Here is a 131,516-nt window from a genome sequence, read left to right on the forward strand (position 1 = left end):
CGAATCATAGGGCGTGGTCCTTTAGCATAAATGCATTGCGCACACCGCTCCCTTCCTAGCCCTTACCGCTTGCCTGCGGCGCAGCATGTGAACTAGCGCATCACAGAAGATATCAGCGTGCAAGTCAAACACGTCCAACACAGGCCGTCTGAAGTTGCGCAACATTCACCGAACAGCAGGTTCCTGTGGGTACCGGAAGGCATTCCACGTCAAGCGTGGCGCGTGCCTTCACAAGTAGCACTAACATCGGACGCGCACAGCGTTATGTTCCCGGCAACGAGGTTATGTTTTCAACCTCACATCGCCAAAATTGAGAGCTGTCCAACACATTTCTTTTTTTTTTTTTGGCGGCGTTTCTCTTCTCAAGGCCATGAGTGAGTCCCGGAGTAACGACCCGGGCGTCTTCGTCTCAAGGCCGCCACGAACGACAACGGCTCCAGCAGGGCCGGTTACGTAATCGCCCTTCACAGTTTGCGCCTCCGATGGCGGCAGCGGAGCGGGTCCAACGGCTGCAGCGGTGGCGACGCCAGCCTGCGTCACAGGCCCAGAGCGGCCGCGTGTTTCTGAGCCTTCAGCCGCAGGTCGGCGATGCTGGAGTTCTTGGTGGTTAGCCTCTCGGCAGCCATTAGCGCAGTGGTCAGCCCGCCAGGAAACGGCATGTGTGCCGGGTAGAACAGTAGGCTCGCCGCAGCGGCGGCAGCCGCGGCCGAGGAAGGCGGGTGAGGAGGCGCCGGCACGGGCGGCGCTGCGTGGCCTGACGCGACGGCAGCTGCCGCCGCAGCGGCCACCGCCGAGTAGTGGTGCGCGGCGGCGAGAAGTCCCGTAGGGTCGGCGGCGTACGGGAGAAACGTGGCCGCGGCCGCTGCGGCAGCGGCGGCAGCCGCTGCCGTTCCGCCGCCTCCTCTGCTACCCGCCGCGCCGCTGACGGCAACGGTGGCTGCGGCAGAGTGCGGCGGCAGAAAGAGCCGCTCCGCCGAAAGCCTCGGCGCCTGTGGCGGTGGCGGCGGTGGGGGCGTCGCGCTGACGCTGATGTAGGGCGCGATGCGCGACGACTCGATCGGTGTGCTTGTCGCCATCATGAGGCCTGCGATCAGAGGGAAGAAAACGATCGTTAAACACGGACGGCCAGGTTCAAGAAGTACGGGCACAATAAAATCTGTGCTGCTTCGTTTCGGTGGCCGCCGACTATGTTTTCACGGCAGGAGGCTTCACTTGCTTGAGCAAACAATAAAGCATATTCCGTATTACACCATAGCCTTTTAATGAAAACAATTCAAAACGCACGCAAGTGCAGCGCGGCTTTCGGCTTGAAGTAGGACTCCTGGTTACATCTAGAAAAGTAGAGGTGCCGGTCACGTAGCATCACAAAGAACTGACTCGCGCGTCATCCGGACCGGCGCAGCGGTCGAAAGTAACAACAACAAAGTTCTTAAGTTTAGCCTCCAGAAAATCGCGAACACATTTAGTTTTCGGTTTACTGAAGAAAAGAAATCCGAGTTGGATTTACGATAGCCGATATATTCAGCACGCGCATTTTGTGCATTGTGGCGTGCTGGGAGCAGGAGATTTATGCCCATGACACGTGTATATAGTTCACTGTACACTACATCTTCTTCAGCGGTTTCTCTGTACTTTATTCCCCTTCAGCTCCCCTCCCCCCGTATACATATAGAGTAACGGGCCAGAGACAGATCGCCTGTGACCGATTTCCCTGCGTGCTTTTCTCGCTTTAAATATTTTTCCTTTTGTATTTTGCGGCATCTACATAACATAGCATTGTAACATGGTACTGGAAATAAATCTACATTTATCTTCAGATACAGTAGGTGATAGATATACTAAATGAATAGGCGTCCCATTTGTTACTAGGCGTCCTATTTAAATAGGCGTCCGATTTGTTAAATGAATAGTGTCCTATTTGTTATTGTTAGGCGTCCTAACAAAATACGTGGGAGGTATATCAACAGTGCCCCGTAGAATGTTCTGATGTACAGAACATTTCGTTAAGCGGGGTAATACATCACCCGTCTGGTACACCCACTGTGAAACAAATTCAGGGACAAATTTCTTATATCTTTTTCTATAACATTCAGACTAAAACAATGGGTTTTGTAATTGAGTCGCTTTGTACATGCTCAGAGTTTACACACTCTCGAAAAGAATATCTTGTGCACTCTCTCGACTGCAGAGCTGCGTTTAGCAACCCACTGTCCTGCTTGTTCGCGCATTTAGTACGATGTTACACTAGTAGCGTGATGAACACCGTATGAAAATAAATAAGCGGCGTATGAAAATAAATAGTGATGCGTGAAAGATCATTCAGCAAATATATCGTGAGGAAACATGAACGAGAAGCCGTATCTATGATACGGATCGTTTCGGGAAGGCAGAAGTTCAATAAAGAAAAGATGATTCCAGAGTCAGCCGTCCGTCAAAGTCACATATGCAGCTGCGTATGACGAGCGTATAAGGAACTTACTGCACTGTGCGCGCGATATCAAAAGATTTGGAGTTGAGAAGGGATGACTCTCAGTACGTCTTACGTAACGACGAAAAAAAAAAAACCGGACACCAATAAGTCGTTTCTCACCACACTGACAGATGAACAAAAAGAAACCAGACAGACCAGGTGTCGCTGAAGTTCTCACGAAAGACGATTCATGATTCCGCATTGCCGGTGCATGATGAAAATTGTTGCTACCGGTACGACCCTCAAGCGAAGCGACCAAGCCGTCAACGCGATGGTCATGCCTCAACTTGTAAAAAAAAATGCTACATAAATTCTCAGAATTGTCTACTAATGCGTAGGCATTGTTTGGCTGGGCTGTGGCTTCGTTTTTGTTTCGTTTTGTTTACTGTCATTCCCTGGCTTATGCGCGCCTATCCATGGCCTTTCCGGTGGCGACGAATGCCTAGGCTTTAGCAGACAATTGTCAGATTTTCTCGCCGCATCCGGGCCCTTAAAGGGACACTAAAGGTTACTATGAAGTCAAGTTAAAGTGAGAAAGGAATGCTCTAGAACGTTTAAGGCGTCAATATAATCGCGAACAGAGCTTTGGTAACCGAGAAATTGAGGTAAATGCATGACACGATTTGAGACCCCCCAGAGACATTCCGGTTCTAGCCCGATGACGAAGGCACTCCTCATCATAATTTATTTCACTATAGTACTCACCTACTCGTATTAAAAAGATCATTTCATTAGGTTATAAGGCGGAAGAAAATGCTACTTGTCTACTTCTGTTTGATTCAAAGAAAAAATAACATTTTGACGTTACCCTTCAATGGGTTTCGATGTATGGATGGTCGAAAGGTTTCGTTTTATCTCGACTCTGCGCCACGCGCGCTTTGGAGTTTCAGTTGTTTCGTTATCGCGTCGTGCTGCGCTGGTTTGGCTGGCTCGCGAAACTTGCACTTGGAACAAGCAGCGAGAATGCCACGTCCATGTGATGTCGTGGGATGCGCGAACGGTCCGCGGAATTTGGCCAAGGGCACTTGCAGCGCCGAATCCAACGTTACTTATCACTGTGTGCCAACGAGTGAACCTCTCCGTTCGAAGTGGTTAAGTGCCGTACCTCTGCCTCAGCGTGTTGGCAAAGAGCCGAAAAATCGCACACTGTGCTCGCTGCCCTTTCGTCCAGAGGATTACGAGTTCAACGCCGACTTACTGAAGTCGTGTGGAGTGCCTTTCAAAGCAATGCTTTCCCATAGCGTTGTTCCGTCGGCCTTGCTTGCATTCACCGAAGCGCAAGAACTGCAGACCGAAGACAAGTGCGGCATTTGGTTTTCGCGAAAGAAAAGCTACAAATGTGCGAATATCTACAGCCATGACGTACAGTTGCCGTCGTAGTAGTACGCAACGACGCCGTCAGCAGCAGGTCACGTTCATCAGTGCTTAAATCGCTGAAGTCGAGCTCAGCATCGCCAGCCAATGTGTCGTTGTCAGGGTCGTCCATTACAACGAGCGTCAAAGTTCGCGTCATAAAATAAAGAACCAGCATATCGTCGCGCGCTTTCCCTTCCGCTAGCCACCATAGTTCCGCTTTCGCGCTGCTGTCGGATCTGTCTTGGCTCTGTTTCCGGCCGCGCGTTTGCGTTTTGCGCCGAAAAGCCGTAACGCCCTCTGCGGGCGCCGTTTTACTAACCGACAGCGCCAGGTCACTACGAGACCATGACGTCACTACTCCTCGATCGGAGGGCGGGCAATTTGAACTGCGCTAGAGGTATACGCGGACGCTTCAGAACGCATTTTCTCCTAAAATAAGTCTGTTCTTCGCATGAAAAAAAGCGTTTAGAGGTTCCTGGCATGGTATTTGAACAGTCCACGTTGACTTAATATTAACCTTTAGGGTCCCTTTAAATCTAATCGCACCTATTGAGCCGGAACGCCGGGCACGAGCGCGCCTCGGCAGAGCAGAACGGTCGAAAGGTGGTAGTGATCTAAAGAAGGGAAAGGCCCTTAAGGGGCCCCTCACCAGGCCTCATAGCAAATTTGGTTATACGCTGGAAGTTGTTACGTGTCCTCTAGAGAGTGTTCTGACACAAAAGAAATTTCGCATCGACTCATTAATAGCCGAGATTTACATATTTCATTGCCGCGAACCCATGATTTCACAAGGCGAGCTCCACTGCATAGCGAGACACTCTACTCGCCCCGTCTAGCCTCCGCAAGCAAAATTCCTTCCTTGCGGTAACTTCTAGCCACCATACCTGCGTTCTCCCATACCGGACCTCGAGGATCGCGTGACGCCTACACCACGGGCCCCGCCTTTAATTTTTTACTTCGCATTTTTAATTTTTTTTTCGGCGCTGCGCACTTTCGCTGACGGCCTTGCGCGCGAGCTGTTGCACTCACGCATGATTTTGCGCGCTTTTGCGCGCTGTTGCACTCACGCGATTTTGCGCGATTTTGCGGTGAGGGAACAAACTCGCGTTTGTTCCCTCACCCAATCTGCTCTTTTCTTATCCCTTAAAGTTAAACCCATCATTCTTCTTTCCATAGCTCGTTGCGTCGTCCTCAAGTAGAACCCTTTTCATGAGCCTCCAGGTTACTGCCCTGCACGTGAGTACTGGTAAGACACAGCTGTTATAAACATTTCTCTTGAGGGATAATGGCAATCTGCTGTTCATGATCTGAGAACGCCAGCCAAACGCTCCCCAGCCCATTCTTATTCTTCTGATTATTTCAGTCTCATGATCCGGATCCGCGGTCATACCTGCCCTAAGTAGATGTATTCCCTTACCATTTCCAGTGCCTCGCTACCTATCGTAAACTTCTGTTCTCTTCCAAGGCTGTTAAACATTACTTTAGTTTTCTGCAGATTAATTTTTAGTCCCACCCTTCTGCTCTGCCTCTCTAGGTCAGTCAGCATGCATTGGAATTGGTATCCTGAGTTACTAAGCAAGGCAATATCATCAGCGAATCGCAAGTTACTAATGTAATGGGAACCATATATAACGTTTAATATTCTCGGCACCTGGTACTGTAGTCGCCTGAAACCGTAATTATTTCTTGTGAAAGGTAACAACCACTGGCTTCGTTTTCTGCATTCATATAATGCTTCCTTTGATTTTACTAAGCTGCACAAATTTATGAAAGCCTTGTTGCTGTACCGAAAATGTTTTTTTAAAACTTTTAAGACTAGGTTATAATCACAAAAATATTTAATAGGAAGCACATTAAGAGCGCGGAATATCTCCATTGTATGTGAAGCAAATGTTTCGTTAAAGTATGTCGGACAATTTTCTTTTGTGATGTTTTTAAGCTCCGAATGTTTGCTTGTGTCGTACCCCACACTGAATTGCAATAGCTAACAAGTGAAAGAAAGAGACTGTTATATAACATCAGTTTTACCTTAGAGGGCAGCATGTGTCGCAATCGACAGATTATTGCACATGCTCTCACCAAAGCGGACATAATGCGCTCAACATGGGCACCCCAAATTAAATGTTTGTTAAAAATAACACCTCACGTTTTTACATTATCAACCAAGTCTATCCTTTCTGTGTCGAGATAAAGAATGGTATTGCAGTTTACCTGTTTTTGTGGTGGCGTAAACAACACAGCCTTAGTTTTATTCACGTTAATTGCTAATGAGTTTAGATTACTCCACTTTTGTAACAGGTTTAAAGTGTTGTTTGCCATATTTGTAAGATGTGCAATGTCAAGTGATCTGAAAAAGAAATGCTAGTATCATCCGCATAGACTATGAACCGTGCGTGTTCACTAATATTGGTTATGTCATTAATGCATATATTAAGTAAAGTAGGTCCAAGTACACTTTCTTGTGGAACGCCTTGTGTTAATTCCCTTGCTGATGAAATTTTTGATCCATTTGCGACGCACTGCTTTCTGTGCTTAAGGTATGATTTCAAAATTCTAAGAGCAATCCTGCGACAGTCATAATGGTTTAATTTTGCAAATAGAGTTTGAAAACAGGTTGAAAAATGCACTGACATACATAGCAGTCAAGTAAGATGAAACAACATGTCCTTTCACTGTTACGATTATAATTAACTTTGTTGCCGTATATATAAGGCTAGGGTAAACACACACGGCGTCATGCGTCTCCTTCTGTACGTGTCCCCGTCTCCAGCACTGTGCTCGTTTGGCAATGACTTACCCTACATGCCTAAGCCCCCACTCTTCGAAAAGAACGGTGGTCGCAACAACTGCAGAACTAATAAGCATATAAAAATTACAAATCGTTCTACTGTAAGAAATGGGCTACAAACCACGCTGTGAAGGTGGTGGTTGGCCAACGAAGCTGATGTATCACCTGATCCAATGGACTAATGTGACGTATCGCCTCATACTTTGCCTATTATGTTGTTGTGATGTATCCTGTCTTCAGTGTCCTTATTGTCGTGACGGAATCGCGCCGCTAATTCCAGTCTAATTCATCTGCAGGCTCACTTCGAAGACAACAGCTTCGAAAAAAACCGCGCGGATGGGTGGAAAAAGCTCAGTCCAAATGCTGTGCCAACGGTGTTCCCATTGAAACGTAAAGTGCCTCCTTACCCTGGCATTTTTTGCAGTATTGCTTATTGCTTCGTTGTATGCACTTGAAAAAGTGGTGTCAGGGAACGATTCATGCACACGTATAATAATTTTTCTGGACGCGGTGTCAGGGAACGATTCATGCACACATATAATATTTCTGGACGCGGTGTCAGGGAATGATTCATGTAAACATATAATAATTTTTCTGGCACGCTTTCTGTTGTCTCGAGTGACGACTATATTAGTGTAAATATCATGTGCATTATCTCTCTTTATTTAACTGCTTGCAGAACTTCCTAAAGAGCGAAGGCCACCAAAGGAGCAAAGTGCGCATGGGCCTGCATTGTTTAGTAACAACGCAGCCCCACAAGATTCATCACCAGGAAAGAGAGGACACCGTTCCCCTAACTACGCAAGAATTTACACTTGTTGATACTTCGTCAGACAACGTGTCCGCTGAGAGACCGGGGAGTACAGAAGTCAGCAGTGCTAAGAGGCAACTTTCTTCGACCTCCGAGGATGTACGCCTTGAGGAAACTGCATCGGTTAGTGCGACTGATTCATTCGATTTTGAGGCAGCAGAGCTCAGAAAGAAGATTGCAGACCTTACAGCCGCCTACAGTCAGTGGCGTAGCCAGAAATTACGTCCGGGGGTGGGGGGGGCTCACGTTTCAGTTCGGCATCCTGCTTAAGGAGAAGCTTTAGCTCGGTTGCTCCTATCTCAATACATATAGAAGGAGAATTAGTTTTTCTCGGCAACCACTGCACTAAATTTACCGAGGTTCGTTGTATTTAAAAGAAAAGCTTAAATTCTAGTGACTATTTTTTCTAATTTTTCTTTGAGATTGTCAATTTTTTATTAAATATTGGCAAAAATTGCAAATTTTCAGAAAACGAAACTATCGAGTTTAAAAGTCTAACTCAACAATAAAAAATAATATCACAATTCTGTGAATTGCACCTAATAGTGCTTGTACAGCGGACAAATTTGCTATGTTACACGTGAATCTCAAAAAATTTAGTATTATGGAAATACGGCTTTCGCAGAACCCTCGTACACAACGTAACCAATTCACGTAAGATAGAAACTGAAATACCACATTTGTCCGCTTTCACTGTTATAGTAGATGCCGTTTACAGGACGGCGATATCTGTTCTTGATGCAGACATATTAGATTGTAAACATCGTACTTCTATTGTTTTTTGAACATTGGAATTTTTCAAAATATTTTAAACCAAATTCAGGCCCTAAATCGGAATTCCGCTTCCAACAGACACTAGTATTCAACTTTCTCTCTCAAATGCAACAAATTTCATTAGAAGCAATCCAATGGTTATCTCAGAAAAGCGTTTCTGCGTTTTACATGTATCTGAATAGATTGCTGCGAAGTTGGGCCCGAGCTAAAGCTTCCTCTTCAACAATTTGTCCAAGGAACATGAATAATAACTCCATTGCCATTGCCAAAGATGCTGCAAACGAATTCTTGAACACTATGCACTGTCAAAACAAGTCAAATAATTAGTTTCTTTTAATAAAATAATATACTCTTATGTGCCAAAAATTGTGCCCAAAGTTACTGATATCAATGCTTCCATGTTTTTGTCTATTCAATAAGTAAAGAAAATATTATACGAACGTTAGAACTATATGAATTCGAAACCAGCAAAGCATTGCATGCCGCTGATATGAACAATGTAAAGGCCATTATATGAACAAGTTGAGGACAAATATGTTAATGAAACCTTGTCATTCAAGAACGTTGTTTACATTCTTGTACATATGCAACGGCCAGTGAAAAATCTCAATGACGCTGTTACTTGCTCCAATGTATTACACAGGAGCAGCTGTCACCGGTCGTGCATCGTGAGTAATAGCGCCGAAATTATAGTGGCAACAGAGGGCACGTATAAAAAGCAGTAGTTCTGCAAAATATACGAGGGCGAGTCAAATAAAAGTAATCCAATATTATAAACGGAATACTTTATTTAAAAGTAGCCTCCATGAGCAATCAGACATTGACTAACGAGTCACGTGATTCCCGTCTCATAAAACTCCTTGGGTTGCTGCTCCAAAAAGTCTGTAACTGACTCTTTCACGTCATTGTCCGACAAGAATCTGGTTGCCTTGAGCTGTTTTTTTCCGTTGCCCCAAAATGTGGAAGTCGCAAGGCGACAGATCTGAGCTGTATATGGCGGATATTGAAGTGTTTCCCACTTGAACTTCGCCAGGTGTATATTAACCACATCAGCGACATGGGGACTGGCATTGTCGTGGAACAAGATGACCCCATTCGTCAATTTTCCACGTCGTTTGTTCTTGATTGAGACACGTAGCCGATCCCGTGTTTCACTATGTCGGAAAGAATTGATAGTGTCTCAAGATTTAGCAAATTCTATCAGTAATAGCGCCTGACGATCGAAAAAAAAGTCAAAAACACCTTTCCGTCGGAAATGGCGGCCTTTGCTTTCATGGGGGTGGTGAATTCGAATGTTTCCACTGTAAGGTTTGCCGTCGTGTTTCAGGCTCGTAGTAGTGGCACCATGGTTCGTCCCCGATCACAACTGCAGACAAGAAGTCGTCACCCTCATTGTGATACCGGATCAGATGGGTCAAGGCAGCGCAGAACTTCTCCGTCTTCAGGCGGTGGTTCAAAATTTTGGGCATCCATTGCGCGCACAAGAGCCGATAACCGAGATGTCCATGAATTATGGCGTGAACGGAGAGAGAGAGAGAGAGAGAGAGAGAGAGAGAGAGATAGCAAAGAGAGGAAAGGCAGGGAGGACAACCAGACGAGCGTCCGGTTTGCTACCCTACACTGGGGGAAGGGAAAGGGGGAACAGAAAGAGAAAATAGGGATAGAGGGAACACTGTCTGTGCACGCAGCAAAGTGCTTGGAAATCAGTCAAGTCAAAGCAAGTGCTCCGTCGATACGTTAGGCTGCCGCCAATCTTGGTGGTTCATGGCTGGTGATGCACGTTGAAGTCACCATTGAACACCAAGGATCCGGTGGGCGTCAGCAGTACTACGTTGCAGTCCGTGGCAGTATATCTTTAAGCTAAACCCCAGCCGTTCTGACTTCAGTGCGAAAATAATGATGCGGGTGAGCCATGATGCTTACTCAAGAGTTGCAAGTACTGAATTGAGAGCATCCAGCACTTGCATTGCACTTCGCGCTGACGGAGTGTGGAGGCTATTTAAGATCATTCTAAAGGTATTCATCAGAGACCTTAGCATCATAACCACTTGCCGGTCTTCTTCGGGCAATTTTTCAGGTACCCGCGCTGTTCGTTCTACAGCCGTGCGCAGCTGTATCACTTGACGTGGCTCCGGCTCCGGCTGTGGCATCAGCTGCGGCGTCGCCTCCGGTTGTGGCATTGGCTGCGGTATCACCTCCGGCTGTGGCATCGGCTGCGGCATCGGCTGCGGCATCAGCTGTGGCTTCGGTTGCGGACCGTGAGTAATGTTCACACGCTCGGCCGGTTCATTGATGCTTATCCTCCCTTCTTGTCTCATCAGCTCATCAACCTTTGCAATATTGTTGTGGGTGATTGATTTCTTGTGGGTCTTGGATCGTCTTTGCAACTTTCACGTCCTTCTTTGAACCGTTTGCCCCAACTCTTCACAGTGGTCAATTAAATTGAACGTTCAAGGTACACGGCAGCCATACGGCGACTAATTTCTTTTTAGGAAACACCTTCAGCTGTCAAAAACCTCACGGCACCACGCTGCTTAACTTCTGGAGCGCCCATTACGTCAGGCAACAATGTTCAACCCAGTGAATGAGAGCATTAAAGCACATTTATCCTCACACCTGCTTGTCACTTTTGTAAATGAGGGATGCCTGTGTGCTACGCGCATGCCTCGCACATAATGAACCGAACCATTATTGCGCGGGGTGGGTAGACTCACTTTCATTTGACTCGCCCTCGTACATTAGAAATACGAAGATACGCTAGAATATACAAATGTGAAGATACAGATTGATAAAGGGCAAAAAAGCATCACTGGAAACAAAGTTCGCTGTACGTATACACAAAAGCTCGCAACAAGATATTTAAATATACGTGTAAGTCTCCAATAAATCTACGTATCCACGAAAAAGTCACTGTATATAATGCATCAAATAGGGCAAATAAACATGTTGCGCAATCACAGATTCACGCAATCCTAGATCCCGCCCCCATTCCATCCACTCCCACCGATGTATCGCGCGCGACGGAAGGCGGCGCGCTTCCTCCCAGCTTTTCTCCCTTGCGCACACAAGACTGAACAACCATCGTCGGCCCACCCATGCCACCCACCCCCTACGTTTTCACTCGCACATACAGTATGTGGCGCGATGGCCCGATGTTATCGCCCTTGGACTTTATACGGAACATGAGGGCGACGGCAGGAATGCGCCAGTAGTGTCCGTATAATTGCTATTGCAATAACATAATAAGAGTATACGGCAAGTGAAGCGTCCCGTGGCCCATTGCTTTCCTTTCCGCAAAAGAAAAAGTAACAAAATTGAACTTTCACCAAGCAAAAATTCGATGTGCCACAACAATGCCTTTTTCTTTCCTTTTGTGGGGCGGGGGCACCGAAACGCAAGAACGCAAAGGAAAATATCTCCACAATCGAATGCCTACTTTTGGCCCCTAATGTGGCTACCGAAGGAATATCGAAGAAAACGTGAGACGTTTGGTCCACCGCAAACCGTACGCATAATGATCGGTATCCTACACCGGCTAGACAATACTTTACGGAGATGTTGTTCTCAAGCGAATGCGGTGCAATCCGTCGAATCCCCATCGTGATGGCGGCGAGCGACCATTGTTCCTTTCTATCGTCTGCTAGCTAGAAAGCGTCCAAAACTTTGCTAGGCTAAAATCCACTCGGTCAGAGAAAACCGAACGCGCACCAAACTGCGCTGCGCGGTGGTCGGGGCAACACGAGAAAAACGGATGCGCTCTGGCTGGCTCTGGCAGCCCGTGGGTAGGGTAGCGAGAACAAAAAAATTGAAGAGGCTCAATTTGTCCTCGTGAAGAAAAGTCAAAGTAGAAAAAATAAATAAGAACGTAGCTACCTTTGCTGGCTTTAGTGTCTTGACATGGATGCTTTGAAATAGGCGGAAAAAAATGTTCATGTTTTTTTGAGTGAGATGTCGTGCACAAATGAACAACCACAACGCTTCGTCTCATCGGACCTCGCTGCGCGCTTTGTCAACTTGTCTGATAGTGTGTTGATTTGGCTTGCCTTGTTGTATGTTCCGATGTACGACTTTAGTCAATACACCATTGGCGTCAAATATTTATAACAGCATTAAACCAACAAAGTTCCTCAATTGGAACTCGAAAGCACAACTTTGGAAATGCCAATACACGTTTCACATCAAAAGTTTACGAGAACTTTATACCCATAATGTTTCGGAATTGACATCCATGGGCTCCGTAGGTTCCGCGGCCTCTGCGAGATGCCGCGGCGAGCCCGTTCGCCATAGAGTCACTGGAAAAATTTTCAGAGTACCGCAAAGGTCTGGATTTGACTGGCAACACTGAGCGGCCACCGCCATATGCCTTCCAAGCCGACTGCGTCGCGGGAAGGTCGCCGTGTTGGAAGAGCTTGATATTCGGTGACACATCGGGCTGAGTGTTTACTGAAGTACAAATACTTTGTGCCCGGAGATAATGGTTGCTAAGAACGAAAATAAAATGTTATTTTCTGCGAAGTAATCCAGCCGGTGGTTGTTTTGCACGCCGATCGTGTTTACTGCTGGCACTGTGCTACGATTGTGGGCAGCAGCTTAGCGCTGCTATCGGGAGCTTATGTAAGCGTTTTTCCCCTTCCGCGGAGCGAGCTACGAAGGAAACATTTCGTCACTTCGAGCCGGAATTAGGCGAGCTTGTGCTTTTGGGCATGAACATCGTGGACCACCGCCGGCTTCTATTGAATGTTTCCAAGCAGGACAAAACTAACACCTGACAGTGTCACATGTACGTACGTTCATTGTATAATTTCACAAGCTAAATCGGATACATTTAATTTAGTTTGTAATCGGGTACCGCGCGTTCTCGACTCTGCCGGGCGACTTCGTCCGCCGTATACGCACGACACACTGCGACTGCCGTGTGCGCACAGGTGTTTGGCCGTGATCGTAAGACGATCTGTGCACAGCAGGTGTAAAAACCAACTTCGATGACCATTTTGCGCACTAACTCTTGTGGAAGGTCAATATGAGCCATTTGAGTGATTACAGCAACGTATATGTACTTCTGTACACTGATAATGAGCGAGAGTTTGCTACATTGCGATTTATGAACGCGGCTGTCTAGTGCGTTCATGAGCGGCTACTCTTCTCAACTTATTTATGACTGTTTTCTTAGACTGCCAAGATTTGCTGCGTGTGTAAAAAAGAAAAAAAAGCAGGAACGCCCCTTGGTGACGCAGCACTTTCTTTTTCTAAGTTACATAGGTGATGTATAAAATTCTTGTGCTTTTAGAGCGGTTTATGTAACATTCATAGTGACAGAGTGAAACTAAAGCTACTGGGTGTTCTGTTGTTTTGTATTTCTTATTATGCATCAAGCACAACATTATTTGGGTATGCACCGTAGCATTTCAACATAAAACATAATATGTATGCTGACTTCAGTTCATTGCATGTGCTCGGCTTACAAGCTCAAAATTTGAAGCATGTGTTGTTAATATCACCTGGCCATTGATTTCAAGCTCTAAATGCGTATGTATATATCAGCAAAGGATAAGTGGAAAAGAGGAAGTATCATGGGCCTCGTATTGACCATGCTTTTATTGACTGCGATCGTCACGATCTGTGAAAAACAAGTGTCATATGGGTCGAGTGACTCGAGGCGAGAGCGCGCTCACGTGCGCGGAGAAATCATGCGAGTATCTGGTGCACGTGAGGACGCGGAATTCTCGCGCGACAAGTGTGCCTTCGCGTGCCACGAGCACGGAATAACCGCGTGTGTTGAGCAACAAACGCGTACCCGTGTGCCCGCGTCAAACGTGCAAGGCGCGAACGATCCCTGCAATGAACTCCTATTTTCGTAGCAACGCTAACACCGCGTGCACTTCGCTTAAATATCTCCTAAAACAGTGGCGAAAAGCACAAGCAAGGTGTACTTATACCTCGCGCACGCGGGTGTTTTTTGCAGGCTTGAAGTTCTCCCGGCCGATTCTGTGTAACTACGCAGAACGACACCCTCGGTCATTTTTCCCGGTCGGAATCTAGAAAAAAAGTCTTTCCAGACTCAATTCGGTTGCTGCATCCGAAGACGCAGCAGCCAGGCATGATTTCCTTGCAGTCAAACGCGAGCGCGACAATCGGAACACCAAAAAACGTAGGGAACCTGCGCTCTAACTCAGCCGGCCCGCCCGGCGCTTGGAAGGTATATGGCACTCCAAAGTCACGTGGTACGGTTGGGCCACTGAACGCGCCGGTGGCGCGGGGAAAACGAATGCGGTACTCAGAGATTTTTTCCAGTGACTCTAGTTCGCCATCAAGACGCATTGGAATGTTTGTGCTCGGATAGGGCTGCTTGCAGTGTGTAACTCCCTGTGCATGGACGTTGTCGCGAAATCACGCGCGAGTTCTGAATGTTCGCGGTGAAATATCTTTTCGAGCGCAAAAAGACATTCTAGACAAACTCAAGAGTGATTTCCGGCGCCGGGGGCGGCTTTGGTCGGCGGTGCATGGGCAGCACGAAAGCATTTCGGGGGGGGGGGGGGGTGAGGGGGGCTGAATCCCCATAAGCCCCCTCCCCCCACCCTGGCTACGCCCCTGAGCTCAGAGTGTGATTTAATTCACCGTGCTTTGGTTTTCACTTGAACCCTTTCAGTCACAGTGCCTCTGCATGGTGATGCAAAACACCTGAATGTCCGAATAATGGCGACGAAGCAACAACCTTAAATGTATTTGTGCCGTGTATACAGAAAATAAATGTGAGGTTCTTTGAACATAAAAAAAGTAATTTCTGCTTAAAGGGGTCTATTTGATTACATTTCGGTTTTGTATTTCTTTAATGCAAGTTTGTTTCTGTCCAGATTTTTTACCAAATATGGTTTTGTTTGATGCCCACAGCTAAGTTTGTTTATTTACAAATGTTGCACCCTTACTTAGGGCTATAGCAAGATTAGGTGCAACTACAAGTGTCATATGTGAATAAACAAAAAAAATGCAAACATGAGTATGCACATTACAATGCAGTACATAAGAGCACTGAAAACCTAAACAATTTGATGATTTTGTTTCTCTCCATTCCTAGCGTCAATACTCTATGCCGACTGTTGTAAGACAGAAATACAACGTCGGCGAGCACTTGTGTCTCTTACTTCCTTATCGTATTATTTTCCATTTTGGTGACTGGTTTTTCGTGTTTTTTTTACTCCACAGTAAGTTTTTCAATATATCTGAATGCTTATGTGACGTTGCATAATTGCCACTGAATGACTAGTGAAGCTGATCAATGTGGCGACGGTCCTGCTGTTTTTGTGACTTGCCCATTCAATGTTCTGCTTCTGTACGTGTATTCGTGGCTAGTCTCAGTAAGAGCTTCGAGCAGAGGAGGCTTCTTGTGCGTGACAGTGGTAGATTCTGCAAGACTAAAACAAAGCTGCCTGTCAATTATTCTGTTAATACCTTGAACCTGCAGAAATGTTATAGTATATACACAAGAAATGTAACCCTCTTCGAAGTGCTTGAGCTGGTTGAGCATGTGCTTTGATCAAATAGTCCAATTCTACAGCCTACTTCGAGTCATAACTAGTACAATTCTATAGTGTATTTCTTGTCGTAAGCGGCCCTCTTGTATGGACATCACAGGGCTTTCGTAAGCAACAGCCTTGCTGGCTTTTTAAATCTTAATGTTTTTGTAGTTTTAGTGACTTTGTGGGTCCGTCATTGATACTGTTCTGCTACTGATAAAAAATTTGATCTATTGCGACTATAACTGCTCATTGGTAATGCCTATTTTTTTTTTAGCAATTCGAGCTGTATACCCCTTCTCGGCAACGTTTCTTTTTTCTCACCATGAAAACAAATTTATTCAATGGTGTTGCAGCCAGCCATCTCAATGCCAATAAACTACACAGATGGCACAAAAAACGTTGAAGCCCATGCACTAAAAATACACATGCATACGTAGATATGCGATGGTATAATCGCGCAACCAATGCACTACCCCGACTACCTGTGGCATCCCGTGGTAAAAACGACTTGCGAAAGAAATTTGTGATATGCCTTATTATGTACAATATTTTTGTGTTGCTATGTTCTATAGTGAAGTGCATATAGTAAAGCTAACGCTCTGCAACATTTCTTTACTCCTGTTCGTTATTAAAATTATTTACCTATTTATGAAGAACTGCTGGCACTTGGGCCTTCTAGTAGAACAAACATGGAAACATTCATTGGGCTAACCTGCTCCGTTTGCTGCAAAGTGCCGACGCTTTGTATACCGCCTGGGTGTCCTGAGCTGTGGTAGTGTGTGGTTACAGCGTTGCTCTGCTCAGTTCGAGGTTGTGGGTATGAGAAGATGATGGTTTTGACATGTAAAACCCTAGAACATAATTATTTTATGCCCGAAGGGATAAATCTCTTAGGGGGCATGCCACTGCAATACAGGATTTTCGTAGTAATTACTTCATGCAGCTGAAACCAAACGGGTAGTTGATGTCGCAATAGCAATGAATGAAAGTGTGGCGCTGTGACAGACAAAAAAGAAGAAACTAGTGCAAAGTGGGGTCGTTGCTGTCAATAAATGAATACTTGTTAATACATCTCCTCTTGTGATTACTAGTGTATGCCTTACAATTGAAATACAAGTGCTTTCCCAGAATTCCTCCAAAAATTTCAGCTCCTCATATTCCTCCTTCCCTCCAGGGGTGGGCTATGAATTCCCAGGAGCGCGACAGGGAGGTAAGGTGATGCGACAAACTCGTTTGGAACTTTGCACCGCGTCGAAGGCGCACAATGCTACTAGAGCTCCCTGGGCGTCGCCAATTAGCCTCTTGACAGCTGTAATTATCCGTGACCCTCGCAAAAGCATTGCTGAGATTGCATTACTTACCTTTCTACGAACGTGCAAATACAGGGGGAAGCTCGATAGAATGGCAGAGGGGAGGAAGGAGAGGAGGCACACAATGCGTACAACCGACGCAGTCGCGAAAGAAGTAACAGGTCTGGTGCTCTTCACTTAGAGTTCCCATACATATGGGGGGGGGGGGGGGGGGTAGGTGAGGTGAGATTCAGAAAACGTGACGTGAGAAGGCACGAAAACACTACTACTATAGACACAGCTGCGGGTAAACTGTGTAAATTTAAGTTTAAGGTAAGGTACGGTACGTTTATGAAAATGAACACCATGCAAAGTTGTCAAGCGGACAACTTATACAGCGCGTATGGAAGCAGAGCCGCATTAAAGCGCACCGTAGGGTGTGGGCAACATTACGGAAACGGTCATACATCAAATCAACCCTTCTATGCCAACCGCGGTAGATTTGCGGCTATGGCATTGCTCAAAGTCAGGGGTTTGATGCCGACCGCGGCAGGCGCATTTCGTCGAGAGCGAAATAAAAAAACGCTCGTGTATTTAGATTTAGGGACACGTTAGAGAACAACCTGGCGTCAAAATTAATTTGGAGCCCACCGCTAAGGCATGCCTCATATTCTGATTGTAGTTTTCACAATTCAGCTAAAGCTTAACACTTCTGCCTCGATTAGATGTACCATGTGAGGCAATGGAAATGCGAAACTTTCACAAGGGTTAAGAAGTATGGCGCACAACAACGCCTCAAGAAAACACCTCCCCCTGTGTGTTCTGTGTACAACGCAGACAAACAGCAGACAAACAAGAGACAGCAGTGGCGCACGCGAGATAACGCCTAACACCAACTCACCACTCTCATGTTGGACTAAAAGTTGAAGAAATCAAAGATGCGCCGTCAACATCACCGCTAATTATCGTCAATCAACGCGAACAGCACAGAAAGCTTTGCATACATCGATTACCACAGTGGGTTGGATCCGTGTATTTTTTTTCTCTCTCTCTCTCATCTTTCTTTTGGCCTTTTCCAGCGTAAGGTAGCCAACCAGAGGTATTTCTCGTTAGCACCCCTTTCCTTCCTCCTCCTCAGCCAATAAAAGACTTGACTGGAATGCCACTGACTTGTCTGCAGCGCGGCGATTTGGCAGAGATCTCCAGCCGGTGCATGCGGAGAGGTGGTTGGCATCGAGCACTAGCGCCGCGCCCATATCGTGGGGGAAACTGAGCACAGTGTGCAAGAAAGGTACGTACGGCAGCGGATGTGTGCCTATTGTATATTGATATATGGCTGATTTTTTTGCATGCGCGACAAGGGCGCCCACACGAAAAAGGCAAACACTTCGTGCTGCCTTGGCTGGTCGCTAGCTTGCCGTTTTACAAGCCCATTTCTTTTCTTTCTTTTTTTCAGCTGCGAGGGTTTGCCTCAGCTGTTAAAACGTTCCAGCGTTCCGTTGTTCATTTTCGTGACTCTTTTTTTCGTGTGCGTGTGTCTGATCTAATTCTCTTCACGCTTGCCAACCCCAACATTCGCGCCCGTACAATACGTTAACCCAAGCAGGCCGTGAAGGTCATCATTTTTTCAGACTGACTGAATAGCACTTGTGTTGCGCAGGTCGGGCACGATATTGTCAACGCAATGAACAGGACAGTGGCCGTCGTCAGCTTCGTCGTGGCCGTCTTCGCGTTGGTGATAGCGGCCAACTGCCACTGCACGCTATGGGAGCGACTGCTAAGCCTAATAATTCAGGCGTGCCAACTCGTATGCGGCGTATTCGACGCATGCCTCAGATTCGCTCTGTTCCTGAGGCCGGTAGGCGAACTCGACCTTAGGAGCACCGGTAGGGCCAACGAATTGCTGCGCAGGGCGGTGCGCTTCGACCTGGACGCGCTCATGTTTTCTGAAATGTCCGACCTGCCTGAGTACATGATCCCGCACGTTGTCGCCAACAATATGATCAGCATTCTCGATGAGTACGACACGGCCGCCTCGGCGCGGGAGGCGGCAACTTTCCGTAGGCATTTGTCCATCTCTGGATTGACGGGCATCCTGGACCTTCCTGTAGCTGGGGTCGCTGGATCTGAGCTTCACTCTTGGACTGATGACGCGGAATTCGACAGGGTGAGTTGGCAGATTGTGTCATAGCTTGATCAATGACACGCACTTTGTCCGTCGAGTACTCGCCGGGTTGGAGTTCAGCGCAACGAAGTCACTTTTAAGCTTTCAAAGGGAGACTGGTCTCAGGGAATTACTTTAATTGGTTTGTATGTGGCGTGTTGTAGCGTGCTTTATTTATTTTGTGCGCCTGAGTATATAATATCTGGTCATTCCTTTTTAGAGCAGCACGTTAGGTCTGCCCCTGCAGGCCAAGTTCTCCGGGATTCAATACGGAATGTTAGAAGCAAGTTCTGAAGCGGCTTTGCGTTAACCCCATATACTCCCTTCAAAAACCTTCTCTTTATCGGTTCCACTTCGAAGAGCAGCGAATAAAATTTTTCTTTACACTGTGGTTGGTGTGTGCCTAATGTTGAGGGACATTAATTCATGCATAGCGTTAAATAACACGCCCTTCTACAACATGTGCTGCGTATATCCGAAGTTTTCCTTATCTATCAGACTTTAGTTTGACTTGAGTGAATATCAAATTTTTATAGGGAGTGTGGTTTCTCTTACCCATATGTGTGCCTTTGGCAGATGGTTAGTGAGGGCCAAAGATAGTTCGAGTCCTGATGTTACGTATAGGTCACGCATTTAGTAAACTGATTATTTTTTACCATTAGGTCTCTAGAAAACGTTACGCTATTAACGACGCTTTATTTCGTGCAATCGCTTGGAGTTCATCGGTGGAGATGTAGAGAGAGAGAGAGAGAAATTTAATGATACAAAATGGCAGAGAGGTCGGCCTGAGGTATATTCCTCTAGCCAGCTACTCGGCGTTGGGGGAAGGGGCAGAGGGAAGAAAGAGGCGCGTACTGGGTGACGATGACGAGAGAAGGAAGATGTAAAACATGGCAAGCAATTTGGCATGCTCAAAGCCTGCAGTCCACGCCTACAGTAACGCCTGGATGTCCTTGAAACTCGATGGAGCGTCTGGCCAAGGGCCTAAATTAACGTCCTCCGATAATGGTGGGCTGTCGAGACGCGTAAGGTCATTGTTCAACTTTTGACACTCTTCCACGTGTTTAGGGTAGTCACAAAGCACATGACCTATAGTCTCATTCACATTGCACAACTCACAGTCTGAAGATTCGGTGCGTCGCATGAGGTGCACGTATCCGCGCGTAAACGCTACCCCCATCCTTAGTCTGTGCAGAAGACTGGCACAGCTGCGTTAAGTTTCGGTGGTAGCGTAAATTTCGTGGTAGTGTGGAGATGTAAGCTGACGTTAGAATATCCGATGCACACAACGATGCAGTGTTCTGCTGTCCGTGACCTTTGCAGCGCGACAATAATTTCGATCTTGTCCTAAGTCTACAAGCACTAAGGGATGATAAATTTGGTGATAACAACGTGGCCGGTGCGTACAATGGCCCCAGGGAGCATCTACCAACTACGCGTGCAGAGCCCTGCTCGGCTCGAATACAGTATTTGCAGCCGCTTACACGTGGGAGATTAGCACTCACTCTTCAGCGAGGAGCGTTATTTTGAATACCTCGATACCAGTAATATTAAGAAACAGTAGTAACAGTAGTTAACCAGTCAAAAAAACGATGACCGGAAATAGTTAAGCAATGTACGAGCGTCACTATGTGCTGCGTGTATTTCTCACTCCGCCGTTCTGCCCTGTCCCCAGGAGCCGCTGATGCACGGCTTTCTCCGGCAGCCGTACGTCGTGAGCATGGGCAGGCCCCCGACGGCCGCGGGAGACGTGTTCGGCTACACGCTGGACTTGATACGGCGCATTGACGCCGTCGGCTGCTTCCTGCGGCTGCGCTGCGAGATGGGCGCCCAACCGACGCTCTACCGGAAGCACCAGATACGCATGGCACAGTTCCTCAGGCACGTTGGCAGCATCGCGGGAGTGGACAGCACCGCGATGCGTCGGTACGACGCGGCCTTCAAAATGGGACGGCGCCAGTTCCTAGGGAACAGCTCGATGTGCGCCACAGCATTCGAGAAGTGCAACTAAGGCATGCAGAAGGCGACCGACCGAGAGGGCGCTGACATCTCGCCATGGCCATCGGCGTTGCGTCTGACGCGGTTTCACGGCTTGAACGGCACAGCTGTGTACATATGCAAATAAATATTTTTTTTAATTGAAACCAACGGCGCTACGAATTTTTCGCCGATGTCATTTTCAAGATATGCCCCACCAAACTTTCTGGAAAAAGTGCACTGTCGTTTCACTTGCTTCCTTTTATTTTATTTTTTTTTTAGCGTAACGCCTTTTATGCATCGAAGCAGAAAAGTAACGAGGACGACACTGTGTTTCTTCGCAGAGTTTTTGAATTATCTCGAAACTGGTGCCATACTGAGAACTTGTTCCAAGTGGATCCATCGCTTTGCAAACTTCCCGGATACAATTCGTAAATTTCAATACCAGCCGTAAGGTAATTAGTCAAAACTGAATGAATGGGTGAATGTTCGTTAATTACTCAATTATGCATTAGATTTCTCGTGCAAGTAATGTCGGCCTCTTGAAGTAGGCCACTTCGAGGATACAATGGTGTTATCTGCCGCAGACGATATTTAAGGTTTGCTCAAGGTCTTCGCAAAAACACTCGCGCCAAATCAGAGTGAACAGCATCTATGTACGCAGGTGCTACCAAATTTGCCGCCGCATGATGCTGCGGGCGGCAAGGAATGCCCGCATTCCAGTTTGCGACGGTTTATTAGCTCACGAGGGTTGCAATGTGGGCTTGTTGGTAATGCATCTTCAAGGGGAGTATGGTAGCGCGATTCAAAGACGGGACAAGAGAAGACACAAAGGGACACACACAGAGCTTGTGTGTCCCTTTGTGTCTTCTCTTGTCCCGTCTTTGAATCGCGCTACCATACTCCCCTTGAAGGTTTATTAGCCACGTGCCTACTCTCCTAAGATGACCTGTTACGTGACGCCATCGGGCAAGAGAAGGATGTCCCACATCCGCCCACGTTGGATATGAGTGGCGTTGGCATGTACTCTTAGGGCTGTGTCTATCGTAAACATAAATGCCCAAGGTAGTGCACGAACTGATAGCCGTCGCTGCAGCACAATTGGTAATGGATTTGACTCCCGCCTTTTTTAAGTTACCTTTTCCTCCAATTTCATTTGCTTTTTCTTCATTATTTTTTTGCATTCCAATTGAACCACAGCTAATTTCCCCGATGATTTCCTTGTCTTCATTGAATTCCTTGATTTCTCTGGCTTCATTGATTTGTTGACGGCCTTATATGTAGCATGATTAACAAAATTGAGAGCCATATATATATATATATATATATATATATATATATATATATATATATATATATATATATATATATATACCACATTCAGTTCCTGCACGTCGCTTCTCGACTACGCAGGTCGTGTGAACTCTTGAACAACACTTTGCAATGTGGTGAACACGCTTGAAGTAATACATGTGGGAACCTCAAAGAGGTGCCACCGGAATGCTAAAACATTTTTGTCGCAATCACTTCAATGGACACTGATTTTTTTTCCTTTCTTTTTCTTTTTGTTTTGCTGCAACTTGTCATCCCGAAACGGGAAGCGTATTAAAAATGTAGACCTACATACATTCAACATTGGCCGCGTGTCAAACGATCGCACCTCCTAACCAGACGTCAGCGCGGCGAGGACAGCGACTAAAAGCGCTCACCCCGCCATTACCTAAAAACCGGAGAAATGGACGAAAGAGAGGGAACCCCGCCAACAAATGGATAAGCGCAGTTAATTAGACGAGTCAAATCACCACCCGTCCCTCGGCCCTAATCGAGCCGTCGAGACAGCGTGTCAACCGGCTGTTGCAGGATTCCGCGAAAGGACCTCACCCGCGCCTCACCCACCAGACTGAGCGAAGAACGGGGTGGGAAACGACGAACGAAACAGGTGTCGCCAGATGATTTCCTTTTGCCACGAATTCCAAACCAGTTTCTTCGAGGCAGAGTTGCGGCGGGTTATGGATAGCCTGGGCGTGGTATCGCAACGGAGTCCACGATGGTGATTTGCTGCTGGACAGTCTTCAGATTCCCTAGTCGACTCGCCTAGGGACGACGACAGGATGAAAAGCAGCTACTTGTCGAGAGTGTGTACAGAGGGTCCTGATGTGAACTAAGACGTTAACTTGCTCCTGCATGGAGTGGGTTTCCGAATTCGAGCCATGCAACTAAGCTAAATAAATCCCTTTTACTTCATTTTCTACAACTTGACGTCGTAGTCGATGGGCTTTGTTTGGATCGCACCGCTGGTACGATCTGTTGGGAACTCGGCGCTGACGCCCGTGGTTGTACCTGGGTCGCAAGCCCCAAGGGTAGCGTTGGCCTGGCGGCCTGGGGTACAACTGGAAGCATCCGAAGGTCCCGGCAAAGCATGAGTCGACTGGTAACAACGAAACAACTTGTTTATTTTAACATCGCAAAGAGTTGGCGGTCAGGTTGACCGAAGTAGAGAGACGGGAGAGCACTTTACTCAACAGAAGAAATCGGAGCCCTCCTTTTGGCGTCCGGGGGCAGCTGTTTTTATACTCTCGCAGTTGAGGGCAAGAAGGAACCCCTCAAAAGACGAGCACGTGAATGTACAATGGGCTAATGGTGACGCACACTGTCGAAGCGCTGCCGTAGCACCATGTCGAGCACGATCTCGTAGCACCCTGTCGTAGCGCTGCCGTAGCACCATGTCGAGCACGATCTCGTAGCACCCTGTCGTAGCGCTGCCGGTCGGGCACAATGACTGTAATGAGAGGATGATCCCTGCTTTCGCTTCGCCTCGTTCGGGCACAATGACTGGAATGAGAGGGTGATCCTTTGCGGTCGCATCGCCGCAGTCGCGCCTGGAAACACCTGCCGATGAGCGTTGCGGCGACGACGATCGGGCCAAAATGTCTGCCGCCCCGCCGCAGTCGCGCCGGCAAAACCACGTGTCGCAGGCGAAACGCAACAGACCGCCCCGCCGGGGGAAGGAGATCCCGATGGACAGGGGACTGCATCCGCTGTCCGGAGGGATGTCGCTCGATGATGCTCATAACCGAAGTCGGGCGTCCCTCGACGTTTCTTGAGCGCAGCGCACAGAGAAGGCCTCGTTCTCTCGTTCAGGTTCGCACGGGACACTGCAAAGTGACTTCGGGAGAGTTCACATTTTTGTTCTCGTTCCCGGCAAGCGTTAGAACTACGCTGAAACTCAACCGCTCAGTCAGCAAGCACGGCACAACCCTCACTAAGCCCTGCCAGGCTCTTTCCCCTTTTTATACCACTGCCTAGTTCCTTACAGTAGTCTAGCATCACTCAGAGCGCGTCCACAAATTGAAAAATTGCACTAGAAAGCATATCATCACTTTGAAACACTAAACAAAAGCAATATGTTAAAAAAAATCCTGCCTCAGGAAGAAAAACATCAGTAACAAACAATTTTGAGGCTGATTCCTACGTTAGGGGCTTCGACTTAAGCCATCGGCGTTACCGTTGAGACTCCCCTTTTTGTAACGCACCTCAAAGGAATATTGTTGTAAAGCGAGGCTCCAGCGCAGGAGGCGGCCATTTTTGGGAGAGATGGTCTGCAGCCATTGGAGAGGGCAGTGATCCGTCTCAATGATAAACCTCGAGCCGGCTAGATAGCATGACAATTTCTGAACGGCCCACACGAGACACGCACACTCTTTCTCGGTGGCGCTATACGCCTGCTCACGACTGGTCAGCTTACGACTAGCATACAGGACGGGGTGTTCTACTTCTCCATTTTCCCGTTGGCACAGTACAACGCCCATGCCTCGCTCACTAGCATCGCACTGAACAATGAACCCTTTTGTATAGTCTGGCGATCGTAGCACAGGCTGGCTTGTTAGGGCACTCTTTAGGGCGCTAAAAGCTCTTTCCTTGGTCTCGTCCCAGACGACTGTTTGAGGCTCTGTTTTTCTTAGAGCATCCGTCAGGGGAGCCGCGATATCAGAGTACCTGGGGATGTACCTCTGATAGTAGCCGGCGACACCTAAGAACGACCGAATATCGGTCTTTGTGCGCGGTTGCGGAAAGTCTCGCACAGCGGCCACTTTTATTTCAGAGGGGCGGCGACGACCCTGACCAATCACGTGACCGAGGTAGACAACCTCGGCCTGTGCTAACTGGCACTTAGGAGCCTTTACTGTCAAGCCCGCTTCGCGCAGGCGGGTTAGCACTGCCCGCAAGTGTGTCATATGCTCAGACCAGGATGCGGAGAATATCGCTACGTCGTCTAGATACGGTAAAGCGAATTCTTGCTGTCCCCGCAACACTTTATCCATGAGGCTTGAAAAACAGTATGGCGCGTTCTTCAAACCAAAACTCAACACTTTAGGACGGAATGTTCCCATTGGTGAAATGAACGCCGCATACCTACTAGCCTCTTCTGTAAGTGGAACCTGCCAATAACCCCTGACAAGATCTAGGGTGGAAATAAACTGAGCGCTACTAACTTTCTCAAGGCGCTCCTCGATGTTAGGGATCGGATAAATTTGATCCTTAGTGATGGAATTAAGCCTGCGGTAGTCGACGCAAGGACGAGGTTCCTTGCCCGGTACCTCAACTAAAATCAAAGGGGAGGTATAATCACTCTCACCTGCCTCAATAACACCGAGCTGTAGCATTTTCTTTACCTCAGCCTCCATAATATCGCTCTGGCGGGGTGACACCCGATACGCCTTGGATCGTACTGGCTCTGTGGAGGTAAGTTCTATATCATGAGTAAGTACAGAAGTCCTACCAGGCCTCTCAGAGAACAGACCTTGAAACTCTTGTAATAGCTGGTGTAGTTCGGTTTTCTGCTCAGGCGACAGCGGTGCTTTACTGATAAGGTCACTAATGACTTGACCGGTGTCTTCCCTGTTCGTCACTGAGCCTAGTCCCGGAAGCTCGACCGGAAGCTCTTCAGGAACGTTTACCATCATGCACACCACTGCTTCCCTTTGTCTATAAGGTTTGAGCAGATTACAGTGGTAAACTTGCTGTGCTTTCCGCTTTCCTGGCAGACTTACCACGTAGTTAACGTCCGACAGTTTCTGAAAAATTCGTGCTGGGCCCTCCCACTGCACGTCTAGTTTGTTGTTTAGCGATGTGCGCAATATCATGACCTCATCGCCCACCTCAAAACGCCGGGCCCTGGCTGTCCGATCATAATAAACCTTGGCCCTCTGCTGGGCCTTTGCCATTGCTTCACCTGACAACTCCTGTGCCCTTCTTAAGCGTTCGAGGAGCTTAAGCACGTACTCCACCACGACTGGGTCGTCGCCCCTACCTTCCCACGATTCTCGAAGCATGCGAAGCGGAGATCGAAGCGAGCGACCGTACACCAGTTCAGCTGGCGAAAACCCCGTAGCCGCATGCGGCGCGGTCCTTAAAGCAAACATCACCCCAGGCAGACACAGCTCCCAGTCAGTTCGATGTTCAAAACACAACGCTCTCAACACGCGCTTCATGACGGAGTGGAGCTTCTCAACGGAATTCGACTGTGGGTGGTACACTGAGCTGTGTAACAGCTTTACCCCACACCTTTCGAGAAAAGTTGTCGTCAAAGCGCTAGTAAACACTGTGCCCTGATCTGATTGGATTTCCGCAGGGAAACCAACTCGCGCAAATATGGACAGTAGTGCATTAACTATCTCAACTGAGCTGAGTTCTTTAAGCGGCACTGCTTCAGGGAACTTTGTCGCTGGGCAGATCACAGTCAAAATGTGTCTGTACCCCGTGGCTGTTACCGGCAGAGGTCCCACAGTATCAATAACGAGCCGTCTAAAAGGCTCCGTAATGATAGGTACCAATTTCAACGGCGCCCTCGATTTGTCCCCTGGTTTGCCCACCCGCTGACAAGTGTCACATGTCCTCACGAAATGGTCTGCGTCCCGAAAACACCCTGGCCAATAGTACTCTTGCAAGAGACGGTCCTTAGTTTTCTTAACTCCAAGGTGTCCGGACCACGAACCCCCGTGTGACAAGCGCAACAGATCCTGACGATAGCATTGAGGCACGATCAGCTGATCGAACTCCACTCCTCTGCGGTCTAGATACTTCCGGTACAGGACTCCACCTCTTTCCACAAAACGCGCAGTTTTCCTGGCGATACCTTCTTTGACATTGCAGCGCACGTTTTCCAGGCTGCCATCCTTTTTTTGCTCGGCTATCAAAGCCGTCCGGCTGACTTTTAGCAACCTATCAAGTCCGTCTGACGTAGGCGCGATGAGCAAATCAATAGATAGCTCTTCTAACTTTCCCGCGTCGGGCGTTTCCTCTCCAGTATCTGGCGCCTTTAACGTTACAGACTCAAGTTTATTCAGTTCGGGCGTGCTCGGAATATCAGCTTGCTGCGCCTCTGACCCTTTTTCGTTGTTTGATAACGTCGGCCCCGCAACTACCGCCTTTGCAGCGAGCTCCCGAACCTTCGATCTGGTTAAGGCCTGAACACTAGCTTCACCAAACAAAAGCCCCTTCTCGCGCAGGAGGTGATCGGACCTGTTTGAAAATAGGTACGGGTACTGGGGTGGCAGCATAGATGACACTGCCGCCTCTGTCTCAAGCGCTCCGAAAGGACCTTCAATAAGCACTTTTGCTACCGGCAGACACACGCTATGAGCTTCCACGGCTTGCTTGATCCATGCGCACTCGCCCGTGAACATATGGGGTTCTACGTAAGACGGGTGAACTACATCCATCGTAGCTGCGGAATCGCGAAGCACTCGGCACTCTTTCCCGTTCACGAGGAGGTCTCGCATGTAAGGCTCGAGAAGCTTCATGTTCTCGTCAGTGCTGCCTATTGAAAAAAACACAACTTTTGGTGTTGTTTCCGGACACTGCGCCGAAAAGTGACCCGGCTTCTGGCACGTATAACAAACGCGCGCTTGCCTCATCTCGAACCGCTTTCTGCGTTCGGCTTCGGCTGCCGCCGTCTCCTTAGGTTCGGTCGCACTGCTTCCACTCGCATCCGCACTACGCGTGTTCCCCTTTGCTCTCATGGGTGTGAACTTCGGCCTCTCAAACTTCGAGCCAAATTCACCCTTTTGACCGTCCTTAGCTCCGCGAGCCCGACGCGTCACAAACTCCTCGGCTAGCTCAGCGGCTTTAGCCACCGTACAAACGTCTGGCCTATCCAAGACCCAGTATCGCACGTTCTCCGGTAACCGACTATAAAACTGTTCTAGCCCGAAGCACTGCAGAACTTTATCGTGGTCACCAAACGCTTTCTCTTCTTTGAGCCACTCCTGCATGTTCGACATAAGCCTATACGCAAACTCTGTATATGACTCACTTTTGCCTTTCTCATTTTCCCGAAACTTCCGACGGAACGCCTCCGCAGACAGCCGGTACTTTTTTAGAAGACTCGATTTCACTGTGTCGAAATCCTCTGCCTCCTCTCTATCCAAGCGAGCGACTACGTCGGCCGCCTCGCCGGGTAACAAAGTGAGCAAGCGCTGTGGCCACGTTTCCCGAGAGAACCCCTGCTTCTCGCACGTTCGCTCAAAGTTAACCAGGAACAAACCAATGTCCTCTCCAAGCTTAAACGGCCGCATCAGGTCAGTCATTTTGAACAATACGCGTTCTCCTGCACCGTGTGCCTGACTTCCATTACGAGCGCGTTCCATCTCTACCTCAAGACGCTTCATTTCCAAAGCGTGTTGACGGTCACGCTCTTGTTGCTCTCGCTCTTTCTGTTCTTTACGTTCACGCTCTTCTTTTTCTTTCTGTTCTTTACGTTCACGCTCTTCTCTTTTTGCAGTCTCCCTCTCTTCAATGGTCTCAAGGCATTCCGACAGCTCGTCATCCTCAGCCTCTAACTCAAGAATAGCCTTTAGCAGTTCTGGTTTTCTGAGTTTGTCCGAGACATCCAGACCCAACTCTCTTGCAAGCTCCAACAATTTCGGTTTGCGCAACGACTTCAAATCCATGGCTGCTCTGAATGCTGCTTTCTCTACTGCTTATTATTGTCTTGCCGCAAACTAACCCGGCAGCAACGACAACCACAAATACCAGCTCTGTTTCTAACACTAACAAAAGCCTGGCAAAGCTCAGAAGAAGAAAGTCCCGCCCTCACCAAACCTCGCAGCCAAGAGTCCAGCGCAGTCGTTCCGCTGCAGGCAACCAGTCGTCACACAGGGCTCGTTGCACTGCTCCCGGATCGTCGTTGAGCTGCTCAGCATACAGTCAACTGCATCTCTTCGCTGCTGGCCTCCGTTGTCGCGATCTCACCGCTGGCAGACAGTTGTTTGAAGTCGGAGGCGATCTCACCGCTGCCAACCAGATGTTTGGATCGCACCGCTGGTACGATCTGTTGGGAACTCGGCGCTGACGCCCGTGGTTGTACCTGGGTCGCAAGCCCCAAGGGTAGCGTTGGCCTGGCGGCCTGGGGTACAACTGGAAGCATCCGAAGGTCCCGGCAAAGCATGAGTCGACTGGTAACAACGAAACAACTTGTTTATTTTAACATCGCAAAGAGTTGGCGGTCAGGTTGACCGAAGTAGAGAGACGGGAGAGCACTTTACTCAACAGAAGAAATCGGAGCCCTCCTTTTGGCGTCCGGGGGCAGCTGTTTTTATACTCTCGCAGTTGAGGGCAAGAAGGAACCCCTCAAAAGACGAGCACGTGAATGTACAATGGGCTAATGGTGACGCACACTGTCGAAGCGCTGCCGTAGCACCATGTCGAGCACGATCTCGTAGCACCCTGTCGTAGCGCTGCCGTAGCACCATGTCGAGCACGATCTCGTAGCACCCTGTCGTAGCGCTGCCGGTCGGGCACAATGACTGTAATGAGAGGATGATCCCTGCTTTCGCTTCGCCTCGTTCGGGCACAATGACTGGAATGAGAGGGTGATCCTTTGCGGTCGCATCGCCGCAGTCGCGCCTGGAAACACCTGCCGATGAGCGTTGCGGCGACGACGATCGGGCCAAAATGTCTGCCGCCCCGCCGCAGTCGCGCCGGCAAAACCACGTGTCGCAGGCGAAACGCAACAGCTTGGAGGATTCCATGCCCCGAACGCCACCCTAGCCGCAACAGTATGCTATTGTACCACAAATGTAAAAGTGACTGCTCTGTAGTCGAGGAGGTTGAAAATCATTTTTAGAAGCCTTGTCTGCGGCTGCCCTGCCAAAATAAAACGCCTGTCCACGAAGCCATTTCGTTATTTTAGTGGGGTAAATCTCCCGAAAGGCCTATCGCTTAAGAGCGTGACGCCGCAAACACATTTGAGACACCTGCCAAAACATGTACTTTAAAATTAGAGGGGTTGCTGTGAGGGAGGGAGTGGTTTTGATGAGTTCCAAAACAATGCGCGCCTCTTCCGTGCAATGGCCGAACCACTCACAAGAAGGTGTGGCTGGAGAACAACGCTTATATCCGCAATGATTAAGCAATGTCGCCTGCATCAGGTCTGGTATTTATTTATTTATTTATTTATTTATTTATTTATTTATTTATTTATTTATTTATTTATTTATTGGTTACCTGCATTACAGCAGGGAGGTTACAGACTTGAGTGACTACGTGAACAAATTATTTCGATCCGTGGAAAAAAGCATCATTTTCTGTGATGTATACAATGCTCGATGGCAAACCGTTCCAATCTCGAACAGTTCTAACAAAAAAGAGATAACGGAAGACGTCCCCCTTACAAGAAAATTCCCTGACCTCCAAACAGTGGTCAAGTCGCTTAGATATGTAGTGTGGTGCCTGGATATATTGTTCACGGTTTATACCCGTTTTAGAATATTAAATATCGTGGAAAAGCTTTAATCTGATATGCCTTCTACGATCCTTCAGCTCTTGCCATTCAAGTTTAAGTTTGCTTTCTGTCATGCTAGGCTGCCGGCTATAGTTACCAAGAACAAATCTAACTGCACTCTTCTGGATTTTTTCTCATTCATTTATAGACCGTTTCATCGGGTGAGGAGGATAGGGCGCGCGGAGAGCCTTTCCTCCTCTCTGGCTTGGGCGATCCGGCGCGGCGATGCTTGAAAGTATTGCTGTCGCGTGCTGCGGAACGATTTCGAGATGTTTTAGGTCTTACTTTGTGAAATTTACGCCATGTCCGTTCATATTAGGTCGTCAAGGAAGCCTTTCGGTGCAGCGGTAACAACTGTAGGCAGAAATATGCCTTGGGGGAGCAAAAATGTGACGCGCACAATCAGCCGCGGTGTACGCGCATTATCAGTCGCGGTGCCTGTATGTGTTTACTATTTTGCTTATATCGATTGTAATTCAACTAAGAAAACCGGCGTCTCTGTATTACCAGCATTAAATGGTAAATCAGCTCACTGTCTGATCGATTGGCGTAGGGAGTAAAACAAAACATAAGAGCGCACGCTCGTGCACGGCCAACTTAAGGCAACCACGAAACATCTGAGCGGCAGGCGCTATCAAATATTTGTGATACACTGGCATCGTTCTCACGCATTTCAAGTCTAGTATGCTTGAAATCACCATATGTCTACGCTAGCCTTGCTGCAAGAGGTCCATGGCGCTGCTCAACATAGCGATCATTGCGGTTGGGGAGGCAGCACGATACATATATAAGCTGTGTGCTTCGGCATTGCCCTTTTGGCCTGTATACAGCCATAATATATCAGAGGGTTCGCATAAAAAGAATGCGATGGCTATTTTTGAGCACAAAATTTCTGTAATACGTGTGAGTGCGTCGTAGAGAACTGAACGAATTCAACCGAAAAAAAAAAATTCGGTTATCATCCTTTTTCTCTAAAAAGCAAGAGAAAGCGGGCTAACACCGCACAACGATTATAAATATATAACCGCTGATGCCCTATGCTTGGACCATGCGCTATATAGAACAAGGATATCTGTAATCCAGCACCTACCACTGCTTAGGACGCTCGCGCAGTTCGTAAACGGTTGCTTTGCTGGACAAGCTTAATTCAGACTGTAAGGTATGCTGCTATTACTTTGCCAAAACTATTTTATTCATGGGTGGAAATCTCATCCATCCAACCAAGTAGTCACGCAATGTAACTTGCAGCGAACAGTTTGGACGGTTGTCAAAGTATAACAGCACAGCTCCTATCGTAGCAAAACGGTACCCAAGCTGTTACGATCGTAGCGTATGTTTCATGGCTCCTAAACCGCAGCTTAGAAATAGAGGATAATACTGCAATAAGGTCCCATTAGTGATTGGAACATTCGGAATTACACAATTGATCTCCGAGGCTGATTGTAGGCTCAAATATGCGCGCACACATCGCGCTGCGTGTCACGTCCACCTCATCGCTCAGCAGAAATTCCGGCCATGAGGCCTTAAACCACTTCAGCAAGTCTCATAGAATCGTTTACCACGTAGAATACGCGCGTCATACTAAACAGACCGCACGACCGCGAAAACAAACACCAGAACCTACCGCCGAGCGTATACCTGCCACGCAAAAGACCGCTTTCACCCAAGCCAGTATGGCGCTGCTCATAGGCGGCACCACTGCGTTCACAATATGGCGGCGCCTACGAAAAAACGGTCTATAAGCTCAGATGTGTGTGGATCCCAAGAAACGCATCCATATTCAAGTATTGAACGTACATTATGGTAATTTATGTTGCTTTTCAGCGCCTCTCCTCCTCCTTGCCTGTGTTTATGTGCGAAGTAAGAATTCATTAGGACGCCATTATTTTTCCATTCGCAGGAAAAGAGTGGCCGGGTGTTCGCAATCGACTGCCGTGCATGGTTTTCGCAAACCAAGAAACTCTCGTCCACAGACAACGTTCTTCGAAGGAAATGCAAGCACAAAGAATTTCTGAGATTTATTCAGAAAATTTCATGCCTTCGTGGTTCCCAGACATACCACAACTGGCCGCCCTGAGAGGGAACGTGTTGTTTCCTTTCAACAGCCCTTGCTACCGCCGAACCCTAGCTGAGTAGAGGCGTTTGGTGTGGTAAAGGCCAAGCCAATGAGCGGTATACGACTGCTATGTTCTATAGTTTGTGCACGAGGGGTGTGCTTCGGAAGAAAAATACTTTTGAAATGAAGAGTTCGACGACAACTCGTCTGGTCGGGATGGCTCATAGTTAAGGGTAAAACGGACGCCGACCAAAAACATTAAAAGAAAAGAAACCAAGACGTCTAGGCTCCCACCATATCAGGGCCTTGTTCACAGTTTGTGAACAAGGCCCTCATATGGTGGCCGACTCGTCTTGGTTTCTTTTCTTTTAATATTTTTGGTCTGCGTCCCTTTCACCCTTGAGTAGGAAAATACTTTTCTCGTTCACGCGCATAGCATTTTTCAAGTGGTCCATTGCTTTATGAGTTCTCCGAAGACGAGGCTAGAAACCGATAAAAAGAAGAACGAAGCCACCTACACAATAATGACCAGCGCCTTTCTGTCCGCTGTCTCTCCACGACCCTTCCACGTGCTGCAACGCTAGTCGATTTCACTTTGAGAGAAGCCTTGCGAAGCAGCCGACATAAATATTTTCGCAAATCATTCGTTGAGACAACTTGAAGCTGACCTGGCTGACTTAATTCAAACGGCTGCGGCTGCCAAATGATAGGAGAACGCTAAAACAAAATGTCTGTTGTGTCTTTAGATGCCGCGTTTCGGGTCAATTGCGGTGTATGTGAACTGCAATGTAGGCTGCAGTATGTTGTCTGAGAATAAAACTCTCGGTAGCCGAGGCCAGCACGTGTCAATTCCAAGTGCCTCCTTGTTTTGTTGGGCTGCTTCAAAATTAGTGTCTGTGTGAAGCTCATTCACCTCTCGTACAACTCGATGACTCGCCGGTTCACGTGACTCATCGCCACGTGGAGTGCAAGACGGGGCCGATACACCCATGCGCGTCATCGGGGTTTCGTGTGCACTCGTTCTCAGTTGGGGAGGGGGTGCGGGTGGCATTTGACCCCCTGTCCTTTTTGGGCACTGACAAGTCTCCGTATTCGTCGTACACTGCGCTTTTCGTCTTTATCTTCGTCTCCCCTTCTGTAGTGCACTGTAGCAAACTGGATATTATCATTCCGGTCACCTCCCCGCCTTTGTCCTCTATCTTGCGCATGCTCGGCTTTATCGGACGCAAAGGTTAAAAATAAACTAACGTCCGGTTGAGCGCTTTTCGTATGCTAACACGGCAGGGCTAACACAAGCTTCACCGCGTATTTAAGATACCAAAGAGACATCAAGACTTGGCTAATTTTTGGAAATGGCGTGTGTCACTGACGGAAGAACTGGCCAGCTGAGAAAAGTCTGCCGGTTGGTTATTCAATCGGCCCTTGAAATAAATATGCGACTATATACACGAATCAATAAATATACGGCCTTTAAATGATCCACTCCTTTATCTTCCAAACCTCTCGTTACTACTACTGCGGCTGACCGGGCCTCAATAATGGATTGCATTTCTCGCGACTACCAAATGCTTTCGATACCGATTCTCATCGCCGCCTTCTTCTCAAACTAAGAATGATTCCAATTTGTTGCAATGGATTAAATGAGCCCACCACGAAACAGCCAGCCCTTATACCTCTGATATTTGTTCCGTCGCTCCGGGCGTACCACGAGTCTCTGTCCTCGAACACTTATTATTTTTATCTACATTAATCACCTCCCTGCCCGCGTTTCTTTAACAATCCGACTATTCGCCAATGATTCTATCCTCTATACTGCGAAATAAGCCATCCACGTGATTGTAATCCACTTCAATCTGATCTCGACAGCCTTACTTCCTGGTGTGCTCTCTGGTACATGAAACTGAATGAATACCAAATGCAAAACAATGAGGATTTCCCGGCATACTAGTAGCAGTACTACCCCTTCTTAGTTGATTACCAATTTTCACATGTTTCTGTCAGTTCCTATAAGTACCTTCGTGTTCATATCAATATTAATTCCTCATGGAATGTGCATATTATTATACCTGATTAACAATGCTAACTACATTATCGGTATACTTGCACTGAGTTTTTTCATTAGCACGCGTTTTCTTAAAACGGTTTCCTTATTAGTCAAACCTAAACTCCAGAGCACTTACTCAATTTATGTCCCTTACCCTTTAAGTTTGTATAAGCACTTGAAGCCATCAAAAAAAAAAAAAAAAAAGAAAACGTTCAGCTTGGTTCATTGTTGCGAACTATTTTCGTACTGCCAGTATTGCTGCAATAAGTCCTTTCTTGGCCTCCCTAACCTTTCTTACCGATAGAAACTAGACTACCTATGTTTTTTCCATAAAATCCTCGTTGCCAACGCTGACCTAACCCACATCTTGTTCTGTCCTCCCTGCTAGGTTTCATATCGTGCCGACTACCATTTAAGAGTTTAAGTGCCATTCTGCCGGACTAACTTGAGCTTCCATTCGTTAACGCCGAAGACGTCATCAGAATGGACTCACATGCCCGCCTCCAACACTAGCTACCCGGATCATATTTCCTACAATTAAGACTGCCGCTCCGAACTGTCAGTCCTCTCTGTCACGCCGTAATTACACTGAGAGTAGTTTAAATAAATAAACGAGTGAACGACCAAATCGTGTTTCAGCGCAACGCATGTTGTGCACCGACTGACTCGATTATACGACGACGCATGCACCTTGCTCAGCGGGTGGTGCTCTACGCTTTTTCCGCGCGCCAACGCACAGAATGGACCCGAGTTTTTCCTGTAGTGTGCGATCTTTCATTCCAAGTGTTTTCTGTCGTTCCTAGCACAGAACGCGCCGAGATGTGTCTTGACGGCTGCCAAAAAAATTATAACGATAAATACATAACGTTGAACAAGAAAACGAGAATACCGCGCCATTCCAAGGGAAGCGCGTGGTCTCAAAGTCGTCCGAGATATTGGGCTGAACAATTATTTGCCCGCGATTGGTACGTTCAAAGTGTTGCGTTTTTGAAAACTCGGTGGAAGCTCGTGGGATGCCACGCGAACTATATTTGTTCGGTTATAAAACGATGGTGCAGTTGGGAGCCCCAAGAAAAAGAATTAAGTATACACACAAATATTAGGGCACATAAAGTCGCCGACGGATTCAGAGGAGAATGCCACAAATACCGAACAATCGGCAGCCCAGAGAAAGTTCTGATTTCCGCATCGGAAGCCCTTTGGTCGGTTTATATCCGAACTTTATCTTGAGGTGTGGCTTCAGGGCAGTGCGCGACGCGCTGCATCTATATATATATATATATATATATATATATATATATATATATATATATATATATATATATATATATATATATATATATATATATATATATATATATATATATATATATATCCTGAAAAAAAAACAGTGCACAAGCAGCAACGCGAACCAAAGGAGATCAAAATTACGCAGATCCCACGCACTGTGGAAATTAGTGTAAGCGAAGACTGCTGTGCTGGTTGCTTTGATTGACGATATGATGGTAAAAGTGAAAGCTTAATTTCTGCAACTTTGTCTAAAACGAGGGTAATGAGTTGATGTTAAACGTTATCTTGCGTGCACCACTGCTATTTGTCTGAGTGCTACACAAAACACACGGGCGGAAGTGTTTGCTTGAGGTGTTTTTGTGCGCCATGCTTCATAACCTCTGGGTAAGTTGAGCATTGCCTCACATGGCACATCGCGTTGTGGCAGAAGTATTAAACTTGAATTGGATTATCGGGTTGTGCGTGCCAAAACCACACTCGGATTATGATGCACGCCGTAGTGGCGGACTTCGGATTAATTTTGACACCTTGATGTTCTTTAACATGTCCCAAAATCTAAGTGCACGTGCGTTTTCTATTTACGCCCCATCGAAATGCGGCTGCCGCGGTTGGGATCAAATTCACGGCTTCGAGCAATGCCATAGCCGCAAAGCTAACGAGGCGGGCACAGAAGTGCTAATTTGACGGTGGGCCGCTTCCGTAGTGTCACCTCGGCCCTGAGGTGCGCTTTAATTAATGCAGCTCTGCTTCTGCACGCCCTGCGTAATTTGTCCGCTTGAAATATTTGCATGGTGTTTATTTTTCAGAAATAGCAGCAACGTATGGTATCCTGAACTTAAGCTTATCCAGTTTCCCCGCCACCTGGGAAACTGGATAGTTCTGGACAGTTCGCCTTATAGTAGTTAGGGTTTCCTTACCTTCCCACGCCACCTTCTCCCCCTCCTCTTCTATTGGAACTACCTCTTCTCCCCCTCCTTTCTACAGTTCTGACTACGTCCCCTCTGGGCTCGCAGGTTAGTAGAAAGAGAAGCGCTGCCATTTCTGCAATGGTTTTGAGGGGAGTCACGGATAATTAAAACTGTCAAGCGGCTAAAGTGGCGACGAGCAGGGAGCTCCAGTGGGTATTGTGCACATTCGACGCGGTGGGGTGAAGACGAGTTTCTCCCCTCGTCTTTCCTTTCTTACTCGCGCCTGTCATCTGAATACACGCTCTGAACCATCCCCGGACGTGGTGTGCGCGACATCAGCAGCAGCAGCAGCAGTGGGCAATTTGAAGGAAAAGGCAAAGAAAGCTTCGCTTTAAAAAAAAAGAAAGTTAGCGCACTAGTGTTGTGTTCGTTTAATCAACGTTGGTGGCTGTGCGCTGTTTAATTTTCGTAAATTTTAGCGTTTTACGTGCCGAACCACTGACTTTGTTATGAGGCACGTTATAGTGGAGAAGGATAGGGGGGGGGGGGAGGAGTTGTGAAGACGGGGCTACGGATTTTTCTTTTTTTTGACAACTACCTGGGTTTTCAATGTATGGTACACGCGCGTTTTTGCATTCCGCCGCCACCGGATGCAGCCGCCGCGTCCGGGATCGAACCCGAAACATAGCATTCAGTAGCTGATCGCCATAACCACTGAGCTACCGCGACGGATGGGAAAGGAATACCGCACTGCGGCGACATCGGCAAAATCATTGGAAATACTTCAAATATGTTCTTCTCGGGTAAAGGAGCAAAATTTTGCCCAAAAAAGTGGTCTGTTCGTTTTGTGTGTGTATGTCATCCACTTGAGTATCACAATATATCTGGCATTGCTTTCTTTAAAACCTTTGAGAGCTAAGTCGAGTGCTTAGAAGGTAGCTGAACTATCAACCTTGTACGCGTTCATAGAGAAAGTTTAATGCGAAAATTAAACAGCGACGGAGGCGACCACTCTTGTGTTCGCTGTTCAATTTTCGTGCAAATATTTCAACCTTAAATACTGCAAGTTTCACACAAGGTGGCGACGGCAGGATTTTTTCTTTCTCGACCACCGGTAAAATCATCGGTTGGGCCAGACCAGCCCACTGACTGCCCCGTTTCCAACATGGAATCAGACGGCAACAGTTCGCCTATCTAAGGCGTTCGAGCATGCTATGTACCGAGAACACCGGTATATATCTTCATACTAGCCACAAAAAAAAAAGAAGAAAAAGAAAAGGTGGATCCTGTCCGTATTTCCACGAACGAATACACATACCAGGTACACGTTCCCAAAATAACGTGTCAGAGAACACGTGAGTGGAAAGGAACCCCATAAGTAAAAGGATAATCGTCCCGACATTGCTCCCCCTTAACTGAAGAGCTCTTCAAGTTAATGCTCCTTTTGACCGCGACAGAAACAATCTCGCACACAACTGCTTTCTGGAATGCGCCAGCTGTCTGAGGGAAAATGATTTATCTGCTCTCTGCCGAATATGCTAGCAGAACGAGCAAGTGTGCGGCCATTGTCCACTCTTCGGCATGTACACCATCAACCGTACCCTGTATTGTCTGTCCTATGAGAGAGTGTAGCCGGCATACACGTCGCCCGGGCACATCATGACACCTGGTCTCCGTGCTCGCCTTTGCGACCACGTGTCAACTTTGAACGGGCTAGCCGCCCTTAGCGACCTTGCTATTTCGCAGGTTCCTGAACAGCATGACGCTAAATTATCCTCCTCCTACTCGTCTACAAGGCACAGAGCTTGTGCCAAAAACTATCCTATACCGCAACGATGCAGGCAGTTAGCGCACTAAATAGGCTCTAAGAAAGATTGCTCCGAGCTAACTCACGGATACGTTTCACTAAGCAGCAAGTCTGCGTGGTAACATCCAAAAACCATGGTACTGCATTCCCTGCTTACTGTTGGTGTTAAGAAAATTTTGATAGATTAAGAGCATGGTTCTACATCAGGGCGCTCCGCCAAAACGAAGTTGGTTGCATTTGATGTATTACTTATATTTCCCGTGTAGTACGTAGTAGTGCCCTAAAAGCTCTTTAACGGCTTAACGCTACTTAATGCTGCCAACAGTGTTCGCAACCGCATGGAACACGAAAATGAGATTTTTGCACTCGTAAACTGTTGCAGAGACCGTGTTTAGCGTACCACGTTTCTTGCATAGCCTTATTGCAGTAGTCAGAATCCTATCACCCGATTTAAAAAAAAAGAACATGTATTACGCATTCTTCCGGTTTTGACATGTGTCCGAGTTCATTCCCTGTACTCTGTACACGTGTAGATAATCATGTAGTGTGATTACCTCTCTTTTACGCCCGCCTCCTATTTTTTTGTTGCCCTATTTGTTCCTCTACGACATTCGTATTTTCTGTGCATTGTCTACAGTATCATATTTTATGTGCATCAGTACAAATCCTCCGTAGTGTCTCTTGGGCACTATAATAAACATTTCAATGATTATTATTATTACTATTATTACTATAGCCACGCGGCGCCTGCATTTCGCAATGAGGTGACTAAGTTTCAATGGAGCGAAAATCTGTGCGAATGAGACGTTAACAAACTAATTGCGGTGAAGGATAGTGAACGCAAGCTACAGATCGATTGAATCGACAACAAGGCCTTTGTGATCTCACTGACTTCGAACTGTTGACTATTCTCAAGCCGGAAGCTGACGAACGAAAGTTCCGACCCCTGCACTATACATCGCCTATATTAAGTAATTATAATAAACTTGGTGATTTGGTCGCAGAGCTACATAGAGAGATGCAGCGTATTATTCTACAACTGCAAAAAAGTAATAAAAAGAAAGAAAATCGCCACGGCATGCAAACCAATGACACTTGCGGGAACAGAGTAAGGGAAAGATTTTTAGGAACGGCCCACATACCAGCGCTACGCATGGGTGAGCTGTTCGACCACACATGGAGGCAAACGAGCACAATACGCCCTTTCATGCTTAATCTGCTAGTCATTTTCTGTCTTCTTCGTCACGGTGATTTGGGTGAGGAGAAAGCCGGCTTATTCTGCAGGGGGACAGAAGAGGAGCTCTCAAGGTGTAAGTAGTGGTAAAGGGAGGGGAAAACCTTGGGACAACCTTGGGCTGGGGCAATGCTCGCAGCGGCTGACGGCAGCCAGTGGCCGAGTTCCGGGTATCCTGGCCGTAGCCAACCTGGCTTCGAGGCGGGCGGCCGACAGGGAGGCGGACCAATGAAATTGCAAGAAGGTGGCGTGGTTCGTACATCACGTGATCGCTGATACCACGTGCATGTGTTACCATAGGGGGCGCTGGGGCAATGCCTCGCAGCGGCTCACGACAGCCAGTTGACCTCAAGCGCTACCACCGAACGGATCGCCGAGGAAAACGAGCGTAGTCTGCAAGAAAGGTATGTACGGCAAGGTGTGCGTGCGGGATGCGGGAATATCGTTGGTGGGGACATTTGCGAATTCTTTTTTAAACGTACGCTTTGACACGGCAAGTTCCTACGCACGTAAGAGGACAGCGCCTCATGTTACTTTACCCTGCGTGTGTTTTTCGAGTTTCGCTAAGGTTGGTGTGTTCTCTCCTGTTGTATTTTGCAAAATCGTATTTCCTTAGCGTGGGTTCGTTTGAGTTGCGTGCTTCTATCTCTGTTTACCCTTCTTCAGTTTTATCAACCGCAGTATTTTGGCATAGTCAAAGGCTCGTTAACGCTTCTCGACATGGTCTCACACCTTCCGAGCTAAAGCCGAGAGTCAATTTTTTTTAATTTACCGAATCGACATTACTCCGGTTCCGCAGGCACAGCAATCGCGACGCAATGAACGTGTCACTGGCCGCAGTCAGCCTCCTCGCGGCTGTCCTGCTGCTGGCAGCGCGCGACTGCCACTGCACGCTGCTGGGCCCGCTGCTAAGCCTAACCGTTCTGCCGTACACCATCATCTACAACATGTCGGGAATCGCGGGCGTCAAGGTCGCGCTGGCCCTGAAGCTGCTAGGCCTGCTGGGATGGTGGCGCGCAGGCATCAGCGACGACACGCTGCAGCGCGAGGTTGACTTCCGGCAGGTCGAGCTGCCTACGGGCGCCCTGTTTCCGGGGACGCCCAACCTCCCCGTGCACATGATACCGGGCATCCTGGCCGAGATCGTGCGCAGCATGCTCCAGGACGACAACGTGGGCTCGGGCTTCTTCCAGCGCGCGCCGGCTGGCGACCAAGAGGGCGCTCTGCCGTGGGAAAGCAGCCGCTATGCTGCCGCCTCGGCCTTGAGCCCGCCTTACGGCAGAACCGGGTGGCCGAATTCCGGGTATCCTGGCCGTAGCCAACCTGGCTTCGAGCATCACGCTTGGACTGATGGCACGAGGTTCAACAGGGTGAGTAGGGCGCGCTGTTCCGCTAGTTGCATAGTCAGTGCTGGGATTGGAAAGCCACGTTCTGATGAAATCAATCCGGTAGATTGCGGTAACTTATTTGGAAGCAGACTGTAGCTCGACTGTAATGTGGCTGGCACGATCGGAAAAGCAGAGCGTACAACGAGTTTGTGAAGCAACAAAGTTGTAAGGACAAATAAATGAGGTAACATAAGGGAAAAGAACATGCACGAAATGTTAATAGTACGACACAGCTATCACCACTTCCGGAATAGCGACTAAAGGATGTTTTGAATAAACGCACCAGAGTCCCGCTCTGGTTCAGTATTATAGTAATAGCGGCTTTCGGGTTTGCAATCATTACTTACATTACTCGCAAACCACGCCGACAGCAACGCGGTACAATGTTCGATTTCTCACTCCGCCGCCATGTTTCTTTCCACGCAGTTCAAGCGTGGCGGACCGACTACGTCCGAGACGCCGCCTCCACCCGGCTTCTTCCGGCGGCCGCGCTTCGACGAGGCCGGCAAGGCACCGTCCGCCCTCGATGTGTACGGCTACACGCTGGAGATGATCCAGGACATCGACGTCGATGGCTGCATGCTCAAGCTGAGCTGCGAGGTGGGCGCCGAGCCCGTGCGCTACGGATCCTACGGACGGCGCCTGACCGGCTTCATTGGGCAACTGCGTACGCTCGGTGGAGAGACCAGCTTGCTGCGGCGATACCAGGACGCCTTCGAGAAGGGACGCTTGCAGTACCGAGGGAACAGCTCGATGTGCGCTCCCGTGTTCGAGAAGTGCAGCTTCGACATGCAGAGGATGACCGACCTGGTGTTCTGAAGAGGCTATATGGCTGCGGACGCCTAACTTGTATATACGGCGTGGTTCTGGTTGGCCGGGCCGAATCTGTGTACATGTGTAAATATCTTTGTACATGTGTAAATAAACTTATATTTTTTTTAGCCAAATGGCACACGAATTTATTGTCTGTGCTCGATATGGATAGAACGCATGACTTGCGATATTATGCGAGTCGGCTGTTCTCCAAACATTCGTTATACAGGTGCATGTTACTTCAAGCGCCGATTTAGAAATAAACGGAAAAACGCTAGTGCTGTTCATCACGCCTATTCATATTTCATTATATTCCGAAAATTTAGAAACTGACCAGTTGCATAGCCGTGGCAAATGTATTTATTATTGTTTTGTTGGGAGGGGTCGCGGTGGAATAAAATGAACTAGTTAAGTGAAGTAGTGGGAGCTTAATACCTTGTTAAGGTCCAAATACTTTCTTTATGTCCCACATGTCTACCTGCCCCAATTGCCACGGCGTCATGCGTTCTTCCTGATTAGGCCAATGCGTATTCTCGCTCACTTTACATTACCCACACAAAAAGGTTGCACATTGGTGAGGAAAAATGCTTATTAGTCTCTAAATGTTGGACACCGTCAAAGTAAATATCAAGTTAGTCTTTCAGAAAGTAAACCGTACTGGACAGCTCGTCTAATGTCAAATATTTTCGCCACTGTGCTTTGAAGTTTCGTAGTTTGCGCATACATGTACCACCGATTTTTGTAAAAGCCGCATCGCATTTGGAAGACTATGCTCCGTCAAAAATGGTAGACTGTGCAAGTTGGTAACAATTCTTGATTACAACGCTGACAACCAACGCAAAAGGAAAATAGCACGTACAACAGGCCAGAGCAACTTCACCGGTTCCGGCAGTTCACTCGACAGATTAAAAAACGGCACTTGCCCTCATTTACCATCAATGCTAAAGAATGGCATTGACATAACCACTTGAGTTCACGTTTTTAGAGTAATATATAAGGTGGGTTACAGGCACGTACCCAGGATTTTTTTTCGGGGGGGGGCCCCAACCCAAGGTAACTTTTCTATGCAAATGAGGGGGGGGGGTGCCTTTACTAGTAAAAATGTGAATAACGCCCACCATTCGCCATAAAAACGCGTAAACCCACAAAAAAGAAATGAAATAAAGTGTACTTTACAGTGTAATGTGCGATACGCCTCTCCTTTACTTGGCAAACAAAGAACCACGCCAAATGGACTTGCGCAGGAAAGAAGCGCAGGAACAACACTGCCAAGAACAAGTAAAGAAGAGAAACTGTAAAATAAAGATTACTTTAGTAGAATATAACTTCAAAAACAGTAGTTGGCAACAAAGGCACACGGACCGCGCGGAGTTGTGTTACTCCGCCAGCCAATGACAGAAGAAAAAAAAATCGTCGTCATGCGGCCTTTTCAACATGATGTCGTACTTGATACCTCCGGAGCGTCTGCTGTTCTTCAAAAGTCTTTTCATCGGCGGAAACAATGAGGTGTGCAACAGACATGGACAAAATGTATCGACTCTGAGCATTTCACTATTCAAAAGTCTGCTGTGCAGTTCATGTCACTGCTGAACCCGTTTTACTCATGAAACTTCACTGCCAACTGAAGTGAAACTTCACAACAAATAGTTGTAGCGAAGCAAGCATGTTATTTCAGTTCAATAATGAATTAGGCATTCGCCATTCAACTATAATAGGCGAGGAGAAAGGTATAAAATTACACGAGAATAATTTTATTTTTGTAGTTACCGCCTTATTTGGGTAACAGAAGAGGTTTGAAGCACGAATTATTTGCAGCGTCGTGGAGGAACAGTGGCTGGCGGTTATGAGGGCGCGGGCAACACTTCATTGCAGACTTAAGAAGAAGCTTTAGCTCGGGTGCTCCTATCTAAGTACATGTAAAAGGAGAATTCGTTTTTTCTCAGCAACAACTGCACCAAATTTGACGAGGTTTGTTGCATTTAAAAGAAAACTTAAACTCTAGTGACTGTTGGTTTCGAATTCTTGCTTTATGTTGTCAATATTTATTAAAAATTATCAAAATCGAAAATTTTTAGAAAATGAGACTATCAAGTTTACAACTCTGTCTTTCGGCAACGAAAAATGATATCAGAATTCTGTGAATTGCATCTAGTACTACATTTAAAGCGGACAAAAGTGATATGTTACATATGAATCTCAAAAAATTTGGCAATATGGAAATACACCTTTTGCAGAGCCCTTGTAAACAACGTAACAAATTCACATACAATGTAAAACGATATATCGAATTTGTCCGCTTTTAATGGTCTAATCTATGCCGTTTACAGGACCGCGACATCTGTTCGTGATGCACAGCTATGGATTTGTAAACTTCGTGCTTCTATTTTTTTTCAAACTGTCGAAGATATGAAAATATTTTTAACAAAATTCAGGCACTAATTACAAATTACGCTTCAAGCAGTCACTAGAATTTAACTGTCTCTCTCAAATGCAACAAATTTCATTAAAATCGGTCCAGGGGTTAGCTCAGAAAAACGTTTTTGCGTTTTACGTGTATTTGAATAGGCCACCTCAGAATTGGGCTCGAGCTAAAGCTTCCTCTTAAATTGTACCCCACCATAGTAGCGTTTTTTGAATTATCTCTGGAAGAAATATGCACAAATATATATTTGCAGAACAATCATAGTTCTTTTGGATCCCTCGTTTACTGCTCTGATAAGTTAAGAGCCACAACCGACTCTTATGGTTATTTGGGAAGTTACGTAACGATGCGTGGCCGCCAGTCGCGTACAACCGCGTGTGGCACAGAAAGCTGCGACTCTGCACGTAATGCGCCCACCGCGGAAGGTTAGAAAAACACCTACACAAGCACAGCAAGCGACAACGTTAAGCGGCTCGAATGATAACTGTAGAAGAGTCATTCAGAACACGCGGAATTGTCCTTCACTTCCGGCGGCGTTTTCTCTACTCCCTTTTTAAATAAAATGATGTTGATCCATGAATATTTTCATAAACAACGGTCCCATTTGTTAATTTTCACTTTTCCTTCCTGTTTGGCTGTTGCCTTGGCTCTCTCCCTTAGTACATCACCTAATTTCTGAAGTCCTTGCGACTCTTGTTTCCAGTTGGCAATATTGCGCGAAAACAGCTGTACCATTAGGGAAAAACCAGACGAGTTAACAGGTGACAGTCATATTATTTTCCCATAAGTTTCAAGATTATTACAGGGATTGATGGTGGATGCTATCTCGCATTACTTTATTTTCCACCTTATCTAACCCATACCACGGGATATGGTACCGAGAATCTGTCAGCGTCGCGGCGAGCCGTCATTCGAGGAAATATTGAAACAAAAAGAAAAGTTAAACGCAGTTGGCGTTTTCTCTGGCCGCAACTCGTTGCACGTGCATACGGACCAGCTGACCACGAACTGAATCCCTTTCCTGGTCCCTGGATCAGTCTGCACGAAGAAGGTTGAACTTACGAAGCAACAACAATGGGTGTGACCGTTGAATAGACGGTAACAACTGAATGCATCTCGAGTTAATCGCGCAGGCACCGAATTGATGAGGAAACTGGCCATCACATCCCAGCAGACGCCGAGAACTACAGCCATCCAAAAGGAGTGAAAAAGGCAGCAAAATGTTGACCGCCGAATAACTGTCAAGTCTCAACATTGATTTGGCGGCGCCTTAGGAATGTGTTTGAGAAATGGTGGCGTGGGCGGGGAGTGGGGGGGGGGGGGCTATGCGTCCGAATTTCGGGGGGGCCCGGGCCCCCTCGGGCCCCCCCTTGGGTACCTGCCTGGTGGGTTACGATTTGCATAAGTTTCTTTGCAGCCATAACGCGATTTGATTTTTCATTTACTCTTTTCGTGTGAGCTTGCAAGGCTAACACAGAGAAAAGGGTATTTCATCACAAGAGATGACAGTGTTTACAATGGAAATATTTTTATATTCGCCTTGGTAAAACGAACTTTTTTATTGCGAGGGAATCAAACTGTCATGTGTTTTGCAGCAGCACGCCGGCCGCAGCCGCTGAGTCATCGCAGAGGAGAGGGGGGGGGGAAGTGCGCTGAGAGGAAGGAAATGAGGCCACTTACTCTTCTGCATCTGGCTCTCGTGTTTCCTGCACTTTGCTCTGCGATTTTGAAACCACACCTGAAATGCAAGAAAGACACAGCGATTCAAGAGAACAGATCTCAACGTGCCGACACAGCAACGAAGTTAGGACAATGTATATAGATATTGTGCTTCCTGCGACACGCGCAGCCAATGCATTAGCTGTGCAAGTAAGTTATAAAAAAACCCGTTTACCTATTAACGTATTCGAAAGAAAAGAAAGGGTTGGCACGAGAATGCGCCCCGTCTGTACCGTTGGCATTCGACGGTGGACGGACATACAATGTTCGAAACAGGACACACAGAAGAAAGGCGTGGCAATTAAACGGTTCGCGCCGACGGTGCAGATAGAGGGACGGTCATGGTATTGCGATATTGCGTCGATAACAATCAGCGGCGTTGTGCGTCGAACATTGCCCGGTGTTAAGCGCTTGAAACGAGCAAGCTTCGTGCGCAGGGTGCGCTCGTATTGGCATGCATGACTTCCCGAAATTTTGTTATATGCGGTTCTGGCGCGTTTCTGCGCTATCTTTGTGCACTCACTTCTACGGCGCAAACTCAGGCAAGTGAGAAAATCGGGGCACCCTGCATAGCGCCCACGGACCGCGATTCATTCAGTAGCGATGCGATGCGATTCAGTAGCTGTGCATTCCGCTCGACTATACGCCATTCGTTCTTATCCATCACCGCTCACGGAAACCTGACGCCATTGACAACGCGCGCGGGTCGTCACTTTGACCACTGACGAAGGGCGAAAATAGCATCGGTAGTAGCAAAGAAACATCTCAATAAATACAGCGGCAGTACGAAGAACGATCATATAGTTCTGCACCTACTCCAATATGTTACCTGTAAGTAAACTAGGCAGAAACTATTTGCGCGGGCATATCTGCAAGTATCACAAACACCGGCCGAGACGGAAGCCTAGCTATCCGAGTAAACACAAGGCACGTCATCGTATTCATCAAGTTGCCGTTCTCTTCTTGTTCGACCATCACGTAGCAACATTAAACATATTTCTAGCTTGTGTGTAAAAAAACACCAATGAAATAGCTTTAGCTTGCCCGTAAGGTGGTGTTGTGATCGGCCGTTCGGAATATAACCAACCTTTATATATAGCTTTCATTGATTACGAGAAAGCGTTTGATTCAGTCGAAACCTCAGCAGTCATGGAGGCATTGCGGAATCAGGGTGTAGATGAGCCGTATGTAAAAATACTGAAAGATAACTATAGCGGCTCCACAGCCACCATAGTCCTCCATAAAGAAAGCAACAAAATCCCAATAAAGAAAGGCGCAGGAAGGGAGATACAATCTCTCCAATGCTATTCACAGCGTGTTTACAGGAGGTATTCAGACACCTGGATTGGGGAGAATTGGGGATAATAGTTAATGGAGAATACCTTAGTAACTTGGGATTCGCTGATGATATTGCCTTGCTTAGTAACTCAGGGGACCAACTGCAATGCATGCTCACTGACCTGGAGAGGCAAAGCCGAAGGGTGGGTCTAAAAATTTATCTGCAGAAAACTAAAGTAATGCTTAACAGTCTCGGAAGAGAAAAGCAGTTTACGATAGGTACTGAGGCACTGGAAGTGTTAAGGGAATACATCTACTTAGGACAGGTAGTGACTGCGGATCCGGATCATGAGACTGAAATAATCAGAAGAATAAGAAAGGGCTGGGGTGCGTTTGGCAGGCATTCTCAGATCATGAACAGCAGGTTGCCATTATCCCTTAAGAGAAAAGTGTATTACAGCTGTGTCTTACAGTACTCACGTACGGGGCAGAAACCTGGAGGCTTACGAAAAGGGTTCTACATTGAGGACGACGCAACGAGCTATGGAAAGAAGAATGATGGGTGTAACGTTAAGGGATAAGAAAAGAGCAGATTGGGTGAGGGAACAAACGCGAGTTAATGACATCTGAGTGGAAATCAAGAAAAAGAAATGGGCATGGGCAGGACACGTATAGAGGAGGGAAGATAAACCATGGTCATTAAGGCTTACGGACTGGATTCCAAGGGAAGGGAAGCGTAGCAGAGGGCGGCAGAAAGTTAGGAGGGCGGATGAGATTAAGAAGTTTGCAGGGACGACATGGCCACAATTAGTACATGACCGGGGTGGTTGGAGGAGTATGGGAGAGGCCTTTGCCCTGCAGTGGGCGTAACCAGGCTGATGATGATGATGTGATCGGCCGTTCACACCGCGACAACCTCCTGTCACGGCGAGCGCGGTTACGGGGAACGGGTCGACGGCCTCGTCAAAATGGTTCTCAAAACGGATGATTTATGGCCAGCACGGGAGTACCTCGGTTAGGAGAGGTTTGGGCAATTAGCAACGATATGGTCCATGACCTGTCAGCCGCCCAAATTGGCCCGTCCACGCCGGAGACGGAGTCAGTGTACGATCCGCCTTTCCCTGTTTGTGTCTAGTGATGTGCATGTGTTTCCGACAAAGCTCCCTTCGGCGGGAAAGGGCAACAGACCTCCGGACTGGTGGGACTTGATGTCATCGGTCTCCTGACGCTGGATTGGGTGACGGGACGGAACAATGACCACGCAGGGCATAAAAAGAGCAACGGACGGCGGGAGTGATCGGCTGCTAGAACTTTTTCATGAAAACTTTCCATGCTACTTTGAATTTTATTGTCAATATGTAAATATAAACTTGTTTGTAAGACCTCCTGCATATCGGGCCTAGCTCCACGTTCCCTTTCTCTTCCACGAGCAAAGTACGCCCTGCTTCTTCGGACCCCCAGTCGCAACAGCGGTAACCTGGTGTGTCGTAAACGCACTACCGGGCTACCGGAGCCGCGCCTGGTAGTAGCAATTCTGGTAGCGACGTTTTCTGACGTTTTCCCCAGCTGGAGCGCTTTTGAAACTTTTCGTGTTGCCAGTGTGTTCTCGTCGAATGAAAATACTAAAATAACTGCATGTTACTGATTAGGTAGCTGCCAAAAGTTTACACCAGCAGTCAACTCAGATGTGGCAGGTCACTGCAATAATAGCTTTTTGTGACAAGACTAGTATTGCTGCTGTAGTGCAGTGCCTATAGTGCCTATAGCGTTCCGGGATGAATATGCAGCCGACAAAGTGTTGCTGCCCTCCGTCTCTTTGGTAATGTTGTTCACTAAGGGCAATATGTTTCCGGGCAAGTTGTCTGTATGCTCTGCGGAATTCCACAATAAGCTGAAGGGACCTCTACGGAGGACATGCCAGATATTGCAGACTCAGAGACGAAATAAATCCTGACCCGCTGCAAACCCTGCTTAAAGAATTCAACGTGAGAAAGGGAGAGAACAATGCGGACTGTAAAGGGGCCAACTGCAACGATGTCTCACTTTGGCTAGATTAGTTGCGAGCAGTATATATATATATATATATATATATATATATATATATATATATATATATATATATATATATATATATATATATATATATATATATATATATATAGGTAAATTATACCGCATTATAGGCAAAAACGAGACAGACGGGGGGCTTACTTCCAACTAATTAATTTGCAAAGCACACACACACACACACATAGGCGCATGATGCACAGGATAAAGAGAACGAACCTGAGATAGAGGAAGAGGAAGACGACGCTGTTCGATCTTTTGTCACCTCAGCTCTGTAATTTTTGCATAGGTTTTGCTATTCATCAAGTCAGTTATTTATATCCTTGGAAGACGGCCGCATCTTTAAGGCGGTACTGTCCCTATGGGAAGAGTACGGCTGCTCCGGCGCCGGCATCTTTAAAGGGACAGCGCCATCCGAAGGAAGCCAGCGTGGCGGAGGCGGCCATGGCCTTGCAAGGTGTGAAGCTGCCAGACATCAGGGACGATAAGCAGTCCAGTGCGTCATCATCGATCAGTGGGGGTGACACATCTATCGTCGACCCTGACGAGGAAGTGGCTGATATGGCGGAAGTGCACTGCGACGGCTTCAAGGCGGTGAGTCATCGGAAGCAAAGAACGGTCGGAATCCCAGTGATTGTTTTGCCAACAGAGCAAGGTGTTGATTTGAGAGAGCGGAACCCTATCAGGCTCTTCGAAGCCATTAAAGTACTGCTGGGATCTGCCCCGATTCGCAGCCGCTTCACATCGCAAGGCGCTCTTTATTTAGATATCGCAACGGAAGAGCAAGTGGACATTCTTCTCCGGTGCTCTCAGATTGGTGACATAAGAGTTAAAGCCCGGCTGCCCCCTCCTACATGACTAACACATGTGTTGTTAGGGGAGTACCAGTGTGGTATTCGGAAAGTGACCTTCTTGACTACTTGAAACCGCAAGATGTTCTGCACGTGAAACGTCTCATGCGCCGGGTGGAGACTCAAGAAAAAGAATGGGCAGCGAAACCTACTAACTCTATTGTGATAACGTTTGCTCCTAACACCGAGCGCCCCGAAAAAATTGACCTCGGTTTTACCAAGCATGCAGTCAAAGAATTCGTTGAACCTCCTCCCCGATGTTTTAGGTGCCAACGCTTTGGGCATGTAGCTAAAGACTGCATCAAAGATCAACGTTGCAAACGATGCGGTGGCGCCCACGATTACAAACCCTGCAAGGCAGATTTTGCTTGCGCTAATTGTGGTGGTGACCATCCAGCGAGTTTCGGTGGCTGCCCCTTCCGTGTAAGCGCCTTACACCGCCGAGTGTCCTTCATTAGTGGTCCCAAACCGCAACCTACTGAGAAGCGGATAACTGGAAGTGACGAGTTCGCGGCGTTAGATTCGGAAGTTGAGTTCCCTGCGTTAGAGTCGGAAGTTCGTAGCGTGGTAACCAGCAACGTCAGTGAGCGACCTGATCCTAGCAAGACGGCAAAGTCCTCTGTGGGTGAGTCGGTCGTTCGATCTGCTGCAGCAAAAAGTGTCCAAGTTTCTCAGCGACAAGACTCGACAGCGAGACAGCCAGACAAGTTTCACAGCCAGACTCGACAACATGGAGGACATTCCCTCGCCTCAAAAGAGATGAAGAAACCAGCTGCAGTGGCCAAGAGTGGGTCCCAGTCCGCAACCTTTGTTGAAGTTGTGAGGCAGTGTGTACAGCAAAATAAGGAGCTCAAAAATCAGGACCTGTCCGACCTTCTGCGAGTTTTGTTTGAAGTCCTGCGTTCATATGTTCAAGCGATGGGGACTGGAACCCTGAAGAACTTTCTTCAGCTCGTTCTTTCCTTTGAGCCCATGATTACCACCTTCGCAGCGACCTTTACCTTATAATATGGCTAGTCTTCTTCAACCTCGTGCAACAAAAAATCACCGAAAAGTGCCGTTTATTATGCAATGAAACTGCGCTGGGATTATAAGTCGATTAGCAGAACTTCAATTATTTCTGAAAGATACGTGTGTTCCAGTATTAGCCCTCTCGGCGGCTGGCCTACCAAGCGGGAGATCGTTGACTGGATATGTCGCCCATAAGAATTGCAGCATAAAGTCATTTCCCGCGGGAAGTGCCGCCCTTTACATACGAAGAGAGATTCCTCATGTGGCTTTGAACGTCACCGATCTTTGCACCGATAGTATTGAGGTAGCGGCTGTGAGGATACGGCTTGGCTTCCGAACTCTTTCTGTTGCCTCCGTATACGCGTCTCCGCGGAAGAAGGTAGCAATGGACTTGTTTCTCCAGCAGCTTTGTGACCGTTGCCCAGCGCCCCGAATTATCTGCGGGGACTTCAACGCCCATCACTCTGTCTAGGGTGACAGGAACACAGATTCCCGCGGACGCAAACTTGTAGAAGTTATCGACAGTTTGGACCTGAGCGTGGCCAATGACGGAAGTCCGACTTACTTCCGGCCTCCAGCCTCAGCCACATCCATAGACCTAACCTTGCATTCATCTGACGTCCGCATGAAGTGGTCAACTGCACCTGACCGCATGGGAAGTGATCACTATCCAATTTTAGTGTTTACGGCCGACTTCCATATGCGCCGCTCTAAAATTAGCCATGTCGTTAATTGGGACAAATACAGGGAACACCTTGCATGTGTTTCTGGTGATGCCATAGACAAAATGATTTCTGGTAAGATGGCTGCTACCACAGCGGTCAAGTTGCCTAATCATTTTCCGACTCCGGATTTAAAACTCAGGAACATTTGCGCAGCGCGCAGAAGGGCGGAGCGACAACTGACGCGGAAGAAGGACGACAGATCCTTGAATACGACCTTCAATAGGCTTAACTCTGCCATTCGACGCCATACGAACAAGCTCTGTAGGTCGCAGTGGGCGTCCTTCTGCGCTATCTTGACGGTTTTCTCACTGGTGACGAGAATTTGGCGAGTCATTGGCAGTCTTGCCGGAGATTCTCGTCCTAGTAAACCTTTCGAAGTGCTTGCACTGCGCAAGCAGAAACCTCTGGTGTGCTTGGCAGAAGAATTTGCAGATGCATTTGTAAGTGTAAGTTCAGGAATTCATCCCTGCGCTCTGCCTGCAACATCTACGTCTGTGATGGACGCCCCGTTTACACTTCGAGAGCTACAGACAGCACTCAGCAGCCTGCGGCGTCGATGTGCACCAGGTCCTGACGGCATCACCAACCAGATGATGCAGAACCTACCTCTGAAACACCGGAAGATGCTCCTAAGCTATCTCAATCGAGTGTGGGAGACTGGCGACGTTCCTCGTTCATGGAAGGTGGCTCACGTTGTCCCAGTGCTGAAGCCCGGCAAAGAAATGACAGACTTGGCCTCGTATCGTCCTGTATCACTGACGTCGTGCGTGGCTAAGCTCATGGAGAAGCTGGCAAGTAAGCGTTTATCTTGGTGGCTCGAAGATAGAAGGGTTCTGCCAACATGCATGACTGGATTCCGAACAGGTTTAAGCGCGCAAGATAGCGTCTTGGACTTGATAAGCCATATTGAACATCATAGAGCTTTCGGCCTTTCAACACTAATTATTTTCCTAGACGTATCAAAGGCTTATGATAACGTCCTTCAGAGCTCAATACTAAATAGTTTGCAGGCCATGGGCGTACAGGGCTATCTTCTGTGATTCATTCACTCATTTATCAGTCATCGGAAAATTCAAGTGCGATTAGGAAGTACCACAAGCACCGAAAGGGCGGTATCGCGAGGTGTACCTCAGGGAAGTGTTCTTTCCCCAACGCTCTTTAACGGTGCAATGGCTGGTCTTCCCGCTGAAGTGCAAAAACATTGCAGGCATGTCCATATGTCGATATACGCGGACGACATTTGTCTTTGGTGAACCGGATATCAACACAAGCATTTAGCTCTGATAGCTCGACAGGCATTACTTTCAGTTCAAAATTATCTTCAAGGTGTTGGGTTGACTCTCTCGGTAGAAAAATCTGGCTTCATCATGTTTCCAGGTAGAGGAAGAAGGTATGCGCGGCTGAAGATTGACCTTAATCAATCTTGTCTTCGACAATTGAAACACAAGCGCTTTTTGGGCGTCATTATTAACTACCGCCTACAGTGGCGACGAGCTGTGGACTCGGTTGTGACATCGATATCTCCGCGTCTCAATGTGATCCGTAGAGTTGCAAGTGAGCAATGGGGAAATCACCCTTCTTCAATGATCAGGTTGCACGATGCACTAGTGACGAGTCGAATAATGTATCAGCTCTCTTTAATTTCCCCATCGATATCACAGCTGGAACGACTTGAGGTTCTGCACAGAAAGGGCCTAAGAAGGGCTCTTGGCGTTCCGCAAACTGCTCCTAACAATGCAGTACTTTATGAATCTCTATCGAGACCTCTTACCTTAGTCGCTTCACAAAGGTTATTGATGCAAATTGGCCGCCTCGAACAGACGGCAGCCGGCCGAACCCTTCTACAGCGCCTTCGAAAGAGATCCGAGTCCCGAGCGTACTTGGCCCTTAATACTCTTGGTTACCTGGGCCTTGACGCTAGAGGTCGAACTAAGAGGTTGAAACCACCTTTGTCTTTTGCGAGCCTCGATTGTTCGTTGGCAGTTCCTCGCGTTCGTGTTTAGCGGAGTTCTCCTTTGGCGGCAACGCGTTCGCTCGTACTGGAACATCTTGAAACTGAATTTGCCCGTCATCTTCAAATTTTTACTGATGGCTCTGTGTACAAGGTAAGAGGATCTAGTGCAGCTGCTTTTCACATTCCCTCTTTGAAGTATGATTGGTCCGTTCGCTTCACTGCAGTCGTGTCCTCCACAACGGCAGAAAGCGTTGCCATTGAGGCAGCTCTCAAAAAGCTACGGTTTTGTACGCCTCAACCTGTTGTCATTCTTACAGATTCGAAATCCGCCCTTCAAAGGTTAGAGCACGGGTTCCCTACTGATGCCTTATCTCTAAGCTCCCTACGTTCGGTGCAAAATCTCCGTGTCAAAGGCTTCTCCATACGATTCCAATGGGTGCCATCACAAATAGGTATCATAGGCAACGAGATGGCGGACAGCCTCGCCCATAGAGCGCTGTCTGGGAATCCTTTGAAAAAAGTGCCTCAAGAAGACAAGAGACTCTCCAGAGAAGCGGTGTCGTGCCACTTCAGTTCTTTGTGGAGCTCACCTCACAAGCCACGTGTGATCAAGGGTCTCAAAAGAAACCAAGCCACCTTACTGCTCCGCATTCGCACGGCCTCTGCTCGTACCCCTGCCTGGAAGTATAAGACTGGCCTGGCGTTATCACCATTATGTTCAACGTGTGGTGTGTGCGGTGACATAGAACATTACCCAATGTGCTGTATTGTATATAACGCGGAAAGGAGGGTGTTATTCGGGTCCCTCAAGAACACAGGACTTCCTCACAGCTCTCTTCAGGACATTGTTTTTCCGCGCGGGAACCGATTGTGTAGGAAGGAGGTCTCTCGCCTTCTGTTAAATTACCTACAGGACACGGATTTAGCTTCCACATGGTGAACTGAGGAGTGCCCATTAGTAATTGGGAGGTCTGTGTCTGATTATGTGATTTGTTTATTTTAAGTGTCGCTACGGTGGAGCAATTGCCGGCAGCAACTGCAAGGCTGATCCCACCAGTAGCCTACAACAACTCAACTCAACTCAACTCAACGAACCTGATACAATGCAGCATTTTTAGCGCTTCCGTAGAAAAGCAATTTCTTTGTTGGGTAACGAAATGTGGGCGTTCCTAGGCGCATTCTTTTAAGATTGCTAAGATATATAGCAATAACATCGGCGTGTAACGAAGCGTCACGCTTGTCAAATAGAAATAAGCGATCGTCTACTAACAAATATTTTTGAAATAGACGAATTAGAACTTCCAAGGCTACCAGAAATACACCCAGTACTTAGAAGCTAAAATCAAAGTTCTAAAAAAATATTGACTCGTGATTCCAGCCCAACGAAAGTGGATGTCCAGCGAAGCTGTTGGAAAAGCACCACTACAACTGCTGACGGCAGCACGCAATGCTTTATTGAAGGCCCGGATGCTTGTTTTGAACTGTGTGTTGTATGGGTGATCAATGAATGCATGCACGGTGCTTCCCTTTGCTGAGCGTTTGTGGCCTCTGTCTTACGGGGTATAGCCATTTGCATATTTTTCTTTCTTACGTGGGTATGAGGCACTGCAGTTTTAGCGTGGTTACAGGAATATGAGCCACTGATGATGATGATAATGATTGTTTTGAGCTTGTTCGTTATTGAATCGTACCCTGTTCTGTACGTTGTATGCGTGGTTCAAATCAATGTAGGCACCGTTCGCTTCACTTTGCTGATTTCTTGTAGCCTCTGCATTACGAGGGGGATGGGCCATTGTTGATTATGATCATTTTTGTTCCCGGACGGACACAGAAAATGCCGACAACCGAGAGGCTAACAGCTTCGGTGTAAAAGGCTCAATGCAAGAGTCTATGCAAGCACCATGCTCTTGCAAATAAATACTGTCCTCCCACTTCACTTAAGTACAGCGCAGGTAAAAAGACACGATCACTGAGAAACTTTCGACAGATATTTATGCACTGTTCTAGAATTTATTAACTCGCACAATATTTATATGTACAATTTAATATATGCTCTAGCGACAATCTTCTGAACAAACCTGCTACCTCCTCTGAATTTCTTTCTATAAAAAATGGTCGTCAAGCGGATAAAACTTCATATGTCTCGTATAAAGCGACATAAGCTCTCCTGTCACGTTCCTTTTTCAAGTACAATGAGCCTTAACGGCCAGTCAGTCTTGTGCGTTTTAACGCTAGAGAAACACATTTCTAAGAACACTTGTTTGTAGTTCAACAGAAAGTTGTGGAAAACAACCCTTTTGGGAGGGTTTCCTCCTGCTCTTGAGGAGTTGGCTACACGCGGCAACCCATAGAGTGCCATACAGTTTCTAGAGGAAACTGTGGCGCTAGCGTCTACGGGAGCTGCAAGCAGGGCGGTTCAGCGAACATTGGAATGATGGGCAGTACATAACTGTGCCTAAACTTCATCATTTCAGCGTGACTTTGGAGAGTTATCACATTTAAGAAAGTGCTTCATTGTGAATGATTAAATATACCTTATCAAAATTTTCCGACGCCAGGATTAGGACACAGGACCTTTAACACAATATTCAAACGATTACGCCACGAAGGCATGGGCAAGCCGAACTACTGCAATTAGCAACGACTATGCGTGCTTGCAGAGTCTTATTACCTCCGGCATTAAAAAAGTATAAATGGCTTTGAAATTTAGTCCTATTTTGGCCCAGATAAAGCGTAATAAACGAAGGCACAAGGGCGCCTGAAGCTTAAGCACGAAGACGGGACAAATCCATGTACTGCCACTCATTCCCCCCCGTGATTGAACGATATCGCAGCGCACGAGTTCCCTCTAGTAATTGTAGGGAAGATGGAGGAAGGAAACTGAGGAGAGGCCCTACCCCCTCCGCGCGCTAGGAGAAAAGTGTGGAGGAAGTGACGTAGTAGGTTTTCCTCTTTTTCGTTGATTTTTTTATTTTTTTGCTGTAGCGGCCACGCCTTTCGGGCCACAATGGCGGCTCTGTTTTGGTTCTGTGCGCTCACACGTGTTGCTCCGTAGGTTTCGTACCGTGTCAAAGGCGCCGTGCGGGCAGGTATGCGTTGGTCTCTAAGTTTTGTGGCGCTGCGTTATCTAGACCGTGCTCTCCCGGATGTTGCTGTGGCCAGGTGGGACAGGAGGAACTAAAGTTCGTGAAATGAACGCGCATGCAAGGCTGTACGCGATGTAACGCGCCGCGGCAATGGCAACGGACGAAGGAATATCCGCGGGAAATTTTGCCCTCTTTGGCGGAATCATGCTAACGTGCTAACTAATGTTTAGTGTTGCTGCGGAGCGCGCGGGTCTGAGCAGCACGGTTGCGCGCAGCGCGGCGTGGTTTCGCGAGAAATGTAAACAAGAGAGGAGAGCTGGCCCGATAGGCGGAGCAATGCCATGAGCAACGCAAACTTCCGGCTTCACTTTAGCTCCACAAAGAGTGACGTCAGGGCCTCTCCTGAGTTTCCTTCCTCCGTGGTAGGAAACTGCGGCAACACAGCCGGACCGGCTGTTCTTCGCAGCTGCCGACAGGTGGCGACACAAGTTTATGGAAGCACCACTTTCGCATCCGCTAGCTTCCCTACAGGAGATAGTAACTTTTATGTTCTTTTTTCTTTAAATACCAGACCAGGAGTTACATTCAACGATCCAGATCATGAAAGGCGAGATTAATGAAAACTTTCAGTAGCTACAAAGCAGGGGTAAGCGCAAAATATTTTTTCTACGATATTACGAGAAAAACGCACATCATTGCATACCTAAAGCTTGGCGAGCTGAAGGCTGGTCACGTTCAAGAATATACGCGCGAAAACTCACAAGGACAAGAAGGTGTCGTTTTTGCGCCCATTACTCTTTGCATTTGTTTTCTACCAGGTAAACGATTACGATATACGCGCAGTGCCTATAGGGACTTATATGTGAGGTGCACAACGGTGTCGGAAACTGTTGTGCTGTGTTTTGCTAACATAACGCCAGTTCATTTCTTTTTCTTCTGATTAGATTGGTGGCTTTCAGATAAAGAAGGAAAAAATTTACTTCCCCGCCGCCATTTTAGCGAGTGTTTGTGAACGACGCATTCGCTTGCCCGAGGCAAGTGAGCACCAATCACCTGACAAGCCACAAGCCGCGACCACTCGTCCCCAAAATGAGTGGACGGGACTCGTGATTGGGCATGTGTAGGTGCATACAACACAAAATTCTGACGGCACTTCCTTAAGGCGGTGTCTATGAAGACTTATTACTAAACCATTTATTTCCTTTATTTATTAAAAACAAAACAAAGGGAAACATCGGGAATAGACACAGGTTGCTTATTTATTGCGAGGTGACAAAAAGCACGTGCAACATAAAGCGCGGGTTGAGAAAAAGAAATTGCGCGCTGATAAAGCAAACTGACTAGGAAGACATGAAAACGATGGCGGTTGTTCACACAAAGATGAAACAATCGATAAGAGCCAGACACAAGCGCAGTCAGCTGCATGATTGAAGGAAACCTGGCGATCATGCAAGTGGCCTGCTTTGTTTAATAACGGGTGTCATGACAGAGGTTTCACGGTAAGTCGGGACTCAACAATGGCAGCTTCAAAACCCTTGGGCCCGGGAAAAGACCCGCGAAGCTATAAATAGGCGGACCAATTCATGAGGCCATAAACGCTCGTGCGAATGCGGCGGGGAAACATCACGCCCTGACGAAAGAAAGAGAATAAAAGAAAATGGAAAGAGAGCAAAAGCAATGCGCGAGGGGAATGAGCCGCATCAGTGGGAAAACGGAATAAACTGAGAAGGCAGTGCCTGAATGATTACCCGTTCTCTTGTATGCCGACAGGCTGCCGACCACCGAGAAAGCGCTCACTTTATTACGTGCGTATAGCTGCTGGGGCGCTTAAATCCCAATTTGGTAATGAATAGATATCGGTCGTTGTGAACGAAAATGCAGGCCCGATGCCAGCGAACGAACACGGAGGGGAGTTATGCAAATGCAGTCGGGGTCATAAAAGGGAGTCGCGGCCCAGTGCGAGGGATTACGGGAACGGGGGCGCAGAAGAAAGGGCCGGAAGGGAAGGCTGCCCGCTAAAAGCGGGAGGAGGATGACGGCGTCAGAAAGCCGGACAACGATGGCCTAATTGAATTCCGCCATTAAGCGTATTATTCGCGGCAACAGAGCGCCCCAGGAGCATCGGACGACGTCGCTCTCGTCGGATGCCCTGCGAACGCGAGCAGACGACGCGCCGTGGCAGCTGCCCAGCTTTCAGCGGCCGCTCGCAGGGGGCGGGAGTGCGCTTCTTAGGCCAAGTTGTGCCACTGGCATTCTACTACTGCTAGCTGATTGGATGCCGGGCACAGTTTCACCCGTGCCCCCTCCCTCCGATTGCCACTCGCGTTAACGCCTTTCCCTGGTCGTTCCTTTTCTTCCCACTAGCTGCAGCGCCATTTTTTTTTTACCTCGCTACTGCCTTTTGCCGCACAGAGACGTCTGCTCCAGCAGTGTTCTTGGAGGAGCAATGCGACATAAAAGTTACGCTTAACTTTTCGTAGTCGTGCGCCTCCTTTATTCCTTTGCCTGAGATATCTGTATACGGGAGCAATATTTATTTATTTACTTATTTATTTATTTATTTGCTTATTTATTTATTTATATATTTATTTCCTGTACCCTCAGGGCGAGTGGAATTAAAGAGGGGAGTGGTTGCATGAAATACAGAAAACAAGTACAGTGCAGCAAAATGGTTAGTAGTACAGAAATAGATGGCTCTCGGTTATACAATGTTATCTAAGTGTTCTTGTAGTGCTCGTTAATAAAATGAAATACGGTGCATAGAGTGCAGTAATATAGTGTTACGGTAATACAAGACAGTGATACAATTAGTAGTACAAAAACATGAATGAAATGCTTCTGTTTATACAATGTTACCTAATACTGCCATGAATGCTGATGGTCAACAATAGTAGCGCTTGAGGCGGGTAGACGATGCCACTCAGCAGATGTACGCGGAAGGAATGAATGAGACATGATATTGGTTTGGCATAATGAAATTCCAACTTTGTTATTGTGATCTAACCTTGCTGAAATGTATTGAGGAGGGGAGATAAGTTCATCGCGAAGGGAAGGATGATGAAATATCTTACGAAAAATTGAAAGTCTAAGTCCTTTACGGCGAGAGGCTAAAGATGGCAAATCAAGGTTTAATTTCATTACAGAAGTGCTGGCAGTTCGGTTATAATAATGAGCAGAGTCATTTTGTGCCATTTCTAATGAGTGAATAGGTTTTTCTGAAAGGGATCCCAAACTGCTGCGGCGTACTCAAGCTTCGAGTGGACTAGTTACTTGTATAGAATTAATTTTAGGGAAGACGGTGCATTAGTGAAGTTACGTTTTAGGTATTTCAGCATGCGGTTAGCGTTTTTAATTGCGTAAGAAGCGTGCACGGAGCACGAGAGGTTGCTAGTAATATGGACACCAAGATATTTGTCGAATGAAACAGGTTCTAAAGGGAGATTATTAACGTAGTAAGAAGGAAGCTGGCTAGAAGTTCTGGACACGCGCACAAATTTACATTTTTTAAACTATTTAATTCCATTGAAAATTATTGGCGCCAAGTAGAAATAGCGTTAAGGTCGCATTGAAAAGAACATATATCAGTGTGGCATATTACTTTCCTGAAGATTACGCTATCATCGGCGAATAAATGGATGTTAGAGGAAACACAGGAGGGTAGATCATTTATGCAAATTAAGAAAAGGAGGGGAGCAAGTACCGACCGTTGAGGTACGCCGAACTGTACTCTGCTTGGCTGTGAATATGAGTCATTAGCAAAGACAAGCTGTGAACGGTTAGAAAGAAAGCACTCAAGCCATGCCAGCAGTCTGGGGTCAATGTTAATTCGATGCAGCTTCAATATTAGAAGATTATGGCACATTTTGTCAAATGCTTTCGAAAAGTCTAAATTATACAGTAGGAAGTTGAAGAGTGGTCAAGAATGACGTCTAGCTTATCGGTAAACAAAACTAGTTGCGTTTCACACGAATATGTCTTGCGGAGGCCGTGTTGCGATGGTGAAAAGAACGAATTAGTTCCAAGAAAGCTAGCAAGATTAGAGGCTAGTATATGTTTTAATATCTTACATGGAATGGAAATGAGCGAGATAAGGCGGTAGTTATATGGAGAATGCTTGTCACTCGACTTATGGAGCGGGATCACCTTCTCGACCTTCCATTCAGCAGGCAAAGAGCCCTTGTCTAGCGACTGTTGGAATATCATTGCTAGAAAAATGGAAGAGCAACAGCTAGCGCTTTTCAAAAATTTCGCGTTTATTGAATCGTGTCCTGGAACCGAAGACAGTCTTGGCTGGCGTTTTGTCTTAACCGGCTCTCTTTACTGGAAACCTTCTGAAATTCCTTCTTATAGCGCCAGAAAGCGTTCACCGCACTCCACTGAGTGTGCAGTATCTGTTCAATGTTAGGCTAATGCGCAGGATAAGAGGAAAGTATATCATCTAGGCTTATATTAAAATGTGCTGTTCCCCGGCACTCTGGGAAGGCAGGTGGGGTTCTTCAAGGCCAGAAAGCTTGGACACCCCTGTTTTAGGGTGACAAAATGGGCGCCAACGGAAAAGGAATGCAGCCGAGAATAGTGTAAGATAACATAAGTAGGATGGTGCAAGACAGGATAGGTCGGACAATGGGAAATAATGCGATTAGAAAATATGCAGACATAGGATGGAGCCAGGTAACACTAGGCAAAGATAATTGGAGACTGCTGGGAGATGCCTTGGCTATGAAGCGGACACGAATTACTAGGCTGTTGATAATGACGATGACTGCTCGTGGCGCCAGGGATCCAATCAGGCGCGCATAGTTTCCTCGCCTTTTGCTCCGGTGCCATGACAATTGTGTATTGTCGATACTCGAAAATAGACTTCAAGCTGCACAAGCGAACGGGTGGGCATAGGTATTTGTGTTTGAGACGGAAAACGTTTGAAGCCTTGTACTCTGAACATCTTCCCAGTGCGCCCAGAAAGAGACCATCTCCCTTTCCCACACCCTAATTCGGGTGAGAGCGGAATGCTAAAGAAAAATACTGGAAGAAACGCACGAGTTATGGGACAAATTTATCAAGCGGCATGCAGTTTTGAACACACTTTTTCTCTTAGCTGTGTCTCTCATCTAGACGTAAAATCTCTTACGGCCGTTTTACAGCATGCAGTTACGAAAGAGAAATATAGGTGGTCGTACTAGCGGCCTGCTTTGTTTTGTCAAGGACGGCGCGACGAGACTTCCACGGTGAACCAGACTTAACCTATAGATACACGCCTTATGCGCCTCGATGTCAGTTCAACAAATATTCCAATGCTTTCACATGGTGTAACTCAGGTTGTGTGTGTGTGAAACTGAATCTTGGAGCTTATCCATGCCTGGGGATGTGTGGGGTCGTGTAGTTGTCCGTGAAGCAATAAATATGTGAGTGCACTTTCTTTTCTCATCACTTGCTCTTTCCTCACTTTACAATGATGATTAACCGTCGTTCCCTAGTAAATGACTAAATAGAAAGGTAACAGAGAAAGACGAGCCGAGTGTATTTATTGTATTCCGTATTGTGGTTGGATTGAATAATAGAATTTATCCTTCGGTATTCACGCATAGAGAGGAACAGACGTCATATTCGAAGACTCCAGGCTAATTGAGACCGCCCCGTATGGCCAATACACGAGTGTTTCCGCACCGATGCTATATCGGGCACGTATGGAATCCACGACCTCATGCCAAGTATGAACGCAACAGCCAATATACACCCCTACGGCGGGTGCTAGGATAACAAAAAAAGAGAGGGAGACTGCTGACTCCATTTTTCGTCATCAATAGGCGTAGAAATAGAATAGTTCACACACACAGACACAAAATGAATTGTTTTTTTTTTTTGCTATCAGAGCCGTCAGCGCGACTTATCGAGTGAAACTACTGAGATCAACCCCTGTGGTTGTCTATTATGTTTCTGAGCACGTTAGTGCATAATGCTAAAAGTAGTACCTTGTTTTTCCTCATGCACACTAGCATCCTTACGCAAAGTTTGATAAAGTTATCAAGCGTTGCATAAGGAAGTCAGTTCTAAATAGGGTTTAGGTTTAAATGAAAAACAAATAAAAGAAAGACAGCTCGGATATATTTTACCAAAGGCAACCGTCGCAGACAAGGATCGATATACGCTGCCAAAGCTACGCGCTCCATAATAGCTTCGCCTGGTCATGACGCGCAATGTTAATGGTAGAGTAACTAACACCAGAATCTGGGCGACACGCACATCTTACACGAATCTCTGAATGAGGCCGATGCATTAAACCTCTACGGAAGGGCCGCGGCAGGCGACCACGCTAATGCGCAGCTCGCTTTCTCTGGCAGCATAACGCTCCGAACAAAGGCACACCATGCCCCACTCTCTATTCTCTTCCTCTACGTTTTCTTCTTTTTTTTTAATCGTTGGCGTCACGTGCCTGCCTAAACCGTGGGTCGGGGTCACAGAGTGTGCGCCTGCCTGCGGGGGGTTTCTCGGTAATCCGCATTATACGAGTGGTCCTTTTCAGAGCTCCCTGACACGTGTTCGTATATTCTTTTTGACGGCCAGTCGGCGAGATGTAATCTGCGACACGGCACGGTCCTCCCGGAAGCGTTTGAGCGCTGTATGCAGATGGCAGGTTGTTGCCGCGGTGCCTTTGACAGTACGCCTTCGGTTGCTCGTGTCGCGTGGGCAAACGAAAAAAAAAAAAGAAAGGGCAGTGTAAAACACGTTGTTTCTGTAAGTATAGGATAAGTACAGGCTGTTTGATGATGAGATTGGAGTAGGAGCAGATTGTATTCACGGTGGGCGCGTTTAATCGGTGCACACTGCGAGGTTTAATGCATCTGATGTGGGAAGCTGATAGCACCGATACCTCCGGCCAGGAAACTCCTTAAATGCAATCGTGTTTGTTCTTAAATTTTTTTCTTCGAACGAATGTTTTGAAACGAAACAAAGTGTTAGGACAGCATTAGCGCGTTTTTTCGGTGAAGATTGTTACATTTTATGCTACATTATTATGTCACGTGTACTCATCTATTGCTAATATTCCTTCGTATTTTTGGACACACCCGCGAGCATATTTCTCTAGCCTGATTGCCAACTTTTAGACATTTCTTTTCCTTCTTGCTTTTATGTCATCTATTGCACCCTTCCCGAGTACAGGATAGCCAACGGGACATATGCTTTCGTTGACCTCTCTGTCTTTTGTTTCCCTTCAGCAAATGTCAGGAAATGGATGCAAATTGAGCATGGCCGTGGGCAAGAGAAGGACAGAAGCGTAATTTTGCCATTTTTAGTATCCATCACTGTGATCAAATGAGTGCGGACACATTGCCGCTCTAATGATCCGGTCGGAAGCTGGCCCATGTAGAATAGCAAACTGAGCGAGCTGGCAAGAAGCCGATGATAAGAATTGGCAGCAGCAGACAAGAAAGCAAAAAAGAAGCAGCGCTCGTTTAGTTTCTTTATATTTTTTTTCTGCTTCCGAGGCGCATTTTTCGGGAGCTTAGCTGGCTTTAGACCGATGCAAGAAACCAGATAAGCATAATAATAAAGTTACACTTCCAATAAAGCGACAGTTTGGCGATTTAGTAACAGTAAAAATTTATCTGAGTTCTTTTGTAGTTTACTCGGCATCTTCAATGTAACGTGTTCCTCCCACTGCGACAATGTTCAATTTTTTGCATCTCTTTATGTCAATGCGTGTTGTACAGACACGGCTCACCGTAAAACAAATTATACATGTCAGCAACGAACTATAGCCTCGGAATAATTGCGTTACCAGGCGAGCAAGTCCGGCGTTTATCGCTCGCTCTCACACTGCCTGAGTTGATTCAAAACAGACTACTTGCAGTGTCGCCCACTTAGCACTGCGTTATGAAATGAGAAAAACAAGAAGCTAGATGCGAGAAATAAACGCAGACGCAGATGAACCAACCAGCCAGCAACAGTGTTTCACTTAGCACTGCGCTTCGCTCCACGGCCAGCGTCCAGTGCAGTGCGAGGAGGAGGGAAAGGAGGCAGACGGGAGCGTCGTCCCGACGACGGGACCGAGAGGGAGGGGAGAGCGCGGAGAAAATGCGAAAGGGAGGGACGACAAGGCCAGCCATATTAGGCCACCTTCGAACGCTCTCACGTTGATGAGGCGGCCCGCGGGTGTGTATGGGACGGATTACGATCTCCTTGTTGACTGTCATGCGTTGCCTTTCTGCGCTGTTGTCTGTGCCCTTCGGCACGCTCGTGACCGTTAGGCATGGTGATCGTAATGGCGAGCGCTTGCAAGCAACGGTGAGCTCGGTCGCTTCGATGCGTTGTCGCAATACGAATGAGATAGCGAAACTCGTGCACAAATCTCTCCCAGCATGCGAGTACATTTTACCGCGCCACGACGGCAGATCTCTTGGAACTGTGGAGTATACGTTCCTTCTGATTGGGCCGCGTGCAGAGCATACGTCATCTGTTCTGAAAGTGGGGAACTGCAGCAAATCCCGGGAAAAAAAAAAAGACGCCAAGTTTCAGGTGCGAGGTGAAACACCGGTGCTAGTTCACGGGGTCCACCCAGGGTAGATTGCCTGACTGAGGTTGTTACCTCAGTCACGGTGACCCTCACGGTGACCCTGACGTTGAAGTACTCAGGAAGGCTTGGGATTTTCCTTCCCAACGAGTAATGAATTTGGCTACCGACATTTTATCGACATCATTAATTACGAGTTCACTGCTAAGTTCCCGCACATCAGTTAGCACTGTCAAAAAATAAATAGAGGGAAATATCTAAAATTCAAATGGAAAACTAAAGAAATAAAGCGTAACATAGATGCTCACGTACCTGAACCCTGGCCTCGGACAGTCCTAGCCTCTGGGACAACTCTTCACGCATGAACGCGTCTGGATAATGCGTCTCGTCGAACAGTCTCTCCAGCTCGTTCAACTGCTCCAGCGTGAAGTTTGTGCGCGATCGACGCTGCTTAACCTTGCTGCTGCTGCTGCTGCCTCCGCAGCCACTGCCACCGCCGCTGCTGCTTCCGTTGATCACGTTGCCGCCTGCAGGAGCACCAAAACACTAACATTTAGTGTACATTTGGGGCGACCAGCAATTTTTCAAAAAATTCAGACTGCGGTGTTCTTGGTCGGCCTCACCAAATAACTGCGAGCATCATTTACGAGCTTCCAGTTACAGGATGCGTTTAGGGATTCTCGCGTGATGTCCCCTTTTCAGGAAAACGCGAAGGCCACCAGAAGGAAGGAAGGAAGGAAGGAAGGAAGGAAAAAGTGGAGAAGGAAAGGCAGGGAGGTTAACCAGTTTAGCTTAACCGGTTTGCTACCCTACACATGGGAGCGGGATGGGGGGATGAAAGATGGGGAAGGGAGAGAGCACATAGCACAGCACACACACATCGTTCGTTAGAGTCCATCACTCTAGCGTGGTACGTGATATCACTGTCACAGCCGCTTGTCCAATCCAGTCTCTTTCAAAAACCGAAGTAGTCCCTTTGTCGCCTTCAGCTGCGATGTCTTCTGTCGGCGGCATGTGAATTAAAATCGTGTCGAGGGATAATGGTCCAGTGTCAAGGTGCGCTAGAACGGATGCCAGGGACTGTCGCTGAACATTATATTCAGGACAGTCGCACAGGGTGTGTTCCAGCGTCTCCTCGCAAAGACAGGCATTGCAGAGAGCGTTGTCGGCCATTACAATGCGAAATGAGTAAGATTTCGTGTAAGCCACCCCTAGCCATAAGCGATAAAGCAGAGTCGCCTCTCTTCGGCGGAGTCAAGTTGGCATATAGAGATGCATCAAAGAGGGCAGGTGGTATTGACGGTTGCTCCGGTTGGTCTGGCTGTTTTGTGTGCACCATAGATAGAGCGTTATCTCCTGTGCAAGCACTTGAAGTCTGCTAGCTGCGTCGGATCGTGAAAGCGGTATGGCCTCTTCTTGTGCGTCTTCAAGAGCTGCCCGAATGGCATTATCGGCGTCTTCGTTTCCTATGACGCCGTAGTGACTTGGCAGCCACTGAAACGTCACGTGGTGTCCTTTCTGATGTATGGAGTAGGCATCTAATATCGAATACGAGCTGCTCGAATGGCCCGGGGCGCCGAGCTGATAGCACAGATTGTAGGGCTGCCTTTGAGTCGCTGATGATTGACCATTGTCGAGGTGGCTCACGATTCACGAAACAAAGTGCAGCGCGAAGAGCAGCTAGTTCAGCAGATGTCGATGTTGTTGGGCAATCAATCCTAAAGCTGATGGTAAAAGCTCCATCTGGGACAACCACAACAGAGGACGAATACAGGATGTTTGTGGAACCATCAGTATAAATGTGTTCACTCTCCGCGTACCTCTCGTGCAGAAGAAGCAGAAACAGTTGTTTGAGCACAGGCGACGAAAGTTCAGACTTTTTCCCGATTCCTAGTACATTGAGATGGACTGTGGGGCTGATAAGACACCAAGGGGGTATCGATTGTTTAGATGCAGCGGTGAAGCCCGAGGGAAGTTTGTCATTGCACTTGACGATAGTTTTAGAGAATGATGCTTGGTGCCTGTCTGAAGGTAGTGTTGCAAGGCGGTGATAGGGGGCACGTGCAAAGTGTCTGATGTGCGTTCTGAGGGCTTCCACCGTAATGTGAGTTCGCATTGGATGGTCCCGAGCAATCGCAAGAGTTCCCTCTGTTGACGTGCATCTGGACAAACCAAGGCAGACTCTTGAGTGTTTGAGCTTGTGCTGCCGGCAGAACACGAATATTTGTCTTGCAGGTGTTGTTCAGTACAGGTAGATTTTATCTTAAAAAACCGAGAAAGAGAGCTCTGTAGAGTTTAAGCATTGCGTCTACTGACATCCCCCACGTCTTTCCTGTCAAGTATTTAAACAGTTGGGAAGTTGCAGTCTGGCGCCGTTTCATGTAGGCCACGTGCGGGCTCCAACAGAGGTCTCGGTCAATAATTACGTCAAGAAATCTGTGGGTTCTGACATAGGAAATGGTCCGCCGATTGATTGATATGACATAAGGCGTCATGGGTTTGCGAGTAAATGCCACTAGTGCGCACTTTTCTGGTGATATGCTGAGGCCCTGTTTGCACAAGTAGTTCGCTGTCAAAGTGGCCGCTCTTTGAAGCCGCGCACGTATCTGAGGACGTGCGACTGCCGAAGTCCAGACACAGATGTCGTCAGCGTATATTGAAATTTTGATGGTAGTTGGCAAGTATTCAGCAAGTACAACACGAGCGAGGTTGAATAGCGTCGGGCTGAGAGTCCCGCCTTGAGGAACGCCCCTGCTGGTATAGCGTCGCGTAGTTGTGCCATCGTCAGTTAACAAATAGAATGATCTTACAGATAGCTAACTTGCAATCCACAAAAAGAGTCGACCACTTAGGCCGACCGTCGCAAGAGTGTCGAGGATGGCCTCATGTAATACGTTATCGTACGCCCCTTTCACATCTAAGAATAAAGCTGCAGATAAACGCTTACGGGACCTTTTGTGCTGGACATATGAAACGAGATCAACTACATTGTCGATGGAAGAGCGGTCAAGTCGGAAACCAGCCATGGAAAGCGGATAAATCTTGTAGTGTTCAAGGTACCATTCCAGGCGGCCAAGGTTCATCCGTTCCATTATCTTTCCTACACAGCTGGCCAGCGCTATTGGGCGGTGAGAGGTGAGCTCTAGTGGGGATTTTCCCTGCTTTAAGAGTGGCACCAGGCGGCTTACTTTCCATTCGTCAGGAACATTTCCATCCTGCCATGAGGAGTATTAAATGCTCAACAATTCTATCCGTGCGGGTTCTCCGAGATAGCACAAGGCCCGCTGTGATATACCATCTGGGCCCGGAAATGATGAGCGCCTGCGGAGAGCTAGTGCCGCTTCGAGCTCCTCCGTTGTAAAGAGAAGGAGAAGGAGGAGAAGCTTGACACGCAGATTAGGAAGATCACGAAGAAAGTGTTGGGAGTGCCAATGTGCACCAGCACCGACCGTCTTCTCCAGCTGGGAATTCATAATACCTTGGATGAGATAGCTGGGTCTCAGGAGAGGACGCAGATTGTGCGTCTCTCTACGACCAGCGCGGGTCGGCAGATTTCGATAGAGTTAGGTGTTCCTCAGGAGAAGCTTTCGCAGCTTCAGGTCGGTATTCTCTTGAAGGTCCGTAATCGGTATCATGTCAAGCCTGTGCCCAGTAACATGTATTTGCAGCGAAACGTGGGCAGAAGAAAGACCAGGAGGGCTTGCCTGCTGAGACTCATTCGTGATGAGAATCAGAAGGTTGGCTTTGTCGATGCTTCTTTTAACGAGGAGAGGAAGGTGTTTACCATAGTTGTCGTGGACAATGAGGGCAATGTCGTTAACGCTGCTACCGTTCGGACTGATAGGCCAGAGGTCGTGGAGCAAGCGGCTATTGCGCTCGCCCTGGTTGACAGGCGCAGGCCTTTTGTATATAGCGATTCAAAGTCGGCCGTTAGGGCCTTTGAGAAGGCCTCGGTGGCCAAGGTTGCTTTTAAAATTATGCAGACATGTGAGATCTCTCAGCACTACTTAGGTTGGTTCCCTGCTCACCTTGGGAGGATTGAGGGAGCCCCACCGAATCTCAATGAGTCCGCTCATGAGGCAGCGCGAGATCTTACCCTCCGCTCTGCCCGGCGCCACGGCGTGGCGGTACTCCCCGAGAACAGAGACTTCCCTTCCATATACAATGAAATCACGAAGTATTACCTGCTTAATCGCAGGGTTTACGGCTTGCCGCATCCTAAACTAAACAGGGCTCAAGCACTTACATTACGCTTTCTACAGTCTACCGCCGCGGCGTGGCGGTACTCCCCGAGAACAGAGACTTCCCTTCCATATACAATGAAATCACGAAGTATTACCTGCTTAATCGCAGGGTTTACGGCTTGCCGCATCCTAAACTAAACAGGGCTCAAGCACTTACATTACGCTTACTACAGGCTGGTACTTATCCTTGCCCACGAAGACTGAACATGTTTTATCCGGAGACGTATACAGAGCCTTATTGCTAAGATTGTGGTGCTTAGCCACGCTCGAACACATGCTCCGGTCCTGCGAAAGAATTGAAGACTCGGCGATCAAGGATGCGTCCAGGTGGGAGGCTGCACTTCGCAGCCCAACCTGGATGAACAATTCTGGGCTGTCCAGCAGGCTCACGACGTGGCCGTGAGGCTTGGCCTTCCGGTCTAGACGTGGGAGTGGCCCGCTTAGTGATTAATTATCACTACTTGCAGGACCAAATAAAGTTTTCCATCCATCCGTCCATCCATCCATCCATCCATCCATCCATCCATCCATCCATCCATCCATCCATCCATCCATCCATCCATCCATCCATCCATCCATCCATCCATCCATCCATCCATCCATCCATCCATCCATCCATCCATCCATCCTCCAGTGTAAAAGGAAGGTCCATGCGGCAATCACGGGAATGGGGGACGTCAGCTCGGGTTGGAGGATCTGGATGAGTCGCATGGTCTGCGATCCGCACAAAAAGGTCTTCTGCGACATCGATTTCTTGCCGCCCTTGGAAAAGCGCTAGCGCCTTGAATGGAAAAGGCCGTTCCGGAAGGCAACCCAGGCCTTGAACCGTTTTCGAAATGTGAGACAGCGGCTTGTGGAGGTCGAGTGTCTGGCAAAACGTTGCCCAACGTTCCAAAGCTAATCTATCAATACGACGCTGAATCTTCTTTTGCATCCTCCTGGCTGCCCTGAGGTCATGGATTGATTATGTACTCCTATATCGACGTTTCGCCCGGCGACGAAGTGCATCAAGTCGCTCTAAGTCTATGTCGAAGTCATTTCGCGTGGAAGAGATCTTCATCATGCGAGTAGCGTTTTGCATCGTAATTTTAATAGATCGCTCTAACCCAGAGGGTAGGCCTTCGCGGCAGGCATCTTCCATCTCAGATTTGAAGTTGGCCCATTGAATCGTCCGAATGGTATTCCGTGGGCCTGATCTAGACGACAAGCCTTTGATTTTAAGATAGGTGGGAACGTGATCACTCCCATGTGTCTCAATGTCTGGAAACCACTTCACACATCTGGCGGTAGAGTTGGAGACGAAAGCAAGGTCGAGGCAGCTGCCGTATGTCACGCCTCGAAGAAAGGTAGGGCTACCATCGTTCAGGAGAGAAGGCCATAGTTGTAGGCGATGCTTGCTAATCTTCATCCTCTTGAATTCGTCCTTGTATTTTCCCATGCTGGATGCTGCGCATTGAAATCTCCTATGATGACCCATGGGGCGGGACAGACACTCAAGATATCCGCAAATCTTTTGGTATCGAAATTGCTGGAAGGCGACATATACACGCCTATGAGAGTAAACAAGAGTTTGTCCTTTTTAACTGTGATGCATGTATATTGATTGTCGTCGCGGGGCCCAATTGGTTGCAAAACATAGGTGAGTTCCCGACGAACAAAAACGACAATTTTGCTGCATGCACCATTTGTTGATGACATGATAAATTCGTACCCTTACAGTCTCATTGGTTTCGACAAGTTGGGCTCACAAATGAAGATGAGTGTAAACACATTGGTGTACACAAACTGACGAAAATCTAAAATTCGTGATTTTAGCCATCTGGCGTTCCACTGGATGACGGACGCTGCCTTGACTTCTTTCCAGAAGGATGGGGTATGGGTAGCCATCTTTCTAGTTGAGAGATGCAATCACTGGGCTTAAGGCGTCCAGCACTTTGAGTTCGCTTCGAGCAGACGGTGTCCCCATGTTCACTAAAAGCGCTCGAATGGCCTCCGTGAGAGAACGTAGCACCGAGATGACTTGGCGGTCTGTTTTAGGTGAATCATCCAAGGCCGGGGAAGGATCCGGTGGGGCCCCGACCTTCTGAGGTTCCTTAGCAAGGGAGCGGCTGGGTAGCGTAGGCCATTCCTCTAAAGAAAGAGTCTTTTCTGCATCCTTCGTGGAAGTGGTGGGCCTTTTCGCGGCGCGACTAAGTGGTACCGCAGTGGAGTGGGTACTGTCACTTCCCGCATGCGCCTTCTTCGAAGACGTACGATGGTGCCGACGTTGACACCGACGCCGGACTACTTCGGCTGACTCCCTGCGGGCCGAATTGTCTCTGGACATTTGCTTGGGAACCGCGCGCTCCCTCTTGATGCGGGGACAGTCTTTTGAGGAGGCCGCGTGAGGGCCGTTACAGTTGACGCACTTCAGGACCGTGGCACCGCAGGTCTGTTCTGCATGAGGTTCAGCGCAATGGGGACACAGTAGCGAGTTGGGACACACGCCCTTGACGTGTCCTAGCCTGAAACACTGATGTTATTGAAGCGGCTTCTGGATGTATGGTCGAACCGGATGTCGGAAATGTCCGACTAAAGTGGGGTGGTATACAATCCCCCTTGAAAATTAATTTTACGCAGCGCGTATTCCCAAGGCGGCGCACTTGCGTAATGATCGTGCCCTCGTTTGCCGGCTTGATGAGGCTAGGTAAGTCATCATTGGGAATGGCAATGTCAATGTCATAAATGACACCGGCTATGGATGTGTCGTCGATCGGGATAAAGGGACGCATTTTGATTCCGCCTACCTCCGTGATTTCTTGAAGTTTTCCAAGCGCAATCGCGTTGTACACGTCTATGGCGAGTATATTCTTGCGTGGATTTATTCTTATGTCTTTAATTTGATCTGACGTCGCACATTCCATAAAAATGGATAGGGCTCGTCTGTTCAGCAATCGTAGGTTGCTTCACGGTTCTTCCGGAATGCAGATGATGACGTGTGGACAGCGCGCAGGACTTGACTTCATAGTCGTTGTGCTCGGGTGCTGTGTTGACGATTTTTCTACTCGCCCTCTTGCTCCGGATGGGTATGCAGCCGTCGTTGGATGAGTCGTCTTCCGACACAGAGTACAGTTCGGTGTCTTCGGTGTCACTCGGGGAGCCAACTTGCTTCCTTGCGGTTGACGGCCGTGATGACTTCTGGACAGGCGGGCCGCTGGCATTCTCCGCTTCCATGGCAGCAAGACGGGGAGGCGAGGCACGACGAAAGGCGAAGATTTCACCAAAAATTCACAGAGCACAGAAACAAGTGTTCTGCCAAGAAGACACTTCGTCGTCTTCTTGGTGAAGCCCCGTGAAACTACTGGACAACAGTATAAGAGCTTCCAGCACATGTCTTTGAAATAGCTCACGAACAGATTCAGGAATACGATATTGCGCGGATGATTTCGTGACATTTTTCGAACACCGTGTACGAGTACGCGCAAGAGTATTTCGAACAATGTCTCTACGCGCTCTCGCCATAAGTTTTGAGTGACATTACAAACCCGCATTAAATCTGATGTAACTATTTGCTGGAGCCGAGCAGGGTTATTCGCTGTGTGCCACACGTTCTCCGTTTCTTCACACGGACGAATGCGAAATGAATTTCATGACAGTATTATTTTGCCCATTATGCACGTTTTAGAATGTGGGAGGATGACTTGACAATTCCAGTAACGTGTGTTCGCTGGCGCAGTGTGGCCGTAGCGTAGTGGGTAGGACGTTTGACTTGAAAATCAGTGGTCGTTAGTTTTATCCGAGACATGAGTGTTTGAATATCTCTCTTACGTTGCGGCATGCCGCGCCTCAAGCAAAGCGTGACAAACTGACGAACGGACGTGGTCGGCTGATTTCTGGCACACAGCTGGTTCTCGGAGTAAAGAAGTGCCTTTGAGAATGCACGCAACTTATTAGCCCCTCAGGAAACTGCAGCAAAATACGCGAAAGTACACTCCAACAAAACCTTACCAGAAGTGCTGTAGCAGCAATACAGAAGCTCATGCGCTCGTCCACTCCATCCCTTCTCCCTTCTTTACAATCTCGTTCGTTCTGCTCTATAATCAACCTGGTTTTTCTTTAATTATACCATTTATTAGCACAGGCTATATTCTTCTTGGTTATAATGATCGCCTGATATAAGATTCCAAAATCCGAAGCGTTATACCGCTATTTATACTTGCGTTGTTTGTTTTCTCTCTTTTCTCGCCCGGTCTCATGTTTTGTTTTACAGAATTAATAAATCTGTAGCGGGCATTGTAGATTGTGGGTTATAATTCGGGACGCCCTGCGATGGGAACTGACATGAGCGCTGGTAACGCAAGGCTTCGTGTTAAAGCACTATAACAATAAATGCTATTCGCCTTGGTGCCTAAGTTCCTACAGATTGGCGGTCCGGACGCTTTGAACGAAGGAACAACTAAAATCAAATGAAATCACTAAATGAACGCTATGGCGAGTTTCTCTAGCGCTTATATGACAACGTAATGTAGTCACTGAATAAGATAAGCTTCCCGAACCGTTGCTGCCGGGGGTGCAGGCGGACTCCTCCTTGAGTCTCGGCGGTCCGGAACCGATTGAAAGAGGAGGAGGATGGTGCACGTCCGCCTTTCTTTCAGACGATGCCAGCTCCGGCCGACGAGGAGGCGAGGAAGGTGCTGGTACCGCCGGTCGACCACCAGGCAATGCTGCCAGCTTGCTCAGGCCATCCGGTTCCGGAGAACAGCAGTCTACGGAAAGGCATTGAACAAATAGACGGAACATATTTAGGAACAATCATCATCGTCATCATCATCAACTTCATCATAGTTAGCCTATATTACGCCCACTGCAGGACGAAGGGCTCACCCAGCGATCTCCAATTATCCATGTCTTGCTCTAGCTGATTCAAAGTTATGCCTGTAAATTTCGCAATTTGATCACACCACATAATTCTCTGCGGTCCTTGGCTACGCTTCCGTTCCCTTGACAGCAATATTGTAACTTTCATAACCGCCTATTATCTGCACTACGCCGTACATGTCCTGCCAAGCTCAATTTTTTTTCTCTTGATGTCAACTGGAATATCGGCTCGCCATGCAATAGGTTACAAAAACATGCAGGGCGCCAGAAGAAAGGAAAAGCTGGTACAGATTGAGGAGAAGTTAAATAGAGAACAAATAGGAGTGTATGCGGTTACAGAAACGCACCTTAAATACTCGGAAGAGCCGCCAGTAATTGATACTTATATTTGGGAAAGGTGCAACAGAAATAAATTGGAAAGAAAGGGAGGGGGAGTCGGAATGCTCACCCATGAGGGAGCCAAATTGGAAAGGGTAAATTCAAAATGTCAAGAGCATCTTTGGTTATCATGTACAATGAGCGGGAAAAAAAACTTGGTTGGGCGTAACCTATTTGTGGACGGAAAATAATTGCGCAGAGAAGAATAAAGAGTTAGTGGAATGCATAAGTGTTGATATTAAGGGTTTCGGGAATGATGCCGAAATTATCCTATTAGGTGACATGAACCCCCACATACAGGATATAGATGGCTGTGCCAACAACAACGGGAAGTCAATGCTAGATTTTTGTGAGCAACATGACCTCGTTATCGTAAATACAGGGCCTAAGTGTGACGGGCACACCACGCGGGAAGTGGTAAAAGCGGCAATCGACCATTGATTACTGCCTGATGACAGAAGGAATTCATGATAAGTTGAGAGAAATGGTCATTGACGAGGAAGGGTACAGCAGCAAAGGGATTGACCATAACCGCATCATTTTGAAAATGGGACATGTACTTGGCAAGGAGAGCAAGGAGCACAAAATGGCGAGGCCAAATTTGAACACTGAACAAATAACAAATATGGTCAGAGGAGTCGAGGAAGAATTTGGCAAACGGCCAAGAGTGAGAATATAGTGAGCTTCTAAGTGTAATAACGATAGAAATACGGAAAGAGAAACAACATGTTCGTTGGAAAGGAAAAAAGAAACCGAACAGCTGATGGAACAAGGAGATACGAGAAGCGATCGCCGAACGACAGAAAGCGTCTCGAGAGCACAGGCAGGCAAAGAAAGCGCAGTTGCCGCAGGATTAAATAGCCAGAAAATGGGTAATATACCAGGAGAAAAAAAATCAATGGTTCAAATACTGGTGCAAGCAAAGATCAAACGTGAAAGTCAATGTTGGTTGTCAAAAATACGTGAGAAAAAGAAGCCCACACCTATAACATTTTGGAACCACACAAAATTATTGGGCAGGAAGGCAACAACAATACAACAACATATGCAAGACGAAAATGGAAGCGAAATGGAAGGGGACGCGGCATTAAATTACAGAACAACAGCCGAATCCTTCCAAGGCAAGGACGAGGTTGTAGTTTAGAAAAAAAAGGGCATGAAAGAGACCCAGGTGGAAGAGGAGCTGGTGCTGACAAATTTCACCTGGAAGAAAGCCGAAGAGAAAATTCCTAAGCGCACAGCCACAGGGCTAGACGAGGTTCCCGTTACGCTGATTAATGGACTAGGACTAAGAAGTAAGGAAGCTCTGGTGAAAGCAGTGGAAAATACTTAAAAGATAGACGAATATTGGACAGTTGGCGACAGAGTAGAATGAATTTAATTTTTAAAGGTAAGGGGGAGAAAGATAGAATTCACTCGTATGGCCTGCTGATTATTACATCGGTAATATACAGGTTAGCAATGCAGGCAATTAAATTAAAGCTGCAGTCATGGCTAGAGAGTTAAGGCATTTTGGGAGAATCCAGAATGGCTTCAGAATAGAGAGGCGTCTGGATGATAACTTATTCCTCCTTACTCAGTGTGTTGATATACTCAGAGTAGAAACGAGACCGTCATATATGGCTTTTTTAGCGTATCACAACGTAGACCACAACATTTTGTGTGACATTCTGGAAGGGGAAGGCTTCGGCGACGATTGTCTACAGCTTTTGAGAGAGATTCACCTAGAAAGTGCCGTTTGCGTTGAATGGGAAGGGATTAGGCGCGAGGAGAAAGTTGATATCAACAAGGGACTGAGGCAGGTGTGCCCTTTATCCCCACTGGTTTTTATGATGTACATGATGAGGATGGAAAGGGGGCTAGAGGGAAGTAATATTGAGTTTAATCTCTCGTACAAACAGGCGGGTACAGTTCTAGAGCAGCAACTTCCATGTTTGTTTTATGCGGATGACATTGTGTTGCTAGTTAACAAACAAAGTAATAGAAGTGATAACAAGCAAAGTGATAGAATAGTGCAACATCTGGCTAATATCTGTGGACAGGGAGGTGAGAATTTAGGTGTGGAAATTAGCGTTAAAAATCAGGAGTATGGTATTCAATGAAAACAGTGAACAGGCAGTGTCAATACAGGGCCAGGAAATACCTCGCGTGAAATAATTTGATATATGGATAAACGAAGGCAAAAGAGAATGAGAAATGTGGCTATAATGAAACACAGAGCGCTATGGGGATACAATAGGTACGAGGTGCTCCGGGGCACGTGGAAATGTGCAATGGTCCCAGGACTTAGATTTGGAAATGCGGTTGTTTGCTTGAAATCAAGGATTCAATCAGGACTCGATGGGAATCAAAGCTCAGTGGGACGCCTCGCATCGGGCGCTCACGGGAAGACTACGAATGAAGCCGTGCAGGGTGATATGGGCTGGACAAGTTTTGAAGTAAGGGAAGCTCAGAGTAAAATTGATTATGAAGACGAAAGTAAATGGGCTGAAAGAGTTCAGGTATTTGTACAGGAAAAATATTGATTCACAGTGGAGGAAAATAATTAGGAAGCTTACCAGCAAGTATGCGGCCTGCATGGTCAGCAACACGGTAACAAGAACGTCAAGCGAAGGTCAGAGAGGCTGAGATGATCTCATAGGTGGCGGCAATGGAAAAGAAACCTGCCCTGAGTAACTAGTTAAGAGGAAAAACGAAGTCAGGAAAGAAACATTTTATGATAACTTCAAGGGAAGCTCATTACTTTTGTAAGCGAGATCAGGACGCCTTAGAACACGCGATTATAAAATGGCTGTGGCTTAGCTAAGGTTAAGCTCAGGATGCGAAGCATACTAGCCTTTATTTTAGTTTTTGAACCACTGTTTAGCCTGGTGAACTGCTGTTGCTTGGCTATATTTGGTTCGGCTAGACGAAGAAACAACTCATGTGTTACTCTGCTTCGCCTTCAAGAGTGGAACGCGACAGCGTTCCCGTCGACCCGCCAAGGGGTGTAAGACAATGGGCCACGGCGCAGCGACTACGCGCCCCGCATTGGACGCGGTGAGCGTCGAGCAACGCAGCGTTCGGCGCGGCAACGAAATGTGCGCCTGAGCAAGCGACGCACGCCTGAGCCTTAGAAACAGCTCGTTTCTAAGGCAACACCGCATTCACTAGAGGCGCTTTTGTACCGCTTTGAAGCATCGTACTCGTGGCTCAGTGGTAGCGTCTCCGTCTCACACTTCGGCGACCCTGGTTCGATTCCCACCCAGCCCATCTTGCAAGAGTTGAGCCAAAGCCACCTAGAAACAAGCGCAGCTGCTTATATACCGCCGCGAGCGACGGCGCGAGTTGGAGCCCCGTTTCTCCTCTGTCGTGACGTCACGGTGTCACGTGGTCAGCCTTGAAGACACCGCCGCGCCTGAGGAGCTGGGTTGAGCTCTAGTAATATGCTTCGCATAAAAGCGAGATACAACAAGGAAGAAGCAACATGTGTTTGCTACGGTAAAGCTAATGGCAAGATGTCTGCCCAGTGGTCGATTTAGGTTCCACTGGCCTCCTCAAAACCCTTGGGTTCAGTGAGAGCAGGGGGAAAGTAAACATGTCCGCAGTAGAGACTAGTAAGACGCGATTGGAAGATTGGTGGAAGAAAAGCAGGGAAAGGACAAACAACGGAGGCGTACAAAAACAATGTTTCAAAAAGGGGTTCAGATTAGCTATGGGAATTTTTCGTAGGTTTCCTTTTCATTTCCTTTCTGTTTTGGCATAGTTAGGGTATTCGACCGTATACTAACAACAGCTTGGTGGCGCCATCTATCGCCGCGTTCCAAAGGGGACGTTCTTAGCATCCATCCATTCATCCATCCATCGAGTGCAAGCTATTCGGCGAGAATGCACGAGCAGCAGCAGCAAGCAGGATCGCAGCAAGAGAGGCGCAGGTGGGGTTCGCATAAGAAGCTTAGCTTTAAAATAACAATTGGACGTGTTCCTTCTCCCATCCATTAGCGCTATTCATATTGTTACGTAGAAGCTCACCTGATAGAAAACTACGCCACGAGATAGAGGCCAGCCCACAAGCACAAAGGCGCTTAACGGCCTTCAGTTCGGTGGTCGTTAACTTCATATTAGAGTGTCACATTAATATGTTGCAGTAGCCTCGTAGCCAACTCGTAAAGCTTTTCTCGGTATCTCCCTATCCATGCAACCTCGTCTAAAACCATTCCATACTTTTTGTCTTGGTATGCTGTCCGTCTTCAATACAAAAGAGTAAGCGTGCCAAACTCACAACTAACTTATCCGGCGTTAGTGCAAGTCTCAGGAACATCGCAGACCTCCCACTCCTGCCCCCTTAATGTTTACAAAACGTGAAGCTGTCTTGACTAGTTTGTGAGGTTCTATGCTTATAGTGCAAATGTTGCCGCCAGCCTTTGTGTTTTAAGCGCCTGGTGACAGAAGAGGGGCTCTTTGCATGCAGTGGTTCGTGTACACCTCCCCCCTCGCCCCTCCCCTTCTCTGCCCCTAGGCGCTGTACCGTAAAAGAGGTCGCAATTCACGGAGGGCAAATTAATTTTTCACGCTACTTTTGCGCCGGAGAGTACAAATTCGTAACATACCTATCATAAACGCCAGTAAGCAAGGCAGAAACTGTAGAACAGTACCATCCTTCGAATATTTTGCTCTGGTATCACGCAGCTTTCCTCCTGAAAAACTTTTTTTATTGTTTACTTCTGAGACTGCAATCACTTCTAGTTTATGGTTTGTGTCATCTGCACGTGTGTTGTCCATTACGCATTTAGCTTACTGTAATCCGCAAAAAAAAAAAGAAAAAAGAACTAAATGATAAAGGAACCCTAAGGTGTCGTTTCTTGAACGATAAGAAGATAAGCATTATGGCGGAAGAACGTCTGCATTTCACCGCAAACTCAGAGGTGCAGCCAGCTCTATGTATCGCCGGGCTCCGCTTTCGCCCCCTCTTGTCACCACTTTATTGTTTCTCCAAAACAAACAGCATGATGGAACATGTCAGACAGCCAAAAAGCAAGCGAAGAAAGAAAACTCCGTCCCGAGTCTAAACCATTAGCCGCGTGGCCCCCGCTCGTAACCTTTAAATTGAATCTCTACCACCGCCGCCGTACGCGCGGGCTTCAATGAGAGCGTCATGAGCCCCGCCGGAACGTTCCTGCTTCCACTGTCCGCAGCAGCAACAAAAGGCAGAAACAGTACCGTGATTAACCCAGGAAGGAAACGTCTTTCGCGTCTTGCGGCTTTGACGACGCTCGCTCGCCAGTCTCGTCTCGGCTTGGCTCGGCCGACTGGCTTCATCAAAGTTTCATAATCCCCGGCAGTTGCTCCATAATTCGGTTATAGCCTCCTCTCAAAACGCGGCTGCGAGAAGCGTAATAGACGCCCCAAAAATGGAACGAAAAAAAAAAGAAGAGGCGAAAAGCGCTGGTGGAGAGGTGGAGGGGAGAAGGTTGAGAGTGGAACCCTCTTGCGGCGGGGAAAGAAAGGAACAACGGGAGCAGTGGGGGAGCAGCTGCAGTGAGCGAAGCTGTATATTTATGCTGTTGGTTGCGGGACACGTGCTCGGCGGCTGGCTGCTACAGCAAGCGCACGGTCGGAGAAAGGTATACACGCAGGGAATGTATAGGCAGTCAGACACGAGTTAGCTGGTGGGGCGCTTCTCCGCGAATGAACAGGCCATTGGACACGTCGTAAGTTTGGACAGCCCGTACGTGATCACCCTAGCCTCGTATACGTCGCCGCTGCCACCGCCGTTTCCCCGTTGCGTACCCCACTCTTCCTTTCTCGACTACTGGCCTACGTTGGTATACTTCTGCCCTATCTAGCTAGAACTGTGCAGTGCTGCAGATGCTTGAGGCGGGCTGATGTGTTCACCAGTGGTGATGAAAAAAATGAACAGAGTTGACAATGTCGACAACGTCATGTTCCGCATTATCTTTGTCTGTTCTTATAAGAACGCCCACTAAAGGAAACACTTTGCATTTTCGCCGCGCGCCTTACAAGTTAGTCCGCTTGCCTGCTGATACTACAATGTTCGCGAAGGGATACGCCACAGAGCAGCACAGTGCACGCGATATTGTAAGCACGTTCGATAGATATGACGGCGCAAAATCTCTAGCTATGGCCGTGCTGCACCAATTTAGAAATGCACAGTTTGCGTAAATCTACCTCCGTTTTTCGCCGCGAGGGCACACGCGGAAAGCAGCTTCAGGAGTCTTTGTGCTTGCTCGCGGACGTGCGTGCGTGCATGCTGCACGTCGGCAAGCTAGGACCGGCAGCAACCGACGAACCGTCGTGGCCCAATACGTGGCAATAATAGGCGGCCGTCCGGAGAGTTCACCTTGTTCTCGCGTCCATTTGCGGTAGCCGCCAAATTGGATTTTTATAGCCTCTGGCGGCGTACAGCAAGAAAGGGGAATGGGTGGATATGGGAAGCCAACAACCCTGACTCGGTGGCGACTAGCAGCGCCGCCTACAGCGCCCAACACGTACACCCGTTAGCTCGCTTCAAGTAGCGACGCCACGTTATGGCTTCACACCTCTTCTCCCCAGTTTCTTTCTTCCACGTACCGTTGTCGTGTCTGTGTCTGTTGTTGGCGGATGGAAGAAAAGGCAGGGGAAGGAGAAGCGTCCCCCTTGCCACCACTCGCAGTTTCGTCGCCCGGTCCACGTGCGCGCCTAACATCAGCGCGCCTACAAGGCCGACCAATTATCCGACCAGTTAAGAACAGTTTCTATCTTTCTGTGCAGCCACGAAATGGTACGTTATGTCTGTTGACTCATCAAGAGTAAATATATATATATATATACGAGAGCTGTGGCTGCGTGATTCATGTGCAGCCACGGAGGCGCCATAGAACCTTCGTCGTCTTCGCCATTACGGTGATTTGTTTCGACAGCTTCGCTGCGGAATTTTGGGAGAAATGGCAGCGAACGATGTTTCTTTATGGGTCGTTATTGGGTGGCGTGACGGGACCTCGGTAGGGCCTCGTCTGGAGTTGGGATAATGAGACGCCACAATAAATATTTGTAATGTAATAAACGGAGCTGTAAGAGGCATCAGCAACAAGATACAAAAATCGGGCCGAACTTGCTGGCAAGCCAAAGGTTTTGTGTTTGATGAACCACTAATGGAGACAAAATGTGTGACGCATTGGCATATATTACAAACATAACCTAAAAGAACAGGAAGACCAAGAATGGTAGAAGTAGGATGCCGGAAGGGAGAGCCCTCGTTAATGCACACCCGCGAGCAAAAGCATACAGACCACAGACTCACCGAAATAAATATCTCATTTATTCGTAATATGGATTCACAAACTGAAATTGACGACCGCGCTGTAAACCTCGAAGTTCCAAGTCTTGACTGCCGTACTCAATTTCAAGTTAAATTCATAGGCAAAAAAAAAAAAAAGAACGGCTTTGCCGCGGAACTCCTGGTCCGTATGCTTTTGCTCAGGGGAGCACCTTGACTAAGGTCAGACCCGTGGTCTTTGCCGCGGAACTCCTGGTCCGTATGCTTTTGCTCAGGGGAGCACCTTGACTAAGGCCCGACCCGTGGTCGTCGTCAGATTGACTCAACAGCTAAGTGCTTTTCTTTAGCTGAACAAGAGGGAACGGGTATATGTCCTGTAGTAGAAGCCGTTATTCCAATGGGAACGAAACGTGAAAACACTGGTGCACACTACTTGGTGCTTATGTCGAAAAGCCTCGTATGGCAAAGATCATATTAGAGTCCGCCACTATACGGCTTGTGTGATATCTCACTGTGCAGCTATGGAACGCTGAATTGCATAACTTTACTAACTCAGTAAACAAATATTAGTCAATTAACTTGCGAAGTTTACCACTGTGCAACTTCGTAGACACAAATTATACACCTACAACATGCGATAAATGTAACGACACCATAGATCTTAGTCATATGCTCTGGCGTTCCTACGCGTTACGCAGCGACAAGGACAACACTGAGTAGCGGTGGGACGCAGCTCTACGCAGTGTCACGTTCGAAGAACAGCTATGCGCAGTCCAACGGGCCCACGAAGCGGCCGAAAGGCTTGGCCTTTCGGTCCCAACGTGGGAGAGGCCCGCTTCGAGCTAGTAAACTAGCGCGACCTAATGGGCCGTAATAAAGTTTTTCAATCCATCCGTCCGTCTGTCCGTCCGTCCGTCCGTCCGTCCGTCCGTCCGTCCGTCCGTCCGTCCGTCCGTCCGTCCGTCCGTCCATCCATCCATCCATCCATCCATCCATCCATCCATCCATCCATCCATCCATCCATGCATCCATCCATCACTGAGGGCTAACAACAACATAATTTTGAGTTTAACAAGAAGCAGAAAAGGCAAGCCCGTTGCAGTAAAAGGCGTATGTCGTAGCTGCATATTCGCGCGGACATTACAGGTAACCGATTCTTTCCGACTTCTTGCGTTTGTTTTATAAAATATATGTCTACCGCACACAGGTAATTGATAATAAAATGGCGACATGTAGGCATCTGGATGAGGTGACTAGGTAAGTAGCGATGTTAGAAAAATAAGTGAAATTAATAGTGACCGAGAACTTAACATCGTGCACAGACAAGCAAAAATGGGAAAGACAAGCTAAGGTGGTTTCCTGATGTTTCAGTGGTCATTTGATCGTAGAAAGGGAGAGTTAAAGGTACGCATTTAGTCTGAATTAGTTCGGAAGGTTGCCATAGATATAAAATTTTAATATTGGGCTATTATTTGTTCAGTTTCTGCTAACTTTTACTTTTGGTATACTTTGTAGTCATAAGCGGAATACAGCAGCCGTTGTCCCTACAGAGTGATAAGCTTTCACTTCTTACTTTCGTTTCATCAAACAAAAAAAGACGAAAGAAAGTGAAAGAATATATAATAATGAAAAAAAGAAAAACGCCACAGCCAGCATACACGTGCCATTGCGGACATTCTAACCACATATAAATGCGAAAGCTAGATTTGTAAACACCGGCTAAGCGGTTATATAACTCAGCACGCATCTTATTTTCACAGTATACGCCATTACAGGGCTTTGAAATTATCACCCATTGCGTCGCATCGTGCGAAGTAGAAGCAGGCGCTGTTCCAAGGTTAGGTTGGTGTCTAGCGAAATACTTCGAACCTCACCATCCTCACTTCTTTTTCTTTGATGATTCGTATTTCCTTTACAAGGAGAGCTAACCCAATTTTTCCGGGTCGTCGCCATATACTCCGTATATATTCGCCGGAGATTGCGCATTTATCAATAGTGTTATTGAGTGGTGTCGGGCGAGGGAAGCGACGTTTATACGTACGAGCGTTACACGAGGGGACGAGTGATTCGGCGTCGCGTTTCCTCTCTCTCTCTCTCTCTCTCTAAAACGAAATTTGAGAGCAGCTTCACCCGCGTCGGCGACAGCTCGCCGTGAAAACGTCCACACCCATAAGCAACCCTGTTTGTCACGACGCTGTTGGTCGTGACAAACAGAAATGCCTTCAAAAAAGGGAAACGATGAAGTATTCCATAAAAAAAAAAACAGAAACGAAACAAAAAGCGCGCGCCGGAATTCTTTATGGGTGGAAAAAGGGGCGGCATAGTTCGCTCTGAATGAAGAAAAAAAGAGGGGAGGGGAGAGCTGTCAAGCTATTCCCGCGATCATTAGAGGTTCAGTTTGAAGAGAATTCAAGCGACATTGGGTTTGTCAAAAGAAAAAGGAGCGCCGTTATTATTTCTTGATGTGCAGCCGACAACAAAGAACTTCGGTCATACTGTGATCAGTTAATATCGATAAAAATTTGAATGAATAGAAAAAAGAACTCTCGTTATGCGTGTTTACGAAGGCGCAAATACATTACTCTAATTTATCACGACAGGATAACAATTCACAGAATGTAAGCAAGAGGGAAATTGACGAACGCGGGAAACAAAAAAAAAAGAAGTAATGTGCTTTCCCTTTTGGCTTAATCTGCGTTCGCTGTAGTATGAGACCGAAACTTCCGCACAAATGCACACAAATGGAGGCATCTGCGTAACGGACACAAAATAGGGTTGAGAGAAAAAAGGAAAATAATGACAAGCGGTTGCGCTAGTATCGAGCTGTGTTACGTTTGCGAGTGCACGCAAATCAAATGGACGCCTATTTGAATTTCGTGTCCTCGCCGGCTGGGTCAGTTTGTTAACATTGTGAAAATTCTTCTTCTCGGTTAAGGCAACAACGAATGCACAATATTACTGAGTCGATGCAAGGTCCGGCGATGCAGGCAAACAAGGAAACACTGTGCGCTCGACGCTGTGCTTTCGATGCACTGTGCTTTCGATGTTTAGTTCGCGTTACAGCAAGAGACAGCACGAAGGCCGATTCGCTCGCTGCTGCTGCCGCGTTTGCTAACTCCAGCGTCTTTACAGCGAGTTTCCGCGGTCATAGAGCGAGATGTGTTCATGTTTACCTGTGAGCACGTGACAGCTCGATTGTTAGTTTAATTAGTAAGCAAACGTTTGCAAGCTTATATGACCGATAAAACTAATATGGTTACTTCGTATAGCTGTCTACTAATTTGTTATCGCAATCGACGCTTCGCCTTTCGAGCGAAACTGCGACATTTTTTTTTATTTTGACGATTTCGCGCAAAACTTGGGCTATTAGACTGATAAAAAGGCTTAGTATTTTTGAAATAAAGATCCCTTAATAAAGAGCTTGCCTGTTGAAAGCTTGCGTTTTCTATAGCTTTTGGCTGCACAGAAGTTCAATAAGCTCTGCACAGTTGTGGGGCGCTAGAAGGCGGAAGCAAACGTGTTATCACCGACTATTAAGAGGAAGCTTTAGCTCGGGCACAAATCCGACACGGCCTATTCAAACGCATGTAAAACGCTGAAACGATTTTCTGAGATAACCCATGGACCAATTTTAATGAAATTTGTTGCATTTGACAGAGAAAGGCAAGTTCTAGTGACTGGTGGAAGTGGAATTTCTATTTACGGAACAACATTGCGATGTTCGGTTTTAGTGTCTACTGTTACAAGCTGCTCGGAAATTGAACGTTTTCGGAGATCCCGGGGTCCGTAAGCTTTTGTGGTTGACTCTACCACCGTGGCTGCGAAGTGAAATGGTTAAGCTAAGTCTTCTAACTTATCCGCAATAAGAAAACTACTTTAGTGTACTAGGTTTGATAGTGATGTTCTCATTTTCTTCCATATTAAAATGAGTGCGCTGCACTCAATGTCAAAGTTTACTCCCCTTGAAGTGATAAAATAACGAAATACGGACCATGCTACAACTTCACCTATGCCCCATTTATATCGCAAATTATGTCGCAAAATGGTCTAATTGTCGAACAGCCATGAATAGTTTTACTACACCAAAGGCGACAGATGAGGCGCGTTATTACTCATAGTCTCACGTCTTAACAATTTGCACATTTGTGGGTCTCCGATATATCAAGTATTCATTAATCGGAGAATGAGGCAGCAAGAGGGTGTCTTCGGAGGTTTCCGGAAAGGTTCATCTGCAAAAGGTGAAATGGCCCTCACGTAATCAGCCCTTAGAGGAACAATAAAGGCAAATACTAAGTCAACTTGGACTGTTTAAACACCATTCCAGAAACTTCGCAGCGACATTTCGTGCCAAGAAAAAAAAAAAACTTCGTTGAACAGAAAATCGCGTCTGATTGTTGGGGATACCATTAGCGCAATTCAAATCACCCACCCCCTAGCGAGGGAGTGGTGACGTTGCACACGTCATCACCGCCCTTTGCTACCATTGGTGAGTAAAACGGCTCCCGGCAGACGGCGCTACGGTTTTTTTTTTGGGGGGGGGGGCGAAAGGCAAACGCGAGAAACCCGAGCCAAGACAGAGCGTTGTATAGTCCGGTGTAGCGCTGCTTTAGGTTAATTGGCGTGGACCGTTCGGGCACACCGCGACATGGAAATCTCTGCTACTTGTATTTTGTGGAAGCTTCGCGAGCCAGAAAAACCAGCGCACCACTACGCGATAATAAAACTACTGAAACGCGAAGGTGCGGGCGGCGCAGATTCGAGTGGAAACGAAACCTTTCGACCACCCGCGTCGTTGTCAAGGGTACGTCAGAGAGTTATTTTTTTTAACACGGATTAGAACTGGGCAAGCGGCATTTTCTTGCGTCTTATAATAGAATGCAATAATGTTTTTTTATTACGAGAAGTTGAGTACTAGCGACAGAATAAAAGGAGGAATGCCTTCGTCATCGGGCTAGTACTTGAATGCCCCTGGTGAGTCGCAAATCGTGTCGTGCATTTACCCCAATTTCTCAATTACTAAAACTTTATTCGCCATAATACTGGCGCCTTAGGCATCTTCGAGCATTGATCTATCACTTTAGCTTGACTTATTATTTGCCTTTAGTGTCCCTCTAAGCAGTGACAGCTGCAGCAGCCTCGACAACACCGAACCGTCTTCAGCAGGGTCCACTGCTAGCTCCCAGTACAGGTGTGCTGGGCGGATTAGTACGTACACGTACATGGTGAGTGCTTCAGAGCCACCGGACAAGGACTCCTTCTCACACGCGGTCACCGTGGTGCGCTATGGTGTGCATGTCTGGCGAACCCCACAGTCTACGGCTGCTTCATGTCTAACTGCTATTTCCCGATGTCATCTGTCACTGTATGCCTACAATCTGTGACTTTCCAGACATGTGGTTTTCAACCTTCCAGCCGTTCCGGACCCTTAGGCTCGTTCAGAGAACCCCTTCGGTTCGTTACACGTTGTCAGGATAACGCTTTAGCTCACGTGGCGCTCGCAGTCTGCGATCCACGCAAAGGAAGTAGTTCTGTGTCTACAAAACCAGAGGGGCCAACACTAGGCTTGATTTAATGTAGTTCAGGTGCCAGCTACCAATCATAGTTCTTGATTTTGATTGCGTTATGCATACCTGCGGGCACTCTTTTTTTTTTATCTACTTCCGTTTCCATTTATGCATCATTCCTTTACTTCAATGAAAAGAAAAGCTACAAATATTCTCCCCTTTGCTGTCCTCGTTATCATCGCTTGTTGGCTGGTTAAGACACCAAGATAATTTGTGACACGTGCGGAGCACGTGAGAAACTTCACGTCTGAACAGACAAACGAAATCTCGTTATGAGAGAGACAACCACAAGCTAAATTTTTCGAAACAGTGTCATTGCGTACGATTCATAGAGTCTAAGAAGCGGTGAAAGCTATCATCGTGGAAAACTATAACCTCGAACTGATGACGACATGCTCCAACTTCCAACGACCGCATCAACGACGATGCGAAAGCTGAAGAAGCGTTGAAAGGGCGGAGAAGGGGAAGGGTAGCTCAGTTAAGCACCTCAAACGACTGAAAAAGTTCAGACAGGAAGAAACAAAGCGAAAGATAAAGAGAGAAAGAAAGAATCATGCAGTTCCTCTTCTTCACAGGAAAAAAAAAAGAAATAAAGGGAAGACAACAGCTCGAACCGGACCACGTCCGGCTGCCTCCACTCCCTCCACCAGTGCGCGCCTCTTCTTCTCGAGCAACGGGGCGCAGTGTTGGGACGTCGAAGGCCGCGCGCAGCCTTAAGTGGCTCGTTAAACGCGCGCAAAGGCTGAAGGCTAAACTGACTGCCGCTGAGGTGGGGGGAGACGAGGGGTCAGCGCGCGTATGCGCTGACAAGCGCGCAGGCTACGCAATTAGCCTAATGCAATTACCGGTCGGACTATGCGCGAGAGCGTCAAAAGTGCGCGTGACATCTTTTCTAATTACCGCTCTCGGGGACGCCGGCTGCGCCGGGCCCTTTTACGCGCGCGCGGCTCTTGACACACTTGCAGGTCTTATGCCCCCTGTTGGTTTTTTCCTTCTCTTTCTTTGTTACTTCTTTGTTTTTTTTTTCTTTACAAGCATATTTTCCTGGACTTGCGCCGCCGTTGTTGCCCTCCCAATGCAGGGCCAAGTGCGCGCGAAGTAGCGAGCTGTGATGACCGCATGCTAAGTGCCCGCATCGAAGAAGAAAGCCGACGCAGCTTAATTAATGACTGGTCCCTGGAATAATTTCTGTACGCCACGCGATGAAAGGCTTCCGCTCCTTCTCACCATCCCCGCGGCGCCCGCCGGGCTGACGTTCGGACCGCTCTCGCACAGAGGCTTTGATAACTAGGCGTATAAAAGCAGGCACATGCCCTCCGTTTCTCCTTTTTTTAAAAATTTATCGCCTATTTCGTAAGAATGTCTCGATCACGCGTTACAACGCGGTCAATGCCTTCTGTGCTGAGTACGCACTGAAGTTTCTCGAGGGCATGCGCACTGAGTGACAGACTTTGAGAAGTGTCGTGCGCTGCGTCGCACTCATGTTCAGGTATTTTCTCTCCCTTGTGTTCCTTCCTTCATTGGTTACTTTTGATCACGCGTCTTACAGTAATCTTTCATTTCCTTTACGCCCTTACCAGAGCCCAGAGTAGCCAGCCAGTCTACGCACCGGCTAGACAACCTCTCCTGTCTTTCTCTCTACCTCTCCTCCTCATCCTCCTTCATAATGCCCTCATTTCCAACTCAGGCCTACCGTGCAATGATGACGCAGTTGGGATTGGGAAATCTAGCTGATACCAGTAGCCTGACACTTGCAAACACCTGTTTCAGAAAGTTTCTGCAAAGCCGTATTTTGCGCACACGCATTCAATTTCGCATGCCAATTTGCCATGGCGGTCCGCCCATTATTTTAAGTTTGATCTTGGTGGCACGAATGGTAATGTCATGGCAGGGGACTGAATACTGCACCGCTCGCAAATGTCAGTCATGCATGCTTTGGCGCGCTTGATCAAGCAATTCATTGCAAAGGACGTAATTAGCCGAAAAATTTTTAATTTTGCCTACACATTACCCATAACGTACTTCTTATTTTCGGCAACTGTAAAATTTGTGTAACTTGCAGTTCCCTCGGCATGCTGGGAAACATAGCGTAAAACGTTCACATAAGCTTTCCAATACATGTTTAAAACATTCTTTTTAAAAGAAAGTTGCATGTATTCCACAGGCCTTTTACCCCGCACACTAATCTTCCCTAATTTCCCCCACGTTCCTGCTAAATTTAATTTCGGTGGCGTTTTTCGCTATGTCAGGACAGCGGGATATATTTTGCGCCGCCCGCAAAACAGACTTATTACACTCGAGAGAGCTTGCATAAGTAATTTATTGCAAAAGGCGCAATGGGCCCACTTTGAACTTTTCATACACCTCACCTACCACCTGGCCCTTAGTTTCCCGAAACCGATACAAGGTGCCTCGCTTAGTTCTGTGACGACACCGGGCGAACCTTGCATAACACATGGAAATATTGAAAAAAAAAACTACATGAGTTCCAGAATTCTTTGAAGTGCTCGTAGTTAAGTCAGTAATGTTATAATTTCGCAAACCGTTTGCGCTAAAGCTGCCTTTAATTTCTACTAAATATAAACCTTGTGTAACTCGAAGATCTTTCAAGACACTGGGAAACGTAGCTGGTGAAGACAGCGTGACACACGCGGACGCTTGCCTAAAGATTGTTTTGCAAAAGCTACAGATATATTTGATCCACGCGCATTTAGTCGCGCACACAGATTTGCCATAGAGGTTCTCCCATTCTTGCCGACTTGGACCTTGTTGGTATGTGTAGTTATGTCATGGCAGCGCGCCAAATTTTGCGCGGCTTGAAAAACACACTTAGAACGATGCGGAGCACTTGCATACGCCATTGAGTGCAAATGCCGAGATTAACCCGCATATTTAGAGCTTCGCGTGCAGGTTAGCTATATATCTTACACATCGTTTTCCGATATATAAATGAAGTGCCACTTCTAGTTCACCGAGAACACTGAAAAAAAAAGATCTAATTACAAGCCTCATACGATACATGAAAATAAGGAGAAACACGAGGGTTAAGTAAATATTTGCAAAGCTTGTACTTATTCCGCCAACACGAAGGGTTCACCACATACTGAACTTAACATTCTGACAAATATTTCCAAATTTGAAGCTCTCGACTTGTATAGTAATTTAGGAATTTGGGAATACAAGGAATAATTACGGCTGTGTGACACTCTGGAAAACTTGAATAAGTAAATTTCTGCTAAAGGCTAACGGATGAAACATTTATCGTTCGTCATGCATTACACGCTTCCAAGTTCTACGAAATATAAACACCGCACCTTGCTTCGTTCACGAAGAAGGCTTCAGTAATGAGCATTCAGTAATTACTTTCAAAAAGCGTAATCACCCTAGACACCTGAAACTTCCTGCATACGTCACCCATAAAATTGTCCTAATTCACTCAAAATTTTAAATATCTGCCATCTATGGTTCTTCCACGGAAGACGGCGAACTTTTTAAGTGGTTCATATAACGCTCCTAAAGGAGCCGCCAATCGACAGCCTAAAATTTTCATTTAACCCTTATTTATCACAGACACTCGATAATTTGCCTGCCTATTGCGTTAACAGTACTTGAATTTCTTGAAAATATTGGTTTTCTAAGGTGCTTATTTTTTAATAAAACTGTGAAAACTGGCATATAAGGTTTTTGGGCATTTCTTTAGTCGCATTAACAGCTTTAGTGAAAATGTTCAAGGCCATTCCGCACTGCGAATGTGGATGACAAGCGGAGCTGTAAACGCCGTGGTAAGAAAACTTTTGGTAAATACTTTATTGCATCACTCATTGTCACTTAGTAACGAAGGTCACAATGACTTTGTGGTCGCTATGATATACACTGATCGGCATATACTCGCAACTGCAGACACATTCCTTGATAATGTCAAATCGATTCCCGTACGCCGCTGGGTCGTCGGTTGGGCGGGATCGGTGTGGCATCGCAGGAGGCATGTCTGCGACACGGAACGCGTAAACCACTCCGTTTTCGGCCCCGACATATCCACATTGAAATCACCGACAACGACCACAGGGTAGTGTCATCGCAACTAGCCTACGCAGAGTGAGTAGCCATGAACTTTACGGGACAATGAGTCATTGCATTTTTTGTTTGCTAACGAGTGTATGAGCCATTGCTTAAGGGGGTATCAGGTACGTATTGATCATGGCAGTTTTCTACATGCTTTTTTTCTGTGTTCTATGTGCGATTAGGAAGAATGCAAGCAATGTTCGCTTCACTTTGCTGAGTGCTTGTAGCCTCTGCCTTACGGGGCTAAGAGCCATTGCATTTTTGTTTGTTTACAGCGGTATGAGCCATTGATGATGATTGTTTTTGTGTGCGAACATGAAAATTCTACGGTACCCTAGCCATATAAAGCTCCGCTTTAAAAAAAAAAAGTCAGGACTGTTGGCCGTTTCGACACAACCAAGAAGGAACAATTACGCTAAAGTCGGGACTGTACCGCTAAATTCCGCACGTTTGGCAACTCTAATTATGCACCGCTCTGAAATATGCGAATAATTATTGAGTAGCACATTTGCAAAACTCTTGTCAACAATGTCACAAATTTACGTGGGCTGTCAACACATGTTAAAATTTGCCCACTTTAGATCATCTAACAGATGCAGTTAACAGTACTGAGATATCTGTTTTTAGTGTCAAATTACCGATTTCTAAACTTCGTAGTTTGATTTCTTCTTTAAACACCCATTTTCGGGAAGTGTCGTAAAAATTTTCAGGACATAAATAAAGATTAAATTGTCTTTTCTCACTAGAATTTTCTTTCAAACGCAACAAACTTCACCAAAATTGGTCTAGTGGTTGTCTCGTTAAAGCCGGTTTCCGTTTTAAATGTATTCTGATAGAGAAATCGAAATCGGCCCCGGGCATTAAGTTGACAAAAGTAAAGTGTGAGCAACGGCGGTTAGGACTTCACTGTCGAAGAGAGCGCAGAAGTCAGGTACAATTAGCATAATCACGTTTCAATAATTTTTATGTACTTTGAAATAGAGCTAATAAGTACCACTAGGTTAGCAAGAAGGAAGACATTTCATTATGTTTCCATTACGAAGCATGTCCAATCCCCCTCGTGAGTACATGCCACATGTTAAAGGCAACAAAAACAACTACAGTGAGCCGAATGCCATTAAAAGGCAATGTGTCATAGAATTGAAGCGTCACGCATTGGGTAGGGAGCAGGTTCAGCTCGCAGAGTGCATTGGGCAACATGAAAAAAAGCTGAAGATAGAAAAAAAGTTATGCAGATCCAACGCACATGTAGGAATTCGTGTGATTCAGAGCTTCAGTGACACGAATAATTAAATGCTATACAACTAACCGAGATGCACACTATAATGTTTACCTTAATTCTACACAAGGTGTAATCTCATGCAATGTTTATGTTAACCACCAGAAAGCTCACAAGTTTAAAACCTCATACAGTTTTTACGTCTATGCGCTACACCACTCACAAGACGCTCCGAAATGCAAACACCAATTCAGGCGGATGCACAGCGTGAAATGTCTAGGCAGCAATGTCGCGATTACGAAGGTGATAAATGGCGCCTGTCGAGGGAAGAACGGTGATGACAGGCGTATGCACAGAAAAGTACGATACGTCTCAGTCAACATTTAGGGTTTCTGTACCTCTTGTGTCACATTGGCACAAATCCATTTCAGAAGATTAATTGGCCAAGAAGGGGCCGCTGAGAAAGTAATGGCGGGCTGTTTTGTTGGCCATTATTGTTCCAAAAGCATGTCATTTAGTGTTCGTGCATGGTGCCAGCAAGTGCATGGTCTTTGAAGCAAGAATGGGCACACGCACCTAGTAAGACACACATAATCAAGTAAGTCAAGGAATGCAATGACTATAATGCGATATTCCATTAGTAAATCCGTGTGTCTTAGAGATACCTATGAGCCGGCAATATGTATTCAGGTTTTATGTTTTTATTAAGCAGAACAGAAATCGCTTACTAACACTTCATTGTAAATGAGCATGCAGGTGTTATATAAGCCCATTTGCTGGTATTTCCGCACGTATATAGCCTTCGAATATTCATAAATATATCATAAATGTATCTGCCGGAATACCGGCCAACCAAGCAGCAGACGGCAGCCAGCAGGAGTCACACTAAACAAGGGAGGGTAGGCAGAGGAAGCTTCGTTTAAATATCACGGGTGAATAGTGGCACGGAAAAGGCTAAAAAGAGCCAAGGACGAGCTATTCAAGGCGACCATATATTTATAATCTGTATAGAGGGATAACGGTTACATTATTTCACTAAGGTTTGCATAATATGGTAAAAAATAAACAAAAAGAAAATAATTCTATGGCGAGCAAGAGAGAAAAAAATTGCTGCCTCTCCCGTAATCGAGAGTAGATGTAAGCATGAGATAGAAACCGGCAAAGCAGATTGGTTCGAGACATGGGCGTAGCCAGGGGGGGGGGGGAGGGGGGCTTATGGGGCTTCAGACCCCCCCCCCCCGAAATTTTTTCGTGCTGTCCATGCACCGCCGACCAAAGCAACCCCTGACGTCGGAAATCATTCTGGATTTTGTCTAGAACGTCTTTATCACGCTCGAAAAGCCATTTCACCGCGAAAATGGCCAACTCGGGCTGGATTTCGCGGCAACGCCCATGCACCGGGAGTAACATAACGCAAGCAGCCCTATCCGAGCACAAAGTTTCAAGGACGTTTTGATGGCGAAAGGGCTGGCCACGACATCTCGCGGAGGCCGTGGAATCTACACTCTATCATGGAATCTACGGAGCGCGTGGATGTCAAATTCCGAAACTTTATGGGTATAAAGTTCTCATAAACTTTTTATGTGAAAGGTCTATTGACATTTACAAACATGTGCTTTCGATTTTCAATTTCGGAACTATGTAAGTTTAATGTTCCCATAAATATTTGACGCCAAAGGTGCATTAACTTTTCCAAAGTCATACATCGGGCCATACAACGAGACAAGCCAAATCAACATACTATCGGACAAGTTGACAAAGCCCGCAGCGAGGCCCGATGAGACGAAGCGTTGTGGTGGTTCATTCGTGCCGTACATGTCAAATAAAAAAAATATCAACGTTTTTTTTTTCACGTGCGCCAAAGCATCCAGTGAAGAAACTAAAGCCAGCCAAGGTAACTACATTCTTATTTATTTTTTCTACTTTGATATTTAATCACGACGACACATTGAGCCTCTTCAATTTTTTTGTTCTCGCTCCCCTACCCGCTCGCTGCCACAGCCAGCCAGAGCACATTCGTTTTTCTCGTGTTGCCCCGACCATGGCGCGGCGCACTTAATTCGGTGCGCGTTCGGTTTTCTCTGGCCGAGTGCATTTTCGCCTGGCAGTTTTGGACGCTTTCTAGCTAGCAGACGAGTAAAAGAAACAATGGTCGCTCGCCGCCATCACTGTGGGGACTCGACGGATTGCACCGCGTTCGCTTGAGCGCAACCTCTCCAGAAAGTCTTGTCTCGCCGGTGTAGGATGCCGATCAGTATGCGCATGGTTCTTGGTGGACCAAGCGTCTCGTGTTTTCTTCGATATTCCTTTGACAACCACATTAGTTGCCCAAAGTAGGCATTCGATTGTGACCAACATACTTTCCCTTGCGTTTTTTTTTTCATTACGGTGCCCCCGCCCCACGAAAGGAAAAAAAAATAACGTTGTTGCGGCGCAGCGAATTGTCGCATGGTGAAAGTTCGATTTGGTTACTTCTTTTGGGGAAAGTAATGGGCCGTGGAACGCTTCAGTTGCCCGATACTCTTATTATATTATTGCGATAGCAATTATATGGACACTCCAGCGCATTCCTGTCATCGCCATAGCCCTCATGTTTCGTACAAAGTCCAAAGGCGATAACATCTTGACGAGCAAGTGCGCCGCCTTCCGTCGCGCACGATACATCGGGGGGAGTGGATGGAATGGGGGTGGAATCTAGTGTGCTGTCAATCTGTGATTGCGCAACATGTTTATTTCCCTTGCTTGACCGATTATATAGCATGACTTTTTCTTAGATACGTAGATTTATTGGAGACCTTTACGTATGTTTAGATATCTTGTCGCGAGGGTTTGTGTATACTTGCAGTGAACTTTGTTTCCAGTGGCACTTTTTTGCCCTTTATCAAGCTGTACCTTCACATTTGTGTATTCCATTGTATCTTCGCATTTGTAACGTACGAGGGCGAGTCAAATGAAAGTGAGCCTAACCACCCCGTGCAATTATGGTTCTATTCATTATCTGGAAGGCCTACGCGTAGCACACAGGCATCTCTCATTCACAAAAGTGACATGCAGGTGTGAGGATAAATGTTCTTTAATGCTCTCATACACTGGGCTGAACATAGTTGCGTGACGTAATGGACGCTCCAGAAGTGAAGCAACGTGGTGCCGTGAGGTTTTTGACAGCTGAAGGTGTTTCCCAAAAAGAAATTAGTCACCGTATGGCTGCTGTGTACATTGAGCATTGCATTTCATTGGTCACTGTGAAGCGTTAGAACAAATGGTTCAAATAAGGACGTGAATGTTGCAGACACAACCCCAGACCGGACCAAAGTCATCGTGCAATCACCCCTCACAAAATTGCAAAGGTTGATGAGCTGATGACAAAAGAACGGAGAATAAGTATCGATGAACTGGCAGAGCGTGTGAACATCAGTCACGGTTCTGTTCACCGTCACCGTTCACGCCATAATTCATGAACATCTCGGTTATCGGCTCTTGTGTGCGCAATGGATGCCCAAGATTTTGAACCACCGCCAGAATACGGAGATGTTCGGCGCTGCCTTTACTCATCTAATCCGGTATCCCAATAAGGGTGACGATTTCTTGTCTGCATTTGTGATCGGAGACAAACCATCATGCCACTACTACGAGCCTGAAACACGACGGCAAACCTTATGATGGAAACATTCGAATTCACCACGCCCAAAGAAAGCAAAGACCGTCATTTCCGCCGGAAAGGTTTTGTTGACTTTTATTTTTCGATCGTCAGGGGCCATTACTGATAGAATTTTCTAAATCTTGAGAGACTATCAATTGTTTCCGATATTGCTAAACGCCGGGTCGGCTGCGTGTAGCAATCAAGAACAAACTACGTGAAAAATTGACGAATGGGCTCATCTTGTTCCACGACAATGCCCGTGCCTACGTCGCTGATGTGGTTAATATGAAACTGGCAAAGTTCAAGCGGGAAACGCTGCAATATCCTCCATGCAGCTGAGACCTGTCGCCTTGCGACTTCCACATTTTGGGGCAAACGAAAAAACAGCTCAAGGGAACCAGATTCGTCTCGGACGATGACGTGAAAGTCAGTTGCAGACGTTTTGAAGCAGCAACCCAAGGAGCTCTATGAGACGGGAATTACGCGACTCGTAGTCAATGGGACAAATGTCTAAATGCTCATGGAGGCTACTTTTACCCCGCTTGTCATATATTCGCATTGGCTCACTTTCATTTCACTCGCCCTCGTATATTCGGCAGAACTGCTGGTTTTTATACGTGCTCTCTGTAGTGACTATAATTTCGGTGCAATTACACATGATACACGACCGGTGACAGCTGCTCCTTTGTAATGCATTGGAACAAATGACAGCGTCATTGATATTTTTCACTGGCCGTTGCATATGTACAAGAATGTAAACAAGGTTCTTGAATGACAAAGTTTCATTAACATATTTGTCCTCAACTTGTTCATTTCAGGGCCTTTACATTTTTCATATCAGCAGCATGCAATGCTTTGCTGGTTTCGAACTGATGTATTCTTAAAGTTCGTGTAATATTTTCTTTACTTATTCAATAGACAAAAACATGGAAGAATTGACATCAGTTATGTTGGGCACAATTTTTGGCACATACGAGTATAATATCTTATGAAAAAAATACATATTTTAATTGTATTGACAGCGCGTAGTGTTCAAGAATTCGTTTGCAGCATCTTTGGCAATGACAATGCAGTTATTATTCATGTATTTGATCCCTAGGCAAATTGCTTAAGAGGAAGCTTTAGATCGGGCAGAACTCCGACGCTGCCTATCAGATACATGTAAAACGCAGAAACGCTTTTCTGAGATACTCTTGAATCGCTTTCAATAAAATTTGTCGCATTTGAGAGAGTAAGTTAAATTCTAGTGTCTGTTGGAAGCGGAATTTCGATTTAGGTCCTGAACATTGTTTAAGATATTTTGAAATATTCGAAACATCGAAAAATACAGAAGCACAAAGTTTACAAATTAATAGCTCGGCATCAAGGACAGATATCGCGGTTCTGTAAACATTATCTATTACACCATTCAAAGTGGACAAATTCGATATGTCTATTTGTATCTTACGTGAATTGGTTATGTTATGTACAAGGGTTCTGCAAAAGCCGTATTTCAATAATACTTCATTTTTTTAGACTCATGTGTAACATATCAATTTTGTCCGCTGTAGATGTACTGTTATGTGCGATTCACAGAATTGTTATATCAATTTTCATTGCTGATTTAAAGAGTTGTAAACTTCATTGTTTCGTTTTCTGAAAATTTTCGATTTTTGCCACTTTTGAATAAACTATTGACGACCTAAATCGCAAATGCGAAATACACAGTCACTAGAATTTAAGTTTTTCTTTTAAATGCAACAAACCTCATCAAATTTGGTGATCTGGTTGCCGAGAAAAACGAATTCTCCTTCTACTTCTATTTAGATAGGAGCATCCGACCTAATGTTTCCTCTTAGGGGGAGGCCGAGCTGCAACGTGAGCCTCCGCCCCCCCCCCCTCCAGAACGAAATTTCTGGCTACGCCACTGGTTGGAGATGATACTAGCCACAATCATAAAAGGGGTGTAGTGCATGTTCGCAGTGGCACACCGCACCACACCACACCACGATATCCTGTGTACTGGTCCATATGGACGCTGCCCAGCAAGAAGAAGAAAAGAGGCTGAAGGCCACATGACAGGCAGCGAAAGACGCCAGGGAAACAGAGCGCACTGCCCGGCTAGAAGAAGAATGAATATAATTCTTGGGTTTTACGTGCCAAAACCCCGATTTGATTATGAGGCATTCGGTAGTCGAGCACTCCGGATTAATATTTACCACCATGGGATCTTTAACGGGCCCCCAATGAACGCACGTCCATCGGGCCGCGTTCGTAAGTCATGCCTTTTATCGAATGCTCAGCGGTGGTGATTCGCTGGCATTTGTTCTTATAGAGGCTGTATAAAGCGAGCCAAGCTTCCATACGGTGAGCCATACTTGGCACCATCTTTCTTCGGTTGAATCAATTAGGCAGCGAGCCATTATTCGAAACAGATATATCTCTCGCTGTGTACAGCAAGACAGCGTTTGTACTCACCGGGGCTGCCCCTCGAGTCGTCGTCGTCCTCCTTGTCGAGCTCGGCGTCGCTCGAAGACCTGCGGCGAGAGGACGACCCTTCCGCGCCGTTTGCCGGCGGAGACGACGAGGAGGCGGGCACTACGAGCGCCGGCGGCAGTGGTGGCGGCGTCTTCTCGCGCAGCGAGGACGTGGCCAGGTTCTGGGCCGTGAAGTTGAGGCTCCGCGCTGACTGCACGCTGCGGCCGCAGCCGTGAGGGCCGGCGGCTGCTTTCACCGCAGTCACGGCGGCCAAGGCGGGCGCGGTGACCACGGGCGGAGGAGGAGGCGGCGGCAAGCCGACGGCCCGGTCGAGTGTGAACGACTTGGACACGAACTCCGTCAGCTGTTCCATGTCGGGCATCCGACGGCGCCCAATGGGACGCGCCGAGACGGTGCGAAGTCAGCCTCTCGCGCCTTCACCGGTTAGCGTCGCTGCCCTGACGGGTAGCCGACATGCTGGCCGTACTCGGCGGAGGAACAGGAAGGCCCGCACTTGGAAGTTTCTGCGGCAACAAACAGAAAACCAAATACAAATGTAGTACCTAGAAAATATGATGGTGTTTCCAGACTTCGAGCGATTCTTTTAATAAAGGTTGACGATGCTTATGTGACAAATTGCGTCGTGGTTCCAGGTGGAGGCACACATACACTATAAGAATGATAGGGAGGCCGTCATTTCGCATTGTAATTTGTAACGGTGAGCGCTGCGCTCACCTTGGCATAAATGTCTTTAGAGACTATATTAGGAGCTGATAAATGCTTATCTTTTATCACGCAGAGAAAATGTTAGATACATTAAAATTTTGTAAGTTTTATCATTTATTCTCTTTTTCAAGTGACTGTACGAGCACATTTTTTTTTAGTGATAGGAGGAACACAAATTTTCAATCACGCAATATACCTACGCGCATATGACGTTTGAAAATGCGCGTGATAGTCTTGGAAAAACGTATTTCTAAAACAAAAATATGGACGCACAGATCCCAAAAGTTAGCGGAGATATAAAAATATGTACTGGTCACTACAGTATAAGTTATATGAACTAGGGGTAAAGAAGCCAATAACTAAGGGTCATCATCATCATAATCATTATCATCACCATCATCAGCCTGGTTACGCCCTCTGCATGGCAAAGGCCTGTCCCATACTTCTCCAACTACTCCGGTCATGTACTAATAGTGGCCATGTTGTCCCGGCAAACTTCTTAATCTCATCCGCCCACCTAACTTCCCGCCGCCCCCTGCTACGCTTCCCTTCCCTTGGAATCCAGTCCGTAACCCTCAATGACCATCGGTTATCTTCCCTCCTCATTACATGTCCTGCCCATGTCCCCATTTCTATCTCTTGATTTAAACTAAGATGTGATTAACTCGAGTTTGTTCCCTCACCCAATCTGCTCTTTTCTTATCCCTCAACGTTACACCTATCATTCTTCTTTCCATAGCTCGTTGCCTCGTCCTCAATTTAAGTAGAACCCTTTTCATAAGCCTCCAGGTTTCTGCTCCGTACGTGAGTACTGGTAAGACACAGCTGTTATACACTTTTCTCTTGAGGGATAATGGCAACCTGCTGTTCATGATCTGAGAATGCCTGCCATACGGACCCCAGCCCGTTCTTATTCTTCTGATTATTTCAGACTCATGATCCGGATCCGCAGTCACTACCTGTCCTAAGTAGATGTATTCCCTTACCACTTCCAGTGCCTCACTACCTCTCGTAAACTGCTTTTCTCTTCCGAGACTGTTAAACATTACTTTAGTTTTCTGCAGATTAATTTTAGACCCACCCTTTGGCTTTCCCTCTCCAGGTCAGTGAGCATGCATTGCAGCTGGTCCCTTGAGTTACTAAGAACGGCAATATCATCAGCGAATGGCAAGTTACTAAGGTATTCTCCATTAACTATTACTATTACAGTTCTCTCACTTTGGGACCCTCGTCTGTATATTTGTCATGTAATTACTTCTTTTTTTTTGGAACGAATAAATCTGAATCTGAATCTGAATCTGAATCTAACTCTTTTCCCCAATTCTTCCCAAACCAGGTCTCTGAATACGTCCTGTAAACAAGCTGTGAATAGCATTGGAGAGATCGTATCTCCTTGCCTGACGCCTTTCTTTATTGGGATTTTGTTGCGTTCTTTATGGAGGACCACGGTGGTTGGGGAGTGTTGCGTTTCGCCTGCGACACGTGGTTTTGCCGGCGCGACGGCGGCGGGGCGGCGGACATTTTGGCCCGATCGTCGTCACCGCAACACTCATCGCCAGGTGTTTCCAGGCGCGTCTGCGGCGATGCGACCGCCTAGGGATTTCGTTCCAGTCATTGTGCCCGAAACAGGCGATGCCAAAGCAGGGATCTCCTTCCAGTTATTGGGCCCGAAACAGGCGATGCCAAAGCAGGGATCTCGTTCCAGTCATTGTGCCCGAAACAGGCGATGCCAAAGCAGGGACCATCTTCTCGTTACAGTCATTGTGTCCGACCGGCAGCGCCACGACAGTGTGCTGCGCAGCGCCACGACCAGGTGCTACGAGATCGTGCGCAGCGCCACGACATGGTGCTACGGCATCGCTACGACAGTGTGCGTCACCATTAGCCCATTGTACATTCACGTGCTCGTCTTTTGAGGGGTTCCTTCTTGCCCTCAACTGCGAGAGTATAAAAACAGCTGCCCCCGGACGCCAGAGGAGGGCTCCGATTTCTTCCGTTGAGTGAAGTGCTCTCCCGTCTCTCTACTTCGGTCAAACCTGACCGCCAACTCTTTGCGATGTTAAAATAAACAAGTTGTTTCGTTGTTACCAGTCGACTCATGCTTTGCCGGGACCTTCGGATGCTTCCAGTTGTACCCCAGGCCGCCAGGCCAACGCTACCCTTGGGGCTTGCGACCCAGGTACAACCACGGGCGTCAGCGCCGAGTTCCCAACAGATCATACCAGCAGTCAGATCCAAACATCTGGTTGGCAGCGGTGAGATCGCCTACGACTTCAAACATCTGGTTGCCAGCGGTGAGATCGCCTACGACTTCAAACAACTGTCTGCCAGCGGCGAGATCACGACAACGGAGGCCAGCAGCAAAGAGATGCAGTTGACAGTATGCTGAGCAGCTCAACGACGATCCGGGAGCAGTGCAACGAGCCCTGTGTGACGACTGGTTGCCTGCAGCGGAACGACTGCGCGGAATTCCTGCCTGCGAGGTTTGGTGAGTGCGGGACTTTCTTCTTCTGAGCGTTGCCAGGCTTTTTGTTAGTGTCAGAAACAGAGCTGGTAATTGTGGTTGTCGTTGCTGCCGGGTTAGTTTGCGGCAAGACAATAGTAAGCAGTAGAGAAAGCAGCATTCAGAGCAGCCATGGATTTGAAGTCGTTGCGCAAACCGAAATTGTTGGAGCTTGCAAGAGAGTTGGGTCTGGATGTCTCAGACAAACTAAGAAAACCTGAACTGCTAAAGGCTATTCTTGAGTTAGAGGCTGAGGATGACGAGCTGTCGGAATGCCTTGAGACTATTGAAGAGAGGGAGACAGAAAAAGAAGAGCGTGAACGTAAAGAACAGAAAAAGCGAGAGCAACAAGAGAAAAAAGAAGAGCGCGAACACGCTTTGGAAATGAAGCGTCTCGAGGTAGAGATGGAACGCGCTCGTAATGGAAGTCAGGCACACGGTGCAGGAGAACGCGTATTGTTCAAAATGACTGACCTGATGCGGCCGTTTAAGCTTGGAGAGGACATTGGTTTGTTCCTGGTTAACTTTGAGCGAACGTGCGAGAAGCAGGGGTTCTCTCGGGAAACGTGGCCACAGCGCTTGCTCACTTTGTTACCCGGCGAGGCGGCCGACGTAGTCGCTCGCTTGGATAGAGAGGAAGCAGAGGATTTCGACAAAGTAAAATCGAGTCTGCTAAAAAAGTACCGGCTGTCTGCGGAAGCGTTCCGTCGGAAGTTTCGGGAAAATGAGAAAGGCAAAAGTGAGTCATATACAGAGTTTGCGTATAGGCTTATGTCGAACATGCAGGAGTGGCTCAAAGAAGAGAAAGCGTTTGGTGACCACGATAAAGTTCTGCAGTGTTTCGGGCTAGAACAGTTTTATAGTCGGTTACCGGAGAACGTGCGATACTGGGTCTTGGATAGGCCAGACGTGAGTACGGTGGCTAGAGCCGCTGAGCTAGCCGAGGAGTTTGTGACGCGTCGAGCTCGCGGAGCTAAGGACGGTCAAAAGGGTGAATTTGGCTCCAAGTCTGAGAGGCCAAGGTTCACGCCCATGAGATTTAAGGGGGACACGCGTAGGGAGGATGCGAGTGAAAGCAATCCGACCAAACGTAAAGAGACGGCAGCCGAAGCCGAACGCAGAAAGCGGTTCGAGATGAGGCGAGCGGGCGTTTGTTATACGTGCCAGAAGCCGGGTCACTTTTCGGCGCAGTGTCCGGAAACAACACCAAAAGTTGTGTTTTTTTCAATAGGCAGCACTGACGAGAACATGAAGCTTCTTGAGCCTTACATGCGAGACCTCCTCGTAAACGGGAAAGAGTGCCGAGTGCTTCGCGATTCCGCAGCTACGATGGATGTAGTTCACCCGTCTTACGTAGAACCCCATATGTTCACGGGCGAGTGCGCGTGGATCAAGCAAGCCGTGGAAGCTCATAGCGTGTGTCTGCCAGTAGCAAAGGTGCTTATTGAAGGACCTTTCGGAGCGCTTGAGACAGAGGCGGCAGTGTCATCTATGCTGCCACCCCAGTACCCGTACCTATTTTCAAACAGGTCCGATCACCTCCTGCGCGAGAAGGGGCTTTTGTTTGGTGAAGCTAGTGTTCAGGCCTTAACCAGATCGAAGGTTCGGGAGCTCGCTGCAAAGGCGGTAGTTGCGGGGCCGACGTTATCAAACAACGAAAAAGGGTCAGAGGCGCAGCAAGCTGATATTCCGAGCACGCCCGAACTGAATAAACTTGAGTCTGTAACGTTAAAGGCGCCAGATACTGGAGAGGAAACGCCCGACGCGGGAAAGTTAGAAGAGCTATCTACTGATTTGCTCATCGCGCCTACGTCAGACGGACTTGATAGGTTGCTAAAAGTCAGCCGGTCGGCTTTGATAGCCGAGCAAAAAAAGGATGGCAGCCTGGAAAACGTGCGCTGCAATGTCAAAGAAGGTATCGCCAGGAAAACTGCGCGTTTTGTGGAAAGAGGTGGAGTCCTGTACCGGAAGTATCTAGACCGCCGAGGAGTGGAGTTCGATCAGCTGGTCGTGCCTCAATGCTATCGTCAGGATCTGTTGCGCTTGTCACATGGGGGTTCGTGGTCCGGACACCTAGGAGTTAAGAAAACTAAGGACCGTCTCTTGCAAGAGTACTATTGGCCAGGGTGTTTTCGGGACGCAGACCATTTCGTGAGGACATGTGACACTTGTCAGCGGGTGGGCAAACCAGGGGACAAATCGAGGGCGCCGTTGAAATTGGTACCTATCATTACGGAGCCTTTTAGACGGCTCGTTATTGATACAGTGGGACCTCTGCCGGTAACAGCCACGGGGTACAGACACATTTTGACTGTGATCTGCCCAGCGACAAAGTTCCCTGAAGCAGTGCCGCTTAAAGAACTCAGCTCAGTTGAGATAGTTAATGCACTACTGTCCATATTTGCGCGAGTTGGTTTTCCTGCAGAAATTCAATCAGATCAGGGCACAGTGTTTACTAGCGCTTTGACGACAACTTTTCTCGAAAGGTGTGGGGTAAAGCTGCTACACAGCTCAGTGTACCACCCACAGTCGAATTCCGTTGAGAAGCTCCACTCCGTCATGAAGCGCGTGTTGAGAGCCTTGTGTTTTGAACATCAAACTGACTGGGAGCTGTGTCTGCCTGGGGTGATGTTTGCTTTAAGGACCGCGCCGCATGCGGCTACGGGGTTTTCGCCAGCTGAACTGGTGTACGGTCGCTCGCTTCGATCTCCGCTTCGCATGCTTCGAGAATCATGGGAAGGTAGGGGCGACGACCCAGTCGTGGTGGAGTACGTGCTTAAGCTCCTCGAACGCTTAAGAAGGGCACAGGAGTTGTCAGGTGAAGCAATGACAAAGGCCCAGCAGAGGGCCAAGGTTTATTATGATCGGACAGCCAGGGCCCGTCGTTTTGAGGTTGGCGATGAGGTCATGATATTGCGCACATCGCTAAACAACAAACTAGACGTGCAGTGGGAGGGCCCAGCGCGAATTGTTCAGAAACTGTCGGACGTTAACTACGTGGTAAGTCTGCCAGGAAAGCGGAAAGCACAGCAAGTTTACCACTGTAATCTGCTCAAACCTTATAGACAAAGGGAAGCAGTGGTGTGCATGATGGTAAACGTTCCTGAAGAGCTTCCGGTCGAGCTTCCGGGACTAGGCTCAGTGACGAACAGGGAAGACACCGGTCAAGTCATTAGTGACCTTATCAGTAAAGCACCGCTGTCGCCTGAGCAGAAAACCGAACTACACCAGCTATTACAAGAGTTTCAAGGTCTGTTCTCTGAGAGGCCTGGTAGGACTTCTGTACTTACTCATGATATAGAACTTACCTCCACAGAGCCAGTACGATCCAAGGCGTATCGGGTGTCACCCCGCCAGAGCGATATTATGGAGGCTGAGGTAAAGAAAATGCTACAGCTCGGTGTTATTGAGGCAGGTGAGAGTGATTATACCTCCCCTTTGATTTTAGTTGAGGTACCGGGCAAGGAACCTCGTCCTTGCGTCGACTACCGCAGGCTTAATTCCATCACTAAGGATCAAATTTATCCGATCCCTAACATCGAGGAGCGCCTTGAGAAAGTTAGTAGCGCTCAGTTTATTTCCACCCTAGATCTTGTCAGGGGTTATTGGCAGGTTCCACTTACAGAAGAGGCTAGTAGGTATGCGGCGTTCATTTCACCAATGGGAACATTCCGTCCTAAAGTGTTGAGTTTTGGTTTGAAGAACGCGCCATACTGTTTTTCAAGTCTCATGGATAAAGTGTTGCGGGGACAGCAAGAATTCGCTTTACCGTATCTAGACGACGTAGCGATATTCTCCGCATCCTGGTCTGAGCATATGACACACTTGCGGGCAGTGCTAACCCGCCTGCGCGAAGCAGGCTTGACAGTAAAGGCTCCTAAGTGCCAGTTAGCACAGGCCGAGGTTGTCTACCTCGGTCACGTGATTGGTCAGGGTCGTCGCCGCCCCTCTGAAATAAAAGTGGCCGCTGTGCGAGACTTTCCGCAACCGCGCACAAAGACCGATATTCGGTCGTTCTTAGGTGTCGCCGGCTACTATCAGAGGTACATCCCTAGGTACTCTGATATCGCGGCTCCCCTGACGGATGCTCTAAGAAAGACAGAGCCTCAAACAGTCGTCTGGGACGAGACAAAGGAAAGAGCTTTTAGCGCCCTAAAGAGTGCCCTAACAAGCCAGCCTGTGCTACGATCGCCAGACTATACAAAAGGGTTCATTGTTCAGTGCGATGCTAGTGAGCGAGGCATGGGCGTTGTACTGTGCCAACGGGAAAATGGAGAAGTAGAACACCCCGTCCTGTATGCTAGTCGTAAGCTGACCAGTCGTGAGCAGGCGTATAGCGCCACCGAGAAAGAGTGTGCATGTCTCGTGTGGGCCGTTCAGAAATTGTCATGCTATCTAGCCGGCTCGAGGTTTATCATTGAGACAGATCACTGCCCTCTCCAATGGCTGCAGACCATCTCTCCCAAAAATGGCCGCCTCCTGCGCTGGAGCCTCGCTTTACAACAATATTCCTTTGAGGTGCGTTACAAAAAGGGGAGTCTCAACGGTAACGCCGATGGCTTAAGTCGAAGCCCCTAACGTAGGAATCAGCCTCAAAATTGTTTGTTACTGATGTTTTTCTTCCTGAGGCAGGATTTTTTTTAACATATTGCTTTTGTTTAGTGTTTCAAAGTGATGATATGCTTTCTAGTGCAATTTTTCAATTTGTGGACGCGTTCTGAGTGATGCTAGACTACTGTAAGGAACTAGGCAGTGGTATAAAAAGGGGAAAGAGCCTGGCAGGGCTTAGTGAGGGTTGTGCCGTGCTTGCTGACTGAGCGGTGGAGTTTTCAGCGTAGTTCTAACGCTTGCCGGGAACGAGAACAAAAATGTGAACTCTCCCGAAGTCACTTTGCAGTGTCCCGTGCGAACCTGAACGAGAGAACGAGGCCTTCTCTGTGCGCTGCGCTCAAGAAACGTCAAGGGACGCCCGACTTCGGTTATGAGCATCATCGAGCGACATCCCTCCGGACAGCGGATGCAGTCCCCTGTCCATCGGGATCTCCTTTCCCCGGCGGGGCGGTCTGTTGCGTTTCGCCTGCGACACGTGGTTTTGCCGGCGCGACGGCGGCGGGGCGGCGGACATTTTGGCCCGATCGTCGTCACCGCAACACTCATCGCCAGGTGTTTCCAGGCGCGTCTGCGGCGATGCGACCGCCTAGGGATTTCGTTCCAGTCATTGTGCCCGAAACAGGCGATGCCAAAGCAGGGATCTCCTTCCAGTTATTGGGCCCGAAACAGGCGATGCCAAAGCAGGGATCTCGTTCCAGTCATTGTGCCCGAAACAGGCGATGCCAAAGCAGGGACCATCTTCTCGTTACAGTCATTGTGTCCGACCGGCAGCGCCACGACAGTGTGCTGCGCAGCGCCACGACAGTGTGCTGCGCAGCGCCACGACCAGGTGCTACGAGATCGTGCGCAGCGCCACGACATGGTGCTACGGCATCGCTACGACAGTGTGCGTCACCATTAGCCCATTGTACATTCACGTGCTCGTCTTTTGAGGGGTTCCTTCTTGCCCTCAACTGCGAGAGTATAAAAACAGCTGCCCCCGGACGCCAGAGGAGGGCTCCGATTTCTTCCGTTGAGTGAAGTGCTCTCCCGTCTCTCTACTTCGGTCAAACCTGACCGCCAACTCTTTGCGATGTTAAAATAAACAAGTTGTTTCGTTGTTACCAGTCGACTCATGCTTTGCCGGGACCTTCGGATGCTTCCAGTTGTACCCCAGGCCGCCAGGCCAACGCTACCCTTGGGGCTTGCGACCCAGGTACAACCACGGGCGTCAGCGCCGAGTTCCCAACAGATCATACCAGCAGTCAGATCCAAACATCTGGTTGGCAGCGGTGAGATCGCCTACGACTTCAAACAGGAGCCGCTACAGATATCTTTCAGTATTTTCACATATGGCTCATCTACACCCTGATTCCGTAATGCCTCCATGACTGCTGAGGTTTCGACAGAATCAAACGCTTTCTCGTAATCAATGAAAGCTACATAGAACTAAGGGTACTAACTGGATAATTCGTTCGAAGCAAAGTTTCCGATATTCGGAAAGTTGATTATACTGTACCAAGTTCTTTTTAACCTAAGGTTTTCATGCGGATTTAAGGTCAAATAACTATCAATTGCCGGACCAAGAAATTTTGTAACGTTTTTACACTTCCGTATTAATTAGACACGAGTACTTGTGCGGTCCTCGGTGTTGCGTTTCGCCTGCGACACGCGATTTTGCCGGCGCGACTGCGGCGGGGCGGCAGACATTTTGGCCCGTTCGGCGTCGCCGCAACGCTCCCCGCCAGGCGTTTCCAGGCATGTTCCGATGCCACGTGTCTTCATGTGCGTGTGTGAGTGTATGTGCCATTGTGCCCGAACCAGGCGATGCGACAGCAGGGGTCACCCTCTCCTTCCAGTCATTGTGCCCGAACCAGGCGATGCGACAGCAGGGGTCACCCTCTCCTTCCAGTCATTGTGCCCGACCGGCGGCAGTGTGCGTCACCTTAGCCCATTGTACAATCACGTGCCCGTCTATTGAGGGGTTCCTTCTTGCCCTCAACTGCGAGAGTATAAAAACAGCTGCCCCCGGACGCCAAAAGGAGGGCTCCGATTTCTTCTGTTGAGTAAAGTGCTCTCCCGTCTCTCTACTTCGGTCAACCTGACCGCCAACTCTTTGCGATGTTAAAATAAACAAGTTGTTTTGTTGTTACCAGTCGACTCATGCTTTGCCGGGACCTTCGGATGCTTCCAGTTGTACCCCAGGCCGCCAGGCCAACGCAACCCTTGGGGCTTGCGACCCAGGTACAACCACGGGCGTCAGCGCCGAGTTCCCAACAACCGATGCCATCGGTGGGATCCAAACAACTGTCTGCCAGCGGTGAGATCGCGACAACGGAGGCCAGCAGCGAAGAGATGCAGTTGACTGTATGCTGAGCAGCTCATCGACGATCCGGGAGCAGTGCAACGAGCCCTGTGTGATGACTGGTTGCCTGCAGCGGAACGACTGCGCTGGACTCTTGACTGCGAGGTTTGGTGAGTGCGGGACTTTCTTCTTCTGAGCTTTGCCAGGCTTTTGTTAGTGTTAGAAACAGAGCTGGTAATTGTGGTTGTCGTTGCTGCCGGGTTAGTTTGCGGCAAGACAATAGTAAGCAGTAGAGAAAGCAGCATTCAGAGCAGCCATGGATTTGAAGTCGTTGCGCAAACCGAAATTCTTGGAGCTTGCAAGAGAGTTGGGTCTGGATGTCTCAGACAAACTAAGAAAACCTGAACTGCTAAAGGCTATTCTTGAGTTAGAAGCTGAGGATGACGAGCTGTCGGAATGCCTTGAGACCATTGAAGAGAGGGAGACTGCAAAAAGACAGGAGCGCGAACTTAAAGAGCAAAAAGAAAAAGAAGAGCGCGAACTTAAAGAACAGAAAGAGAAAGAAGAGCGTGAACGTAAAGAACAGAAAGAAAAAGAAGAGCGTGAACGTAATGAACAGAAAGAGCGAGAGCAACAAGAGCGTGACCGTCAACACGCTTTGGAAATGAAGCGTCTTGAGGTAGAGATGGAACGCGCTCGTAATGGAAGTCAGGCACACGGTGCAGGAGAACGCGTATTGTTCAAAATGACTGACCTGATGCGGCCGTTTAAGCTTGGAGAGGACATTGGTTTGTTCCTGGTTAACTTTGACCGAACGTGCGAGAAGCAGGGGTTCTCTCGGGAAACGTGGCCACAGCGCTTGCTCACTTTGTTACCCGGCGAGGCGGCCGACGTAGTCGCTCGCTTGGATAGAGAGGAGGCAGAGGATTTCGACACAGTGAAATCGAGTCTTCTAAAAAAGTACCGGCTGTCTGCGGAGGCGTTCCGTCGGAAGTTTCGGGAAAATGAGAAAGGCAAAAGTGAGTCATATACAGAGTTTGCGTATAGGCTTATGTCGAACATGCAGGAGTGGCTCAAAGAAGAGAAAGCGTTTGGTGACCACGATAAAGTTCTGCAGTGCTTCGGGCTAGAACAGTTTTATAGTCGGTTACCGGAGAACGTGCGATACTGGGTCTTGGATAGGCCAGACGTTTGTACGGTGGCTAAAGCCGCTGAGCTAGCCGAGGAGTTTGTGACGCGTCGGGCTCGCGGAGCTAAGGACGGTCAAAAGGGTGAATTTGGCTCGAAGTTTGAGAGGCCGAAGTTCACACCCATGAGAGCAAAGGGGAACACGCGTAGTGCGGATGCGAGTGGAAGCAGTGCGACCGAACCTAAGGAGACGGCGGCAGCCGAAGCCGAACGCAGAAAGCGGTTCGAGATGAGGCAAGCGCGCGTTTGTTATACGTGCCAGAAGCCGGGTCACTTTTCGGCGCAGTGTCCGGAAACAACACCAAAAGTTGTGTTTTTTTCAATAGGCAGCACTGACGAGAACATGAAGCTTCTCGAGCCTTACATGCGAGACCTCCTCGTGAACGGGAAAGAGTGCCGAGTGCTTCGCGATTCCGCAGCTACGATGGATGTAGTTCACCCGTCTTACGTAGAACCCCATATGTTCACGGGCGAGTGCGCATGGATCAAGCAAGCCGTGGAAGCTCATAGCGTGTGTCTGCCAGTAGCAAAGGTGCTTATTGAAGGACCTTTCGGAGCGCTTGAGACGGAGGCGGCAGTGTCATCTATGCTGCCACACCAGTACCCATACCTATTTTCAAACAGGTCCGATCACCTCCTGTGCGAGAAGGGGCTTTTGTTTGGTGAAGCTAGTGTTCAGGCCTTAACCAGATCGAAGGTTCGGGAGCTCGCTGCAAAGGCGGTAGTTGCGGGGCCGACGTTATCAAACAACGAAAAAGGGTCAGAGGCGCAGCAAGCTGATATTCAGAGCACGCCCGAACTGAATAAACTTGAGTCTGTAACGTTAAAGGCGCCAGATACTGGAGAGGAAACGCCCGACACGGGAAAGTTAGAAGAGCTATCTACTGATTTGCTCCTCGCGCCTACGTCAGACGGACTTAATAGGTTGCTAAAAGTCAGCCGGTCGGCTTTGATAGCCGAGCAAAAAAAGGATGGCAGCCTGGAAAACGTGCGCTGCAATGTCAAAGAAGGTATCGCCAGGAAAACTGCGCGTTTTGTGGAAAGAGGTGGAGTCCTGTACCGGAAGTATCTAGACCGCCGAGGAGTGGAGTTCGATCAGCTGATCGTGCCTCAATGCTATCGTCAGGATCTGTTGCGCTTGTCACACGGGGGTTCGTGGTCCGGACACCTAGGAGTTAAGAAAACTAAGGACCGTCTCTTGCAAGAGTACTATTGGCCAGGGTGTTTTCGGGACGCAGACCATTTCGTGAGGACATGTGACACTTGTCAGCGGTTGGGCAAACCAGGGGACAAATCAAGGGCGCCGTTGAAATTGGTACCTATCATAACGGAGCCTTTTAGACGGCTCGTTATTGATACAGTGGGACCTCTGCCGGTAACAGCCACGGGGTACAGACACATTTTGACTGTGATCTGCCCAGCGACAAAGTTCCCTGAAGCAGTGCCGCTTAAAGAACTCAGCTCAGTTGAGATAGTTAATGCACTACTGTCCATATTTGCGCGAGTTGGTTTTCCTGCGGAAATCCAATCAGATCAGGGCACAGTGTTTACTAGCGCTTTGACGACAACTTTTCTCGAAAGGTGTGGGGTAAAGCTGTTACACAGCTCAGTGTACCACCCACAGTCGAATTCCGTTGAGAAGATCCACTCCGTCATGAAGCGCGTGTTGAGAGCGTTGTGTTTTGAACATCGAACTGACTGGGAGCTGTGTCTGCCTGGGGTGATGTTTGCTTTAAGGACCGCGCCGCATGCGGCTACGGGGTTTTCGCCAGCTGAACTGGTGTACGGTCGCTCGCTTCGATCTCCGCTTCGCATGCTTCGAGAATCGTGGGAAGGTAGGGGCGACGACCCAGTCGTGGTGGAGTACGTACTTAAGCTCCTCGAACGCTTAAGAAGGGCACAGGAGTTGTCAGGTGAAGCAATGACAAAGGCCCAGCAGAGGGCCAAGGTTTATTATGATCGGACAGCCAGGGCCCGTCGTTTTGAGGTGGGCGATGAGGTCATGATATTGCGCACATCGCTAAACAACAAACTAGACGTGCAGTGGGAGGGCCCAGCACGAATTGTTCAGAAACTGTCGGACGTTAACTACGTGGTAAGTCTGCCAGGAAAGCGGAAAGCACAGCAAGTTTACCACTGTAATCTGCTCAAACCTTATAGACAAAGGGAAGCAGTGGTGTGCATGATGGTAAACGTTCCTGAAGAGCTTTCGGTCGAGCTTCCGGGACTAGGCTCAGTGACGAACAGGGAAGACACCGGTCAAGTCATTAGTGACCTTATCAGTAAAGCACCGCTGTCGCCCGAGCAGAAAACCGAACTACACCAGCTATTACAAGAGTTTCAAGGTCTGTTCTCTGAGAGGCCTGGTAGGACTTCTGTACTTACTCATGATATAGAACTTACCTCCCCAGAGCCAGTACGATCCAAGGCGTATCGGGTGTCACCCCGCCAGAGCGATATTATGGAGGCTGAGGTAAAGAAAATGCTACAGCTCGGTGTTATTGAGGCAGGTGAGAGTGATTATACCTCCCCTTTGATTTTAGTTGAGGTACCGGGCAAGGAACCTCGTCCTTGCGTCGACTACCGCAGGCTTAATTCCATCACTAAGGATCAAATTTATCCGATCCCTAACATCGAGGAGCGCCTTGAGAAAGTTAGTAGCGCTCAGTTTATTTCCACCCTAGATCTTGTCAGGGGTTATTGGCAGGTTCCACTTACAGAAGAGGCTAGTAGGTATGCGGCGTTCATTTCACCAATGGGAACATTCCGTCCTAAAGTGTTGAGTTTTGGTTTGAAGAACGCGCCATACTGTTTTTCAAGCCTCATGGATAAAGTGTTGCGGGGACAGCAAGAATTCGCTTTACCGTATCTAGACGACGTAGCGATATTCTCCGCATCCTGGTCTGAGCATATGGCACACTTGCGGGCAGTGCTAACCCGCCTGCGCGAAGCGGGCTTGACAGTCAAGGCTCCTAAGTGCCAGTTAGCACAGGCCGAGGTTGTCTACCTCGGTCACGTGATTGGTCAGGGTCGTCGCCGCCCCTCTGAAATAAAAGTGGCCGCTGTGCGAGACTTTCCGCAACCGCGCACCAAGACCGATATTCGGTCGTTCTTGGGTGTCGCCGGCTACTATCAGAGGTACATCCCTAGGTACTCTGATATCGCGGCTCCCCTGACGGATGCTCTAAGAAAGACAGAGCCTCAAACAGTCGTCTGGGACGAGACAAAGGAAAGAGCTTTTAGCGCCCTAAAGAGTGCCCTAACAAACCAGCCTGTGCTACGATCGCCAGACTATACAAAAGGGTTCGTTGTTCAGTGCGATGCTAGTGAGCGAGGCATGGGTGTTGTACTGTGCCAACGGGAAAAGGGAGAAGTAGAACACCCCGTCCTGTATGCTAGTCGTAAGCTGACCAGTCGTGAGCAGGCGTATAGCGCCACCGAGAAAGAGTGTGCATGTCTCGTGTGGGCCGTTCAGAAATTGTCATGCTATCTAGCCGGCTCGAGGTTTATCATTGAGACGGATCACTGCCCTCTCCAATGGCTGCAGACCATCTCTCCCAAAAATGGCCGCCTCCTGCGCTGGAGCCTCGCTTTACAACAATATTCCTTTGAGGTGCGTTACAAAAAGGGGAGTCTCAACGGTAACGCCGATGGCTTAAGTCGAAGCCCCTAACGTAGGAATCAGCCTCAAAATTGTTGGTTACTGATGTTTTTCTTCCTGAGGCAGGATTTTTTTTAACATATTGCTTTTGTTTAGTGTTTCAAAGTGATGATATGCTTTCTAGTGCAATTTTCCAATTTGTGGACGCGTTCTGAGTGATGCTAGACTACTGTAAGGAACTAGGCAGTGGTATAAAAAGGGGAAAGAGCCTGGCAGGGCTTAGTGAGGGTTGTGCCGTGCTTGCTGACTGAGCGGTTGAGTTTCAGCGTAGTTCTAACGCTTGCCGGGAACGAGAACAAAAATGTGAACTCTCCCGAAGTCACTTTGCAGTGTCCCGTGCGAACCTGAACGAGAGAACGAGGCCTTCTCTGTGCGCTGCGCTCAAGAAACGTCGAGGGACGCCCGACTTCGGTTATGAGCATCATCGAGCGACATCCCTCCGGACAGCGGATGCAGTCCCCTGTCCATCGGGATCTCCTTCCCCCGGCGGGGCGGTCTGTTGCGTTTCGCCTGCGACACGCGGTTTTGCCGGCGCGACTGCGGCGGGGCGGCAGACATTTTGGCCCGTTCGGCGTCGCCGCAACGCTCCCCGCCAGGCGTTTCCAGGCATGTTCCGATGCCACGTGTCTTCATGTGCGTGTGTGAGTGTATGTGCCATTGTGCCCGAACCAGGCGATGCGACAGCAGGGGTCACCCTCTCCTTCCAGTCTTTGTGCCCGACCGGCGGCAGTGTGCGTCACCTTAGCCCATTGTACAATCACGTGCCCGTCTATTGAGGGGTTCCTTCTTGCCCTCAACTGCGAGAGTATAAAAACAGCTGCCCCCGGACGCCAAAAGGAGGGCTCCGATTTCTTCTGTTGAGTAAAGTGCTCTCCCGTCTCTCTACTTCGGTCAACCTGACCGCCAACTCTTTGCGATGTTAAAATAAACAAGTTGTTTTGTTGTTACCAGTCGACTCATGCTTTGCCGGGACCTTCGGATGCTTCCAGTTGTACCCCAGGCCGCCAGGCCAACGCTACCCTTGGGGCTTGCGACCCAGGTACAACCACGGGCGTCAGCGCCGAGTTCCCAACAACCGATGCCATCGGTGGGATCCAAACATCGGATATGCTGGACAACGCAGTGCATGGCAGATTGACAATATTGACCGGACTCCTCATGTGCACAGCGACGGATTCTGTACATCCTAAGGTCTGTGCATTCGGTCGTTCTTTTCTTATTTTATGCGGATAAAAAGTTCTCCTTTTTTTAATTGTTGAATGATTTATTTTTCATCAGCATAAATACCTACTAGTTTACCTCTATTACTGCGTTTGGAATATTCTAAAATAAAAACGTTCTTATTGCCATTAGTCGCCACGACAAAGTGAAATCACGACTTCACGAATTGGAACAAATATAGGAAAAAAAAGAAACATTTCGGTCGAGTGCCGCGATATGAAATATAATACTACGGTGATAATCACTAAACACACACACACGCGCACACACACACACACACACACACACACACACACACACACACACACACACACACACACACACACACACACACACACACACACACACACACACACACACACACACACACACACACACACACACACACACACACACACACACACACACGCACGCACGCACGCACGCACGCACACACACACACACACACAAACACACACACACGCACGCGCGCGCGCACGCACGCACGCACGCACACACACACACACACACAAACACACACACACACACGCACACGCTATCTTCTACTACTTATGCCATCCGTAAGAGTAAAAATATAGTAATATAAAAAAACAAGCACCTTGCACTACTAAGTACGCGCAAAAAGTAGGAGCTGAGAAGCCCTTTTGTACATGGTTAAACTAATGTTTTGCAAAGCATTTCCAACAGAAAAAAAACAGTGCTCAAAAACTACAATGATTAATATTAGGCCCAGAAGTTGCGCGTGTGCCTTCGTTGTCTCGTTCTCTCGATGTGTTGCAAACTGTATTTTCCCCCTGAGAAACATTTCGGCAACGCAACTGACACGCAGTGTTGCCACATTTTGATTTGGCTTTAAACTGTGGTCCCTCTGCAGCAAAGTCTGAATTATTTAATTATTTTCTCAAATGAATGATTGGGTAGCCGAACGAAATATACACTACGGTGCGCGGAAACAAGGGAAGCCCTATGCCTAGAGCTTCAACATCAGGTTCAGCGAGTTTCGAGTGAACAAGCCGGGCCTCGTCAAAGTGACTCGCTTCTTTCACTTTGGGTTCGTTTACAGCGAAGCTGTACATGGCAAGGGTTCCATGTATTTTTTGTGCTTGTAGGACAACAATTAAGACAGGTGGGCGTGAGCCGATCCGGGAGATAGTACAATACTGGGCCGACCCGCTGCGGAGGTGAAGCAGGCGTCAAGCACTCTGCCCTTAACAACAAAAACAAATAATAATAAATGAAATAAATAAATGAAGATGCATTGTTTCAACTCGATGGGCGTACTGGAATCGTTTGTGAGCAGCACATGGACTAACGTGCCGGAGGCATTGCCATATACGCTAAGGACAAAATGTATCGACAACCGTACAACCTTGACTCTTAAGAGGACAATGACACCGACTGTGGGAATGCCTGTGCCGTACAAACGAAAGACAGAATTATGATATCCACTGTCTATATATATCCAGGCACATCCAAGTTGCGATATCGAGAAGTTGATGACCGCGCATTTTGCATGGGTTAGCCGTGATGACCTTACCGCTGTGATCATCGTCGGGGACTTCAATATGGGCATTTCAAAAGCACACAAGAAATAGTTCACTAAGTTTGTGCTAGAGGTGTTTGGTTTGAAGTGCCACACCAATCCGAGTCACTCAACTACTTCACAATGGCCGTGTATACATTTAGCTTTGGCCAAGAGTCTGTCTAAGGTTGTAACCGAAATAATCAGTGAACATCTAAGTAATCAGAAAGCCATCGTCCCTGCCATTACCGAATGATTAAGATAATACACGTACTTTTGTCAAACCCTGTTTGATGCCTTGCATCTTCGCTGGTCCTCCACCTTGACAGAGTAGAATAGGTCCTTAGTTTTTTGAGCAAGAACAAGTTAGTCCCATGTAGAGTCTTTAAGCAAGTTCCATGCGCTTTTAATTATTTGACTGCTGTTATTACGCCATTGTTTTGAGAAAAGTTTCACTAATAAATACAAACACAAACAGATTTTCCCACCGAACATACGAGGCGTAGACAGATATAGCGCGTCGATAACGCGCATGACAGCTAAACTATTTTCTTTTCATTTGGAAAGATAAGGAAATGAGTTTCTCATCAAACGGAGAGATGTAGCAGCCAAAAGCAATGCGAGAGATTTTTACTGGTTTTCCCACGAAAGGCGAATTAAAAAAAAGAATATAGCCCAGGAGTTCTGTGAAAATGTAACAATTCTTATTTGTTGGAATAAAACATTTTGAACAATTCCATGTTATGGTTGATTCAGTTGATGTGGTATTGGAAACGTTGGCAACAAGAATGCTTGGGGGTTCGTCTCAACATTAAATTGCATGAAAGGCGGGAAGATGTGAGTTGGAGCAGATCCTAAATATACGGGGCAGTCATTTGCAAAAAATGAAAACGCCACAAAAAAAGTCACACACACACACACACACACACACACAAACATATATATATATATATATATATATATATATATATATATATATATATATATATATATATAGAGAGAGAGAGAGAGAGAGAGAGAGAGAGAGAGTGAGAGAGAGAAATTAGCACTTCTCGCCCAGTTCGAGATGGCGACCCAAGAGTCCCGAGGTATATTCTTAATCAACATACCGCAAGTATGGCGAAGGTGAGCATCAGTGTATTATGTCGTCCTATACCGGAACCGGATACAAGAAATATTTTGTATTGTTTTGAACAAGCTTTATGGTGATGTTATACATTGAAGAAAACTGCCCCCAAACTGAGCATGAAGCGAAATAAACGGCACCCTTGTATGAACTTCTTTATTTTTGCGGTACGAGATATCTCATTTTAAGGTAGCATTCGACAGACTCCTTCCTTTTTCTTTTGGGGGGGGGGGGGAGGGCTTTACAGAAGGATGACCCTGAGATTTCTGCCCGCATACAGCAACAAAATAATTTTATTGAGGCTAGGCAATTTACGTTTCCCTTCTGACTACTAGTTTCAAATATACAGAGTTGCTGCCTACGGAACGAAACTCGATCACACTTTCCAGCAGAAATTTGTCCTTCAATGCTCCGCATGTCAACGAAGGTCTCGATAAAGGTGAGATACGCACGGTTAACTGCGTAAACGTGCTTGATGTAGGAAAATATGCGTGAAAAATGCTTTACCTTAACATCGGTGTGTTGCAGTCTTAGATAGCTGTCGCCTAATGTTTCCGGAGCGCAAAGGCCAGAATATAGTTCTCTTTTATTTTTCTATAATATTATGGCTACTGCTTAACTACCTGCACAAATGCGTCACAGGTTTTCTTGTTGACAGTGAATTTACATCCCCGTTGCGTAATTCATATTTGCATTGTGACAGCTAGGTATAGATATACAGCCGATTTAGTAAGAAATCAATGTCAAGTTGGCAATAGTGAGCGCTCTCTGATGGCATCCAACTTGACGTTCAAATACTGGAACGAGAGGTTACGTCTGCTCAATGAGCTCAGATCGATGTTTGATGTCCTAGAACTTGAGAACATGCTGCTGTGGTGGGGCTACGCAAAGCCTTCAGCTTTTGTTCGGTTGTCTAAGCAGAAAGAAATCCACGTGACCTCGAGTACTGCAATATCAGCTAATTCAGTGTTTTCGCCAAGCGCAAATCCTCATTACTTAATGATCGTACGACAAAAGAGAAGGTACTTCTACGGGTATTTAGCGAATTTTAGCATAACACTTCGAAGAAGTTGCTTATCGGTGAAATTTTTTTGTTGGCTAGACGTAAAGGCTGCAAACAATTTGTTCACGGTATTTGTTGTTCGCCCTAGTCGAAGACACACTGACGAAACAACCAGGGCACGAAGACAGTTTATCCTTGAAAGCGAACTACGCTGTTATCGAGCTGCCACTTAATGAGCAAACAGAGCTGCCACGAGCCAAACACCACTGTTTGTTGCGTGGTAAAGTAACTTAATAAAGCTGAGGCAGGTTGATATATGTCATGAACACTGGGTGCACTTACCTATGTTCTGTCACGCGGTGTACGGTGACTGCCGTGGGTCCGTAAAGAGCACTCCATCCTGTCTGGCTTTATGTCCTCAAGCACATTGTCCGACGCAGCGCAGGTTCGCTACTAAAAAGTTTTCCTATCTTCCCCAATGTAAGCACCTAGGCTCTCAGCACAGAGTATCTTTGTGTTACGAAGAAAAAAGTTCACCAGCTTTTTAGACGTTTAGCAGGAAAGAAGGCCACAGCAGTAAAAACAAAGGAAAGACGAAAAATATTGCCACAGTCGAACACGAATCAACACATCTCTATTCAGGACTTCCGCGGCTTTCCATCAGATCAAGTGGATCAACTTCCTCTGCGGCGATGCGCATGGAAGCAAGGCCATGGACGAAAGTTCGGGCAAACACGTGGTACGACGACGTCGAAGCAAAGCCGGCTGCGGAAGCGAGCAAAGCACCCAGGGACCGCAACTCAACCCGCGAGGGAAACGTGCGGGACGCCTCTGTCCCGAATGAGCCGGTTCGCGGGAAGCGCTCCCGTTTTTAAACTGATTACGCGAAAGGGAGGCTCGCGGGGAGGACAGGCGGGAGGGAGGGGTGGCGGACGGCGGCCGAATCGCTCGTCGGGAACGGGAGAGGATGGGGAGCGGGAGAATCGGGAAGGCGGAGGCGCTCCGAGTGGGGAGGCGCATGCGCAGTGCTGCGCCGCGGGCGGTGCAGCCAGGGATGCGCGCGCGCGCGCTAACGCCCCCTCTTTCTATCGAGTCGGGGGACTTTCGCGACGCGAACTAGCCCGCGGTAGTCGGTAGTCAGCCGCGCTCGTGGGAATGATCGCGGCAGCGATGCGCCACCGAGTGAGAAAGGCGCGCCGGTAGCGTAAGGAAACGGCAAGGTACAGGGAAGAGGGACGTTATAGAGGGGAAGGGTAGGGCACAATGCTGACTCCCGCCGGGCTCTGTCCAGAACGCTCTTGGCAAATTAATCCGCAAGCGATTACCACCGGCTCCCTCCCTATAGCTAACGTCGCGGCTTTCCCATTCCTCCTTTAAGAGGGGAGAGTAGAGTGGTCGGGATTTGAAATGGTCGAGCTAGACTCGGAAGCACACATGTGCTCACAAGTGTGCCGGGGATCTAGGAGGGAGACGAATAATCGGCTCTGGGAACGAATGGCTTTGTTGGCGACCCGCAGCCGAATCTTTGTTTCTAGCCGGACGAAGAAAGGGGAGCAAATCTGCCCTGGCCAGCGCCGGACGCAAAACCGTCCTTTCGCCGAGCCGGTGACAATGGTGCTGTAAGTACTTCGAGAGGGTATTAGAGCCCGCATTCAGCTTCTCTCGTGGCAGCACCACCTGAAATTTGTAAATAGGGGGAATTTCTAAGAGGCGCAAGTATATTACGATTGCATAAGTACAGAGTGTGCGGAACGCGAATATGTTTATCCTGTGTGAGGCCGTTGTGAACGCACAAGCAGTATTCAGTGCGCGCGCGCTGTAAGTGCGCAGCTTGTACTGAATGTGCGCGTTAAGCAGGAAATTCTTTTAGGTACGGCCACTTCACCGATAGTCTGTCTTCCTGATAGGTCATCTTATGCTTGAAGTGTGGTAGAATAACTATTTTATTGCTTGCAGTCGTTTTGTCTTGCCGCCTACGAGGAAACAGACGTCCGAACATGCGCCGAAAGCTTTCTATGTAATGGGCATCAAGAAAGGCAAATTAGTATAGCTGTAATCTGGTAAGATAATCAAAGATATTGAAGTGAGTTGCGGGAGAAGTTTCCAGGCTTGCTGCTTATGTCACACGAATAGTCTTGATATTCACGTTAGCACTGCGCGATCAACATTCACTTTGACCTATTGCAGAGAACAGCCTGCACGCAAAATAATGACACGCAGAGGTTATCTAGCCGTGTCCGGTCTTGAAACAGACGATCACAACAAATTTCGATCATGGTTGGAGGCTGATAAAAGCTATATTTACAAGCAGCTCTCATAATGTCGCGCTCCAGGCCAATCTACGCAGTCATGTTCCATAGGGAAGAAATGATTATCTGTAAGACATTCTATCGTAATCTTGGCGATAACATGAACTAAGAAAGAATGAATGGAAGGCACCTCAACTGGGAGCGAGCGTGATAGCTCTCCACACAAAAATTTACGCTGCAGCTAACTGCACTACAAAGATAAAATTATTCTTTGATGAAGTATATTAGGCATGATATTACCGTCAGGAACATACAACACTAAGCTTCAAGCTTAGCGTTGAAATTTATGATGATATGGGCGCAACCTTGCGTCTATATAGGTCCCATTTAACATAGTTGATCCATCGTTTTGAACAATTCATCATCGTAGCACACAGTCTTGAACACTTCGCACGATTAGCAGCTGTTTTTTTTATTAATATGATATAAGGAGATGCTGACGCACAATTTAAGGCGCCAGCTACTCCTTATATCTTGAATGGTTCCATCATACAACATACAGGGTTAAAGATTACATATGAAATAACCTTTTCACACAAGGACCACGACTTGTCACGCAACGTTTTCACAGGAAGACTACGACGTCAGAAACACATGGTAGAACAATATACAAGGTAAATGTCTCCACAGTGATGTAGAACAAAGTATCAAAAATACAAACGATACTGTCGCCTAATAAAATTGTCTCTAGTCAGCGGGTGGTACATACATCGTGTAAATGCGTTATCACATATAGTCACACGACAACAGTCAACATAACATAATCCACAAACACATGCATATATACAGCGACATTTAAATTAAAGGAAGACAAAAAGCGTGAATAACGTCCAACAATGCCGCTGTTTTCAAGAAAAGGTTTTAGTGCTTTTAAAGCGCTCTTCCGCAACTTCGTTGTTGGATGAGGACCCAAAAGTTTCGTTAAACTGGAAGGTCTGCGGTCTAATTTAATTAGGGTCGATTTAAGTCGGCATCTTGGTGTGTCGTGATGTGGACAATCGAGAAGGAGGTGATAAATACCTTCGTCTAAAAATCCACAATAACATTCGGGGGTTTCCGCAGGGTCAATTCTGTGTAAGAAATGATTTGTGTAGGCAGTGCCTAGCCTTAATCGATGAATAAGGGTTTCCATATTTCTGTCTGATGACAAGGAACATTTGAATTCAATAAACAGATCAATATGATATAAATCCGAGCTCTTAGAACTCTGGTCAGACCAAGTGTTTCTATATATTTTGAAAGATGTTGTCCTTATAATGCATCGTAATTCCTTATTTGATATTGGGAGCCGAACCGCATCATCTCTGAGGTGTGCTTGTCGTGCTGGTTCATCGGCTGCTGTGTTGCCAGGAATGTTACAATGCCCTGGTATCCACTGTAATGCTATTGCATGTTTCGATTCGCTTGCCTTAGGCGACTCTAACACCACTTTGCAGCACGAAACGAAACACTTGATAGCAGCTGGTTTAATGATTTAAGTGCGGACGGATCGTGAGGATAAATCACAGTTTCTAGGCAACTTCGCAAAGCAGAAAACACGTGTTGTTATATCTAAAGCTGTCCGGTTGTGCAGCTAAGAATCGAAAATTGCTTGTTGTGTAACTGGTAAATCTGTTGCGAGTGTCCTTTGGAGGTCATGCTGATCCTTACACAAGATAAAAAAAGGAGATAAAGATGACCGGCGATCAACGAAGACATGCTTCACCGACTCTGGTTTGTGACAGAGAAAGACAGAACGAATAGAAAATGCGGGGAGGCTGACTAGGTTGCACCTAATTTGCTACCCTATACTATAGGGAAACAGGGAAGAAGGGAAAGTGATAAGAAGCGCCATGCGCACAGACAGAACAGAGCAGGCAGTAACCTAGCATAGCCAAGTCGTCTTTATAAAGTGCAGCAAGGCTCTGGTGGCTTTCTGTGAGAATGATGGCGGTGTGCGCAGTTCCAGTATCTCATGTTCTGTGAGCGCTTCAATGGACTCAAACCGGACAGAAGGAAAGAAAAGAGAGGGCAAGAGAGGGCGGCTAGCCGGTGTAAGTATCAGCCGGTTACCTTGCGCTATAGAAGGGAATAACGGGAACAAAATCTGATAGAAGGAATAAAAAATAAAGAGAAATAAAACCACACAGTTACGTGACGCAACGCGCCACAACTTTCAAAGTCGGTCTACACAATTCACAAACCCTTAAGTATCTGAGCCGACACCTGAGAGAAAAAAACAATTTATGTTCCGCGGCCAATAAAGTACGACGTTCGCCCCAAGTCGTGTTTTTTTACGGGCAACGTGACTCCCCCTGTGGTTGCTCAGTGGCTATGGTGCATGCTGTGCTTCTAGACAGCATGCTTTGGGTGCAGGTTTAAAAAATCCGCGTCCCCAAAATTACGCCCGAGACCCTCACAACCAACTGCGCTGGTTCGTACTCTTAAGCATCATAATTTAACGAGAAGCTAGCCCATATATAGCTTAAAAAAAGATCTTGCATCAGCTGGCACAGAGAGGCTTTTTTCGCCGTCTACCGAATGTATTCCCCTTTGCCTCCACTCTTCGTAGATCGATTCGGAGGTTCAGGATATCTGGCCTTAAGCTTGTGCGTAGATTAGTGATACTGTAAACTTAATCTTTCAGAAAGCTCCAATACGAAATGGTAAATCTCGGGGAGGCCTTGAAATTCTAACAACGCAGATATAACGAAGTTCTGCCACCAAGCCCGTTTACAGACGAACTTGAATTAATCTGTTCCAAAGTGAAAATGAGTCTGGAGATCTCCGTACGGCTTCTTTCACACCCCAGCGTTCATTTCGGGCCATAAATCACAGTAATCGATCACTCCTCAAAGCGAGTCACACTGATCCCACACACGTTGAAACAATCGTTTTCACGCAATTGCCCCAAAAACAGATCAATCTGGTCTGCTCCACGCTCATTTAGTCGCAAGGAAACGTTGTTACGGCTGATCCGTTCATATCTGGCCTGCCATACGCAAAATGCAAAAAGCCAAGAGCCTTCTGAGTATTACGGTTCACGCAACAGCCCAGGAGAGAATGAGGAGATTCTAATGAAGAGAAAGGAGGAGAGGTTGACCTGAAGAGCGCATTTCTAGCCGGTTATTCCTCACGCAAGAGAGACAAGGAAAGAAAGAGGTAGTTGGCGGGCGAGTGCAGTAGACAGTTCTTAAAAGAACAACGAGTTGATGGAACCAGAATAAATTCGGGGATTTTTCACGTTGCCAGAACCACGATCTGAACCACGCCGTAATGAGTTAATTCGAATTTATTTTGACTACTTGGGGCTCTCGAACGTGCATCTAATGCGCAGTACACGATGCCTTCGGATTTCACCCCCATCGGAATGCGGCCGCCGTGGCCTGGATCGAACCCGTGACCTCGTACTCGGCAGCGAGGTGATAAATAAAAGAGAACCGAACCACGAAATCGAGAGATAGCTGTTGTTTACGGTGTCCGCTACTTATTTTACAAGAGATACATGTTAGGCGGACCCCGCGCATATGTGGGAATCGGTGTTAAGCGCAGCATTTTTAATGTTAGCGCCAATATCAAAGCAAACATTATGGAAACGCCAAGGTAATGATGCAAACGCTTATTGAAACTGTTGAAGTGAAAATGTAACGCAAATTACGTAAATCCTTTTGATGCAAGTGTCGCGTCCTTTGCATTACGGCACAGATACATCTGTAACGTATTAGCTATATACTGCGTGTGCCCGTTTTTATCGTACACTGTTCATTACCGCCATCACTCCTACGGCACGTGATACTTCACGTTATACGCATCGTCAGGAACTTCAGTGTTCACAATCCCCGATGCGAGTTCCGCTAGCGTCATTAAACGCGTTTGCTCGGGCGTGTACTCTCACGAATGGAGGCAATGCACAAAGGGAACTCGTGCCTTACATCTGCTCGAGTGTTTCCTTGTTGTTCTTGGCTTGGAGCAATGGTGAGAAGTTGCCCGTGCGTTGAAGTAATACGTACCAGACATAGCGAGAAACGGTCAACGCGTCTAATTGCCTAGGGTGACCTTTAACGAGACGCGCGCCGAAGACCACTAGCATGAATGTCGGTGACCACCGGTCTTTCTTCCTTCAATGTTCAGATTTTTCGTTCTAGGCCAGCGTCGTCGTGTTTTCGTGGCTATTGCAGCCGGATATTACTGTCCTGGGCGCGTACTGACCACAGCGAAGTACGAGGAGACCCTTAACTTGCTTTTGCGTTGCCAACGAACTGATGTAAAAATCGATGTAAAAACGGGGCTCTTGGTTTGTCTTGTTGCTGCTGTTCCTTCTGCACAACTTACACGTGCCTCCCGTGGATCTGCCCAGAAATGCACGGGTGATTTGTTACGTCTGGTATCCATACTTTGACGTTCATTTAAATTCATGGTTCTCGTTCTTCGTTTCTAGTATCGAGCCGCCGCGTTGGGAAGGCTAGCCGCACGTTTTCCGAATCGCTCGTAATGCTGCGCGGTGCTGGATTCCAGCTGGATATTTTGCGAACAGCGAAGTTCTCAGCTTACAGGCGCCGGAAGCCCCAAAGGCACTGCATGCTGTTAAAAACGGCCAGCTGAAATGCAAGCTTTGCCGGCCGGTTGCGACAGTGGTGGCAACTTTCCTGGGACGCCACCGCAAATCTCTAGCCACGGCGTCACTAAATCGACTGTGTGTGAACAACAATACGCGCGTCCTCGACTCTCCGTCGCTGGAGCCGAGTTTGACGAAGCAGGCTTTATGCTGAACCCGCCACCGCGGACCTGATCTGCTATGAGTGGGGGAGTTGCCGCGGGAACGTCCACGGAGACCCCTTCCCACGCGCCGACCAAGACGCAAGACAATGGGCAGCGGCGCGCGCGCTGCGGGGGTGAGCTCGGGGAATAAAATGCCCCTACGGTGCCTAAAAATCTCCCCTACGGTGTCTGGTCGTCTCCCCTACGGTGCCTGGTCGTCTCACCTACGGTGCCAGGTCGTCTCGCCTACGGTGCCTCGTCAACTTGGGATCGATTGATGACCGAGTGTTTATAAACCGCTGTTGAACGACAGCAGAGACATGATCATTGAATGCATGTGTCTAGAGCAGTTTTACAAAGGCATCCCCCAAGCTGTGAAACTGTTGGTGCAAGACAGAGGGAATGTAAACACTGTGGAAAGGGCGGCTGAATTAGCCGAAGAGTACGCAACGCGTAGAAAGTTGAACGCCGAGGACGGTAATTGGGACGGTCGAAATGGACCGCGGAAACCATTTCCGTTCAAAAAGGGTTCGCAGACTAGACGATCGGAGCCTGTAGACGTGGAGGAAAAGCCCCCAGGAAAGAGCGAGGAGAAAACTAACGGGGAAACCGTACAAAAAGAGCAGAAAAGAAAATTTGAATCTTTCAGACCAATCCGCTGTTATAAATGCCACAAACTGGGACATATAGCTGTAAACTGCCGGAAGCACAGTGTAGTTTTTTTTTTTCCTACGTAGAGGAAAAAGACGAGAATATGGAACTTTTAAGCCCATATTTCACGACCTGCAAGTTAATGGCAAACACCGCCGAGTGCTAAGAGACAGTGCCGCCACGATGGACATTGTCCATCCGTCTTACGTGACGGTAGATGACTTCACCGGAGAAGTAGCATGGATCAAATAGGTTGTAGAAGAACACAGCATATGTCTGCCCATGGCCAAATTCAAAATCAGTGGACCATTTGGGGAGCTAGTGACCGAGGCTGCAGTTTCCAAATTTTTGTCACTGCAGTAGCCATAGATTTTTTCGAATCATTCAAATTGGTTACTGCATGAAAAAGGGCTTAAATTGGGAGAGGGCATTGTACAGGCATTGACCCGAGGCCAAGCTCGTAAAATCGTGTCGCTTTCGGCTGAAAATGCACAAGCTGCTCCAGCAGAAGCAGAAAAGGGGATAACTTCAATACCCGAAACCGAGCTAGGCCCGAGGGACAAAAAACACTTGAGGAGAGCCTGCCAGCTGACCAGCTCAATGAGAGCGTAGCACTATAGAATATCAAAGTTCAAGCCTACAGGAAGAGCAAGCTGACGCACTCGCAAGTGAGACAGGGTCGTTACTCTCACCAGCCTCAAAGAACTTTAATCAGCTCTTACGTGTGAGCAGAGAGCCACTGGCAGCCGAGCAAAATAATGATTACAGCTTAGCTAAATTGCATCACACAGCTAAAGAAGGCATTGCTAGGCGCAACGTTACGATACAAGAGAGAGAAGGATTGTTGTATAGGCACTACAGAGATCGAAAGGGTAGGATTTTAGATCAGTTAGTCGTACCTGCTAAGTACAGGGAGGAACTTTTGAGTCTTTGTCATGGAAATGGGTGGTCCGGCCACCTAGGCATAAACAAATCAAAAGAATGATTGCTTATGGAATACTGCTGGCCTGGCTGTTTCAAAGACGTAGAAAACTTTGTAAGATCATGCGACGCCTGCCAGCGCTCGGGTAAACCAGGAAAGTCATGGAACGCTCCACTAAAGGTAGTGCCCTTAATAACGGAACCTTTCAGACGACTTGTGATAGACACGGTAGGGCCTCTACCAAAAACAAAATCGGGTTACCGGTACTTATTTACCATGCTGTGTCCAGCTACAAAGTTTCCAGAAGCAATCCCTCTGAAAGAGCTCAGCTCCCCCGAAGTAGTAGACGCGCTTTTGACAGTGTTTGCACGAGTTGGGTTTCCAGCCGAAATTCGGGCGAATCAAGGGTCAGTTTTCACCAGCGCACTGACTTCCACATTCTTGCAAAAGTGCGGGGTAAAGTTAATACCCAATTCCGTCTATCACCCTCAGTCAAACAGTGTAGAGAGGTGGCATTCGGTGCTTAAGCGAGTTTTGCGTGAGCTCTGTTACGAGCACAAGGAGGACTGGGAGAACTGTCTGCCGGCAACCTTGTTTGCTTTGCGAACGGTTCCACATGAAGCGACAGGGTTCTCGCCAGCAGAACTAGGGTAAGGGAGGACACCCCTAAGAATGTTAAGAGAGACGTGGGAGGAAAGAGGAGAGAGTCCTACAGTGGTTGAATACGTGCTAAATCTGCTGGAACGGCTAATCGCAACCCAAGAACTAGTCGAAAAGAACACGGGAGTAGCTCAAAACAACGCCAAATTTTATTACGACATGAATGCGAGGCTTCGTACATTTAACGCCGGAGACCAGGTAATGATCCTCAAACCTTCAAGAAAGAACAAGCTTGAAGTTCACTGGGACGGGCCCGTTAAAGTGTTGCACAAGCTTTCAGATACTAACTATGCTCTCAAAATGCCCGGTCGCAGGAAAGAGGTGAGGATATATCACTGCAATTTGATGAAGCCGTATGTAGAGCGGAGCGGAGTCGTTAACTATACCATCAAAGAGCAGGAGGGCACTAGTACCAAGTTTAAGGAGTATAGGGCGACCTCTAACTCTGAAATCGGCCTAGAAGAAGTATTAAAATATTCGGTAAGCTCGCATGCTCTTAGACCCGAGCAGCTAAATGAGCTAAAAGGGGTGTTAGGGGAATATCTCGACAGATTCAGTGATCGGCCGGGTAGAACCGAACTAATAACGCATGAAATAGAGCTGACATCGACCGAACCCGTAAGATCAAAGCCTTACAGGGCGTCTCCAAGACAGAGAGAAATTATGGAGGCAGAGATACAGCGCATGCTAGAGTTGGGAGTTATTGAGCCCGCTGAGAGTGACTACACGTCACCGCTATTACTGGTAGAAACCCGTAACAAGGACCCTCGTCCGTGTGTTGACTACAGGAAGTTAAATGCCATCACTAGGGATCAGCTGTACCCGATACCCAACATTGAGGAACGAATTGAAAGAGTTAGCGCTGCTAAATGCATTTCAAATATAGATCTCGTGCGGGGGTACTGGCAAGTTCTCCTTTCAGAAAGTGCCAGCCGCTATGCCGCATTCATCTCACCTGTCGGCACTTTTCGCCCTCCCGCGCTCAGCTTCAGGCTGAAGAACGCCCCGTTTAGCTTCTCTAAGTTAATGGATATTGTCCTATAAAATACTTGCAGGAGTTCGCCTTGCCATATCTTGATGATGTAGCAATTTTTTCGGATAGCTGGCAACAACACGTATCGCACCTCAAACAGGTGTTTTCACGGTTGAGGGAAGCCAGCTTAACGATGAAAGCGCAAAAGTGTAGATTTGGTTGTTCACAGGTTACTTATCTGGGCCATATTGTCGGCCAGGGCACGAGACGGCCGCCCGAGCTGAAAATAGATACGATTGGAGAATTTTCTCAACCGCGCACGAAAACAGACCTTCGTTCATTCTTGGGACTTGTGGGGTACTGTCAACGGTACATTCCGAATTACTCGCAAATGGCAAGTCCATTACCAGACGCCCTCCGAAAGGGAGCACCAAGTAGCGTACACTGGTTTACGGACAAAGAGAACGCTCTCCAAAGTTTGAAAACGCTATTGGTTTCTCGTCCTGTGCTTCGCGCGCCAGACTACACAAAGGAATTCATAGTTTAATGCGACGCAAGCGACAAAGGTATGGGCGTGGTACGTAGTCAGGTCGGCGACGATAACGAAGAGCATCCTATCCTCTATGCCAGCCGTAAACTAAATGTAAGAGAAGAAGCATACAGCGCTTCTGAGAAGGCATGCGCTTGTTTAGTTTGGGCCGCCCAGAAGTTGTCGTGTTACTTTTACGGAGCGAAGTTCATCTTCTAGACCAACCACTGTCCTCTGACGTGGCTTAATCAAATGTCCACTTGCTCCGATGGAGTCTCACCCTCCAAGAGTACAACTTCTCCGTTAGATATAAGAAGGGAAAGTTGCATAGCAATGCGGATGGTTTGAGCAGACTAATTTGAATTCTGCGTTTGAGGGTACCGCCTAAATTTTAGGGCTACTAGTGTTAATTTTGTTAAGCCAAGATGATTCCCTCTCATTTAGCAGGATTCCCTCCATGATTGCTGAATTTGTCCGCATGAAATTGCTTCAAAAATTGGCATAGGGAAATGCAGCATTTTTTGTTTCTGCACTTATGTTTTCTTTGAAGACTAGCTGGTCTAAAATGAGAGCCAAGGTACGTCATCTCGGCGCAGTGCCGTGTTGTGGGGTTCGTTTTGCAGTTGCCTGTCCTTGGTGGATGTTTTGGGGCGGTGACATCATTACACAAGTGGTCGCTGCGAGCCAAGGCAGCGACCCCCTGGTCACCAGCCGTTCTCTTCGTTCCCAGCGGTTGTCAGCGATGGACAGTCGAGATTTTCCGGGCCATGGAGGCGCTGTTGAGAACGGCCAGCTGAAGTGCAAGTTTTGCCGGCCATTTGCGACAGTGGCGGGAACTTTCCTGGAACGCCACCGCAAATCTCTAGCCACGGCGTCACTAAGTCGACTGTGTGTAAACAACAATACGCGCGTCCTCGACTCTCCGTCGCTGGAGCCGAGTTTGACGAAGCAGGCTTTGTGCTGAACCCGCCACCGCGGATATGATCTGCTATGAGGGGGGGGATTACCGCGGGAACGTCCACGGAGACCCCTTCCCACGCGCCGACCAAGACGCAAGACAATGGGCAGCGGCGCGCGCGCTGCGGGGGTGAGCTCGGGGAATAAAATGCCCCTACGGTGCCTGGT

At 47.6% G+C, this 131,516-nt stretch overlaps 1 protein-coding gene across 1 annotated transcript; it reads right to left on the minus strand.

The window, feature by feature from the left end:
• Positions 1–336: 336 nt before the first annotated feature.
• LOC142573090 (uncharacterized) lies at positions 337–120,077 on the minus strand. The gene is made up of 6 exons (XM_075682602.1): positions 119,953–120,077; positions 99,766–100,289; positions 74,869–75,078; positions 66,402–66,616; positions 46,570–46,627; positions 337–1,084 (listed from the first exon to the last, which is right to left on the minus strand). Exons 2-6 carry the CDS (start codon positions 100,145–100,147, stop codon positions 537–539), a joined length of 1,413 nt encoding a protein of 470 aa, XP_075538717.1. The 5' UTR covers positions 100,148–100,289; positions 119,953–120,077; the 3' UTR covers positions 337–536.
• Between the last annotated feature and the right edge of the window lie 11,439 nt (positions 120,078–131,516).

The sequence above is a fragment of the Dermacentor variabilis genome, chromosome 2 (genome assembly GCF_050947875.1).
Source record: "Dermacentor variabilis isolate Ectoservices chromosome 2, ASM5094787v1, whole genome shotgun sequence".
Lineage (NCBI taxonomy): Eukaryota > Metazoa > Arthropoda > Arachnida > Ixodida > Ixodidae > Dermacentor > Dermacentor variabilis.

What these genes read in the sequence shown, in the direction of transcription:
- LOC142573090 (XM_075682602.1), bottom strand. Translation starts at nt 100,147, where the DNA reads ATGCCCGACATGGAACAGCTGACGGAGTTCGTGTCCAAGTCGTTCACA. An exon ending in CTGCACCCCCGGCAGCAACG is followed by an intron (nt 66,617 to 74,868) that starts GTTCGGGAAGCT and finishes GTGCTCCTGCAG; the next exon opens with GCGGCAACGTGATCAACGGA. An exon ending in CGAGAGCCAGATGCAGAAGA is followed by an intron (nt 1,085 to 46,569) that starts GTAAGTGGCCTC and finishes CTCTGATCGCAG; the next exon opens with GCCTCATGATGGCGACAAGC.